We start from the raw sequence: 144,179 nt of genomic DNA, 5'->3' as shown, positions 1-144,179 counted from the left end.
TCAGCCTAGTGAACCTTCTCTGCACTCCCTCCAAGGCCAATATATCCTTTTGCAAATGCGGCGACCAAAACTGCACACAGTACTCCAGCTGCGGCCCCACCAGTGCCCTGTACAGTTGCAGCAAGACCTCCTACTTTTATATTCTATCCCCCTCGCTATCAGGGCCAACATTCCATTCGCCTTCTTGATCACCTGCTGCACCTGCAGACTGGGTTTTTGCGATTCATGCACAAGGACCCCCAGGTCCCTCTGCACCGTAGCATGCTGCAGCCTTTCGCCCTTTAAATAATATTCCTTCCTACTATTATTTCTACCAAAGTGGATAACCTCACATTTGCTAACAATAAACTTCATCTGCCAGGTCCTCGCCCACTCACTCAGCCTATCCAGATCTCTCTGCAGACTTTCTGTATGCTATAACACACAAGTTGCCTATTTTCAGAACGTTGCCCATATTTGCCCCTACCTCATATCTGTCACTGAAACGCTTGTGTGTGCCTTAGTCACGTCCAGACAATTATTGCAGTGACCTAGCTGATCTACCACCTTCTGTCTTCTGTAATTCACCTCATCAAAGCCTCTACTATCTGTATCCTCCTTGCACTGTTTCACTTTTCTATATCCATCTTACTGAGTTACACTATCATAGAAACTAGAAGCAGGAGCTGGCCATTCGACCCTTCAGACCTGCTCCACCATTCATTATGATCATGGCTGATCAACAAATGTAATATTCTGATCTCCCCTTCTCCCCATATCCCTTGATCCCTTTAGCCCGTAGAGCTATATCTAATTTCTTCTTGTAATCAATGTTTTGACCTTAATTATTTTCTGTAGTAGTGAATTCCACAGATTCATCACTCCCCGGGTAAAGAAATTTCTCCTCATCTCGGTTCTAAAAGGACTTATCTTCAAACTATGACCCCTCGTTTCTGACTCCCCCATCATCAGGGACATTATTTCTGAATCTGTCCTTCCCCAACCACCCAAAACATCTTCGAATTTAAAGAAAAACTTTGCATTTACATGAATTCCTGTCCTATTTTAGGATAAACACAGTAAGTAGTCTCACAACACCAGATTAAAGTCCAACACGTTTATTTGGTATCCCATCATTTATTGGGATCCAATCATTGTGTCATTTCTTTCTCTCTCGTGGTAACCTCGTACAGCTCTAGAAGCATAACCACCTCCTCTTCTCTGAATAGTCTTGGGCAAGAGTGGCACCATTCCCCAATGGCACCAAAAGAGAGAATCACTAGCTGCTGCTTTCAGTGGGAACACCACAAATGAACTGTCCTTTCCAAATTAAAAACACATGTAGAATTGAACTATATAATCTCCATTTTTGATAAATGTTATTTGGCAGTACATGTTGGTCATGGAAGATTCCAGATGATTCGAGGGCTCTGCATGACCTTGTTGCTCGGTTAGCTGGATGTGTACAAGGCCTTGGAAGAGGATCAAGCTGTCATTTTTTTTTCCCTGTTGATCCTGACCATATACACTACTGACTTTGCCCTCTTGTGTCCATCAGCAGCTGCCATGGCCTTAACTGCCTACCGTTCTCTAATTGTTCTCTGGCATTCTGTTTCCAAACCCTTTTCTTTTTGAGCCTCCTTAATACTCTCCACTTTAGGTCACGATTCTAAATATCTCTTTATTTCAGCTATCACTTTTTTGATTGTCCCTTTGTGAAACATTGTGTCATTCAATGGCTGTATCTCATTGTTTAACCTGCATGAAGTCCTTGACTGGAGGATGGCTAATGTGATTCCTCTTTACAAGAAGGTTGGTAGAAATGAACCAGGAAATTAAAGACCAGTGACTCTTATGTCAGTGGTAGGGAAACTATTGGAGAAAATTCTGAGGGAGGGAATTAACCTTCACTTGTAAAGACTTGGGTTAATTAGGGATAGTCAGCATGGCTTTGTCAGATGGAGGTCATGCCTAACAAACTCGATAGAATTTTTTGAAAATGTGACTGTGTGTGGATGAGGGAAGTGCAGTTTATGTAGTTCAAATGGATTTCAGCAAAACCTTTGACAAGGCCACACATGGGAGATTAATTGAGAAGGTTGAAGCACATGGAATTCGGGGGAACTTGATGAGATGAATGCAAGACTGGCTCAGCAATAGGAGTCATGATGTGGGTATGCTGGCGTTGGACTGGCGTAAACACAGTAAAAAGTCTGACAACACCAGGTTTTAGTCCAACCTATTTATTTGATAATAGACTCACAAGCTTTTGGGGTTAGCCCCTTCGTCAGGTGAATGGCCCTTCACCTGACGAAGGGGCTAACCCCGAAAGCTTGAGTCTATTATCAAATAAATAGGTTGGACTAAAACCTGGTGGTGTCAGACTTTTTACTGTGTTCAGCAATAGGACACAGTGGTAGTAGAAGATTGTTTTAGTGACTGGAGGCTGCTGTCCAATGGCATTTCACAAGTTCAGTGCTGGGTCTCATTGTTATAGACATAAATGCTATAGATTAAAACGTGGAGGGGAGGGATGGAAATCATAAGCAAGTTTGAGGATGACATCAAGATTGGTAGGGTGGTTGGTTGAGAAGTAGGTCACAGGAAGATATTGATGGGTTGATCAGATGGGTAGAGCAGTGACAGATGGTATTTAACCATGATAAGCGCATGGTGATTCACTATGGAAGAAGTAACAAGGCAAGGGAGTATTTAATGAATGGCAGGGCACTAGGAAGCTCAAAAGATCTTGAGGTACTTATTCACAGATCCCTGAAGGTAGCAGAGCAGGCTAGTTAAGGTATATGGGACATTTGCTTTTATCAGTCATGGCATAGAGTATAAGAGCAAGGAAGTAACATTGGAGTGAACGGAACATTGGTTAGGCCACAACTGCAGTACAGTGTACAGTTCTAGTCACCTCACTATAGGAAGGATGTGACTGCACTTGAAGGGGTGCAGAGGAGATTCACCAGGATGTTGCCTGGGACGGAGCTTTTGAGCTATAAGGAGAAACTAGATAGGCTTGGTTAGTTTTCTTTGGAGCAGGCTGAAGGTGAAGATTGAGGCATATAAGATTGTGGGATACAATAGAGCTATTTCCCTGGGGTGAGGGGTGAATCACAAAGGGGCATAGTTTTAGGATAAGGGGCGGGATATTCAGAGGAGGAAAAACTGAGTGGTGGGAATCTGGAATGCATTGTCTGGGAAGGTAGTGGCAGTAAGTAGTCTCTCAACACCAGGTTAAAGTCCAACAGGTTTGTTTGGTAACACGAGCTTTTAGACTGCTGCTCCTTCATCACTCACCTGATGAAGGAGCAACACTCCAAAAGCTCATGCTACCAAATAAACCTGTTGGACTTTAACCTGGTGTTGTGAGACAACTTACTCTGCCTACCCCAGTCTAACGCCGGTAACTCCACATCGTGGGAAGGTAGTGAAGGCTGGAAACCTTACAACCTTTCAAAAAAAAAATTTGGATAAGTACTTGAAACATTATAACATAGAAGAATATGGGACAGGTGCTGGAAAATGGGATTAGTGCAACTTTAGTGGTAATTGTTGTCAGTGCAGACTCAATGGGCCAAAGGGCCTTTTTCTGTGCTGTTTGATTCTTTGACTCTTGAGTGTTATGGTGCTGCATATGCATGGCTAGTTTTGTTAATCCAGTGTTACATCGCATCATATCTCCACACTTATTGAACTTAATCTCATGACTACAAGAGGGTGGTTATGGGTGTACTGAGTGAAGCAGACTTGATCTCCCGTATTTATCTTTGTCATGGATGCAAATAAATAATTTGCTGTCTGAGAAAATTTGCTTGTCTTGTGGGGGTTTGAACGTTGGAAATATTTTGAGCCTCAAAATAATCAAAGTCTCTTCTCAGTTTTCACCCTGGAAATTAATTTTCTGCTCCAGTGAAATTTATAACCAGCAAACTGGCCTTAGTCTGAAGGGAGTCTGAGTGGTGCCTGAAAATCCTGCAGGCACTTGCTAATACTGGGTTTGAATTACGTTTGCACAGTATAATTAGAGCTTTCTGTCTCTGTAAACATCTGAATGTTTTTTCAATGAGCTTTTAATGGAATAACTGACTGTGACTTGTATAAATTTCCAGGTGCAAATGATGTTGTCATCATAAATAGATTTAGAATGGAGACTGAGTACGTTGTGCACACAGCTGACTGAACTTGTATTGACTGCAGTATAGACTAAAATTCTGTTTCCAAAGGCACAAACCACTTTTTCTGCTTTCCCCTCATTTTTGACCCTCTCCTCTTCAATTTTGTTCCCTCTTCCCCTGGCAGTATTGGGTTCTTCACACTACTTTTGGAAGGCTATTCAACTGTAAAGTGACATCACTCTTGAGGCTATTCCTATCTCATCCAGTGCCATTTGAGCACACTTGCCATCTAGTTTCATGGATTAGTGGTTTGGAGCAAGTATGTCAGCTAACTTTTCCCTTGTCTAGACTTAGACCTGAAGGGTTGAATCTAGAATCGTTTAAGGCAATGTCACGACAGGTACATTTAGTCACTGACTCATCAGAAACTCTAAATCTGTGACAATTTGGTGAGAGGTGATGTTGATCTTGATTGTGAATTAGTAGTTTGTGAAGGATTATGGAGATTCTCAATGCCTTTACTAAGATTGTGCAGAGGAGAAGCAGGTAATAATTGTTTATAATGCTCCTGTGAAGCAATTTGCAAGGTTTCAATATGTAAAGGTTAAACACAATACAATCTGTGATCAAACTCATTCTCCAGTAAAACAGAAAAAAATGAAATACTCGGGCCTATGGAGAGAGAAATATAATTTTTTCAAATTTAAAGTTAGATATACAACAGCTTTCAAGCAAGTCCAGGGGCAGGGAAAGAGTGGAAGGGTAAATCTACGATAGAATGTACAGCAAAAATGGCCAAATGACAAAAGCATAATGATGCACAGCAAAGGAGGTGGTAATAGGACAAAATAAGAAACAAAAGATGGGTTGAAAGGAGGTGTACATGGGATACATCTCAAAAACAACTGGTATGAGAGATGGCATCTTCGCAAACAAAGAATGGAGCAATGTTGTCCCCTCTTTATTGGGGTGACCAATGAAGATTGGCTGACAACTTTGCTGAGCACCTCCATCTAGTCTGAGAGTGACTGAGCTTTAATTCACCAGCCAATTCTCATTCTCACCTCTTCATCTTCTACACTTTGAATATTTCCATGACGTTGAAGCTTTGGGATCTGACTGCGCTGATGGATATAGAATTTGACCATGTGATGTAAAACGTCATTATACCCTTGAAAATGAATAATCTGAGGAAGCCTCCTCTTCAAAAACTGATTTCCCTGTTTTTAGGTCATATGACCATAAAATATAGGATAAAAATAAAGCCATTCAGCCCATCAAGTCTGCTCCACTATTCAATCATGGCTGATATGATTCTCATCCCCATTTTCCTGCCTTCTTCTCGTAACCCTTGATCCCCTTATTGATCAACAACCTATCTATTCCTGCCTTAAAGACACTCAATGACCTGCCCTTCACAGCCCTCTGTGGAATGAGTTCGGCAGATTCACCACCCTCTGACTGAAGAAATTCCTCCTCATCTCAGTTTTAATGGAGCGTCCCTTTATTTTGAGGTTGTGCCCTCGAGTTTGAGTCTCTCCCACCATACTTTCCACATCTACTCTATCCAGGCCCCTCAGTATTCTGTAAATTTCAATTAGACCTCCTCATCCCTCTAAACTCCGAATATAGGCCTGGACTCATCAACCGCTCCTCATATGACAAACTCTTCATTTAGGTGTCCAGATCACCAGTGACCTGTGCTGGCCCGCCATGCCAACACTATAGTTAAGAAAGCCCACCAATGCCTCTACTTTCTCAGAAGACTAAGGAAATTTGGCATGTCAGGTACGACTCTCACCACCTTTTACAGATGTACCATAGAAAGCGTTCTTTCTGATTGTATCACAGCTTGGTATGGCTCGTCTTCTGCCAAGACTGCAAGATACTACAAAGGTCATGAATGAAGCCCAGTCCATAACACAAACAAGCCTCCCATCCATTGACTCTGTTTGTACTTGCTGCTGCTTCGGAAAAGCACCCTGGACATTTTCTCTTCCACCATTTTCCGTCCAGCAAAAGATGCTAAGTCTGAGGACATGTACCAACCAACTCAAGAACAGCTTCTTCCCTGCTGCCATCAGACTTTGGAATGGACCTACCTTGCGTTACGTTGATCTTTGTCTACACCAGAGCTATAATGTAACACTATATTTTGCACTTTCTCCTTTCCTTCTCTATGAACAGTATAGTGTACAAGAAACAATATTTTTCACTGTATACAAATACATGTGACAAGTCAAATCATTCCTGGGATTATTCTTGTGAACCTCCTCTGGACCGCCTCCAAGGCCAGCACATCCTTCCTTAGGTATGGGGCCCAAAACTGCTCACAATATTCCAGATGGGGTCTGACCAGAGACTTGTACTGTGTCCACAGTACATCCCTGCGTTTTTATTCTAGCCTTCTAGAAATGAACAATAATACTGAATTTGCCTTCCTGCCAACTCAACCTGCATGTTGACCTTGAGAGAGTCCTGAACCAGTGCTTCCAAGTCCCTTTGTGCTTCAGATTTCTGAAGCCTTTCCACATTTAGGAAATTGTCTACGCCTCTATTGTTCCTACCAAAGTGCATAACCTCACAGTTACCCACGTTGTATTGCATCTGCCGCCACTTTGCCCACTCTCCTAGCCTGTCCAAGTCATTCATAGAATAGAATCATAGAATCTGTAGTGCAGGAGGAGGCTGTTTGGCCCATCGAGCCTCACTGACAACAATCCCACCAAGATCCTTTCCCAGTAACCCCAGATATTTACTCTCCTAATCCCCCAGCACTAAGGGGCAATCTAGCATGACCAATCAACCTAATGTGCACATCTTTGGACTGCAGGAGAAAACCCACACAGACACTGGGAGAATGTGGAGTTTGCACAGAGATGGTCATCCGAAGCTGGAACTAAACCTGGTCCCTGGCACTGAGCTGCCAGTCCTAACCACTAATTCTGCAGCCTTCCCACTTCCTCAATACTACCTGTCCCCTTACATATCTTTGTATCATCCACAAATGTAGCAACCATGCCCTCAGTTCCATCTTCCAGATCATTAATGTAAACAGTGAAAAATTGTGTTCCCAACACTGACCCTGTGGAAAACCACTGGTTGCCATCCTGAAAAGGACCCTCTTAGCCCCACTCCGTCTTCTATGGTTACAGAGTAAATAATTGCAATGATAAGACACCAAATAATGAGAAACAGGGACAGTGGTGATTTGAAACCAGTTAATTTCTAAAGTAAGAAATGTTCAGAACTTGTCTGCACTCACTCCAACTAATTACTGAAAATTGGACTGTAGGGGATTTCTTTCACTTTTATTCTTTCTAAAAGTAAATATATGGTCTTTGAATTAGTGGTAGCACAAAATATTTTACTATTAGTATTTTAAACAACATATCTTACATGTTCTTTAATCCTGTACTTCAATAAACGTAATGGCCACAACTCTACTGTTTTTGGCTTTTCTGTAGTGCTCATCTGTGCTTCAATACAGCTCGATGTCTACAGTTTGTACTCAAGATTATAAAAGCAGTAATTACAAATTTACTTTGAATTACAAATCATGCAGCCCATTAAATTTGTAACTTGTGATGAGATGGTCAGGAGGTCATGGGCTCAAGGCCTACAGCAACACTTGAGCTCACAATCAAGACTGATACTTTATTGCAGTACTTGGAGTTGGCTGCACTATCAGCAGTACCATCTTTTCGGATGAGATGTTAAATGGACAGTCTATCTACTTGTAATAGATTTTGAGACTGTATTTGAAGGGGAACAAAGACATGCTTTCAGTGTCCAGGCTAATATAGTCTTCAGCCAACACCATCAAAGCAGATTAGCTGGCTGCTTGTCTTATTCACTGTTAGTGGAACTTAATTGTGCAAACGTCTGTGATATCAGTGGCTACAACTTCAAAACTAATTAATTTTGTCTGTGTGAAATGCTTTGGGATATTGTGCTGAGCGTAAGATACAAATATAAAAGCAAGATCCTTCAGTGATTTCAATTAACAAAAACTTGGCTAGTTGAGCTACAGATACATTCCAAAAGTTTTAAGGTTCCACCCTTTGATCCAAAGTTCAAGTTTATTTATTAGTCACAAGTAAGGCTTACAATAACACTGCAATGAAGTTACTGTGAAATTCCCATATTCACCACAATCCAGCACCTTTTCAGGTCAATGAACCTAACTAGCATGTCTTTCAGAATGTGGGAGGAAACTCCGCCTGGAGGAAACCCGTGCAGACATAAGGAGAACATGCAAACTCCACACAAATAGTGACCCAAGCTGGGAATCGAACCCAGGTCCCTGGCACTGTGAAGCAGCAGGATTAACCACTGTGCTACTGTGTCGCTCATTCGAACGTTTAAAAAGGAAGAGATCATTTGTTTAACTGTGGCGACTTATGGAGTTACAGGTTAACATTTCACTTTCAGGCAAAGCTTTATTATATTGTCCATCTAACTTTATCCAAATGATTGTTACATAGCTTGAAAAAATAACTCGACCTCTGGCTATTGAGAGATGAGTTTTTAATGTGCTATAATGGAAGTAGTCTTATCGACCAGCCTTCCTTCCAGTCAATCAGCTGTTAAAATGCAACTTGGCAGTGAGATAAATGGGATCGTTATTACATGTATTGCACAGCAAACAGTAGATTAAACTCCTAGCGTAACTGGCATTTAACACTAGATATAATTTAGTATTTTGAGCATTTGGAGCACTGTTTGGAAGACATGATGCAGTGATTTAGTCATTAACACTTCACCACAGGGACATCGATCTAAATCCAGCTCAAATGTTTCCTAGGTTTGGCAATGAGAACTGTAGGTGTAATTCATTTGGAAAGCCTCAAACAAATTTGTCATAGGCATGGACTTTATCACAATAAGAATAAGAGATTGATCATTTAGCATAGAGATGAGAATTTTCCTTGCTCAGTGGGTTGACGTTATTTGGCATTCCCTGGCTCAGAAAGCTGTGGATGTTCAATCACTGACTGTATTTGGGAATTACGGGATATAGGATGGTATGCAAAAGTGAGGTTGAATCAAGGGATATGAGGATGGTACACAAAGGTGAGATTGAGATAGAAGATTAGCTTTGATTGGATTGGATGCCACTGCAGGCTCAAAGGTCCAAAAGGCCTATCCCAGTTCTATTCCTTAACAATCATATCTTTCAAGACTGAATTTTTCTTTTAAAAATATGGAAGGATATTGCATTACTTGGGTGCTGACTTTGAGCTTTTTTTTAAAGAAAAGGTCATAGGTTCACTGTCATCTTCCAAGAAATCACTTGGCTTGTATGCCAGTTGAAGATCTATTTGTTTGTTTTTAACTTTAATCGATGGGCTGGGGGGGAGGTGGTGGTGTCTGAAGAAATGCAAAGGTTTCCTGGAAATCACATGATAGAGACAAAAAAAAACATCACTTTTGGATTTGTTGCTTTGGATGTCAGTCTTGTTGGGGAATAAACTGAGAAAGGAAGGTGACCCTAACTGCCTGGGTGTCTGTCTCTGCTTTGGCTGAAATTGGGTATAGCTATCAACCTGTACCCAGAGAATCTGTAACTTGTTGGCATTTGGACCTGCAAAGCTGAGACCAGAAGAATTTTTATTTATTCATTCGTGGGATGTGGGCGTGGCTGGTTGGCTCAGCATTTATTGCCGATCTCTAATTGCACTTCAACTTTCAAAGGGCAATTAAGAGTCAACCACATTGCTGTGGGTCTGGAGTCGCATGTTGGTCAGACCAGGACAACAGATTTTCTCCCTTTAAAGGACATTAGTCAGTGTTTTACAATCATTGTTAGATCTTTAATTCCAGATTTTTTATTGAATTCAAATTTCACCATTTGCTATGCTGGGATTCGAACCCTGGCCGACAGTATTATTCTGATTCTCTGGATTACTAGTCCAGTGACAATATCACAACAAAACCACTTCCCCTATGATTCAGCTATATAGTGTGTGTATACATACATTCAAGCATCCACTGGGACCAGCAGTCCATCTTTACGTGAGGGAACTTCAGACCAACAGTGTTGAGAGCCTGCAAACTTTATCCTTTATTTAGTAATGCCCATCTCTGAGAGAGGCTCTATTTGCCTATAAATGTGTCTGCATGTGTGTTGGGGTAGTTATTTAAGAGGAGATAGATGACGATATTTCCAGAGTACAATTGTGTTAACAAGTTCTTGCAATTTGCTAACATGTTTTTTAGAATAAATTGATAAGTTTGTTACTTATGGAAAGTAGCCTTGTTAAAAGTCTCTTGTATTCTGGTTGCCAGCAGTGAAGAAAAACAATTAGCTATTTTGGTGAGTAAGTTAAACTTTTAATGCTGTGGCCTGTGGAGTTGTGGGGCGAGATAATGAACACACTCCTCCCATCCCAGTCATGATGATAAAACTAAATTGGCAGCTTCACTCAGTAAGGGGTGGGTGGATAAATTTCTGGCCTGGAAAATGGGAAAATAACAGCCACACCAATGTTATCACAGGTTCTGGTTTGAGATTTAAGCTAGGGTACATCAATGAAAGTACAGGCAACTTCAGTTGGTGGATATAACAATAATATATCTAATTGGGGAGTGCTTGATATTAACGTTGGTGCAGAGAGTAGATTGCTTTACCTTGTTTAGCACAAAATATTGCATACACTTTAGCATGATGGCACTATGCTGTATAGTGTAACACTGTTATGATGGAGCAGCATAACAATCTTGGAGGCAATTTTGTTCTTAACCCAGAGATGCAATCTCTGATGCTAGCATAGCAATTACTAGTAATCATGCATGTTCCTTGAACCTTTTATGGTCCATGTTTGGAAAGCACAGGCATGTGGAATGCTCCTTTTTGTACTCAGTTTTCCTTGAACAATTCAATTTCCTCCATTCCTGATACTGACTCATGGTTCCATGCATTCCAGCTACCTTCTGCAGCCGTGACATTCATGTAGGAACCTAAATTATATGCAATCTGGATAGGGGGGGAATCACAACTACTTCCAGCCTCCCTTACAAAGCACACATTCTACAGTGGGTCACTAGACAAAAATTACAGCTGTAAACCCATGTTTTACCCACCTCTCTTTAGCCTTATAGATTGGAACTGGACTGTTGACCTAGTACTGTTGTATAATGGTCCATTTTAAATGTTTGCTTCAGTTTCATTTGAATTATGGGCAGAGGCTGAGAATTTTCCAAATTGCTGCTGACCTGTTCACTGCTTCTGGTACTTTCTGGTCTATTTAGGTTCTCCAAGTTGTTGTTTTCAGTCAATAACATGAAACCCAACGTTTCTATTCCAGGACACTGGCCTTGATTTGTGAAAATTGAAGGAAAATTGTCAGAGAATCCGCCAACAGTTTTCTGCTTTACTTGCTTTTGGCTTTTGTGAAAGAAGAAAAATCCTGGGAATGGGACACTTACAGATTGCAGGCAGCTTGGTGAAAGGAGCAAGGAATACAACCTGCTTTTTTTTTGAATTCTAAAACAATTTTGGCACAGGCTTCAACATAATATCGTTTCACAGAAGATTTAGGTTTCAAATATTTTGTTACAATAACTAAGTTTAAGCTATGATAATAAACCCAGCACCAGATCCTTAATTTAGATAGTTTGGTTCATCCTATTTAAAGTACATCTCCAGATTACAGGAGCGTTAATTCATTGTGCTATAAATTGCTTTTATGAAAATGACCTTTAAATAACTTGCAAGTCTGCTGCTGTTCTCGTGTGGTCTCCGTACCAACAGATTGAGGAGGATTGGGCAACTAACCAAGAGTAACCCATTATGGACTGTGAACTGTGTACCTTGAAACACCTAACATGTTTTGAGACTGGATTTCTGTGCATTTCCTTTTCATGACTGACTTCAAATAACCTCATAACCGACATCTGCTCAGGTGGGACATCAAAACTCCTCTCTGTAGGAAAACATAACTTGCATTTTTAGAATTTCTTTCATGCCTTCAGAATATTTCAAAGTACTTTGCAGCTCATGAAACACTTTAAGTGGTAGTCATTGTTGTAATATAATAGACAGCAGTCAGCTTGTGCATGCAAAGTTTCAGAAATAGCAGTGCAATAATAACTTAATGATGTGCTGTTAGGATGTCAGGAGAGGAATAAATGTTGGCCCCAGGACAGGAGTGCCATCAGTACTTCAATTTCCACTTGTGGACTCTATAAGTACGTTCTAAGAAGTTTTAATAATCACAAAATCTTAAACCCATTGCTGCTGCAAACCCCTTAAATCTCCCCTATCCACAAACCTCAGTGATCTGCCTAATTCTGGCCTCTTGTGCATCTCTGAATTTAATTGCTGCAGCATTGGGTGGCAATGCCTTCAGTTGTCTAGACCCTAAGCACTGCCTCTTTGGCATACTTCAGCTCTATTTGCCCTGGAACTGGCAAAAAACTTGAGCAATTGTTCTTTGAGCTTGGCTATTGTGACCGAGTCCAGTCTTTACTCTGTCATCAAAACCTCCTGATTCTCTCCCTTTTCAATGTCTTCAAATGTCCATTTTCTGTTTCAATATCAACACAACTCATTTCACTTCTCATCTTGCTTTTTTTTGGTTTATTGGATATAAAGGTGGAGGATATAATTTACAATAATGCACAGCACAAATTCAAAAATTACAGCAATGCTTTCTGACAAAAAGGACTACCTGCACCACTACTGGAAGCTTCTTTTTAGATACAGGAAAAGGGGGGGCAGGGATGTGTCGTTGGTGGTGCGGTTGTTATTTAAAAATCCAGTTACTAGGGCATTCAAATTAATAGTGCTGGAAAACACACAGTTTACTGTACATTGGAATCCTCCGGAACAACCAAATTAAGACTGAACATAGCAGTAAAGTAAAGCCAGATACAACTGATTTGCATGTGTTTGAGGAAATGTAAGGGCCCAGTGGGTAATATATTTTCTTCATTATGTCCTCCATATTGAAAATCTGTTGAAACACAAGTTTCAGGATCCTGCTTTCCAAAGATTCAGGTTGATGCTAGTCACAGCCTTCAAGTGCTCCTCCCTCCTTTCCTCTTCCCCACACTGCTGCACTTGCTTCTTCCCTCGCTCAGTCTCCAAAGAAAGATAGATGAGGCTAGGGCTCTAAGTTCTTTTGTGAAACTGCTTGAAGTTGCAATGAGATAAGTCATTAATGTCAGTGTCTTGAGTTCAAGAAAGCTAAAGGACTATCCATCAGTGTGGAAAGCAAATGGTATTCTAGAAATCAATAGTCTGAGTTGAATGAAATCCATTGAATAATGGTGGAGACTGAAGTGTCTTTTCCTTGAGAATTTTTTTTGCACGTAACGGATGTATTTGCTGATTATGTACATTTGTTGTTGCAGAAAATCTTTGTGATGATTTTAAGTCATCAATTGTCTCCTGCTTGAGAGCATCTTCAAGTTTCCCTTTAAATCTGACTGATGTACCCTTTGTGCTTCGCAAAATGTAATGATCTTGCATCCCCTATGGCTGTGACAAAGGTAAACCATCCTGCTTTGCCCTTCTTGACGTGTTTGAACCCTTTGACACAGTTGACCACACAATCCTTCTCCAGTACCCCTACGATGTCATCCTGGTGAGTGGAAATGCACTCCCTAAGAACCCACCTAGTTCCATTCTTATTTTGTCATAGCCAAGTTATCACTCTCAACAGCTCCTCTTTCATTCCTACACCATTGCCACCCTCATGTCCCCTGTCACTGGATCAATCCTTTGGTCCCCTCCTATTTCTCACCTATGTGCTGTCACTTGGTGTCATTATCCAAAAATCCAGCATTGTTTTACAGTTACCACCCAGCTCTCCCTCCCTGCCATCTCTCAGACTCTGCAACATTTCCTCTGATTGAATATTGGGAGGATTGCAGCCATTAGCTTCGATCCCTTCCACACACTTGGTTCTCAAATGACTGACTCTTACCTGTCTCCCTAGCAACTGTGTGAAGCTTAACTTGGCTGTTTGAAACCTTGGTGTAACTTTTGATGCTTAGCAGTCACACACCTATGCTATTGCTAAGCCTGTTGTATTCTTAACTTCGCCCACCACTGTTCCTGTCTCAGCACGTCTGCTGCTAAAGCCCTCATCGGTTATTTTAGAATCATAGAATCCCTTCAGTGCAGAAGGAGGCCATTCGGCCCATCAAGCCTCTACTGACAGCTATCCCACCCAGGCCCTATCCCCATAACCCCTTGTATTTACCCTGCTAATCCCCAGACACCAAGGGCAAGTTAGCATGGCCAATCCATCTAACCTACACATCTTTGGATTGTGGGATGAAACCGGAATATCTGGAGGAAATCCACACAGATGTGGGGAGAACATGCGTACTCCACAGTCACCTGAGGCAGCAGTTCTTGGTTAGCCTCCCACATTCTACCCTTCATAAACTTAAGGTCAGCCAAGATTCTGCTCATGTCCTTACTCACACTAGATTGTGTTGATTTGTCACCCCTGCACTCAGTTACCTATAATTATTCCCAGTAACTGACTCCTTGATTATAAAATCCTTGTTCTTGTTTTCAAATTCCTCCCTATCTTTGGTATTTCTTCTAGTCCTCACAACCCTCAGATATCTACTCTCATCTTGTTCTGGGCTTTTCTGCATCCTTAATTTTAATCATGCTACGATTGTGTAGCTGATTTTTCAGGTATCTGAACCCTAAACTTTTCAATTCTCTCTTTACCCCTTCTTGAATTGCATCTTAAAACCTACCTTGAACCGATTTTTTTGGCCATCAGACTGAGATTGTGATTTAGTGTCAGATTTTGCTTGCTTATACTCTGAAGTGTAGAAATAGTTAAGAGATAACAGAATGAAATGTACGGTATGAATACAAGATGTTATTGTCCATTAATTGTTCAGTTTGATTAGTATCTTGTAATATGGATTCCAATGGTTATGATGCCAAGTGAAGGATTTTTGTTCAGTTTGAATGTGTCTGACTGTAGTCTGGCTGATGTTTACCCCTTTTCCTACCTCCAAAGATGGTCAAAGGCAAATCATGATGGAACAGGTTAATGTAAATAGTGTTACCAAACTTGAGCATTAGCAAAGCTGTTCTTGTGGCCATTGCACCTCAGTCACAACTGGGACCTGATGCTGCTAAATTGTGGCCTCAAATGGCAAGTTAAAGTCTGAAAGCAATGACTGATCGTTCTTTATTTTGTACAATGTTGTTACAGCCAGTTTATCCTGTGCTGTCTTTTCTGAATTCCTTCCATCCTGGAGTCATACTGTTATTCACTAAAGGGTTAATCATATCCCTCGATTGGCTGAGTTTTTAAAAGGATAAATCTCTCCAAGCACCTGTTGATTTGTGAAAAATTGTTTTGGAGTATGTAGTGTAACTTTATTTTTGAATTACAACCTTACGTGCTTCCTCCCAGATTGTATAAAGCTTTTTCACTGCTCAAAGGTTGTCCTGAATTATGTGATTGATGCATTCTGTTTCATCTTTATTGACAGCCCAAATCACTTTGAACGTATGCACTCAGTTCTGCAAGTTTCCCAGATAAGCGCCTACCTTGTTTTGTGGAGGAATGTTAGTGTATCAATAGAAAGCTTGTAAGCTGAATCCCTTCCTGGAGCAGCTTACTATGAATAGTTTCTGTCACCATGACAAATTTGTTGCGTCAAATGCTCTGTTCAATACAATGATTTGGTCTAAGGTTTTACTCTTTGAAATCTATAAACAACACAAGCATAACTTGATTAATTTAACTGAATTATATCATTTATATCATCTGGTAAAAACAAATGTCTTTGGAGATCTTTTGCTTTGATATCTCAATGTCGTGAACTATACGAGTAGCTATTTTAAAGATCTTGTTAAACTGGTTTGTGTACATTTTACCTAACCATTCCTAATCTTGTAACTTGCACAGAGTGTCATCAAAATACATCATAATTAAAATGCTTTCAATACCGAATGTGTACTTAAAAGAGCTAGTGATGCCACTGAGCCACTATTCTAATCTGTGATTCTTGAGATTTGCTTTCTTCCCCAACCCCCCTCCACCTCCACCACCATGAAAGAGCTTGACTTTTCAATGAAGCATTTCAGATATTTTACTACAGAGAGGGGAATTTCTTGAGTAAGGAAGGTGTCTTGGGCCTACTCTTACTATGTACAATTGCAGAGCAACATTTGGGAAAGGCCCCAGCATTGATTCCTGTGACACTGCACTGGTTATGGTTCACCCACCTAAAAATGACCCATTTATTCCTACTCTCTGCTTCCTGCTACGCAATCAATCGTCTATCCAAAAACAAAATGACCTGTATAAATAACTTGAATGAAGGGACCAAATGTATGATCACTAAATTTGATAACACACTGATAGGTCAGTAAATTGTGAGGAGGTCATGGGCTTTAGATATATTAAGTGAGTGTGTAAAAAGGAGTATGATGTTGAAAAATGTGAGCTTGTCTACTTTGGCAAGAAGGACAGTAAAACAGCATGTTATTTAAATTGAGGGAGATTGCAAACTGAGTTAGAGGGATCTGGATGTCCTTGTACACTAATCACAAAAGATTAGTATGCAGATACAGCAAGGCAAATTGAATGTTGTTGGTTATTACAAAGGAATGGAATATGAACGTAGGGGTGTTTTGCTCCAGCTATTATAGAGTATTGGTGAGACCACATCTTGACTATTTTGATCTCATTTAAGAAAGGACACAAAAGCAAGAGAAAGTTCAGAGAAAATTCATTTGGCTGATTCTTGGAATGAAGGGGTAATCTTATGAGAAAAGGTTGGATAAATTGGGCTTGTTTCCTTTGGAGTTTAAAAGAATAAAAGGTAATCTTATTAAAACAGAGGATTCCGAGGGGACTCAACAGGGTGGATGCTGAGAAGATTTCCCTTATGGGATATTCTAGAACTAGGGAACACATTTTAAAAATAAGTCTCCCATTTAACATGGAAATGAGGAGTTTTTTTTGAGGATCATTGAGGAAGAGAATTCCACATAACAAAACAGTGATTGACTCCTTCAAACAAGAATCTTTCCAACTTTGCTTTAAAAATGTTCAAAGGGTATTGTGGGTAGACAGGAAAGTGGAGTTAAGGCCACAATCAGATCTTATCAAATAGTAGAGCAGGTTCAAGAGGTGGAATGACTTGGATCCTTGCTCCCAGTTTGCATGTTTATTTGTCAGTCAAAAGTGGTAGCTGCTTTTCCTTGCATGTACAGAGTTTGGCATCAAGTCCCAGGTTGTCATGTAGACTGGGATGGAAGATGAGCTAATCAATTTCGTTGTGGTTTTATTTAGGGTGGTTAGAGGCAGAAAGTGCAATATCTTGTCCCACGAGCACTATTTTTTGAGTCTGTAGCTGTTATCATTGGGCAACTCATTAATTTAACAAGTAGGATTCAAATGTCAGCGAGGTTAGAATGAAAAGATTGAGTAGAAGGGAAAATCATTTAAGCAGATAATGTAAATGGATTAAAGAGAAGGGGTTAAAGGCTATATGAGCAGGAGAAATGTCAGTGGGACTGAATTGTAGATAATTTCTGGGTTTGTTACGTAAGTTAATCTGGAAGAATTCTTCCCTTATTTATGCTCAGCTTTTCTGTCTCTGTTTCTCTATTCTAATAACCTATGTCCATACATAATGGTCAGTCACTAAACCACTTACTGCAGCATGTTGAAGGAAATACCTTACGCCAGTGTCAAAGGCCACTATTGCTATTGCATTTTCCCTCTGTTCCCTCTGTTCCCTCTGAATAGGTAGAGCGAAAGCCCTGGTCTATAGTTAATCTCTCAATTTATAAAGAGTGGGACATCTAGGGAACTGGTCGACACAAAATGTGAAGACCTCCAAACGTGTGGATTTTCAAGTCAATTGCCAATTTTAATGCAGTATGTGGCTTTTAAAAGTAAGTGGGATACAAAGGCTGCCTGTCCTCTGCACAGTACGAGGAGGAAGGTTAGCAAGTTTTTTTGAGTTTCTGTGAATTGCACTTGCCACCTATACAGTATCTCCATTGTATAAAACAAAAAGAACATTGTGTGTCAGATATCCGCCAGGTTCCTCTTCCCTATCCCTATCTTTGTGGATTTTAATCCTGATATTAATGTTATCAGTAAACACAATTTGCACAGTCATTGTCAGGGAGAGTAGTGAGGAAAAATAATGGTGTCCTCTAAGTACTTCACTGTATGACAGTGAAGTTTGTGGTCTGTTTTGAATTTGTTTTGTGGGAGGGGTAGCTTTTCCATCATGTTTCCAGTTCTGTACTTAAGTGCCTATTTTTTTGTGTTCCTGCCTCTCAATACCCATAAGTATTTTACTTTAACCAAGGGTAGCTGTATAATACTATTTTTCTGGTCTTTCTTCAATGTTGAAAAGATCTTTTGACATCAAGCAAAATCTGTTTCTTTTTTAAACCTCCCTCTTGTGTGGTGTATTTTCTAAACTTGAAAAAACACGATTCTGTCCACGCTCTCAGTAGGTAGGTAGACAAAATTTAATTTTACTTGGGGATAAACAAAATAATTAGTTATATCACCTAGCTGGAGTGAATAATAGACCTGTTGCAAGTATTCCTGGGAGATGTGAAAAGAAATACTCTTATTCTGCTTTTTATTGCGTGGGGACACACCAACGCACCTTGCAAACAATGCAGTGCAATCCATGTGTTTCCCAACTGGAAACCGTGGAAGAACAGGGATATCCACTGCCAGCTGAAGCCCAGGTCAGAGGCATATATAAGAAATCCAGTTACGACCTACAGAGATCTAGTGAAGATGCCAAACTACAGTCGTGGACCAAGCTGGAGTCCTAGGCTAGCCATGTAGACCTTCACCGGCTATTACAAGGTCTGCAAGGCATAACAGGTTACAAGATGAAGGCATGTAGAGTAGCTGGCTCCAACGCATCCCTCTATGCCTGTTTTGAGCAAGAAGTCAGTGAGAGCATGCCCGCCACCCCGGAAGACTTGGCCAAACCCGTATCCAAGATCACCATTGCCGGTGTCAAATCAGCCTTCTCGAAAGTCAACCCACAGAAAGCAACTGGCCCAGATAGGATACACACATGAGCTCTCGGACCCTGCACAAACCAGCTGGTGGGGATGTTTGCAGAAATCTTTAATCTCTTTCTACACCAATCTGAGGTCCCTGCCTGCTTGAAAAACATGACCACCAAAGAAAAGTCAGATACCAAGGAAAAGTCAGGCAATGTGCCTTAATGATTATCATCTGGTGGCTCCGGCATTATGAAGTGCTTCAAAAGGGGTAGTCGTGGCACAAATGAGTTCCTGCCTCCCAGGTTGCCTAGGTCTGCTCCAATTTGCTGATCACCACAACAAGTCCACAGCAGACACCATCTCCCTGGCCCTGCACTTAACCCTGGAACACCTAGATAACAAAGACACAATGTCAAACTCCTATTCATAGACTACAGCTCAGCCTTTAACAGCATTATTCCTATAAGGCTTATCCCCAAATGTTGTGGCCTGGGGTGCGGCTCCTCCCTCTGTAGTTGGATCCTAGACTACTTAATCCACAGACCACAGTCAGTAAGGATAGGTAACAATGTCCTCCACGATCATCCTCGACACTAGTGCTGCGCAAGGCTGTGCTCACTCCTTACACACCTCTGACTGTATAGCCAAATTCCCCTCCAACTCAATTTTCAAGTTTGCTGATGACACTACCGTTGTGGGTCAGATCTCAAATAATGATGAGACACAGCACAGGAGATAGAGAATATAGTGAACTGGTGCAACGACGATAATATATCCCTCAATATCAACAAAACGAAGAAGATAGTTATTGACTTTATGAAGCATAGTGGATGGCAAGCCCCTGTCTACATCAATGGGGATGAAGTAGAAATGATCGAAATCTTCAAGCTTTTAGGCGTCCAGGTCACCAATAACCTGTCCTGGTCCCTCCATGTGGACGCTATTGTTAAGAAAACCCACCAACGCCTCTATTTTCTCATACTGAGGAAACTTGGCACGACCGCTATAACTCTCACCAACTTTTACAGATGCATAATAGAAAACATTCTTTCTGGTTGTACCACAGCTTGGTGTGCCGCCTTTGGAAACTACAAAGGGTCATGAATGAAGCCGAGTCCACGACTCAAACCAGCCTCTTATTCATTGATTCTATCTATACGTCCCGCTGCCTCAGAAAAGCAGCAACACATTCTCTTCACCTTTTTTGTTGGGAAAATATACAAAAGTCTGAGATCATGTACCAACTAGATCAAAACGGCTTCCCTGCTGCCATCAGACTCTTGAATGGATCTACCATATTAAGTTGCTCTTTTCCTACACCCTAGCTATGACTCTCTCCCTTCGGCATGGTATTATTTCTGTATAGCGCGCAAGAAACAATACTTTTCACTGATACTAACTAATACATGTGATATTAATAAATCAAATCAAAGTCACTCACCATCCTGCTTTGGAAATGTATCACCGTTCCTTCACTGTCACCGGGTCACAATTCTGGAACAGCTTTGTAGCACTGCAGGTGTGCCTACACTACCTGGACAGCAGTGGTTCAAGAAGGCAACTCACCACCACCTTCTTAAGGGCCAATAAATGCATAGCTAGCGATGCCCTGATCCCAAGAAGGAATTTAAAAGTACAGCAAGCTTGCACAAACATTAAAATAATCATGACTAAACAATCTTTGTAGTTGATTTCTGGGATAAATATTGGCCAGGTCTTTGGAGATAATTCCCTGCTTGCCTTTGAAGCAGTACAATAGAAAATTTCACATTTACCAAGGGGAGAGATGGCACATCAATTTAAATGAAGTACCAGAAAGGCATTACCTTTGGTGCATTGTTCCCTCAGTAGTGAAAGGGTAAAGTCGCCATAGTCTCAATGATCTTTGGCTGCTTTCCACTTTAATGGGGAGAGCTGGCCGGTAGTAGTTTAATCCAAGGGCGGCCACATCTCAAGCAAAGGGCAAAGTCGAGAAGGTGGGCCTTCATGCGTAATCTCAGTTGGCACAGAAATTGAACCCACATTGTTGGCGTCACTCTGCATCCCAAATAGCTGATCGAAACTGACCCAGTAATACAATGGATCAACAGCATCGATTCCGACGTTCCTGAATACACAATTTTCTGACTCAAAAAGCAAGAATGTCAGCAGACATGCTCTGGCTGACTGACTTGGAATCTTCTGAATTTTATTTAGAAGATTGTGATGTTTGCTGAGGGCATCATCTTTCTTGGTTAGGGTGTATTTTCTCTCTTCCAATTCCTTGGCCGAATAGCCTGCTAACCTTTTCCAGTTCTGACGAGTTGAAGGGTACCAATAGCCTGCCTAATTATTCCCCAGCAAAGATCAGGGGCTATGGAAAAAGAAACTGAACAGAATGTATATTTCTACTCTCTGCCATTGTTTTGGAATTCTTAACTTGCTACTGGTGCTAGGAAAGACCTTTTCCCCTTCAGAAATGGATGGAATAATTGCTCAAAATAGGTGGAGGAATGTAGTGAGCAGCATGGTCCCTACTTAATTCAGTCAATGAAGTTTAATTGCAGAAAAATTGAATTAGTTTCCAAAATGGTTGGATTGCGTAGTTGATAGATGGAACCCTCAATTTAAATTGAATCTTCAATGGCTTAAATCAATGCAAAACCTGAAAGTACATTGTTTTCGTTCAGCGCAATCAAAGTAAAACATCTAGCCCTTTGTTTGCAAGTCATCTTTTCCTGAAATCTGATGTGTGCTTTTCCTGAAATACGATGGGCAGCATGGTGGCACAATGTTGCTTCACAGTGGAAGGTCATTCTCCCTGTGTCCGCATGGGTTTTCTCCAGGTTCTCTGGTTTCTTCCCACAATGTGGAGATGCTGCTGTTGGATTAGGGTAAACACAGTAAAAAGTCTCAACACCAGGTTAAAGTCCAACCAATTTATTTGATAGTAAACCCACAAGCTTTTAGGGGTTTGCCCCTTCGTCAGGTGAGTGGAGAGTTCAACTACTGGCAACTGTGTTCTTCCCACATGCCAAAGACGTGCAGGTTAGGTGGATTGGCCATCTTAAATTGCCTTCAAGGGTTCTTCTGTCACTATCGGTGTAGCACAGTGGCTAGCACTGCTTCCTCATAGCGCCAGCAACCTGGGTTTGATCCCTGGCTTGGGTCACTGTCTGTGCGGAGATTGCATGTTCTCCCCGTGTCTGAGAGTTTCCTCTGGTTGCTCCAGTTTCTTCCTACAGTCCGAAAGACTTGCAGGTTAGATGCATTGGCCATATTAAATTTTCCCTCAGTGTACCCGAGCAGGCCCAGAGTGTGACGACGAGGGGATTTTCACAGCAACTTTCTTTCAATGTTAATGTAAGCCTACTTGTGACACTAATAAATAAACTTTAGGGTAAATAGGTAATAAAATGGAAACTTTGGCATCGTGTGCCTATCTCTGAGCATAGAGTAGCAATCACAAGCTGAAACTGGGTTTGAAGGCTTTAATCTAAAGCTAATTTATAGAACAAGAGAGATGTTGCTGGAGTCAGTTCATGAGACAAGTTCTTAAATATTTATGACATTACTTCATTGAAGAACCAAGCTACAGATGCGTTGGTTGGAAATATTAGTTTGCAGATTTAATTTTCAGCTTCAGGAAGCCTTGAAGATGTGTGTGGATCCTGGCTATGCAGACCACACCTGTAACAAGCCTTCCTACATTTCCTGTTAAAAAATCTAAGTCCATATTTTTTATTCAACTCAATTATTGAATCCCCCTCACTCTTACAGATGTCATTACAGTACATTGGAATTATGGAATTGTGCTTGGATTTAATTTAGTTTTTCAATGGCTTTCCTCAACCCCAAACTGCTCTATTATTAATTGAGATTGGTGTATTCCCTATTTGTAAAGGCCATTGTTACATGCAGTAGTGCCAGGAACTTTTTGCATGTAAATTACGTTATGGAAATCCACCAAAGCTGAGCTAGGCTCTGTTCTCGTGGACATTTCCCACTGTTTGTTTAAATTTAGTTTGAATGACTTGCCACGAGATTTGCATTATTGCAAGATTTGTGACTGTTTCCAGTGTGATTAGGCTGAAGTCATTTTCGGTTTGCTGGTGTTATTAGTGTCATGTTTGGAGTGAAGATAAAGCTATACTTATTGGATTTTGTGGCTAAATCATTCAGTTGTCAGTGGTGTAGTGGTCTGCTTTGCCAACATGTTGGATCAGCTGAGCGACCTATGAGTTGGTGCCTCTGATTTTCTCTCAATCTTGCCCCACCAGAAAGGACCAACTTTTATAGATGCACCATAGAAAGCATGTTTTCCGGTTGTATCACAGCTTGTAATGACTCCTGCTCTGTCCAAGACCGCAAGGAATTACAGAAGATCGTGAATGTAGCCCAAGCCATCAGGTAAAACAGCCTCCCATCCGTTGACTCAGTCTACATTTCCTGCTGCCTCAGCAAAGCAGCCAGCATAATTAAGGACCCCCACACACCCCAGACATTCTCGCTTCCTCCTTTTTCTGTTGGGAAAAAAATACAAAAGTCTTGAGGTCATGTACCAACCGATGCAAGAACAGCTTCTGACTTTGAATGGACCTACCTCACGTTAACTTGATCTTTCCCTACACTCTAGCTGTGACTGTAACACTACATTCTGCACTTTCTCCTTTCTTTATGAATGGTATGCTTTGCATGCAAGAAAGAATAATAATTCAAATTGAAAGAATAAAATCTGGAAATTTTGGTTTTGCTGCTTTTGTAGCTTTAGGCAATTTGAGTCGCTGGTTGCAGCAGTACAAGTTGATTGTCTTTGGTGCAAAAGAAAGCTAGAATAAGCATAGTATGGATCAACAATGTTGAATTTGATGATCAGCCACGATCATAATGAATGGCAGAGTGGGCTCAAAGGGCCGAATGGCCTACTCCTGCTTCTTCTATGGGTTGAAAATGGAATGCAAGTAACATACTCAGCTGATTTGATTTAACGAGGTTTTCTTTTTGATTTATGGAGTTAGGTGAAGGTGCAAGGCACCACAAAGATAGGAAAGAGAAGTTTGGACAAATTGAATTGTGCTAACATACTGGCAAACTCTTTAAATACATACCATTGAGAGTTAAACAAGATTTGAGTTTCTGGTGCCAACATAGCCCAGTTAGTTGTTCGTGTTAAGGCATGTGTACATATACACCTGACCCTCCCAAGGTTTTATGTTTGCTGCCAGTATGTGTTGCATACCTAAGACATTTGTCATATCTTCCACATAAACGAACAATATAATGGCTATGTTTTGTATTTTTCTGTTTCTTATTTACAGATCAACAGTGAGTTTTAGTGAAAGTCAGTTTATTGCCACCAGTTTAATTTTAATTGGCAAACTTGCATCGTTTTCACACTTCATTCCCTACTTCTAATTTTCTCCCTCTTTGTCCCAGCAGTTCTCACGTATGCTTGGATATATTTCCACTGGGTACCAACAACCAAGTCAAGTGATAGCTCTCCTGGACTCCAGACAGTAGGTTTAGGCAAGGTTTTGATAGAGTTGATTAGCTTCGCTTTAGCCATGATGTTCCTCCAACATTACAGTTTTCTGTTCCAAGTCTTTGAATTGAAAGTCTGGAGCTCTGAGTTGCAATCTGAAGGTGCATTGTGTTTAAAATGGCAGCCAACAGCAAATGTACAGTTCAGCTGTACTTGTCTTGCTTTGTTCTCTCAAAAGCAGGGGACCCGGTTTTCTTTTTGAACAGCTCTCGTGTACTTCCTCGAGATTCACCATCCCTGCTCCTAGTTGCTCAGTGACCTTCAAACAGTTGAAGGAGGAAACTAAAATGTGACACTCTCACCAGTGTACTTGCACAGAACTATGGTGGCACGGTGGTTAGCACTTCTGCCTCTCAGCATTAAGGACCCGGGTTCATTTCTGGCCTTAGGTTTCTGTGTGGAGTTTGCACACTCCCTGTGTGCTGGGTTTGCTCTGAGTGCTTGGATTTCCTCCCATGATCCAAAGGTGTGCATGTTAGGTGCATTAGCCATGGTAAATGTGCAGGGTTATTGGGATAGTACTCTGAAGAAGAGTCATATGGGTGGGAAATATTAACTGTTCCCCTCTCCACAGGCGCTGCCAAATCTGCAGAGCTTTCCAGCATTTTCTATTATTTGAGATTACCAGCATCCACAGTATTTTGTTTTTAAGGATGTAAAACATTGGTTAGACTTCAAAAAGAAAACCAGGTCCTCTGCTTCTGTTAGAACAAAGCAAGGCCAGTGCAGCCGAACTGTACATTTGCAGTTGCACATTTCTGGTTTCCATGTTATAAAACAGTTATTACAAGCATAGGAGAAGTGGAGAAAAGATGTACAAGACTGAGCAGTTAAAACTATCAGGAAAGATCAAAGCAGTTGGGGCGCTTCTAGAAAAGAGAAGTCCGAGAGTTGAACAAATAGAAGTCTTTAAAATGAAGTAGCTGGAAAGGGTCGACTTGGAGAAAATGTTTCCACTTTTAGTGGTCCATAAGTAAATCAGTTATTAATGACATTTAGGATAAGTTGATTGTTGCACATGTGGAACGGACTACTACAGGGAGAGGCTGAGGTAAATAGAATTGATCAAAGTTGTCCAACCTTATCACACCATTGGCCACGTTTCAATTTTTTTCTCGCTCAAGGGGCTGATGACAACATTTTGGAAAGATGTAATGTTTGGCACAATGAGCACCATCCAGGACAAAGCAGCTCACTTGATTACTTATCCCTTCCATAAACATTCAATCCCTCCACTGCCACAAAACAATGGCAGCAGTGTGTACAATCCACAAGATGCACTGCAGAAACTTATCAAGGCTCCTTAGATAGCACCTTGCAAAGCCATGGCCACTATCTTAGAACCATAGAATCCCTACAGTGCAGAAAGTGGCCTTTTGGCCCATTTGAGTCTTCACCAATTCCTCTAAAATTCCTCTAAATTCCTCCCCTCCGCCCAATCCTTATAACCCTTGTGCATTTATCATGTCAATCCACCTAATGTAGGACGTTTTTGGACACTAAGGGGCAATTTAGAATGGCAAATCCACCTAACCTTCACATGTTTGGACCATCACAAAGGGTAAGAGCAGCAGATACACGGGAGCGCCATCACCTGGAGATTGCCCTCCAAGTCACTCACCATCCTAACTTGGAAATATGTAGCCATTCCTTCAATGTTGCTGGGTCAAAATCCTGGAATTCCCTCCCTAACAGCACTGTAGTATATCTACACCTTAGGGACTGCAGCAGTTCAAGAAGGCGACTCATCACAATCTTTTCAAGGACAACACGGGATGGACAATAAATGCTAGCGTAGCCAGTGACGCTCACATCCCGCAAGTGAATAAAAAGAACTCTAGCATCAGCTACTCTTGCATTACTGCAACATTGTCTGCCTTTGACCCTGCAAGCTTACCAAGAATCATGACATTGCCAAATGTACCGACTACCCTTCAGCCAACAGATATTGCAGACCAGCTTTTTTTTAAGGTTTCACAACCTGATTTCTCTCTCCCCTTGTCTAGTTAAGTCAAACTGTTTTGCAAATTAAAATTGCCCATGGGGCAGCACGACACAATGGCTAGCACTGCTGTCTGTCAACACCAGAGACCCGGGTTCGATTAGGTGATGTTTTTATATTGCAGCAATAAACCATATAATGCACAAACCTATCCTCCTGTTCGGTTGAAGTTGTTCTTTGCTTTGGCCTGTCTTTTTCAAGCTGTATGGTCTAACTGCTGTAAGTAAATGCAGATCAGTCTGAGTGTAACTTCTGCTGAGGAGGGGAGTTTGAAAATTGCCAAGTACTGATAACCAGAATAGCCCTGAGGGCGGCACAGTGGTTAGCACTGCTGCTTCACAGCGCCAGGGACCCGGGTTCAATTCCAGCCTTGGGTCACTGTGTGGAGTTTACACATTCTCCCCATGTCTGCGTGGGTTTCCTCCAGGTGTTGCGGTTTCCTCCCACGGTCAAGTTGGTTAGAGTGCATTGACCCGAACAGGCGTCGGAGTGTGGCGACTGGGGGAATTTCACAGTAACTTCATTGCAGTGTTAATATAAGTCTTACTTGTGACTAATAAATGAAAAAAACTTTACAAGTGGGAGGCCTTGTGGTATTATCACTGGACAATTAATTCAGAAAACTCGGCTAATGTCCTGGAGACCCGGGTTTAAATCCCACCACGTCAGGGAGTGGAATTTGAATTCATCAAAAGACATCTGGAATTAGAATTTACTGGTGACAATGAAACCATTGTCGGTTGTTGGAAAAACCCATTTGATTCACTAATGTCCTTTAGGGAATGAAATCTGCTGTCCTTACCAGGTCTGCTGTACATGTAACTCCAGAGCCACAGCAAAGTGGTTGACTCTCAACTGTTCTCGAGCACTAGGGATGGGCAATAAATGCTAGCCAGCCCATGTCCCATTAATGAATAAAAAGTGTGTCTGACACACTGGCTCAGTGATTTAGCAGCAGCTCCCAACTTGAACCAATGTTTTAAAATTGAAGGGTCTTTTTTAAATACAAGAATTATAGTTATGTATAATGTCTTATCTGCTGGTGTGCAATTAACTATTTCATAGAGTTTCCAAGAGACCTGCAGGAGTGGAGGTATTGGATAGTAAATCTGGGACAGCAAATTACACTGGTCAGTTTGTATTACTCCAGCCAAAAATCATGGCTAAACATTCAAGCTTCTAGTCGTTCAAAGTCATCACTCAGAGCTCACTGAATGATGAGAATACACATATTGAATCTGCTTTAAAGATTAGTGACTGTGAGAATGGCAAGCTACTTGTATTGCACTTGGTTGACAAAATTAATTGTAATGACCTGGTACTGTCCTCATTACAACGTCAGGAAAGTATTGTTTTTCTTATCCTTCAGTCTGTCCCAGTTTCTTTGCTGATTCAAGGCTTTTTTGATTTCAGGTCGAAATGAGCCTCTGAAGAAGGAGAGGCCAAAATGGAAAAGTGATTATCCCATGACAGACGGCCAACTGAGGAGTAAAAGAGATGAATTCTGGGATACAGCACCTGCTTTTGAAGGTCGCAAAGAAATCTGGGATGCCCTTAAGGCAGCTGCCTATGCTATTGAATGCAACGATCACGAACTGGCCCAAGCTATAGTAGATGGTGCCAGCATAACTTTACCACATGGTAAGCACAGCAGAGTTTGAAAATCTGCCTTGCAGCATGGTCTGGGATCCTGCAAAGCTTCAGTTGAAACCAACAAAATTGACAGGAAGTTTCCTAAGCTGTTACCAGCAATGCATACCCTGCTGGCTGTCCCCCTATCTTCCCCCTCATTTAAATGCTGGGGCTGTGAAACCTTACAGGTGTACTTATGACCTTTTATATAGAGCTTTCTTTTGCAAATCTTAGTATTGTCTAGAAATGATGCATCTCTTCCTCACCATTGAAGAAGTTCTCCACCTTAAGGGTTAGTCTTCAGTGTTCCTTTTGCTGAACCCACTCTTCATGGATAAAATTAGATAAACGAGGGAGAAAGAAATATAGGGTTATCCTGATACAGTTAGGCAAAGCAAGGTGGTTTGTGTGGTTTATAAACACCAGACCAAAACACTTGGAGCTAATGGCCTCTGTGTGCTGTACAATGTGTAATTAATCCAAAATTCAACAACTTGGTTCCCACCCCATGCAGAACTCTTCTTCATATGTGCTGTGGCTTTGGTCTAAAATAGCTAGCAATATGTATCTGTGTGCACACTCCAGTTTTGACTCTGGATGGATCATTTTTCCTCCTGTTCCATTAGATATGGAATGTTGACTCCCCTCTGGAATGTCACTCAAGGTCCCCTCCATCTTGAAAATAAAATACTTCTGATGCTAGAAAACTGAAATAAAACCAGAAAATGTTCGAAATACTCAATGTGGGCATCATCTGTGGAGACAGAAACATGTTTTGAGCTTGGTTGCTGTAGAGTAAAAGAGAGACAAGTTCTACTTCATAAATACCATTATTTCTTTGATCCAACTCCACCAACAATTAGTGCCATCTGTGCCCCTTTATATATCAATGACTTCTATTGAATAATTATCATCAAATTAGGACTTAATTGGAAGATCTCTTAACCCATTCATAACAAAACAGTTAATGTTTCAGGTCAATGTCCTTCCATCAGAACTAGGGAATGTTAAAAATATTACATGTTTTAAGCTTGTGAAGTGGGTGGGAAAAAGTAATATGTGAATGCACAAAGATAAAGATAAATAAGATTGGGGAGTTACAGGTTTGGATTGCCATGTGGAAATATGATGTGGTGGTAGTAACTTGTTCAAGGGAGGGCAGAACTGGGCGTTAAATATTCTTGGGTGCAAGGTGCTTAGGAAAGGAAGGAAAGGGGGAGCAGTGGTGGTATTGCTTAGGGAGAGCATTGCATGCTGAAGAAGGAGGATTTCCCAGAGGGCTCAAGGACAGAATCAATTTGGATAGAACGAAGGAACAAAAAGGGTGTACTTATTGCTTGGTGTAGTCTATAGACTGCCAACTAGTGAGAAGGATGGAGAGAAACAAATCTGTAGGGAAATTAGAGGGATGCAAAGATTATAGACTAGTTTTAATGAGGGACTTTAATTACCTGGATGCAGACTGGGACAGTGGTCGTGTAAAGGGCAGAGAGGGGCATAGGTTCCTCAGTGTGTTCTGGAGAATTTTCTACAGCAGTATGTCCAATCCGACAAGAAATTATGTGCTGTTGGACCTGGCTCCCTCCTCATTTCCAATTAAGTGTCTGTGGACCAACATTTAGGAGATGGTGATCATTGTATTGTAAGGTTTAGGATGATGATAGAAATGGAAAACAGGCAGAGTAAAAATAATTAACAGGTAGGGAGCCAACTTCAATGGGTTAAGAACAGAACTGAGCCGGTTAGACTGGAATGAAAGGTCAGTGAGAAAGTGCAGCTGAGCAATGGGCTACCTTCAAAACAAATGGTCTGGACATGGTCTGTGTATATTCTCTTAATAGAGCAAGATAGGACAAACCAATCCAGAGCTCCCTGGGTGAAAAAGCAGATAGAAATTAAGGTAAAGAAAACAATGTTCTTATGGGTGTATACAAACTGTATACAGGAGTGCAGAAGGTTCAGAGGGCAGGTGAAAAACACACTGGAGAAGCTCAGAGGGATTACGGGAAGAGACTGGCAGCCAACAAAAAGGGGAATCTCAGCTTTCTGCAGGCACATAAATTGTAAAAGGGTAATAATGGGAGGATTAGGGCTAATTAGGGACCTAAAAGGGAATTTACACATGGTGCCTGGGGGCATGGCTGAGATATTAAATGAATACTTTGCATCTATCTTTACCAAGGAGGCAGATGCTACCCAGGACATGGCGACAGGCAAGGAAACTTTGTCCCTAGAAGGGTTCAAAATTGATGAGGAACTGTTGAATACACCGTCAGTGCTGACATGTGTCAAGACAGTGCAACCAGATGAGATGCATATTGAAGGAAGTAAGAATGGAAACTGCAGGGTTGCTGTCTATTATCTTCCAGTCTTCTGTAGACTCGGGAGATGCCAGAGCATTGGAAAATTGCACATGTTACCCTTTTGTTCAAAATGTGTTGTAACGATAGCCCCAGCAATTATAGGCCAGTCAGTTTAACATCAGTGGTGGGCAAGCTTCTAGAAGCAGCTATCTGAGACAGAATTTGTAGTCACATGAATATGGGTTGACTGGGAAGAGTCAGTCTGTATTTCTAAACTGTAACTAACTTGCTGGAGTTTTTTGAGGAGTTGAAGTTGATTTATTAAACAGAAACTGGTCCTGCTTGCAAAAGGAACCGAGAATGAAAGGGCACAGTTCTAAAGTGATTTGCAAAAGAAGCAAATATAATGTGAAAAAAACTTTTCACACAGTGAGTGGTTTGGATCTGGCATGCATTGGATGTGTGGTGGAGGCAGGTTCATTGGAGGCATTGAGAGGGCAGCAGATGATTGCTTGAAGTAATGTATGAGGAACTGGGAAAAGGCAGGGGAATGGAACACAATCAGAATGCTTGTTTGGAGAGTTGGTGCAGACACTATAACAATCGTGATTGTTTGGCCAACCTTTTTTGCATGGGGGAGGGTCACGTTTTCATTTTTATCTCAGTCAAGGGGCCAATGAGCAGATTTCATTAAACCTCATGAATTTCACAGAAAAGTTGACTATAAAGAAAGGAAACAATTTGCTATCAAATATAAAGCAATAAATTGATCATTTTAAAAAGTAACTATTAAAAATGATCAGTCAAGTACAGGAGGGTGTGTCTGTGTGTCTGATTCATTGATCCTCACCACAGAACAAATAAGGCTTTCTAAGAATACTGAAACTGGGAGTGAGACAGACCCACTATCACTCATTCTCTTTATGTACCACACCCCCATACAGTCTGACCCTCTCCCACTCCCTGGTCTCTCAAACACACCCAGATCCCCTATCTGTCTTACACACAGACATGCACGCACACCCTCACACCCCGCCAGCGCCATTGTATCAGGTCTCTTTGTCCTTCCGAATCCACTGTTTTGGGTATCACCAGCCCTCTATCTCATTCAGGTAGCGCCCTTCATCTGTGAGCAGAAATTATCTGTTGCCAGGACACTTGGAGCGTAGCTTCTGACTAAAGTTTGAGCTGCTTTTAATATTATGTTGCAGCCAGCTGCTGATGCATGGCTCCTGCACAATTGATAGCAACACCAGAGAAATTTGCCAGATTGATTAAACCCAGTAACCGGGAAGACCCAATGAAAAAACACCTCAGGCAATCAATCATTACTGTTGTAAATTAGTGCCAAATACATGCTTTTATTTAAAACTGGTTATAATTATGCATTTCCAATCTTGGATGCTTTCTTGACTTAACAAATTCCTGACTCTTAGTGTACATTCCTGCTGAAGTAGCAGTATGCATATAGGCCGTAGCAAAAGCTGTGGTAAACTCATCTTTTTTTTGCCTCTTTGTCTTGCAAGTTTCATCAAGCAAGGAGAAATTGCTGAACAGATGCACATACCAATATAGTTGCTGTCATTTAACTATTTGTGTACCACAATAATAGAAGAATTCAGAATACCAGAAGTCTTAAAATAAAATTTTAAGATTTCTTTCCCTTGTTCCACTGTCCTTATCTCATGGGTGCATCAGGTGAATTACAGCCCAGGATTCTAACCCTCCAGGATGGTCCTGGAGTTACCAAGAGTTTAGAGTCAATCCCCAGGTTATTGCTGTAAGCAAACTGAATACTTTTGAGTACTTATGTTTGTAACAATATTGGAGATGGCGGGGGGGTGGGCAGTTGGAGCGGTGTGATGGTGGTGATGGAGGAGGACAGGGAGAAGAAGAGAAAGAGAGAGAAACTGCTTGACTGGATATGAGATCATTTAATGAAATCTCAAGGCAGAGATGCTTAGGTTAGTATTCATAACCCTAGCTGAGACAGGGATAATCATATTATTGTGCCAGGAAGTCTAAGGTCATTGCTACTATATTGTTCCATCAAAAGTTGTGCAAAAGCAACCTTTCAGTAATAACTCTCAAGCTTCTCATTCACTATTGTGATGGATTCTGATCTCTAATACCAAACTTTCCAACTAGGATTATTGGATAGTGATCAGGAACAGGCTAAATTTGGTTTTCTTTTTCCAAAGTTATCGAACATATTGACTGCTGTCCCAGCCGAGAACCAGGAATCAACCCTGATGACTTTCCTATTCTATATTACTCGTTCCACAGTGGGACAGTACCAACAAAGAAAGGTCTAACTATTTTTGCACTGGGTCAGGTTTATGCTTCTGAGCAAAAACTAGTTTCATGTTTTACATTTGACAACCATCCCTTGACATATCTTAGCCATACCTTCCATGTTTATTTTGGACCTTGAGCCAATTCACATTTATGATTTGCCTGTTTCAAAATGGCACCAGCAAGTCTGCAACCAAAAAGTGCAGTACTTGGGAGTCTTGTGCTTGCTGTTACTGGGTGGTTTAGTTTTGTGTTAACTACTGGCAGTTACTGTGAATGCCAGCTTCGTTGTCTTGCATTTTGAATTATCGAAACACTTTTTAAAGCACACTTGCTGATCGGCCATGGATTGGCTCATGGCAAAGTGTACGCTATTGCAAGCAGTGCTAGGGTGGGGAAGCTACACCTATCTTCACTGAGAATTCAGAAAGAAACTTGTGATGTACCTCAAGGCAATTAACTATGTCTTTTTGAATGGTACTCAAAGTAAATGAACCATTTATGTAGCTGGTGGCTACACAAATTTAGTTCTCTTCACTTGCCACATAAATACATACTGTAATGTAAATTGGGGAAGCAACTCTTATTTTCTAACTATTTAGCAGTTGAGTTATAGTGAAGGCCAAAAACCTTATAAATCTTTAAAGATCAAAATAATTTCCATTGTTCCTCCTTTAGCAAATATACATACTTATTGGAGTGACCAAGGCATTGCTGAAATGTTTAAATTTGGGTTTTAATCCAGAATCTCCCACTGATTTTGGGTGATGGTGTATTCCTTTCAGAATTTGCCACTGTTTTCCTATGTTTGTTGAGCTCTGGATGGAATGGAGCTGATCAAACCATGTATATTATTTTACAGAGCACGCAGACCATCTCTATCTCTGCTGTTCTCTGTTTAGCTGCATAATGATACTTGCTAACTGTTCATCTGGGAAATAAATTAGCACCGTGCAGCATCCTATTCCTTTTTGAAAATACTTCCAAGAAGGTTGGATACATGTTAGCATATTTTATACAAAACAGAAAAGTTCAGAGTTTTGAAAAAATACTTAATACTTTTTTTATTAATTCAACTACACTTTTGTTTTATTGATGGAATTTGCTGATTGCATGTACATTTTTTGTCCTCCTCTTTGGAAGGTTTTCAGTCTGTTTTCTTTCCACTGGATTTATGCTATTCCGCCCTCTTCATTGTGATTTGTTAATGTTTTGTTGGCATGAAATTTGAGCTACAAGAGGACTTGAGTTTGGTACAACACTTGCGGCTGATAAAACATATAATATTCTATATATTCACTGTCAACTTCTTCCATTATAAATTCCTTTGTCCATGTTTATAATGGTAAGATCTGTTTGTCTCCCAGTTCCATTTTCGGGAAGACTGAGAAACTCCTACAAACTATTTTCCAAGTTATTGTACTTTTACTCTAATTATATTAACAAGATCAAAATGTGCTTTTAAATAGGTTAAATTATGACTTGGAGACTGATTTATGTCTGAGCACCCTGTTTTAATTGACTGTAACCCTCTAACCCGCTAAGTCTTGTCTGCAATACTTACGGCAATTAGTTACTTACTTATTTCTTCTCTGCACTCTCTCTTGAATAAGTCTTGGTTGTTCTAACATGCTTGAAATCATAAGGTTTCATCCAGTGTTTTGCAATGCCACTTCTTCCTCTCCTTCTGCTCCACCATTATTGGAAGGACCTTTCTGAGTCATGTGCTGACAGGGTTTAGAGATGTTGGAATTATTAATTATACTTCATTTACGGTAGACATGACCACATGCAAAGGCAGGGCATGGTTTGAAGGACATGCTTCTTAAAAGTATGAAGGCTGGAATGCATTGTGAGGCTTGTGGTTTCCTGAGTAGTTGGGACTTTTTTGGAAATTACTTACTAAGTAAACATGTCAGGAAGACAATGGGAATGTAAATTGTCAGAGGGATCAAGTTAGTTTTGCCTTGGTTAAAGAAACAATTGAACAGAACAGGAGTTGCATTTTTAGGCTTTGGAACTGATTGGATCATGGTGGCATTTTCCAAATCATTTCTATGACAGTATGGTTCGAGAGATTGTGATGTTCGGGTGGGATGGGCAGGAAAAACCTGAACACACGACTATGCTCCACTGATCAACCAACTCCATATATTGAACCTGGGATTGTCTGTTCATTTACTCAACTCGTACACCACTTTGTGCACTTAGCTTCTACTGAGTAAATGAGATGTCCACAAGGTAAATAACCTCCCAGCTAGCTGCTAGGTTAACCTTTAGCAATGTACATATCCATGTCAACAATAATAAAGCTTACTCAACAAAATGTAATGATAAAAATGCAGTTATCACCAATGTCACTAAAACATTATGAATAATTAAGATTTTCTTATAATATGTCCACTTAGATTAGTAAAGCACGACCTGCTGTACCATTAGTTTGAGACCTTTTCCAAAGTTGTGCTGTATTTTAACACTTAAAGCTTTTGCATTGGAAGAAATCTAGAGTGATGCATCAGAAGTGCTGGACAGCATTTTAGTGATGCCAAACTAAGGGTTGTAAGGCCCCTGTGTCCTAGCAACCTGGTACTTATCAGCCAGTTAGCTCAATTGTTCCTATTTCTGTACCTTTTTAAGAATTGCCATGGGCTCGAAGGCTTGGATTGTTCCCAACTGGTTATCCCCAAGGTCCAAATATTAGGACTTATTGGTACCTTCAATTTGGTATGTGCATATTGATAGGAATTTTGAAAAGAAGATGGCACTACTCAAAAAAGGACTGAGTTTAATGAGACTAATATTCTTCAATCAGCAACACTAAACAAATTGTGATTAGTTAAATGGGTACAAATTGACCAAATTTCAAAAGTACTACCTTGGCCATGTGACAGCCTGAGATTGAGGAAGAGTTAATAAACTGTCTCTTCTAGACATGTCTAAAGCTATTGTCACAGCTGATGTACACTATCCTTTTCCCATGCCTCTTCACCAACAGTTAGGCGGGATTGCACTTATCTGGTTCTATTTATCCAATCATAGCTAAAGAATCACTTGCAATTGCTTCTCTTGACACTCCTGCATCTTTAGCTTCAGGATCGTAGAATAGTTACAGGACAGAAGGAGACCATTCACACTACCACACTAGTGCTGGCTCTCCGCAAGGCTATTTCCGTTAGTCCCACTTGCCCACCCCCCTGCATCTTTTTCTTTTCAGATTAATATAGAATCCCTACAATGCAGAAGGAGGCCGTTTGGCCCATCAAATCTGCACCGACTCGCCAGAGGAGTATCTTACACAGGCTCTATCCCTGTAACTCTACATATTTACCCCACTAATCTTCCTATACCCCTTGGAACACTGAGGAGCAATTTAGCATGGCCAGTACACCTAATCTGCACTTCTTTCGACTGTGGGGAAAAAGCTGGAGCACCCAGAGGAAACCCACACAGACACTGGGAGGTTGTGCAAACTCCACACAGTTAGCCTCTGGACCTGAACCTAGGTCCTTGGCGCTGTGAGGCAGCAGTGATAACTACTGTGCCACCTCAAATTAGATGCTGATCTAATACCATTTTGGAAGCAATGATTCTACTGCTGTCATTTGCTTTTGGTGGCACAGTAGTTAACATTGCTGCCTCTCAGCACCAGGGACCCAGGTTCAATTCTGGCTCTGGGTGACTGTCTGTGTGGAGTTTGCACATTCTTCCCATGGCTTTCCTCTGGGTGCCCCGGTTTCCTCCCACAGTCCAAAAATGTGCAGGTCAGGTTGATTGGCTGTACTAAATTCTCCTTTAGTGTCAGGGGGACTTGCAGGGTAAGTAAGTGGAGTTACATGGTTAGGGCCTGGTTGAGATTGTAATCGGTGCAGACTTGATGGGCTAAACAATCTCCTCCTGCGCTGTAGGGGTTCTATGATTAAATGTGCATCCGCCAAACTCTAAGGAAGCGCACCCTCCATAAACTTGCTCATCCAAAGTTCATTTGCCTGCATCCTAATTTATATTAAGTTCCATTCACCCACAATTTCCATGTGCGTTGACCCATATTGCTCCGGGGAGCAACATCTCAGTTTGGCAATTCTCATCTTGGTTTTCAAATCCCTCCATGGCCTCACCGCTGCCATCTCTCTATCCCTATAACCCCCCACTCTCCTCATCCCTGGTGAGACCTCTGTGTCCCTCAGATTCTGGGCCTCTTGTGAATCCCTTACTTTAATCGCTTTACATGACAGCTAATATGTGCAAGATCTCAAACAGCAAATGTGATTAATAATCATTTAATGCACAGTGATGTTGGTTGAAGGGCAAGCGATAGCCACAGAACCAGGGGAACTCTTCCGCTCCACTGAGTGGTGCTAATTGGATCTTTTACATTCAACCGAACAGCCACGTAGGGCCTTGGTTTAACTCGTCATCTAAGAAGATAGTACCTCAGACAGCTTAATGTTGCCAGTGCATTTCCAGCATGAAGTTTGAAGCCATAACCACCTAGTTCAAGCAGGTGTACTACCAAACCAGCCAAGCTGATCTTCTAATCTCCCATCTTAAATCTGCTCCTTTTCCTTCACCTTTCTTTCCCATGTGTTCGCTGCACTCTTTGCTTTGTGAAAAGTGTAATATAGCTTTCAGTGCCTTGCTGCATCAGGACCCTCGAGTTGGCTGCAAGTAAAATCTACCTGTGTGTAAGGTAGAATCTCAAATTCTGCCTTGCACACAGTTACATCAGCCTTTAACAATTTTCTCCGAGTTCTTCCTGTTCTGTTATTGCTCACCCCACACCACTAAGATCAATTTCTTTATGGTCAGTGACCCCGATGTCTGCATCACCATATACAATCTCGCTCTCTGACCAAGCAGCATTAGTAGTGTAGCTCGGGGATTTCTCATTCCCCGTTACAGGTTCTGTCTGCCTTGCTGGTAGGAGAGTTCTACAAAAGCAGATTGCTTGATGAATTGATCTGGCGTCTCAGTAGAGTGATGGCTTTCTACAAACAACTGACACTCAGCTGACTGAAACAATCAGTGACCAATTGTTTACGTACAGGACTAAAACAGCCTGTACTTTGAGCAATAAAATGTCAAGTTAAACCTCAGTCCATTAAAATAGAACCTGTCTCCTCTGTTAGCCCAGGAGGCAAGTGCATGATTCCAAGTCTGAAATTTAAATGTTCTTGTCAGATTGTGCAGTGCTAAAAATGGAGCTGTCTTGATTGCTGAGCCTTCCTTGTTGGATCATAAATCTAATCAGGACCAACATTTAATCTATCTTCAGTTTCTCAGGAAGAAAATTTGACCTTAAACAATACTCATAGGAAAAGGAGTCCAGCCAGCCTGTGGAGCTTGTTCCATCCTTCAGTTTAGCTAGCCAAAACAGTTTTTTGAGCAAGTGTTACATAAGAACATAAGAAATAGGAGCAGGAGTAGGCCAACTAGCCCTTCGAGCCTGCCCTGCCATTCAGTAAGATCATGGCTGATCTGTCGTGGCTCAGTTCCACATTCCCGCCCTCTCCCCATAACCCTTAATCCCCTCTCTTATCAAAAACCCATCAACCCGCGTCTTAAAAATATTTAGCGAGGTAGCCTCCACCACTTCAACGGGCAGAGAATTCCAGAGATTCACCACCCTTTGAGTGAAGAAGTTCCTCCTCAACTCCGTTCTAAACCGCCCCTCCTTTATCTTGAGGCTGTGCCCTCTAGTCCTACTATCCTTTCTGAGCGGGAAGAGTCTCTCCACCTCTATCCTATCCATCCCATTCATCATCTTATACGTCTCAATGAGATCTCCCCTCATTCTTCTAAACTCTAACGAGCACAAGCCTAGTTTATTCAGCCTCTCCTCATAGCTCAACCCCCTCAACTCCGGCATCAGCCTAGTAAACCTCCTCTGCACTCCCTCCAAGGCCAAAATATCCTTGCGTAAGTACGGCGCCCAAAACTGCACACAGTACTCCAGCTGCGGCCTCACTAATGCCCTATACAGCCGCAGCAAGACCTCCCTACTTTTATATTCAATACCCCTCGCGATGAAGGACAGCATCCCATTTGCCTTCCTGACCACCTGCTGCACCTGCAAGCTGGGTTTTTGCGACTCATGCACAAGGACCCCGAGGTCCCTCTGCACCGTCGCCTGCTGCAGTTTTTCGCCACGTAAGTAATAATCCTTCCTACCATTATTCCTACCAAAGTGGACCACCTCGCACTTGCCAACATTAAATTCCATTTGCCATTTCCTGGCCCATTCGCCCAGCCTATCTAGATCCTTCTGCAGACTCTCACCACCCTCTGCACAATTTGCCTTTCCACCAATCTTGGTGTCATCAGCAAATTTCAACACCCTACACTCGGTTCCCTCCTCCAGATCATCTATATAAATGGTAAATAGCTGAGGCCCCAGCACCAACCCCTGGGGCACTCCACTAGTCACCATCCGCCAATCCGAATAGCACCCATTGACCCCCACTCTCTGCCTCCTATTTGACAACCAGTCCTCTATCCACGCTAACACCCTACCCCCAACTCCATGCCCCCTGACCTTCTGCAATAACCTCTTGTGAGGTACCTTGTCAAACGCCTTCTGAAAATCAAGAAACACCACATCCACCGGCTCTCCTCTATCCACTGCCCTAGACACATCCTCATAGAACTCCAGTAAATTTGTCAGACACGACTTCCCTTTAACGAAACCGTGCTGCGTCTGCTCTATCAAGCAGTTCCCCTCAAAGTGCCTCGCTATTTCCTCCTTAATGACGGATTCTAACATTTTACCTACAACAGACGTTAAACTAACAGGCCTATAATTCCCCGCCTTTTGCCTGGCACCCTCCTTAAACAACGGCGTAACATTAGTCGTTTTCCAATCTTCCGGCGCTTCCCCGGAATCCAGCGACGTCTGGAAAATAACCACCAAGACATCCACTATCACCTCCGCCATTTCTTTCAGGACCCTCGGATGCATTCCATCCGGTCCTGGGGACTTGTCCACAATCAGCCCCTCCAGTCTGTCGAGCACCACCTCTCTAGTAACAGTAATGTCATCGAGACCCTCCAGTCCTACCACCTTTCCATCTCTAACATCCGGCAAATTATTCACGTCCTCCTCCGTGAAGACCAAAACAAAACAAACAAGTGTTCCAGATTTCCACTAAAGCAGCATGGTGGCACAGTGGTTAGCACTGCTGACTCACTGGCCCAGGGACCCAGGTTTGATTCCCAACTTGATTCACTGTCTCACTGTGCAGAGTCTGCATGTTCTCTCCATGTCTGGATGCTCTCGTTTCTTCCCACCCTCCAAAAGACATGTTGGTTAGTTGCATTGGTCATACTAAATTCTCCTTCAGTGTACCCAAACAGGCACCAGAGTGTGGCAACAAGGGGATTTTCACAGTAACTTCATTGCAGTGTTAATGTAAACCTACTTTGATAAATAAACTTAAATGGTCTTCTGTGAGGAAAAAGTTCTTCCTGATGTGCATCCACAGCTTGCATTTATATAGCACCTTTAAGATAGTAAAACATCCCAAAGTATTTCGTACGATCACTATCAAACAAAACTTCATTGTGAACCACATGAGATATGGGGAGAGAGTGCACCGAAAGAAAGGTTGGTTTCAAGGAACAAGTTAAAGGAGGCAGGTTTAGGGAGAGAATTTTAGTGCTTTAGGGCCCAGGCAGGCCACCAAAGGCGGGGGCGATTAAAATCAGGGATTCACGAGTCCAGTATTGGAGATATATAGGGTTGGTGAAGGTTAGAGAATGGGAGGGGCAAAGCCATGTGAGGCCCTTTAAAATAAGGATGAGAATGGGGGCTACTTCACTGTGAGTCACTATAGGTCAGTGACTCTCAGGACTTTTTGGGCATGAAGGATATGGGCAGCAGAGTTTTAGATGCAATCATTATTGAAGGTGCAAGATGGGTAACTAGCCAGAAGAGGTTTGAAATAATACATGTCTAGATGTGGTGAAAACATGAGTGAATGCTTCAGCAGCAGATAAGCAGAAGTAGTTAACAAATACTCAAAGGTGGAAAATTTTTAACCACGTGCAGTTTCCTTCAGGCTCAGGAGTCTGTGCCTGTGCTGGACACTGTCAGGCAAAGATAGAGAGAGGTTGGTGATCATGCTGATGGAAAAGATATAGTCCTTAATTTTAAGCTTATGTTCCCTTGTTCTGGTTGTCTCAAACCTTCAAAGTTAAGATGTGCAGATGCTGGCATTGGACTGGGGTAGGCACAGTAAGAAGTCTCAACACCAGGTTTATTTGGTAGCACGAGCTTTCGGAACACTGTTCCTTCATCAGGCCAGTCAGCTGTTGGACTTTTAACCTGGTGTTGTGAGCCTTCTTACTGTGTCTTCAAAGTTAAATGTGATTTAATTTAAATAGTTACCTATATCTTTGCGATCACTCTTGCGACATGTAAGTGAGCTATACACTGCAGGGGAACCATTTCAACTTCAGCAAAATTGGCTTATGGACCAGAAGCAAAACAGCTTTGGTTCCTGCAGATCAACATTGCAGAAGCCATTCTGCATGTGTGGACACAAGGTGGAGAGTACAGCAACAACTCACTTGCAGATGAATTCAGATGTTCCTTGTGGCTGAATAGCCAATCATAATCTCAACCAGTGTGCTGCAAAAAAAAAATTCAAAATGATTCAAAATTCATGTAATTAAACTAAAACTAACCTTCGTTTCCAGCTCTGTGGTTGGCATCTCCAAGACCGCCCAAACCTCAGGCCTCCCACGTATGCGCTGACTGTATTTATGCGTTAGTCAGGCCCAGGACCAGGAGCTGAAGACAAAGGCCGTGTGCGCCCACACAAAAAGCAAAAACACAAACAGGGCGCAAAAACCCTGGGAGAAGCGAGAGAGATGGAGGTTTAAAAAAAAGGCATATGCTGTTCTGAAAATCACAATATTGAAACCGTGCCAATAACTTGTATCTCGAGTTAGGTTCAGCTATTGCCTAGGTATGACATTAGCATTATGCTGAGACTTCAGCTTTCTCCTCTTTCTTGTTTAATGATGTTTCTGCTTTATTCTCAAACTTCATTTTTCTACCTGAGGTAATTGTGTTCAAATTATTAACACAAAAGCAAGATCTCGTAGGTGCTGGAAATGTGGCATAGGATGGTAATATGCTGGAAAACCTCAGATGATCAGGCAGCATCTGTGGTGAGAAACAGTCACCGTTCATATTGATGACCATTACAAACTATTAAATCTCATATGAACTGGATAAATTATTTGTGAGCTGCGTTTTTGTGTAAATTGAGGTTTCCTTTATATTGTTTACATTGACTTGAAAAATGTGAAAATATCAATGGTGCAGGTTTTGCAATAGCTCAAACTGAAGCTATTAGTGTTCAGCGTTATCATGGTAGCAATTAGATTTTTGTCACCCACACATGCACAGGAAAATGTGGAAATCCACATTTCCGGATTCTCTCCGGATTTTCCACTGGCATTGCCATTCTCTCTGAAAATTGTCCCGAGAAGATATTTTGCTGGTAGACAGTTCACGAGAAAATAAGAAATGTGGCTTGGAATTTTCTTACAGTACTGAGCCGTGATAGTATATTTTATAGTAGTGCCATGATATAAAGAGAGGAGATTTTATGTGTTAAGATGCACAGGCGAGGAATTGAAAATTGTTGCTGAAGTGGGGAGGAGACACCAATGATCTGAAGCTTTGCATTTTAAACACACTTATTCAAAGCCTGGAGCAAGCTGCAAAATATATCTGATTAACCATTATGTTCACTATTGACTATTAGAACCTGCTGCCTTTTAAATAGCTGATGACAGCAACACTAAAATTATAATTTATAATTACCTAATCAGTATACAGAGGGTAGTTAAAGATTAATTTGATGAGGAAAAGGAGGATAACTTGGTCTTGCATCAGGCCTGGTATGTACAAAGGAAGAACAGAACAAAATGGGGCAGCAAGGTGGCACAGTGGTTAGCACTGCTGCCTCACATTCGATTCCCAGCTCGGGTCACTGTCTGTGTGGAATTTGCACATTCTCTCCATGTCTGCGTGGGTTTCCTCCGGGTGCTCTGGTTTCCCCCCCACACTCCAAAGATGTGTGGGTTTGGTGGATTGGCCATGCTAAATTGCCCCTTGGTGTCAAAGGGGCTAGGTAGGATAAATGTATGGGGATAGGGCTTGGGTGGGATTGTGGTCAGTGCAGACTTGATGGGTCGAATGGCCTCCTGCACTGTAAGATTCTGTGATTTTAATGAGTGGGAACTGATTTTTCACTGACAGTATGTTTTTCCCTCCCTTTCCCATGCTCTGTTCAGGTTCGTTAACAGAATGTTACGATGAGCTTGGTAACCGATACCAGCTTCCTGTTTATTGTCTGGCACCGCCCCTGAACCTCATCACCGAGAAGTGCGATGAGGAATCAGCTGACATACCCGACCCTCCAGCAAATGCCAAAAGAGAGTTCCAGCTGAAGGTGCGCTTATCCACGGGGAAGGACGTCAAACTGAACGCCAGCATGGCAGACACAATCGGGCAGCTGAAGAGGCAGCTGCACGCAGAGGAGGGTATTGAACCCTCACGGCAGCGCTGGTTCTTCTCGGGGAGATTGCTCACTGACAAAATGCGACTGCAGGAAACTAAAATCCAGAAAGACTTTGTGGTACAGGTTATAGTCAATGAGATAGCTGCTATTTACTGAACCACCAGGCAAAAATATATAAATATGCAAGACAAATGACTATGTATCTTATATAAGAAAAACTGAAGGGCTCTGGAACATGGTCAGCATAAAGAGCAACTTGGAGTAGGAGTGCACTGGAATATGTACACTGGCCTACTTTGGCCATTGTCAGTTAGTCAGTCAAATTTAGTTTGAGGCCAAAAACAAGAATCATATTTAATTTACATCTGGCAGTCTTGATACTGCTTCCTTTGGCTAGCCGATGGATATTTTTGACTGTAAATGAAGGTGATTTCTGTTGCTCTCCTGTTTGTGTCTCTAGTCTCTCTGTGTCTGAGTGTGTGTCTGTCCCTCTCTCTCTCTTTGAGTGTGTCTCCCTCTCTCTCTCCCTCCCTCCCTATCTCTCTCTCTGTCTCTCTCTCTCTCTCTCTCTCCCTATCTGTCTGTCTGTCTGTCTCTCTCTCTCCCTCCCTATCTGTCTGTCCCTCTCTCTCTCTCCCTCCCTATCTGTCTGTCCCTCTCTCTCCCTCCCTATCTGTCTCGCTCTGTTTCTCTCTCCCTGTCTGTCTCTGGCTCTCGCTCGCTCTCCCTGTCTGTCTCTGGCTCTCGCTCGCTCTCCCTGTCTGTCTCTGGCTCTCGCTCGCTCTCCCTGTCTGTCTCTGGCTCTCGCTCGCTCTCCCTGTCTGTCTCTGGCTCTCGCTCGCTCTCCCTGTCTGTCTCTGGCTCTCGCTCGCTCTCCCTGTCTGTCTCTGGCTCTCGCTCGCTCTCCCTGTCTGTCTCTGGCTCTCGCTCGCTCTCCCTGTCTGTCTCTGGCTCTCGCTCTCTCTGTCTCTCTGTCTGGCTCTGGCTCGCTCTCTCTGTCTCTCTGTCTGGCTCTGGCTCGCTCGCTCTCTCTCTCTCTCTCTCTCTCTGTCTGGCTCTGGCTCGCGCTCTCTCTCTCTCTCTCTGTCTGGCTCGCTCTCTGTCTCTCTCTCTCCTGTCTCCCCCACATGTTTCCATTTTCCACTATCTCAAAAAAAATGATTTAATAGCCATCTCACTGTGGTCCTGTCAATCTGGGTACTTTGCAGTGAAGATCTTTTAAAGGTTGTTCTATAGTAGCAGTATTGAGGCTTTATATAGAAAGTGTACTGCAAATGTTTTACATTGGCTTTAATCGTGCAGTGGTTGATCACTTTTGTTTGCTGTAGGTCTGTAAGGGCCCAGCTAAGCACCAAAAATTTTGCTGTGTGTGTTTATGTATAATTACACCAATTGAAGTCTCAATGTAACTCTGTGCTTCCATTTTTTTAAAAGGCATAAGATTGGTATGATTAAAAAAAACTGATGCTGGAAATATGTAAGCAAACCACCTGTGCCTCTATACAGAGAAAAGACAGGTTAATATTTTGTGTTAGGCACCTTGTTGAAACTGAAGCTCTCAAAACCCTCCTGATAGGAACTTGAAACTAGGGAGCCTCATGACCAAATGACAATGTCCCATTTTAATTTGTTATACATGTTAAGACTGTAGATACCAACAGAGCTGTCACCTCACTGGGTAAATTTCAGAGCTTACAAGAATCCGATAACAGCACTTTCTAAACCTCTCTGCCATAAGGTTCTAATGGGGAAACCCAGCACATGATGAATAAAAGCACAAATGGAACATCAAGTTGCCCCTGCTGAATAGACAGATCTGCTACATGTCACCCTCAAGACTTCAGGTTGAATGTGCCTTGTGTGCCAGACCAAAAGAAATGGGAGAGAAAGAATGAGGAGTTGGAGGCAGAATTTTGTTATCCAAAAATGCCAGTCACGCTTTCACTTCTTGCCCTCAATCCCTAGTGCTTGTTTTCCAATTCCAGTGGACAGTCTAAAATGAGATCTATAAATCTGTATTTTTGCCCTTCTCATGCTGACTAACCTGCTATGTAGTTTCACTGTTTCCCAAGACCCCCTTCGATTTTGGCACAATGCTTTGGTCAGGTGTGTGTGATTTGACAAGAACAGGATTAATTCCTGGTGATCTTGTGAGCAAGAAAACTACATTGGGATTGAACTGTACAACCAAGGTTTTAAACACTGTCCATTTCTAGTCAACTGTTATCTGCTGACCTTGCAGCAGTAGTAAGGATTTCTGTGACTGGCCACAGCATTATTTCAGTCAGTCTGGGTTAGGGTTACTGAAAAGCTGCTGCTTGTGTAGGCATGAGATGAAGATAGAACCTGACTCAGTGAAGCTGAACTTTCACTCTCAGACTATTAATAGCTCCATTCCGGCGCTCTCAAAGATGGGCTTATTGGTTGAAATAACGAAAGATTGCTCCCCCTTTCCAGGAAAGAACTTGGAATTGAAGAAAATGTGAATTTTATTTGGAGAGGAATTATTGAACTATGATATGTTGAACACGGGCCTCATAATGGATGATTCGCGGTGCTGCATTTGTTTTTGCAATGCTGTTTTTGTAACACGAATTAATAAGTGCCAGCCTAAATTACGGGAAAGCAGGGTGTCCCTTTTAAAGATCTGAACAAGATTTAAGCAGCGCAGAGCAAAGAGATTGAATGGGGGTAGGAGTCTGCTTCACTTCTGTACTGACTGAGGATATCAACATCTGTTACTGGGAAAATGTTGGGAGCTATTATTAAAAATGTTAAGGCAGGGTGTTCAGAAAAATTCAAGGCAGTCAGGTGCAATCAACAAGATTTTGTGAAAGGGAAATCATGCTTAACTAATTTATTGGAGTTCTTTGACAGGATGATGTGCTGTGGATAAAGGGGACCCGGTGGATGTACTGTACTTAGATTTCCAGAAGGCATTTGATTAGATGTCACATCAAAGGTTATTGTTGAAAATAAAACTTCATGGTGTAGGCGTAACATATTGCATGAATGAAAAATTGGCCAGTTGACAGGATACAATAAAAGTAGCTATAAAAGGGTATTTTTCTATATGGCAGGATGTAACAAGTGGAGTACCGCTGGGATCAGTGCTGGGGCCTCAACTTTTTTACGATGTTTTTAAATGATTTGGATGAAGGGACCAAAAGTATGACAGATAAGTTTGCTGATGATACAAGATGGGTAGGAAAGTAAGTATGAAGAGGACATAAGGAGGCCAAAAGGTGTCATGGAGGGGGAAATGAATGGGCAAAGAGCTGGTAATGGAGCATAACATGAGCAAATATGGGAGTTTGCAGAAGGATCTGGGTGCCCTAGTGTATGAATTCAAAATGTAGGTCATTAGAATCTCGATCATGTTGGGGGGAGGGGGGTCAGAAACAGATTAAAATTGAGGGGTTGACAATTTAAGACTGAGGTGGGGAGAATTTATTTCTGAGCATAGTGTCTTTGGAATTCCTTTCCTCAAAAGGCGGTGGAAATAGTTTTTTTTTAAGGTAGAGGTGAAAGGTTATTAAGATAGGCAGGGGATTATCAGATCAGCTAAGATCATTTGAGTCTAAAACTAGAGGGCATAGGTTTAAGGTGAGAGGAGAGAGATACAAAAGGGACCAGAAGGGCAATTTTTTCACCCAGAGGATGGTGTCTGGAACAAGCTGCCAGAGATGATGATAGAGGCAGGTACAGTTTTGTCTTTTAAAAAGCATTTAAACAGTTACATGGGTACAATGGGTATAGAGGGATATGGCCCAAATGCAGGCAACTGGGATTAGATTAGGAGTTTTTAAAAAAGGGTGGTATGGACAAGTTGGGCAGAAGGACCTGTTTCCATGTTGTAAACCTCTGACTCTATGGCTTTGCAGGATCAAGGGACCTGGTAGCCAACTCCTCCTAACTCCTATTTGTATGACATCATGTATACTGACTGCCTCTCCTTAGTATATTTGTGTATCCCGTAAAGAAACTGCATTCTTCATACAGTTAAACTTTTTTAAAATAATGGGTTTAAGCCCAATCAAACAAGTTGGGGTTAGAGAGGAGAGGAAGACCCCAAAAACTTTCTGCTTCTAGAAACGCATTGATAATTCTGCAAGTACACAGCAGCTAGTTTGTGCTGCCAAAAAAAGGATCAAATGGCTCAGTGAAAAAAACAATGTCCCACTGATGCACAAAATTGCTTTGATGTTGGGATTAGGGTTCATTGTTGGGAGCTGTACCCCTCCCCTCTTATCTAACAGAGCAGGACAATTGTTTAATCCCAATGTGAAGCCTTTCTTTCTCTTATGATGGCCTCCCTTTTAAAAAGATACTGTTTTGAGCTGTTTGCTGGCAGGCACCTTAATGAGAGGGAACCATCGCCATCTATGTTTACATGGGTCCCAGTATAAGATGATAAAATGTAAATCCTTGTGACCAGATTGAAATGGTCTTGCCGGAGGCATTTAATTTATTGATTATTTGATTAGCTATTGCAAACAAACAAATCCTGCTCTTGTGTTATTCTTCCCTTTCAGAAAACATGAAATTCCTGGCAGACTTCCTCAGGCTATACAAAACTTACTGTAAATATTCAGCAGGTCTGGCAGTGTCCATGGAGAGGGAAGCTGACAAAGAAATGGGGTGATGACTCCTGTTACAGCTGAGTGTACACAGGTTTTGCAGTTTTAAAGGAAGGCAGGGGAAGGGATGAAACACAGTGGATCGGTAATAGGATGGAAAGCAAGATAAATTAAATGACGGAGATGGTGCAAAGCTAATAAGATGGCATAAGAAACTTTGAAGGAGGTGTTTTGCTTTAGAACTGTTACTTTTTTTAAAACTCCCAATTCTAATTAAAGCCCTTCATTCAGAATGTTTTCTTCCTCCATGGATGCTACCAGACCTCCTAAATATTCCCATTTGTTTCCCCCTCATATTTCCAGCATCTGCAAATACATTGTTCTTCCTCGGGGTGTATATGAGAGGTTTTATATTGACATTGGAAGTTAATTCAAACCCTAGCTTCTCCTCCACCTCTGCAATGCAGGACTCGGCCAGTAAAAGACAACTTGGTTCCTGGTCTTTGCTTGGTGAGGTGCAGGATTGTGAAAGAAGTGGGAAGGAGCACCGTTGTTGGGTTGGGGACTACAGCAATCAGTCCTGTCGTTCCTTTGACTCAGGAAAATCAATTGGGAGGGCTGGTATGTGTTGGGTACAGTGTATACCTCCAGAAATTGGCGCAGTGGTGGCTAATCAACTTAACCCGAAACATATCCACTTGAATAATGAATGGGGAAGCATTAGAACTAGATATAAATACCTTTGGGAGAAGGTGAGAAATATTATGTCTGGCATCTAATACTCAATGGATGTATATTGAGGGTTTGTGTCCAGTTTGTAGTCTTTAATACTGCAAAATGATGGACTGAGTGTGCTATGACTCTGCAGTTATTACCTGAAGCCCATTCTACTGAGAGCATCACCTCCTAGTGGTAGAAACTTGTAATTTCACTTGGTTCTCGTACTAGGTTTCCCAGTATCTGTGCAGCCGTCCCTAGAATGACACAGGCTGAAAACCGACTTTAAATATAATTTTTTTGTTGTTGAGCTACCCGGTCAACGTGACCTCTGATACCCGAGAAGGAAGCATTTCCTTTGCCCTGCCCTCCCTACTGTCCACCTGGTATCTCTGGAATAGGAGCTGGTGTGTCAAGGCTCTGAGGATCAGCAACCTCCCCCCCACCACCCCAAATGACTGCTTAGCTACTTGTTTTATTCCCTTGTTAAGGGTGATCAGTTTGGCTATATGTAAAATCATCAGCACATTGGCTACCAAATGATTGGGCCGGTGCTATTTATTTGTTTTTGCCCTGACCCCTCTGTTGTGGCATGAGATGACACTGGGAGCTTGCCTGTCAGATGTTAATGACTCTACACCTCTACATACCCCCAGCAACACACCCTGGAGAGGTCCAAGGCAGAGCCAGGGGTAAAAGTCAATAGCGCCCGTTTTCATCTTAAAAAAAAAAGTTAGCTCAAAAGTGGAACAAAGCATAAAAGGATTTTATCCGGAACTTAAATTCACACACTGCTGCTCAAATTCGCCTGGTAGATGGCGAGGGCTGGACGAGAGACCGGGGCAGACCGAAGATTCAGGTGGTGAATCCTGGAGCAGTGGAAGAAATTCCTTCCTCACTCCTCTTTTCCCCCAACCCATCCAAAATAAAAATAATGACAACCAAGTTTATTAAAATTGCATCTGGTTCTTTTCTCAGCTCTGCGTGCTGCCTTTTTTTTGGAAACTGGCACAATATCTCCCAGTGGCTGCCTTGTGCTGTTGTGCAATATAGACTCCTACATTAAGGTCTGTTGTCAGTCTGAGTGTGATGTGTGTAAATAGTAGATGACTTGTGTGTATATTTAGCGTCTCGGAACTGGACTGTTTTGCGAATATAAATTCTTTATTTCTTTTTTCCTGATGAAAGTAATTATAGATCTGTACAAGTTCTTTATAATGTATACATTTATAAAAATGGCTACAAGGGTTTTAATTTTGAAGTTTTAAATGCTTATACATGATGTAGCCCTGAGTAATACAGTAAGAGATCAGTTGAGTTTTAGAAGTTGTGTCTTGTATTTTTAAAGGAAGAAACATTTTGATATTTTGGTGGGGGGTGGGTATTGAGAGAAATATCTTAATCTTGTGCTGTACAGTGACTTCTGCTGGCCAGTGTGTGTAAGCCAGCTGACAGCATGACTGAGCCAGCATCTTCAGCCTGCATTACATGTCTGGCCCCAGTAAGTCATTTGAAGAAGGGTAAAGGGACCATTATCTACTGCAGAAAGAAATGCATGCACTTGCTAACAGTTAACATTAGTGACACCTTCAAGGGAATCACATCCTAGGGAGGAAAAAGTGAATCTAATACTGATTACAAAATAAATCAGGACTGTGCTACTGATCACAGGAGGAACTGGATGACATAACCCATAACTTTAAAGGCAGGCGAGGCAGTGACCTCACTTGTTTATATGCCCTGATGCTTATTGTTTAAAATGGAAACATTTGGAAGAAACCAAGAAAATTCTCATAACTTCAGGCCTCCTCTCAAACATAATGTTTGACAGCCGCATTGAAGTAGGTAATACAGGTGTGGCTGCTGGGACAGAGGCATGAGGGTGTGATCAATCAGCCTACTGTATTTCCCAGTGAGGGGAAATGTAGTTGACATTTATGATCCAGATTCAAATATGAAGGGGTCGGTGACAGAATTTTTTATTACAAATCTTCTGTTGTCAAAATGCTGCAAATGGCCCTCATGGGTAAATCTGCTGCTTTAGTGGTCTTAGTAGGAATGCTACAGGGATTCAGCATTCCTGCAGTGGACGTAAAATGGCAGTCACCACTTCATAGAAACCTCTACAGTGCAGAAGGAGGCCCCTTGGCCCAAGTCTGCACTGACGACAATTCCACCCCAGGTACCATCCCCATCCCCCACATTTATCCTCCTAATCCCTCTGACTTAGACATCCCAGGACATTATGTGCAATTAACATGGCCAGGCAATTTAACCTGCATATCTTTGGAGTGTCGGAGGAAACTCTGACAGACACGAGGAGAATGTGCAGACTCCATACAGACAGTGACCCAAGCCAGGAATTGAACCCAGGTCCCTGCTGCTGTGAGGCAGCAGTGCTAACCACTGTGCCACCCCTTCTTGAACAATTAGCTTGGTAGCAGTCCATGTCTTCACAGGTTTAATTTGGGACCTGTGCACATAATCTTGTCAACACTGAAGTTTCTTTCTTCAATGTTACACAAGTCATCTTTTTCCTATGATGTTAGCACAAGATCTCATCTGCCTGCTTGAATATGTGTAAAAGCTCCTGCTATTGTTGGAAGAGGGATTCCTTCCATCAGTTGTGTGCCCTAGGTAATGGATTATTGAGCGTTAACTTGCTGTTAGTCTAACACTACCATGTGTCACCTTGAGAGCTGATGTGATGTTGAAGAGATGCCATTTCATATAAAGAATGACATTACTTTGATATGCTGCCTCATTTACTCCTCCAGTGGTAAAGGCTAAATGTTCAGTTTACACTCATACAATCTCTACAATGTAGGAGGAGGCCATTCAACCCTTTGAGTCTGCACCCAATGCTCTAATGCTGCATTTTACCTATTTCCGTTGTCCCACATACTTACCCAAACAATTCCTCTACCTACACATCTTGGGACACTAAGGGGCAATTTAGCATAGCCAATCCACCTGACCTACACACCTTTGGACTGTGGGAGGAAACTGGAGCACCCCAGGGGAAATGCACACAGACACTGGGAGAACATGCAAACTACACATAGATGGTCACCCAAGGCTGGAATCAAAATTAAGTCCCTGGTGCTGTGAGACAGCTGTGCTACCTGAGGGTTCAGCATACAATGCAAGCTTGCAGTACTCAAATGCAATACTGTCTGAGGTGCTGTCTTTTTGCTAAGACAGCAGATCCAGTAGATACCTTGGTATCATTTCAGAGAGGAGCAGGGGAGTTCACCCCTCTGTTCTAGCCATTATTTATCCCACAATCACCACCTTCTGGTCATTTATAAAAATGTCTGGAACACCTCAGCAGGTCTGGTAACTTCTACAGTGAGAGCTTCCAAAGAAGAGTCGTATTGGATTCAAAACATCTCATTTCTTCACAATGGATTATTGAGTTTTTTTTCCAGCCTTTTGGATCTGCATAAGCCACAATATGTTACTTTTATTATCTCCTCATTGTCTAATTCCTGTTTGTGAGAGTTTACTGGGTCCGTAACAACAGCAAACACGTGAAATCGATTGTGAAGGGACGCCCTGAGGTCACACTGCAAGTTTTTTAAATAAATATGTCCGGGGGGGGGGGGGGGGGGGGGGGCGGCGGGGGGAGGGCAGGAAAAGACTGAATTAGTTCAGAAAACCTCTTGTCTATTAACCTGTAAAAGAGCGATCTGACCAGACGAGCTAATTCAAAGTGAGGGTAATAGAATCAAAGTTTAAATCTAAAGTAAATGTCAGGAAGAGCTCCATGACAGAAGTTGCGTTGGTTAGATGTAGTTGAATCTTCCAAAGAAGCAATGCAGGCACCTCTTTCACGCCTCATGGCAGAGTTACTGTACTGATTTCAGGCTTCACTTTGCTTTGCTTTGTCACATCCTTTGCAGTGGCTGCAGGCTTGAACATCAAATTATTTTTGGATTGATGTTGAAAGACGTTTTGTGATGTTTGCTCATGAGTGCAAAGCAGACACACTGTATGGCACCAAAATTGGCCAATTACACGATGTCCAGCTGGATGGTCATTTCACTGCTGAATAATTCACTTCACTCCCTCTGCTTTGGGGGTATGCTCCTTCCTCGGTGGTTCCTGAGAGTTCCATGTCGATCAGCACAAAACTGGGCACTGTCCCACTGCAGCCAAGGAAAGTCCGACTTTGTTCCTTTGTGCTCTCTGTGACTGTGGCTTCCAGGAGCTGCCCTGGGAGGGAAGGATGTGTCTCAGTACCACACTCGATGGCGGTTACTTCTGCCAATGCAATTTCTTCACTCCTTTCTGCCTCAACTGGTAATGCTGTGGACAAGAGGTGTTAAACAGCATTAGATGTTACAACAGCTTGTACAACCATCGAACTCTCGAACTGAAGATAAGCTGATTTCTCTCTCCAGTGGTCTGCTGCCAATCTACACCATTACTATCACTTTGGAGCAACTTCAAGTGAGCAAGTCTAAAACTGAGAATTCTGTGGTAACTCCCCTCCTGACTCCTGTAAGTCTGTCCACCAAGAACAGATGTGGGTATGCCGGCGTTGGACTGGTGTAAACACAGTAAAAAGTCTGACAACACCAGGTTTTAGTCCAACCTATTTATTTGATAATATACTATGGACTAAAACCTGGTGTTGTCAGACTTTTCACCAAGAACAGGTCAGGAATGTGATGGAATACTTACACTGATGAATGAAGCTCTAACACACCTTCTGACTGAAGGATTCAATTGCTTGGTCACAATCCTGGAACTCCCTCCATTAACCTGTTGGACTTTAGTGTTGTGAGACTTCTTACTTGCCCACCCCACCCTAACAGCATTGAGTGTACCTACACCACATGGACCTCAGCAGTGACTCACTATCACCTTCTCAACAGCAACAAATGCCCATCGCCTGTGAACAACTTAAAACATTTCCTTTGGCTGTAAAAAACTTTGAGACATTCTAGGGTGGCACAGTGGTGAGCACTGCTGCCTCAGCGTGCCAGGGACCCAGGTTTGATTCCTGGCTTGGGTCACTGTGTGGGGTCAACACATTCTCCCTGTGTCTGCATGGGTTTCCTCCCACTGTCCAAAAGATGTGCAGTTTAGGTGCATTAGCTGTGCTAAATTCTCCCTCAGTGTACCCGAACAGGTGCCAGAGTGTGGTGACTAGGGGATTTTCACAATAACTTCACTGCAGTGTTAATATACGCTGACTTTTCTTATGACTTGTGACGCTAATAAATAAACTTTAAAAACTTTTATTCCATCCAAAGTGGGAAGGGGCACAGAGCTTAATTCTTTGAGCTGAGCCAGGAATTGGCAGCACTGTAATTGCGCTGAACAAACTATACAAGCACTCAGCAACCTGGCTGGCCGCTTGATCAAGGATCAGAAGCTACAGTACATTAAGACTTAGCAATGCAAACTGGGACAGTCTTTTGGACTCCTCTGGGTCAAAGGAGTGGAAAATACGTCAGCATTCTTACAGCAATTCGGCATATTCAGAAGCAGGGAGGGAAAAGAAAGTGATTGATTGGTAACAGCTTTATTGCATAGAATGCAATAATTCACAGAAAGAATCATAGAACCCGACAGTGCAGAAAGGGGCCATTTGGCCCATCGAGTCTGCACCATCACAATCCCACCCAGGCCCTACCCTCATATCCCTACATATTTACCCGTTAATCCCTCTAACCTATACATCTCAGAACGCTAAGGGGGCAATTTTAGCATAGCCGATCAACCTAACCTGCACATGTTTGGACTGTGGGAGGAAACCCATGCAGACACGAGGGGAACGTGCAAACGCCAGACTGTGACCCAAGCCGGGAATCAAACCCAGGTCCCTGGAGCTGTAAAGCAGCGATGCTAACAACTGCTACTGTGCTGCCCAAGGTTGAACCCTGTCAGGTTATGTTTAGCACCTCTATCTGAGATTATGCAACCTGCACCCCATTCATCCACCCAGCCAGGTCAGCAACACCCCATAATCATTTTCTGTACCTGAACTTAGAGCCCCTGCCTCCATGTCCTCTGACCCATAAGTGTGTAGGGAGCTTCCAACCTCACTGCGGAGAAAGAAAAAGACACACAAATCATATCAGTTGGAAACTCTTCACACATGGTTAACATAAACATTGGTCCAAATAAAAACAACTTTTCCCTTTTCTACTTCACAGAATGTGAGTCCTGGTTCAGTGGGTGGTAGTTTTAGATTCAGAAGGTCATAGGTTCAAATCCCATTCCAGAGACTTGAACACAAAATCCAAGCTGAAGCTCCGAATGCAGTATCGCGGGAGTGCTGCACTGGAGGTGCCACCTTTCGGCTGGGATGGTAAAATAAGGCCTTGCATGGCCATAAAATATCCCACGGCATAATTTTGAGGAACGGCTATGTTATTCCCTCAACATCTCTGAACACAGGTTATCTGATCATTATCACAGGTTTAGTTTATAGGAGCTTGCTGTATGTAAATTAGTTGCACCAATAGATGTCCATGAAAAATAATGTGCAGCAAATGCCCAGGGGCCAGACCTAGACCTAGTTTGTGTCTGGGAGCTGAGTTTAAACCCCAGGCCAGTCGGACATGAATTTATTGCCCTGCTGGTTGTAAGGGTCCTGTGTGAAATGAATTTGCAGTTTCCTAGCAAGAGCGGGTCCTAGTCAGCACTACAATTAAACTAGAAAGTTTTTGAAGAGATTACGAGATAGCCAATGTGGGAAAATGCAGTGTCATTGCAACAGGGAGCAGCACTCTTGTGCTGATTTTGAGGCATATTGATGAGGCTGATGTAGAACGGGTTTTACGTCTTCCTGTTGCACCCACTGGCACAATATTTGATGCATTGTGTCAAAAAAGCATTCCATTCCTAATACATTAACACGCTGTAGATCGAATTCACTATTTTACATTTTGCAAAGTGATGATGGACTCAATCCTGAGTGAACTGGATATGAAGTAGACTGGAATGGAGGGGTTTCACTGTCGTTCTATGATATACCTGCTATGTTGCTCCTGTTCCTGCAGGGTCTGTAGCAGCACGTCCTGATGTACAGTCTGGATGTGATGCAGGAGTGTTGCCTCCTTGGTGTATTTCTTCCTGCAGTGACCACAGCTCAGCATCCGGGCATTGGTCATGTGGACATTTCTCACATGACGGCGCAGGTCCCCTGTAGAATATAACACAGCTTGGGAAAATCCTACACCTTCTGCTCATTTAACTTCCTGTCACTCTGTTTCCCCCCCACCCCCACCCCACATCCCAAACTGCAACCAATGGAGTGCTATCCTAGAAATATGGTGACTGCCTGATACACCTTACCCGAATGGCTGTTCTTCATGTGTGAGCCAGGTGGAACATGTTGCGGGGCTGTTTGGATGAGAATAGAATGGGCTTGCCTGATGTACTCACTGTCTCACAGATGCACACAAATACTCATGGTGTAACACAACTGTATGCACACACAACTGTACGTACGTAAATACACGCACGTGTCCCCACACACTTTCCTTCGATGGCCAGGAATTTGTAATGCAGAGATAGCATCATGATTGATTCAGATCCTTTTCCTTTACCCAAGGGAACTAATGCCAACCGTATAGCCCCGAGCCAACTCACCACAGCCAGAAGTGTTTCTGTACGCCAGGAAAGGCCAGCCAGTCCTCAGCCAAGTGAGCCCAGTAACCCTTCCACTGTACCCTATAATAGTATAATTAGTACCAGTGGCACTATCACAGCAGAATGCAGTTGGCACTATCCTGGCAATATGTGGTCACTGTTCTCTGCACAGTACCAATGCAGAGTGCATGGAAAAGACACTGCCTCTGAGAAGAGGAGGAAGTCAGAGGCAGAGAGGGAAGGAGGGCAAGGAAACAGGGATGTAAGCTCATGAGTGCAGCTGAAACATTGTTGATATTGCATGAAGATTTCACTGGATTCATAACCACTGTCAGATTAGCACATAGTCCAGGTGCACAGGAAAGAATGTGCAGAATGGTGAGGGGTCACTGCCAGTCTCTGAGATAGAGTATATCTCATAATGCAGATCCTTAACTTTCCAGCACTTGCCACACTGTTCACTTTCTAGCTGGCCCCTCAACCAGAATCACATATTCACCAGTCCCACAGGACACGGTCACATAAAACAGAAATTACCCGCACAAGGAGAATTGTAACCCTTAAGAGAAAAGTCTTTTGTTCCTCACAGATGGTTGTAAACAGCTGGAATGCAGTCTGAAAGGGTGGCAGAATCAGATTCCATCTGGACTTTCAGAAGACAATTGTACTTGTTTACAGGACTAATTTACAAGGTTATAGTGGACGAACAACCTGGTGAGTGAGACCAAAGTGGATATTCTTTCAAAGAGCTGGCCAAAGTATGATGGGCCAAAAGGTGGTAGGCTGTAAGATTCTAATTTTTCAGAGCCGTGCCTGCCAACCAGATGCACTGCCTTGGCAAAAGGACTGAGAAATCACAGGACATCGCTTCTCATTTTAGTTTTTCAATTCCTAGCCCTGTCTCAATAAAGATTGCAAAATCACCCCCTCTCCACCAACCACCATCATGAAGTTGACAATAAACCATCTTTATGAAAGAAAGAATGCACCAAACTTGAATTTATAAAGCATCTTATTGTGCCCTGGCTAGTGTTAATCCTCCAGCCAGTATCATTGAAATATATTACCTGATCATTATCACAGTGCTGTTTGTGGGAGCTTGCTGTGGGTAAATTAGCTGCCGTATTGCTCACAGGATGACAAGTACCTTATTGGCTGTGAAATATTTTGGGCTTCCTCTTTCCATGAAAAGTGCTAATAAAAATGAAAGCCCCATCTTGTGGAAAAGAAAGTGAAAATGGTTCATATTCACAGAATTATTTCAATATTTAGCTGTTGTCCTTGTGTAGCAACACTTTTTCTGCACAGCAAGTTGTCACACGTAGCCAGTGAGGTGAATAAACAAGGTAATCTTTATCAGTGGTGTGATGCTATTGACCAGGGTACTGGAAAGACTCCTTATTCCAAATCCCCGTCCTCCACCTTGCACTCTTCCATCCCCACACCCTGCATTCACCCACCCCCTGCACTCTCCCATCTCCACACCCCTTCCCCTTTAAAAGCCAGTTGCCAGCATGCAACATGAATCTCCTCACCAGTTTCTCATGCATAGAGACTCACCCTGGCCTTGCACCAGTTGAAGGAAATGTAGATCAGTCTTGTGGGTTTTTTTTTACTCATTTATGGAATGCAAGCATCACTGGCTAGGCCGGAGTTTATTACTCATCTCTAATTGTCCTTGAGAAAGTGGTGGTGAGCTTCATTCTTGAACAACTGCAGTCCGTGTGGTGTAGGTACATCTACAGTGCAGTTCAGGAGAGAGTTCCCAGATTTTGACCAACCAAAGGTGAAGGAACGGTGATATATTTCCACGTTAGTGTGGTGGCCAAGAGGGAAAGTTCCAGGCAGGAGTGATGCTTTCTTCTAGGTGGTAGCAGCCATGGGTCAGGAAGTTGCTGTCTAGGAAGCCTTAGTTCTTGCAGTGCATCTCGTAGATGGCACACATTGTTACCACTGTGCATCGGTGGTGGAGGGGGTATCACTGCTTTTACCTGGATGGTAACAAGCTTCTTCAGTGTTGGTGGAGCTGCACTCATTCAGTCAAATGGGGAGTATTCCATCACACTCCTGACTTGTGCCTTGTAGATGGTGGACAGGTTTTAGGGAATCAGGTGAGTTACTTGCCACAGGATTTTTAACCTCTGACCTGCTCTTGTAGCCATTGTAATTATGTAACTAGTCTAGTCCAGCTTCTGATCAATGGTAACCCCCAGGATGTTAAGAGTGGTAATGCCAGCGATGGTAATGCCATTGAATGTCAAGTGGTAATGGTTAGATTCTCTGTTGCTCGAGATGGTCACTGCCTGGCGCTTATGTGGCACAAATGTTGCCACTTGTCATCTCAAGCCTGGATATTGTCCAGGTCTTAGTACATTTGAACATGGACTGCTTCAGTACCTGAGGAGTCACGAATGGTGCTGAACTTTGTGTAATCATTAGCAAACATTCCCACTTCTGACCATTTGAAGGAAGGAAGGTCATTGATGCAGCAGCTGAAGATGGTTGAGCCTAGGACACTACCCTAAGGAGCTCCTGCAGTGATACCCTGAAACTGAGATATTGACCTCCAGCAAGCCCAACCATTTTCCTTTGTACTGGGTATGACTCCAACCATACTGATTCCTGGGATGGCGGGATTGAGGCACGAGGATAGATCAGTCAGTTAGGATTAAATTCACTGGAGTTCAGACGAATGACGGGGAGGTTCTCATAGAGATCTTTAAAATTTTAACAGGACTAGACAGGGTTATGCAGGAAGGATGTTCCTGACAACAGGGGAGCCCAGAACTAGGGTCATTGTCAAAGGATAAGAGATAAACCTTTAGGACTGAATGAAGAGAAATTTCTTCACCCAAAGGGTAGTAAGCCTATGGAATTTGTTACCACAGAAATCAGTTAAGGCCAAAACATTGTATGTTTTGAAGAAGGAGTTACTGGCGGAGGGGTGGGGTGGTGGGAGATCAGGCTATTGAGTTGGATGATCAGCTATAATCATCATGAATTGTGGAGCAGGTTCAAAGGGCTGAATGGCCTATTCCTGTTCCTATTTTATAGAAAACTAGCAGAGAGTTTTCCATCTGATTGGCTCCAGTTTTGCTCTGGCTCATACCTTGCCAAATGCTTTGAATATTTTGAAGGCAGAGGTAGTTAGATTCTTGGTAAGTAGCGGTGATAAGTTATCAGGGAACCAAATGGCCAACCCTGTTCCTTGTTTGAATGTTGCCTCTATGCAGTCTCTCTCACACCACCTCCGGAGTTTAGCTCTTTTCACAGAACCCTTACAATGCAGAAGGAGGCCATTCAGCCAATCAAGTCTGCACCGACTCTCTGACAGAGCATCTCACCCAAACCTTAGAGCCATAACGCCACATATTTACCCCACTAATGCACATCTTTGGACTGTGGGAGGAAATCAGAGTACCCAGAGAAAACGCACGCAGAACGTGCAAACTTGACACAGACAGTGACCTGAATCCGGGAATCAAACCTGATCCATGGCCCTGAGAGGCAGCAGTGCTAACTACTGTGTCACCATGCTGCCCCATCTATGTCTGAACAAAGGCTGTAAAGAGATCAAGAGCTAAGAGGCCCTGGCAGAACCCAAACTGAGAGTATTGCTGAGTAAGTGCTGCTTGACAGGGCTACAGTCCTTACTGCGGATGCTGGAATCTGAAACCAAAAGAGAAAACACTGGAAAATCTCAGCAGGTCTGGAAGCATTGACAAAGCTTTGACAAAGGGTCATGTGGACTCAAAACGTCAGCTCTTTTCTCTCCTTATAGAAGATGCCAGACTTGCTGAGATTTTCCAGCATTTTTTCTCTTGGTTTCTGCTCAGTGCTGTTGATGACCCCTTCCATCACTTTGCTGTTGATTGAGAGTAGACTAATGGGGCGGCATTTGGCCAGGTTAGCTCTGTCCTGTTTCTTGTGTACAGGACATACCTAGACAATGTTTCATGTTGCCGGAATAGGTGCCAGTGTTACAGCTGCATTGGAACATCTTGTTCCAATTGCTGTACTCCAGTGTCAGGATTTCAAAACCCTCACATGGTAGGTACTAAATGAACCATTCAGAGCCGCCAATCATTAATAGGCCATTCAAGCCTTGGGGGGTGGGGGGAGGGGAGGGTGAATCACAATCACACAGAATCCTGACTGACCCTCATGTAACCAATTCTCATGCCTGCAACTTCCAGTAAGGATCAGGAGCTCTGTTGGAACATTTTATTTAATGTCACGCTGATGTTTACAACACCCGCATGTGACACATTGTTTAAAGTCAAGGCTGAAGAAAGGCACATGGCTCTTTAAAATTACAGGCATTCTTTACACTTAAATAACTATATTCTGCTCTGGGCCACCCTAATATACCATCTGTATTGTGAGGGGACAGAGCAGCCTTTGTTGCTAAACCTCTAAGTCCTGAGCTCCTGTTATTTCCTTATCTTCATGCTCTGCCCATAGAGAACAGGGTGAGGTATTGAAGAATTCACATTCTGATAAACAGATGGACAGGCAGTGATGTGAACATACAAATTATACGAATGTGGCCCCTGGAGCCTGCAGTAAGATCATGACTGAACTGACAGTAACCTCAATTCTACATTTTCACCTACCCTTCATAACCTTTCATTGCCTTGATTAGCAAGAATCTGTTTACCACTGCCTTAAAAACATTCAAAGACTCTGCTTCCTCTGCCTCTCAAGGAAGAGAATTTAAAAGACTCACAACCTTCAGAGAAAAAAAAATCCCTCCCTCTCTGTCTAAAATGGACAACCCCTCATTTTTCAAAAACAACCCTCCAGTTCTACAGGAAATATCCTCTCTACATCCATCCTATCAAGTTCTCTCAGGTTCTTATGTGTTTCAATCAAATCACCTCTTACATAAGAACATAAGAAATAGGAGCAGGAGTAGGCCATCTAGCCCTTCGAGCCTGCCCCGCCATTCAATAAGATCATGGCTGATCTGTCGTGGCTCAGTTCCACTTTCCCGCCCTCTCCCCATAACCCTTAATCCCCTCTCTTATCAAGAACCCATCAACCCGCTTCTTAAAAATATTTAGCGAGGCAGCCTCCACCACTTCAACGGGCAGAGAATTCCAGAGATTCACCACCCTTTGAGTGAAGAAGTTCCTCCTCAACTCCGTTCTAAACCGCCTCCCCTTTATCTTGAGGCTGTGCCCCCTAGTCCTACTGTCTTTTTTGAGCGGGAAGAGTCTCTCCACCTCTATCCTATCCATCCCATTCATTATCTTATACGTCTCAATGAGATCTCCCCTCATTCTTCTAAACTCTAACGAGTACAAGCCTAGTTTATTCAGCCTCTCCTCATAGCTCAATCCCCTCAACTCCGGTATCAGCCTAGTAAACCTCCTCTGCACTCCCTCCAGGGCCAAAATATCCTTGCGCAGGTGCGGCGCCCAAAACTGCACACAGTACTCCAGCTGCGGCCTCACCAATGCCCTATACAGCTGCACTTCCAATAAAGAAATCAATACTGTACACAGTACTTCAGGTGTGATCTCACCAATACCCTGTATAACTGAAGCATAACCTCTCTACTTTTGTAATCAATTCCCCTTGCAATAAACAATAACATTCTATTAACTTTCCTAATTACTTGCTGCACGTGCATGCCAACCTTTTTGCGATTCATGCACTAAGACACCCAGATTCCTCTGCATCTCCACCATCCAGATACGTTTTCATATTCTTCCTGCCAAAATGGTCAATTTCACATTTTGCCACATTCTATTCCAAAAAGTTGATGTCCTATCACTGATCCCTGTGGTACACCACTCTTACCAAACAGAACGTGACCTATTTATGTCGACACTGCTTCCTGTTAGCTAGCCAATCTTTACCTTGAGCTTTAAATTTCTGCCTTTGATGTGACATCTTATCAAATGACTTCTGAAATCCAAGTACAGTACATCTACCAGCACATGTTACTACTTCAAAGAATTCTAATAATTTGGTTAAACATTATTTCCCTTTCATAAAATTAAGCTGACTCTGTCTGATTACCTTAAATTTTTTGAAGTGCATTGCCATAGCTGCCAACATTTTTCCATTGACAGAGGTTGGGCTAACTGACCTGTAGTTTCCAGCTTTCTGTCTCCCTCTCTTTATGAATAAAGGAGTTATATTTGCTATTTTCCCATCTAATGGAACTTTCCCCAAATCTAGGGAATTTTGGAAATTAAAACGAGCTCACTAACTGCTCACTTGGAAGATACCTTCTGTAGCTGTAACCCAACCATAATACAAGTGGACAGGGGGGTTTGAGAAAGGATTCATCTGATGCAGCAAGCAGAGGTTTACATGCTGCACCAACCTACACCACGAGGATGAAAACCACCCACACCCTTCAGATGAAAGAATCCCACTGGATGACACAGGGAAATCTGAGGTGGGACCATTGAAGCAGGACTCCAATTCTTCACCTTCTAAGTCAAGGGCTAGTAATGCTGGCTCTGACCCCAAGGTTCTGAATGCAAAGAGGTGGAGATCGATTAGGGAGTAGTGGTCAGAGATTCTGAAAACTCTGGATTGTTGCTGAATGAGTGGTTGATCTTAGTGAAACATGACTTGGACCAGGAAATGGTGTTTAGAAACAAAATGAGGATTAGAAAGAGGCTGAATTTCTCCCATGTAGAATAGCAGATACCCAGGAGTGAGTTACACACTGGAATCTACTTGACGAGTTGAGTGGTTTATATATCGAATAGCAGATACCCAGGAATGAGTTACAGACTGGAATCTAATCAAGGAGTTCGGGATGGTTTATATATCGAATAACAGATACCCGGGAGTGAGTTACAGACTGGAATCTAATCGAGGGGTTTGGGATGGTTTATATATCGAATTGCAGATACTCGGGAGTGAGTTACAGACTGGAATCTAATCAAGGGGTTCAGGATGGTTTATATATCGAATAGCAGATACCTGGGAGTGAGTTACAAACTGGAATCTAATCAAGGGGTTGGGGTGATTTACATATAGAGTAATTGATAGCTGGGAGAGAGTTACAGACTGGAATCTAATCGAGGGGTTCAGGATGGTTTATATATAGAATAACAGGTACCTGGGAGTGAGTTACAGACTGGAATCTAATCGAGGGGTTCAGGATGGTTTATATATAGAATAACAGGTACCTGGGAGTGAGTTATAGATTGGAATCTAAGGGAGGGTTTTGGGAGAACCATTATGATGCACTTACCAGACTGGAAGAAGGATTTCTGGCAGTGGTTGCATTGGAATGGACGATCTTTGGTATGAAATCTTTTGTGAACAACCAGATCACTGAAAGTACAGAATAACACATGAACCTCAAACCAGTGAATTGCCACAGATTTCAGGGAGAGACTCTCCCAGCTGAATAGTTTCTTCAAACTGTCTCCATACCTGGCTCTGAGGAAGCCCTTCCCACACACATCGCACTTGTGGGGCTGTGTGCCCGTGTGGATGTGAGCGTGTCTCCTTAGGTCACAGTGCTGGATGAACTGGCGGTCACAGTGTGGGCACTTGTACCTGGTATCTTCCTGCAATAGGAGAATGGAGAGAAAGGAGTAGGTTTAAGTTTATTCATTAGTCTCACAAGTAGGCTTACGTCAACACTGCAATGACATTTGTGTGAAAATTCCCATGTCGCCTGTTTGGGTCAATGCATCCAACCAACACGTCTTTCGGACTGTGGGAGGAAACCAGAGCACCCGGAGGAAACCCACGCAGACAGGGGGAGAACATGCAGACTCCGCACAGCCAGTGACCCAAGCCGGGAACTGAACCCGGGTCCCTGGCACTATGAGGCTGCAGCGTTAACCACTGTGTCACCATGCTGCCCATGGAGTATTAGCAATGGCTGCATCAGGGTATCTAACAGCCCACAAGCAGAGAAGCTTCAGTGACTCCTCTGTTGCCAGTGACCCAATGAAGTTTCCGAATAACTTCAATCCCTAGCACTAAGAAAACAAAGAAAAACACCAGCAGTATTTCCACAATTTCCAATCGTTGCCAGTGACCCATTAAAAACCATCAGAATATACTTAGCAATGCCAGAATTAAAGTGCTGCTTTCCCTGTTCAATTCCCAATGTTTGGATCACAATTGCTGAGTGCCCACTGGCAGCAGACCCACAAGGACCGAACCTCAGCAGCTGGTGAATATCCCTGCAGTCACTCCGTTAACTGACTGACTCACCCTTCCCAGGGTCTGCTGTGTCTGGGTTGGTGGCCACTCTCGCTCTCGAGTCATTCGGTCAAGCGATTAAGTCCCACTCCAGAGACTCGAACACAAAAATCCAGACTGATATTTCCAAGCAGTACTCAGGGGCTGCTGCACCGTCAGAAGCACTGTCTTTTGGAAGCTCCCTCTCAGTTGGAGTAAACGATTTCATGAACAATTTTCAAAAGAGTTTACCCCAGTGTCTTGGCCGATATTTAACCATGTTTTCAAACATTACAACAACGACCACACTTCACAACTACTTCCAGTCTTAGAGGTTTACAGCATGGAAACAGACTCTTTGGCCCAATGTCCATGCTGCCCTTTTTTTTAAACCCCTAAGCTAGTCCCAATTGCCCGCATTTGGCCTATATCCCTCTATGCCTATCTTACCCATGTAACTGTCTACATGCTTTTTAAAAGACAAAATTGTACCCACCTCTACTACTGCCTCTGGCAGCTTGTTCCAGACACTCACCATCCTCTGTGTGAAAAAATTGCCCTTCTGGACCCTTTTGTATCTCTCCCCTCTCACCTTAAACCTATGCCCTCTAGTTTTAGACTCCCCTACCTTTGGGAAAAGTTATTGACTATCTAACCGATCTATGCCCCTCATTATTTTATCAACCTCAATAAGATCATCCCTCAGCCTTCTATGCTGTAGAGAAAAAAGTCCCAGTCTATCCAGCCTCTCCTTATAACTCAAACCATCAAGTCCCAGTAGCATCCTAGTAAATCTCTTCTATGCTCTTTTTAGTTTAATAATATCCTTTCTATAACAGGGTGACCAGAACTGTACACAGTATTCCAAGTATATATTGATTGTAAAGCACTTTAGAACATCACGAGGTCATGAAAGTTGGGTTATAAATCTTACAATCCCAGACGGTGTTACGACTGGGCAAGTGGAACTGATAAATCCTAACTTTTATTTTTAGTTTGGGAATGTGGAGAGCAGCTCCTGAACAGAGTCAGAGTCTGCTGATAAACTTTTAACAAAATAATAAAACATTTATTAAACAAGGTGAACTATATTACACTTCACCCACAACTTTATCTTACAGATATATATACAGATTTGTAAGGATAACACAAGTTACAAGATCTACCTTATATACTCATGTTCACAGTGAGTGCACAGTCCAGTAAACAACTGGTGGCCTGTGATCAGACTCACCACACTGTAAAACCAAGTAACAGGTGCTACCCTAAACGGATGCTATGGATCTCTCACCAACACCCTCTGAAACATTTGTCACACTGTGAGCAAATGTTCTCACCGGAACTCTGTTTTCCTATCTCTACCCTTGAAGAAGTCAACAGGGAACGTACTCCCAGACTACCCCTTCACTTAGCCATCTTCAACAAGGTTCTGCCCCCAAGGTTTCAGTCTCTCCTTCTGATGTCCCTCTGCCCTGAATGGTCACATGCATTCAGGCTTCAATTTCCAAACACACTCAGATGTACCAACAGAATACTACTACTTTGCAAGCCCATAGTAAGGAGTTACAGCCCTTGACTGTCCATTTGGATCTCGCTTCTCATGGGCCATTTTGCTCTTAGGCCACTTCCTACAGCTGAAGGAGCCTTCTATTCCTCCTCACTCATAACTTCACTGAACAGCATCTGTTCCAGATTCCTGTTCCTGGACTTGCCTATCATCTTGGGACCTTCCTAATCCAATCCCTGGCTTTTGAAATGTTCTTCTTTAGTTTGGAATTTGTTATCTGTCCCTTTTCATGTCCTGTCTGTCGTGATACTTTCTTCAACTGAACTAAAACTACATCTCTGTTTTTCCCTGTCTTGGGGGGAGGGGTTTCCCCTCTCTGGACCTCTGTTGATGGGCAACAGCATCATTTTTTCTACCTTGTATTTGCTTCAACATCCCTTCAAGAGTTTAAAACTTCATTAAAAACACGGGTATACAAACAGCATCCAGGACAAAGCAGCCGCTTGACTGATACTCCAGCCCTCTTCACCTCCATTCCATCCATCACCAACACACAATGGAAGTTGTCTGTACCATCTACAAGAGTAAAAAGCCTGACAACACCAGGTTTTAGTCCAACCGACTAAAACCTGGTGTTGTCAGACTTTTTACTGTGTTTACCCCAGTCCAACGCCGGCACATCCACATCATCCATCTACAAGATGCACTGCAGCAACTCATCAAGGCACCTTTGACAGAATCTTCCAAATCCATGGCCACCATCACTTAGAAGGACAAGAACAGCAGATACCCGGGAACACCACCACCTGGAGGTTCCCCTTCGAGCCACCCACCTTGGATGGGTAGCTTGGAAATATATCGCCATTCCTTCATTGCTGCTGGGTCAAAAACCTGGAACTCCCTCCCTAACAGCACTGTGGGTGTACCTACACCACAGGGCCTGCAGTGGTTCAGGAAAGCAGCTCACCCACCACCTTCTCAAGGGAGGGGCAATAAATGCTGGTCTAGCCAATGATGCCCACGTGCTGTGAAAAAATAAATTAAAAGACTCAGCCAGTCAGATTCTCACCCCAGTACCAAGAAGAACTGCAGAATTTTCATCCTTCTTAAATTTTCTTTCATCACTGAAAGTGAAAGTTCTAATTAACCATTCTTTATCTCCCAAAATGAAAAAGATCTTACAATATCTTGGGACTCAGGACATAATGCAGCACTTCATACCCAAAGGTGTGTGGGTTAAGTTGATTGGCCATGCTGAATTGACCCTTAGTTTCAGGGGGATTAGCAGGACAAGTAAGTGGTGTTATGGGGATGGGGGTTGGGTGGGATTGTCAATGGGCCTGCGTGGCTTCTGTGATTCTCCTCTTCAAAATCCTGCCTTGGGAGCTTTTACAGAATCTTGGCAGATTGCTCCCCTGCTAATCCACTGAGACCAACTGTACACCTTCATCACTGTCCTTCCTGCAATCGGCAGCTTAACACAATCCAAGAGTATAAGTGGGACTTTGCAGGTCAGTGAGGCCCAGTTACCACTCTGTAGTTCACACACCAGCAGGGAGAGTTGCTGCCGAGGCCGAGTGTTCATTGCTCATAACGGCCTTTGAGGTGGTGGTGTTGAGCCACCATCTTGAATATAACTGAGTGGCTTGCTGGGCCATTGCAGAATGGGGGATAATGTTACTGGAATGTAGAATCCCTACAGAAGGAGGCCATTCAGCCCAGTCTGTACCGACCACAACCCACCCAGCCCTTATCCCTGTAACCCCACACATTTACCTGCTAATCCCCCCGATACTAGGGTCAATTTAGCATGGCCAATCCACCTAACCCGCACATCTTTGGACTGCGGGAGGAAACCGGAGCACCTGGAGGAAACCCACGCAGTCATGAAGAGAACGTGCAGACTTCGCACAGACAGTGACCCAAGGCCGGAATTGAACCTGGGTCCCTGGTGCGGTGAGGCAGCAGTGCTAACCACTGTGCCACCATGCCGTTATGGAGCAGGAGGTCTGAGTTTTGGGCGATGGTGGAGATGTACAGTAATTTTTCAAAAAGCCCAAACTACCAACCTCGGTGTTAACCATGTGGATCTTCTTATGTCGGACATAGTTGCCACGGCGATTAAACGTCAAACTGCAGAGGTAGCACTTGTATAATTTTCCATCTGTTTCCACATCTGGTGCTGTGCAAAGAAACAGATTTCAGAGCGATTAGTTCAGGAAGCTGTGCACTGAGTCAGCTAACATCTTGATGGTGGCTTGGGACACTTACCTTCTTGCTTTGCTGACAGCTCCTCTTGGCTTGTTTCCTGGGATACGGTGAAGACCAAAGACCCAGCTGAAATCACAGCATCAGCCGTAGCCAAGGTGAACCTCCGCGGACCCGTCTGGAGCAGCACCTGGAAGGTGAAAGGTCACATGCCCAATATAAATAAACGCATTTAATTGGAACTTGACATTTTTGTCACGCATTCAGGAAGATGATGGATGCTGATTTCAGAGTTTTGACCAGCATACCCCAATTGAAGCAGAGCACAGCTTAGAAACAAACAAAAATCTCCCTCTACACTGTCGCCATCAAACACTCCCAGGACAGGTACAGCACAGGGTTACATACAGAGTAAAGCTCCCTCTACACTGTCCTCATTAAACACTCCCAGGACAGATACAGCACAGGGTTAGATACAGAGTAAAGCTCCCTCTACACTGTCCCCATCAAACACTCCCAGGACAGGTACAGCACGGGGTTAGATACAGAGTAAAACTCCCTCTACACTGTCCCCATCAAACACTCCCAGGACAGGTACAGCACGGGGGTTAGATACAGAGTAAAGCTCCCTCTACACTGTCCCCATCAAACACTCCCAGGACAGGTACAGCTCAGGGTTAGATACAGAGTAAAGCTCCCTCTACACTGTCCCCATCAAACACTCCCAGGACAGGTACAGCTCGGGGTTAGATACAGAGTAAAGCTCCCTCTACACTGTCGCCATCAAACACTCCCAGGACAGGTACAGCACGGGGTTAGATACAGAGTAAAGCTCCCTCTACACTGTCCCCCATCAAACACTCCCAGGACAGATACAGCACGGGGTTAGATACAGAGTAAAGCTCCCTCTACACTGTCCCCCATCAAACACTCCCAGGACAGATACAGCACAGGGTTAGATACAGAGTAAAGCTCCCTCTACACTGTCCCCATTAAAGATTCCATTGATTTTTCTAATTCCATCTCATCCATTGGAATGTTTTTCAACATTCAAGGCACTGTATAAGAGCAAGTTGCTGTCCCAGTGCATTAACAGCAGAAAGGTCTTACTGAACTGGCAGCATTTTACCTTTAGACATCCCAATCCCGCCCCCCTCACGGTGTCCACGGTACCTGTGTTGGGTGTAGGAGTTCGGTGATGGCAGCGAGGTCCTTTCCATACATTTTGATGCCATTAGGTAGCTCCAGTATCACCTCCTGGGGCACCTGGAACTCCAGGCTCTCCTGGGGTACCGTTGACAGGACCAAGGCATGCCGCTCGCTCCTCTCAGTCAAGGGGTCGACCAGCTCCTCGCTTTCTACCTCCTGGCACTCTGTCAGGGGAGGCATCGCAATCTCACTCAGCACCTGTGCCGTTTCCAGGAGGTCGGCGTTCTCTGTGAGGAAGGAGTGGAAGGCCGTCCCCGTCAGTACATGTAGACAGTCCACCCAAGCGAAACCACAACCTCCAGGTCCAAATCCAAAACCACTTACTGGTGGTTTGCATGGCCACTGAGTGTTGCTGCCTCTCCCATTGTAGGCGGCACAGTGGTTAGCACTGCTACCTCACAGCTCCAGGGACCCAGGTTCAATTCCAGTTTGGGTCACTATCTGTGCGGAGTTTGCAAGTTCTCCCCGTGTCTGCGTGGGTTTCCTGCGGGTGTTCCGGATTCCTCCCACAGTCCGAAAGAAATGTTTAGGTGCAATGGCCATGCTAAATTCCCCCTCAGTGTCCCAAACAGGCGCCAGAGTGTGGCGACTAGGGGATTTTCACAGTAACTTCATTGCAGTGTTAATGTAAGCCAACTTGTGACAATAAATAAACTTTAAACATTATAATGGACCTCTTCAATCCCAGTGGCAGCTCAGCAGGACAGGGGAGAAGAAACTCAAAAAGTATCAAAAACCATGGGGAAGTCAATGATTTACCGTTCACTTACCCTTCCTGGAATACATTCCTTCAGGCTCACAGAGGGCCCATGGGACTTTTCACAACCTCCAGTCCTCTCAAAGCACTTTACACCAAATAAGTAGTTTTTGAAGTGGATATTGTTGCTATAATGAAGGAGACACAATCCATGTGCAGTAAGCTGCACAGAGAGCTCCCATAAACAGCAATCTGATCAAAGTTAAATCTCACGGGATCCAGGGTGAGGTATCTAAATGGATACAAAATTGACTTCTTCACAGAAGCCAGTGTGTGGTTGTAGAGAGTTGTCTTTCAAACTGAAGGCATGTGACTAGCAGTGTGCCTCAGGGCTCAGTGCTGGGTCCACTGTTATTTGTCATTTATATTAAAGATTTGCATGAGAATATAGGGGGCATGGTTAGTAAGTTTGCCAATGACACCAAGGTTGGTGGCATAGTGGATACTGAGGAAGGTTATCTCCAATTGCAATGGGATCTTGATCAATTGGGCCAGTGAGCTGACGAATGCCGGATGGAGTTTGATTTAGACAAATGTGAGGTAATGCACTTTGGTAGACTGAACCAGGACAGGACTTACTCAGTTAATGGTAGGGTGTTGGGGAGAGTTACAGAACAAAGAGATCTCGTGGTACATGTTTATAGCTCCTGAAAGTGGAGTCACAGGTGGACAGAGTGGTGACGAAGGCATTCGGCACGCTTGGTTTCATCAGTCAGAACACTGAATACGGGAGTTGGAACGTCTTGTTAAAGTTGTACAAGACATTGGTAAGGCCACACTTGGAATACTGTGTGCAATAGGGTCACCCTATTATAGAAAGAATATTATTAAACTAGAAAGAGTGCGTAGAAGGTTTACTAGGATGCTAGTAAACTTGATGGATTGAGTTATAAGGAGAGGCTGAATAGACTGGGACATTTTTCTTTGGAGCATATGAGGCTGAGTGGTGATCTTACGGAGATCTATAAAATAATGAGGGGCATAGACAAGGTAGATAGTCAATATCTTTTTCCAAAGGTAGGGGAGTCTAAAACTAGAGGGCATTGGTTTAAGGTGAGAGGGGAGTGATACAAGTGTCCAGAGGGGCAATTATTTCGCACAGAGGGTGGTGAATGTCTGGAACAAGCTGCCAGAGGTAGTAGTTGAGGCGGGTATAATTTTATCTTTTAAAAAGCATTTAGACAGTTACATGGGTACGATGGGTATAGAGGGATATGGGCCAAATGCAGGCAATTGGGATTAGTTTAAGGATTTTTAAAAAAAAGGGTGCATGGACAAGTTGGGCCGAAGGGCCTGTTTCCATGCACCTCTATGACCGGATCTTTGGTTTTGTCCGATGTTGGTTGTGGATTTAAATATTGTCCAGGACACTGGCAGATCTCGCACGCTCTTCCTCAAAATACTGCCATGGGATCTTTCACAATCACCCCAGAGGCAGAAGGGGGCCTCCTTTTCATCCAAGACAGGGCATCCCTGACAGTACAACACCCCCTCCCTGGCTGTCAGCCTGCATTTTGTGTTCACAGGTCTGGAGTGGGACTTGAACCCACAACCATGGGACTCAGGGATAACAGTTCTATCCAGTGGAGTTAGACCAGGGACTTCAGTTATGTGGGTGAATAGATAGGTTAGGACGGCTTGCCAAAAAACTCAGAGAGTTAGGGAGAGGTTTAATTGAGGTGCTCAAAATGAGGAGGGGATTTGATCGATGTGGAGAAACTATTTCCATTTGCAGGAGGGTCATGAATCAGAACCGACAATGTTTGAAACCTATTTCTCCACTCACCTGATGAAAGCTTGTGATTCCCAATAAACCTGTTGGATTTTAACCTGGTGTTGTGAGACTTCTTACTGTGCCCACCCCAATCCAACACTGGCATCTCCACATCAATGTTTGAGATAACTGGCAAAAATACCAAATCAGGGGAGACGAGGAGAATTTATATTTTTACACAGCGGGTTATGGGTTAGAAAGCACTGCTTGATAGGAAGATGGAGGCAGATAAAAATTTGTAAAGAGAAATTCACAGACCTGGGGGTAAAGAGCAAGGAAGTGGAGACGAACTCTTTCACAGAATTAGCACAGGTATGCTGGGCCTAATGGTCTCCTTCTCTGCTGTGAGTTTCTATGAGATAACAAAATAGGGAAAAATGCATTATATTCACATGATGGCCCCAAATTAAACAGGTGTAGCAGCACTGCCCAGAACCGGAATATCCTTCAAAGGATGGGGCAGCACAGTGGGTTAGCACTGCTGCCTCACAGCGCCAGGGATCCGGGTTCAATTCCCGGCGTAGATGACTGTGTGGAGTCTGCATGTTCTCCCCATGTCTGAGTGGGATTCCTCCGGGTGCTCCTGTTTCCTCCCACATTCCAAAGACGTGCTGGTTAGGTGGATTGGCTTTGCTAAATTGACCCTTGGTGTCAGGTGGAACAGCAGAGTAAATATGTGGGGTTATGGGAATAGGGTCTGGGTGGGATTGTGGTTGGTGCAAACTCAATGGGCTGAAGGGCCTCGTGAACTGTAGGGATTCTATTCTATGGGAGGAGGCCATTCAACCCATCATTGCCAGTGTTGGATCTTTGAAAAGGTCCCATTCATCTTGGGGTTCTGGACTGATCCTCTGATGCGCCTTTAATGTGCCTTTACCTTTTGGATGCTGTGGTCTTTGAGTGGTGACAGCAGTCCCATCAACCTGTTCACTTCCAGAAGCTGAGGCCTCATTCGGGACATCCGGCACAAGGAGGCAATCGCTGTGGGCACTCGCCAGTTCTGAGGCTAGGTTGCCCACAATCACCGGCCCATCCGCTGCAGCCTGGCTGTGCTGTGGCAGAGCCTGTGTCTCCGACTGTACATCCAACGAGGTGGCAACTCTGTGAACTTCCTCACCTTGTGTCGGGGCTGGTTCCAGAGTGAGGTTTTCAGCTTCGAGCTGTCTGTCACCTTCTGCCATCTCACTGGTGATGATCAGCTCGCCCGCCGGGCACTCTTCAACTTCCATCTGGCCAGCTGTGGGCAGCAATATTGATTCAATCAGGTGAGATATCAGATCTAAGAATCATAGAATTCCTACAGTGCAGAAGGAGGCCATTCGGCCCACTGAGTCTGCACCGACTACAATCTGACCAGGCCCAATCCCCATAATCCCATGCATTTATCTCTAGTTAGTTCCCCTGATACTAAGGGCAATTAAATATGGCCAATTAACCTAACCCGCTCATCTTTCAGACTGTAGGACGAAACCGGAGCACCCGGAGGAAACCCATGCAAACACTGGGAGAATGTGCAAACTCCGCACAGACAGTAACCCAAGCTGGGAATCGAACCCAGGTCTCTGGCGCTGAGAGGCAGCAGTGCTAACCACTGTGCTATCACACCGCCCCATTTTTTTTCTCTTTTTGAATCATAGAATCCTACAGTGCAGAAGGAGACCATTCGGCCCATCATCTACACTTTCTTAGAATTCACTGTCAGGAACTCAGGCCTAAGGAAAGGACTCTCTTCTCATCCATTTAATCTCCTCACACAGGTCACTTGGATTCTTCCCAAACAGACTCTCCCTTCCATTTAATTTTCTGAGGGAATGTTCTGTGCAAACACTGCCTGGTCCATAGTAAGAATATATATAGCTTCAGGATGTCAAATAAACATTCCTGGTTCTCTATTCAGAAACCCTTTCCTCTGCAGACAATATTCCTCTGCAATAGAAGCTTGATGGCTTGGTTGACTATCCCAGCCTAATCCCATCCCGGTAAATCTCCAGCTCCTTGCCAACAGGATATTTATCCAGTCCTGTATTGAAGTTATTGTATTGACTGACATACAAAGACTCTACTGCCTTGTTGTAAATGCTAATAAAACAACTTGCACTTAAAACAAAACACTGGAGCAGGACCAGACCACATGTATCCTTGAGATAAAGGAAAATTATTGCAGATGCTAGAATCTGAAACAGAAGTAGAAAATGCTGAAAAATCTCAGCAGGTCTGACAGCATTTTCATCAGAGAGTTGACAAAAGGTCAGCCAGACTCAAAACATTGGCTCTGTTTTCACAGATGCTATCAGACCTGCTGAGATTTTCCAGCATTTTTTTTGTCTCCTTGAGCTTGTTCAACCATTCGTTAAGATCACAACAGATCTTTGATCTCAACTCCACTTTCCCACTCTATCCCATATCTCTTGATTTCCTTTGAATCCAAGAATCAATCCATCTCAGTCTTTAATATCCTCAATAACTTTTTTAAAATTCTTTCATGGTGTCCCTGGTTAGACCCAGCATCTATTGCCCATCTCTAATTGCCCTTGTGAAGGTGGTAGTGAGCTGCCTTCTTGAACTGCTGCAGTTCATGTAGTGTAGGTTCACCCACAGTGCTGTTAGAGAGATAATTCCAGGAGATCCAGGTAACTTTGCAGTGGCTGTGGGTTTCTGCCTCCATCACCAAACCAGGCAGTGAATTCAAAACATCCAGCACCCTCTGTGTGAACAAGTTCTCCCTCCTGTTCCCTCTAATCCTTCTAGCAATCACCTTAAATCTGTGCCACCTGGGAATTAACCTCTCTATTAGGGGAAACAGGGCTGCTCTGTCTCCTCTGTCTAGGTCCCTCACCATCCAGTGCACCTCAGTCAGGTCATCTCTCGGCTTCCATTGAAGTAAACAGCCCCAGCGTCTCCAATCTCTCCTCATGGCTGCAATTTTCAACATTCTTTGAAATCACCTCTGCACTCTCTCCAGAGCAATTATGTCCTTCCTGTAATATGGGACCAGAACGGTACGCACAATTCCAGATGTGGCCTAGCCTGTTTTACCATTACTTTTGTACGCTATACCTCGTACCGTCAAGAAGACATTCCGTATGATTTTGTTACCACCTCATCTACCCGCCCTGACACCTTCTGGGACCTGTGGACATGCACTCCAAGGCCTCTCACATCCTCTATCCTTCTCAAATTCCCATTTATTAAGTAGTCCCTGGCTTTGTTTGCCTCCCCAAATGCATCACACTGAGGGGCAAATTAGCATGGCCAAACTATACTAACCTGCACATCTTTGGAATGTGGGAGGAAACTGGAGCACCCGGAGGAAACCCACACAGATACAGGGAGAATGTGCAAACTCTGCACAAAGTAACTCAAGCCAGGAATTGAACTCGGGTCCCTGGTGCTGTGAGACAGCAATGCTAACCACTGTGCCACCGTGCTGTCCCACACTGGATTGTCTGGATTGAATTCCATTGCCACTTCTCAGCCCACTCAACCAAACCATTGATATCATTCTTGAGTCAACAGCTGTCCTCTTCACTGCCAATGACCAAATTTTGTGTCACCTTCAAATTTCTCAATTATTGCCTCCCACATTTAAGTCTAAATCACGTACAAAGAACAACAAGGGCCCCAGTACTGAACCCTGTGGAATTCCACTGAAATCTGTTTTCCATTCACAAAAGCATCCATTGACCATTATCCTGTTTCCTGTCACTGAACCAATTTTGGATCCAACCTGGCACCTTCTCCTGCATCCCATGAGATCTCATTTCTCTGACCAGTCTGCCATGTGTGACCTTGTAGACAACATCCAATACACTATCCTCATCAATCCTCTTTGTTACTTCCTTAAAAAATTTTATTAACTTAGTGAGACATGATCTTTTTCGAACAAAGTCATACAGCTATCCTTGGTCAATCTGTACCCTTCTAAGTGACAGTTTATCCTGTTTCTCAGAATTGATTCTAATAGTTTGTCCACCACCAAAGTCAGATTGACCAGCCTATGGTTATTTGGTCTGCCCCTTGCACTCTTCTTAAATAATGGTACAATGTTTGCAGATCTCCAGTCCCCTGGGACCTCACTCATATCTATTTCCTCCCTGCCTTCAACAGCCTGAAAAACAATACATCTGGCCCTGGTGAATTGTACATGTTCAAGGCTGCCACTCCCTTAAGTTCATCTCTCATTATGCTTACTGTATTGAATATATCTCACTGCTCTAACTAGAATTTCTGCATCACCCTTCTCCTTAATGAAGACAAAGTCAAAGTATTAATTGAGAATCCTGCCCACATCTTATAAATCCACCCATAGTTACTGCTGACAACGCTGATAGGCCATGCCTTTCCTTAGTTATTCCCTTGCTTTTAATGCATTGATAAAACATCTTTGGGTTTTCTTTGCTTTTTCCTGTCAATATGTTTTCTTATCTTTTTGTTTTCCTAATTACCTTTATTTCATCCCTGTACTTTCTAACTCCTTTAGGCTGGGCAACAAATGCCAGCATTGCACATATCCCGTGGAAGAGTAAAATTATTACATAATACATGATCGGCGACACCGTGAGATTAGGATGACAAGCCATTCCAGATTTTCAATGTCTGTGCATGGGCTTCCCGACACATCATTTGTCCCACATTTTGCAGGGCAGTGACTGACGAAATTACTCCGTGTCTCATCTTGTACTGCCTGAGCGGGGGCGGGTGGGGGGAACAGAGATCTAGCAGCAAGGGAATGAGGATCTTGACCCTCAGTGGCAGCATTTGGGCGTGACTCCAAAGAGGATCCAGTCAGATCCAGCAGATCATCACTTTCAGGCCCAATGGAGAGGAGAGGATCCAAGCAAGTCCAAGAGTGAGAAGGATCCAGACAGCCCTATGGAGGATGAATGGAGGTGAATGGGGCCACTGAGTAAAGGGGAAGGGGCTTCTGACTTTGCCCATGCAAGGAGAGGAATTGGGTAGATGTGCGTATGATGGAGTGCAATGTGGAAAACTTAGGAGCGGAGTGTTTAAGGGTCCAGGATGCACAGTGTAATTTTAGGTTTTTAAGTGCGATATAATGTCATGGGCACAACCTTTAGTAACTAATTTGAGCTTCCTTGTCAATGCTGAGCACATTATTCCCCTGACATTCCCATCCCCGGGTCTCTAATCTCCCAGCACCATCATCCCACTCCCTCCCCCCCACCCTAATCTCCCACATTTCCCCCTTTCACATCTTGTTAATTCTTTCCCCCCAGTGCAGAAGATGGCCATATGGCTCATTGAGCCTGCACCAACAACAATCCCACCCAGGTCCCATCGTAGGTGTTGATGTGATCAGCGCAACTCGTGGGCCGAAGGGCCTGTTTGTGCTGTAGTGTTCTATGTCACAAGCCCACATATATTTAACCCTCCTATTCTCCCACACAGTAAGGGAGAATTTAGCATGGCCAATCTACCTAACCTGCACATCTTTTGGACTTTGGGAGGAAACCCACACAGCCACGGGGAGAACATGCAAATTCCACACAGACAGTGACCTGAGGCCAGGATTCGAACCCAGGACCCTGGCCCTGTGAGGCAGCAGTGCTAACCACTGTGTCGTCCTCTGCCTCAGAAGTTTCTCAAGTTGGGTATTTGGGGGGGTGGGGGCGATGATACACACTCCCTTTTCTGAAGTCCGTCACAAAAATGTCATCTTAAAAGCAGACCTAAAATGTCATTAGAAAGCAGCAACTTTAAAAAAGAAAAATAAGTAGTTCAAGATGTTGTATTATTGTCAATGCTCAAAAAGGTGGTCTGGGGAGAGGTACAGATAAACAAAACTAGAGAAGGCAGCAGCAGGGTTACAACAGAGCTAAAAAGTTGCAACCAATTTTGCAGGAACAGTTTGATGTGAAGTTAAATCATTGCAAAGGGATGAATGTTGCTGAAAATCCTCATGGCTCCCAGAGATAGGAAATAGTTAGTATTCTCTCTACAACACAGACTTTCTCCCTCCCTCTCCCAGTTATCGGTGTTTTGCTTTGCTCTGCTGTTGAAGATTCCCTCCCTGTAAAGTTTTGCCATTTGTAAAGTTTTTTTGGTCATTTTGCCCACCCTGGTCAAGGCGATTCCGCGAAGAGCAGCAGCAGCATCCGCGAAGCTCAGGGCGCCGCCATCATGAGCAACAAGGAGAACATGGAGACAGGAGCGGCGGCGGGCGGGCGCCGCCCACAGCGCCCCCAACCCGCCTGGAGGACCATACTGCAGCTTCTCCTGCTGGAGTATTATCATGGACATTTAACCCCTATACACTTACACTGAATTTACCTCACACAAACAGGCCACCCTACACAAGGTCCATACTCGTAATGATAAAAACAAAAGCAAAATTACTGCGGATGCTGGAATCTGAAACAAAAACAGAAAAATGCTGGAAAGTCTCAGCAGATCTGACAGCATCTGTGGAGAGTGAATAGAGCCAACATTTAGAGTCAGGATGATTTTGATACCATCTCAGACATAGGGTCAGCCAGACTCAAAACGCGAGCTCCACTCTCTCCACAGATGCTGTCATTAAGTCATTGAGCAATACAGCATGGAAACAGGCCCTTCGGCCCAACCAGTCCGTGCTGACCATGGTGCCCTCACAATAGCCCGAGTTTGGCCCACATCCCTCCAATCCTTTCCCATCCATGTACTTATCCAAACGCTTTTTAAATGCTGCTATTGAACCTGCTTCAACCACTTTCTCTGGCAGCTCGTTCCAGAGACACATCACCATCTGTGTGAAGTAATTACCCTTCAGGTCCCTTTTAAATAAGAACATAAGAACATAAGAAATAGGAGCAGGAGTAGGCCATCTAGCCCTTCGAGCCTGCCCCGCCATTCAATAAGATCATGGCTGATCTGTCGTGGCTCAGTTCCACTTTCCCGCCCTCTCCCCATAACCCTTAATCCCTTCTCTTATCAAAAACCCATCAACCCGCTTCTTAAAAATATTTAGCGAGGCAGCCTCCACCACTTCAACGGGCAGAGAATTCCAGAGATTCACCACCCTTTGAGTGAAGAAGTTCCTCCTCAACTCCGTTCTAAACCGCCTCCCCTTTATCTTGAGGCTGTGCCCCCTAGTCCTACTGTCTTTTTTGAGCGGGAAGAGTCTCTCCACCTCTATCCTATCCATCCCATTCATCATCTTATACGTCTCAATGAGATCTCCCCTCATTCTTCTAAACTCTAACGAGTACAAGCCTAGTTTATTCAGCCTCTCCTCATAGCTCAATCCCCTCAACTCCGGTATCAGCCTAGTAAACCTCCTCTGCACTCCCTCCAGGGCCAAAATATCCTTGCGCAGGTGCGGCGCCCAAAACTGCACACAGTACTCCAGCTGCGGCCTCACCAATGCCCTATACAGCTGCAGCAAGACCTCCCTACTTTTATATTCAATCCCCCTCGCTATGAAGGCCAGCATCCCATTCGCCTTCCTGACCACCTGCTGCACCTGCAAGCTGGGTTTTTGCGATTCATGCACAAGGACCCCGAGGTCCCTCTGCACCGTCGCCTGCTGCAGTTTTTCGCCACGTAAGTAATAGTCCTTCCTACCATTCTTCCTACCAAAGTGGACCACCTCACACTTGCCAACATTAAATTCCATTTGCCATTTCCTGGCCCATTCGCCCAGCCTATCTAGATCCTTCTGCAGACTCTCCACACCCTCCGCACAATTTGCCGTTCCCCCAATCTTGGTGTCATCAGCAAATTTCGACACCCTGCACTCGGTTCCCTCCTCCAGATCATCTATATAAATGGTAAATAGCTGAGGCCCCAGCACCGACCCCTGGGGCACCCCACTAGTCACCATCCGCCAATCCGAATAGCACCCATTGACCCCCACTCTCTGCCTCCTATTTGACAACCAATCCTCTATCCACTCTAACACCCTACCCCCAACTCCATGTCCCCTGACCTTCTGCAATAACCTCTTGTGAGGTACCTTGTCAAACGCCTTCTGAAAATCCAGAAAGACCACATCCACCGGCTCTCCTCTATCCACTGCCCTAGACACATCCTCATAGAACTCCAGTAAATTTGTCAGACACGACTTCCCTTTAATGAAACCGTGTTGCGTCCGCCCTATCAAGCAATTCCCTTCAAGATGCCTCGCAATTTCCTGCTTAATGATGGATTCTAACATTTTACCTACCACAGACGTTAAACTAACCGGCCTATAATTCCCCGCCTTTTGCCTGGCACCCTTCTTAAACAACGGCGTAACATTAGCCGTTTTCCAATCTTCCGGCACTTCCCCGGAATCCAGCGACGTCTGGAAAATAACCACCAAGGCATCCACTATCACCTCCGCCATTTCTTTCAGAACCCTCGGATGCATTCCATCCGGTCCTGGGGACTTGTCCACAATCAGCCCCTCCAGTCTGTCGAGCACTACCTCTCTAGTAACAGTAATGTCATTAAGACCCTCCATTCCTACCACCTTTCCATCGCTAACACCCGGCAAATTATTCACGTCCTCCTCCGTGAAGACAGAAACAAAAAAGTTATTCAAGACCTTCGCCATATCCCCATCCCCTACCACTAGCTCCCCTTTCTCATCCTCTAAAGGACCAACGTTCACCCTAGCCAGCCTCTTCCTTTTTATATATTTATAAAAACTCTTGCTATCCTTTTTTATATTAAGTGCTAGCCCAGCCTCATAGCTTCTCCTACCCTCCTTTATCAACTTCTTTGTCAATCTTTGTTGACATTTAAACCTTTCCCAATCCTCTTCTCGCCCACTGCTCTTAGCTACTCTAAATTCCTCCGCTTTTAATTTAACACTTTCCTTCACCTCCTTCGTTATCCACGGCTTATTACCTCTCTTCCTACTGTCCTTTTTAACCATCGGAATAAATTTCTGCTGAGCACCAAGAAAGATCTCCTTAAAGATCCTCCACTGCTCCTCAGCAGACCTACCTTCCAACACATTCCCCCAGTCCACATTCGCCAATTCTTCTCTCATCCTACCATACTCCCCTCTATTCAAACAAAGGACGCGTGTCCGGGAACCCACTTTCTCCTCCTCCATCTGCACCAGAAACTCCACCATACAATGATCACTCTCTCCAAGAGGATCCTTCACCGCAAGGTCCCTAATTCTACCCGCCTCATTACATAGCACCAGATCCAAGATAGCTTGCTCCCTCGTCGGCTCCAACACACACTGTTCAAGGAAATTATCCCGGCAGCATTCCAAGAACTCCTCCTCGAGCCCACCTCGTCCAACATGGGTCGACCAATCAATATGCAGATTGAAATCTCCCATAACTACTGCCGTCCCATTCCTGCACGCCGCACTTATTTGCGTGTTAACAGCCCGCCCCACCTCCAGATCATTATTCGGGGGCCTATAGACGACACCCACCAGCGTCTTCCTCCCTTTGCTGTTCCTAATCTCCACCCACAACGATTCCACGTTCTGCTCTTTGGCTCCGATATCATCCTTTGCTACCACCTTGATACTATCCTTAATCAGCAGAGCTACGCCACCCCCTCTTTCCTCCTGCCTATCCTTCCTAAACACTTGATAGCCCTGTACATTCATCTCCCAGTCCCTGTCACCTTGCAGCCACGTCTCTGTAATGGCCACCAGATCGTATCCATTTGTGTCGATCTGCGCCACCAGCTCATCCACTTTATTCCGAATGCTTCGTGCATTCAGATAAAGCGCTTTCATCCCAGCCTTCACCTGGACCCTATTTGCCGTAACGCCACCAATTGGGACATCCTCGGCCTCTTCCCTTACCTGTACCCTATCCTTAACTTTAGACCTCGTAGCGTCACCTACCCTCGCACCCTCCCCCCCCCTAATTAGTTTAAAGCCCTGTCTACAGTCCTCTTTACTCGATTCGCCAACACTCTGGTCCCAGCACGATTCAGACCAACCCCATCCCGCCCGAACAAGTCCCACCTACCCCAATACTGGTGCCAATGCCCCATAAATTCGAACCCATTCCTCCCACACCAATCCCTGAGCCACCCATTCACTTCCTTTATCCTGTCAACCCTACGCCCGTCTGCACTCAGTTCAGGCAGTAGCCCAGAGACGACCACCTTGTCGGTTCTACTTTTTAATTCCATTCCCAGCTTCTCATACTCCCTCCGCAGATCCTCAGTCCGCACTTTGCCTACGTCGCCGGCACCCACATGTACTACAACGACCGGGTTCTCACCCTCCCACTCCAGGTTCCTCTGCAGCCCAGCTGTGACATCCTGTACCCGAGCACCAGGCAGACAACACACCCTTCTGTGCACTTTGTCATTGTGACAAAGGACAGTGTCAATACTCTTCACCCCACTATCTCCAATCACTACTACGTTCCTTTTCCCCTTCTCTTTGCCTATGTCCTGCTGCATCACTGTACCGTGTGCAGTTTGCTCACCAACCTCACCTGCCTCGTCCTCTTCCAGACTGGAAGCAAGAACCTCAAACCTGTTATGCAGATTAAGAGGCTGAGGCCTCCGCTCCTCACCCCCCTTCCTCCTCCTCCCAGCAGCCCCCTTTTGTCCCTGACCCTTAGATTTAGCCAGTCTAGGGGCACCCTCTCTCCCCCTGATGAGCCTCAGTGTCTGTAGCTCAGAGGCCAGCTCATCCACCTTGAGCTGGAGCTCCTCCAGCAACCTGCACTTACTGCAGACATGGTCACTGGGAAGGACCCTGGGGTCTGCCAGTTCCCACATCATACACAAACCACACATCACATGCCCCTCCATTATTCACTGTAATTTTTATGGGAAAAAATTTTTTTTCCTTGTTTTTTTTCAAACAAACTCACCTGGCCTTTTTTCCTTCCAGCCCTTTTTGATATTAAGCCCTATTAACTCACTCTGCTTCCCCCTCACTCCGCTGCCCGCTCAGACGCTGCCCGCTGTCTACACCAGGCCTCCTTTTAAACCTGGCGCTGATTTAAAGCAGGCTGGTCCACAAATGCCTTTTCACCACACCCTCAGAATTCTTAAAGCAGTAAATACAATAAATAAATGCTTTAAACAGTTCTACAAAGAGTAAAGTGCTTTAAACTTATTTTAAACAGGTTTTTAACAGGTAAAATCTTAGCTCTGTCTCTCTCTCTCTCTCAGCTCCAGCAAACACGACAATGAAGTTACTGTGAAATTCCCCTAGACGCCACAGTCCGCCGCCTGTTCGGGTCAATGCACCTAACCAGCATGTCTTTCAGACTGTGGGAGGAAACCCGCACAGACATGGGGAGAATCTGCAAACTCCACACAAACAGTGACTCAAGCTGGGAATCGAACCCGGGTCTCTGATGCTGTGAAGCAGCAGTGATAACCACTTTGTCACCGTGCTGCCCACTGGTCACTGGTAGTTGAAACGTTCCCACTACGTGACCATCGTCAGAGGTGGGACTCTTACCTGAAAACTCTAGTTCACAATTCCCTTACTCTAGGAAAACTTGCTGAGGTTTTCCAGCATTTTCTGGTGTTGTTTTTAAAGTTTATTTGTAGATGTCACAAGTAGGCTTACATTAACACTGCGATGAAGTTACTGCAAAAATTCCCTTGTCATCACACTCCGGCACCTGTTTGGGATAGCTGAGGGAGAATTTAGCATGGCCAATGCACCTAGCCAGCACGTCATTTGGACTGTGAGAGGAAACTGGAGCACCCAGAGGAAACCCATGCAGACACAGGGAGAACGTGCAGACTCCGCACAGACAATGACCGAAGCCAAGAATCAAGCCTGGGTCCCTGGCACTGAGGCAACTAATGACTGTGCTATCATTGTGCCCATATTATCCTAACTGATGCAAACTCTTTCATATGTCAGCCCCACCAACCTAGCGATCAGTCTGGTAAATCTTCTCTGTACTCCCTCCAGACCAAGTATATCCTTCCTCAGATCAGGAAGTTTTAAAAACAGATGGCACTGTTAGAATCTGTGAGGACTTCAAGCTCACCATCAACTCAGTTGTGTGTGGACCAATACCCAATTCCCCTCAATGAGGCAGAAGGGAAGAAATTTTCAAAGACCGACCTGTCACAGGCCTATCTACAAATGGGTGCCACAGAAGAGTCCCACCTCTGACGATGGTCACGTAGTGGGAACGTTTCAACTACCAGTGACCAGTGGGCAGCACGGTGACAAAGTGGTTATCACTGCTGCTTCACAGCATCAGAGACCCGGGTTCGATTCCCAGCTTGAGTCACTGTTTGTGTGGAGTTTGCAGATTCTCCCCATGTCTGTGCGGGTTTCCTCCCACAGTCTGAAAGACATGCTGGTTAGGTGCATTGACCCGAACAGGCGGCGGACTGTGGCGTCTAGGGGAATTTCACAGTAACTTCATTGTCGTGTTAATGTAAGCCTTGTGACTAATAAATAAACTTTATCTTCACTTTGGCATCATGCCAGTGCCAGCCATTTTCCAGAAGACAAGTAATCAAAATCTAAGTGGGTTATCGGGGGTCCAGCGCTACCTGAACTATGTTTTGGTGATGGGCTCCACAGAGGAAGAGCATTCAAAGAGTCTAGGAGAGACCTTCAGAGGTTTGCAGGAGCTAGGGGAATGTGAATTCTTTGGAGATTCGATCAAATACTGGGCCACGTCAGTGATAGTGAGGGACTACACAAGGCATCCAAAAAAATGGATGCCATTATCAAGGCACCTAGACCAGAGAATGTATCGTACTTGCAGGTGGAAGAATTTCCAGAAGGAAGAGACTGTTGGCCAGGATTCTCCCAGTGGGCTGCGCTGCTCCAGCTGATCTCAAGTCTCCCAAGCACTCTTTTTTTAGCACATTCAGCTCTGCATTGGAAATTAGCTCGGAGGTGATTATCTTATGGAAATTACAATTTCCATACCATCAGCAGGTATTCTCCAGCCCCGCTTGCATCTCCCTTCCCTGCCGAGAGTGGTTCTCTCTGCGGGGTTTCCAGCTGCTAACTGGAGACAGGTGTACTCACCCCACTGGTGGGGACAGAGGCCATTGAGGTCTCCCCAGGAGGTCAGAGGCAAGAGGGGGTGTGCCCCTTGCCAGTGCCAGCCTGGCACCCTGGCACTGCCCAGGACAACCTGCAACTGCCCACTGGGCAGTCAGCAGTACCAAGGAGGCAGGGCCAGAGGGACATGGCATACGAGGGGTGGGGCCTACTGAGGGCGGTGGGTGGAGGCCGGTGATCCCGCTGCCACTGTGCAAGTGGGAATGGTGGGAGAGAGTGGGAGGAGGCAATAGAGGCAAGCCATGTGGGGGTTCAGGCAGGCTGGGGGCTTGGGGAGGAGGGGGGAAGATCTGGGCTGGCCTGAAGGGGTCTGGCAAGCCAGTGATCAGGTGATGGGGGGTCTGGAAGGCCAGTGATCAGCAGGGTTGTTGGGCAGGCCAGCAATTGGTGGTGTCGATGAGCAGAGAGATCTTGGTGTACATGTGCATAGATCCCTGAAAGTTGGCACCCAAGTTGATAAGGTTGTTAAGAAGGCATACGGTGTATTAGCTTTTATTGGTAGAGGGATTGAATTTTGGAGCCGTGAGGTCATGTTGCAACTGTACAAAACTCTGGTGCGGCCGCATTTGGAGTATTGTGTACAGTTCTGGTCACTGCATTAGAAGAAGGATGTGGAAGCATTGGAAAGGGTGCAGAGGAGGTTTACCAGAATGTTTCTGGTATGGTGGGAAGGTCTTATGAGGAAAGGCTGAGGGACTTAAGATTGTTTTCGTTAGAGAGGAGAATGATCATCTTGTATGCCTCAATTAGGTCATCTCTTAACCGAGGATTAGATAGGGTGAACAGTGAGAGCCTTTTTCCTCGGATAGTGATGGCTAAATCGAGGGGACAGAGCTTTAAATTGAGGGGTGGTAATTATAGGACGGATGTCAGAGGTTCATTTTCCTTCTTTATCTATATGGACTAGTCTCCCATGTGACCTAGTCAAAGGCCTTGCTGAAATCCATATAAACTACACCAACAGCACTGCTCTCATCTACACACCTGGTTACCTCCTCAAAAAAATTCAATGGTGGGAGAAGATTTGGTAAGCATAGATTGGGTGATCGTGGTCCCTGGAAAATACTGGCCGGTTTAAGGGAAATGGTGGGTGGGATGGTGGGGGAGGGAAGATTTTCCTGAAATTTCTGCAGATGGAAATAGAATTGGAGCTGGAGTAGAAGAGGGATTTACTGGAGGAGGAAGAAGAAGTGGTGAGGATGGATGGATCTCCACTGGAGTTCTCTCATTTCACCCTTTCTCCTGTTGGATCAGGTGTAGTGACCCTCAGGTTAAATCACCACCAGTCGCCTCTCCCTCTGAAAGGGCAGAACAGCCTATGTTCCTCTGGGACTATGGTGACTTGACCTTTTCACTTTATTACAATCCACCATTTTAAGCAAACTCTTTCTTCTCTTGCCTCAGGTCCCATTTCCTGTAAATTTTTGGGAAAGCAGAATGTACCATCTACAAGATGAACTGCAGCAACTCATCAATACTCCTTCAGTCGCATGTTTCGGAGCCACAGTCCATACTTTCTAGAGAGACAAGGGCAGCAGGTACCTGGGAGCACCACTACCTGGAGGGTCCCCTCACCATCCTGGTGAATCACTCACCATCCTGACTTGGAAATCTATCGCCGTTCCTTCACTGTCACTGGATCAAAGTCCTGGAACTCCTCCCTAACAGCACTGTGAGTGTGCCTACGTCACATGGACTGCAGCTGTTCAGAAAGGCGACACACCATCACCTTCTCAAGGGTAGTTAGGAATGGGCAATAAATGCGGGGCCCAGCCAGCAACACCCACATCCCGTGAAATAATAAAAAAATGACGGATGGAATTTTACCGGCACACTCGCCTGAGGCCCGAACAATCCCGCGCGAGGCCAATGGAAAATGGCGTTCTCTGAGCCGCCCCTGGAATTGGGGCAAGCATGCCAGTAAAATTCCAGCCAATATGTATTCCTCTGTTTTGACCCTACAGCCGTGAAGATGAGGTTTGTTTTGGTTCCTTTACAGAACATGAGCTGCACAAATTAGTGGATAATCTCCACATTGTTCCTCCTGTACAGATTACCAAATACCAATCATGTGCATTTCACATAACTCTGCCTTGGTGTCATCTTCCTCTCTTGAGTTCAAATCCCCTCCTTGATTTACAAGCCCTCGTTGTGTGTGTCATTTTATTACATAATTGTGCTACCTCGCTATGGCAATGAGCTTGCTCAATGACCTCAAAGTCATTGCATTCCCTGCATGTCAGAGCTGGTTTCCAAAGTTGTGCCCAGACAACTGCAATCCACCCCCCTCCCCCCCACCTCACCTCCCCCACCCCCCCCCCACCAAATCAACATGACCAACCCAACCAGCCATGCCAGAGCTGGTTTGGGTGCATATATATTCTCAGGGGCCACCTGTCGATCAGCGTGACAGAGAGGCAAGACCCCACCTCCCACCCACTCCCCTCCCTGCCCACACGCTGCCCAGCCAGCCAGCAGTTATAAACCTCTCGGGAGGCACTCTGAGTCCTTGTAGCACAGGAGCCCCCTCTCCTGCGCCGATCACAAGAAAGTGCCAACTTTCTCTCTCTCTTTTGTGCCATGCAGGACGCACCAGGCATGAACGTGGATGCGGAAGTCAGCTCAGTGATCGACAAGGTGGAACTAAAGGAGAGGTTGGAGAGAACGGAGCAGGAGGTATTTATTATGGAATGCAAATAAACAATGGAAACTTCAGGGATTTGGATAATTACTGGGAGTGGAAAGGATTTAAATGGGAAAGTAAAGGGCAGAGTGATAGGAATGGGTTAACAGACCTTCCAACTAAGTCCTAATTTATCAATTATTCAACAGAAATACTGATATGTAAAGGGGCTACAAGTGGCACTGTTTGTTGGAGCAGAATTGTGTGTGGATCACGGAAATCAAAGTAATTTATCATAGAACACCTGTGGTGCATCAAGTCTGCACTGACCACATCCCGCCCAGGCCCTATTCCCGTAACCCCACTTATTTATCCTGCTAATCCCCTGACAGTGGGGGCAATTTAGCACGGCCAATCCACTTAACCCGCATATCTTTGGACTGTGGGAGGAAACCGGAGCACTTGGAGGAAACCCATGCAGGCATGGGGAGAATGTGCAAACTCCACACTGATAGTGACCCGAGGCCAGAATTGAACTCGGGTCCCTGGCGCTGTGAGGCAGCAGTGCTAACCACTGCAGTACCGTACTGTCTATAAAGAAGCAGAACTCGTGACTCCTTTATAGCAACCAAGATGCTCAAACACAGAGAAGTGGGATTTGTTGGATAACTCTTTCAAAGGGCCAGTATTGACATGATGCGTTGAATTGTTTCCTTTTGTACCTTAAGACTCAGCAGTATGTCTCAAATGATGAATCCATCAATGGAAGATGTGAATCTTTGATAATTAGTAGCATCTTCAGGGCTTGGAATTCTAGTTGGTGGCCTTAAGGTAAGCCGATGGGTTGGAGATACTCTGGGAAAAGATTATTTACTCTCTTCCCTCCCCCCACCCCCGTTTGAATTATCCTGCCTAGGATATCGCAGGAGTGAACCAGATAAACCAACACTCCCCTCCCCACTCCCTCCTCTCCATCCCATTGTCCTGAATCAAAGTGCAGATAACATCCACTGGGGTTTAAAAGAGAAGACTTGAAGGACAGGGATATTAGCCAATCACTAAAAGTCCTTAAAGGAGTCAAAGACGTGAATCCCAAATTACATCTTGAGCTCAGCAGCAACTCCAGAAGTAGGCTTAGTCAGAGACTGAGAGCCCAGAAGGTTCCAGATCTCACAGCATTGCTCGGAGAGTGGGCCGGAACAAATGCAGAAAATGCTGGAAAATCTCAGCAGGTCTGATTTTATCTGTGGAGAGAGAATAGAGCCATTTTTTCAAGTCAGGATGCTGTCAGACCTGCTGAGATTTTCCAGCATTTTCTGTTTCAGGTTCAGATTCCAGCATCTGCAGTATTTTACTTTTATCTTTGATGATTTAGGGAGATGGATAGTGAGAGAGCATTTGGAAAGAGATTTTGATAGGGTGGGAGATTGAGAGGTGCTGGTCTCACGGGTTAGTCAGATCCACTGCAGAGTGTTTTAATGATCCTAGATGTTTGTAGAATTAGGATGATTACACACTTTGTGATAGCATGAGTTTATTTGCACGTGTAGTTCCACTCCATAATTGATAAGCTTGGAAATTGCTGTGTTTGTAGATCTCTCACCTTCCACTGGTAACTATTTTGATGTCAGCTGTGACTCTGTGGGGAGCACTGATAGCAGCTAGATTCTTTCTTCTCTCTTTTGACCAGCGCAGATATGATGGGCTGAATGGCCACTTTCTGCACTGTAACCTTTCGATGGTTCACTCTCACCTCTGAGTCAGAAGACTGTGGATTCAAGTCTCACTCCAGAGACTTTGGTCACATAATCCCAGGCTGACCATCCCAGTGCAGTCACTGTTGTGATATCAGCAAACATTGCAGTCAAATTGTGCACAGCAAGATCCCACGAGTGGTAACATGATAATTGACTGGCTCATCTGTTATATTTGCTGGTTGACACAGAAAAGCATCTCTGCTGAAAGAGGAGCAATTGCTGAATTTAAAAACTCCATAATGGAAAGATTGCTGTGTCCCAATAAAATGCAAAAACTAAAACGCTTTTATCTGCCCCTACTTTTCTAGAAACCCCAATGTGCCAAGCTGGCAATCAGAGACATGGACAAAGCGGGTTTGGAAAAAGAGAAATACAGGGAGCTGAAAAACAGCAGCAGATTTCAGGCAGTAAAGGTAATTATCGCTCAGTCCCACCACTGAGACACATGAAACCTTCTCTGAAATGTGACTGTCATTGAACAAAGTCAACAAATTGGATTATGTGATAGAGTATCACTGCAGTGTGAGTCATATGAGACAGTATTGTAACAGTATGTCATTTCATACAGTATCACAACAGTATGTCAGATGATTTAAAATAGCATTACACTGAGTCATGTGATAAATTATTGCTGCAGTGAATCACATGACCCAGTCACTGCAGTGAATCACATGACCCAGTGTCGCTGCAGTGAGTCACGTGACCCAGTGTTGTTGCAGTGAGTCACTTAACCCAGTGTCGCTGCAGTGAGTCACGTGACAGTGTCACTGCCATGAGTCACATGACCCAGTGTTGCTGCAGTGAGTCACGTGACCCAGTAGCTGCAGTGAGTCACGTGACCCAGTAGCTGCAGTGAGTCACGTGACCCAGTCGCTGCGGTGAGTCACGTGACCCAGTCGCTGCAGTGAGTCACAAGGGGTCACAGGCTCAAGGTGAGAGGGGCGAGGTATAACTCAGATGTCAGAGGGACATTTTGCATTGCCAAGTAGGGTGGTGGAGGCGGACACGCGAGGGTTGTTTAAGACTTACGTGGATAGTCACATGAGCAGACTGGAGATGGAGGGATACAAAAGAATGTTGTAGTTGAAGATCAAAAACCTCAGGACAATTCCTGGGAATTAACAGATTCCTATCAGTTGTCCAGCAAAGTTTAAGGCTCACCTTGTCACTTACGTTGGAGTTATTGGGGATCTTCCAACACTGTCTGTATAGCCTGTTGTATGTCTATTTATGTTTATTGATGTCTCCTTTTACATCCATAGGCGATTCGGTCTATCTTGTAGGCCAACAAGGGGCATACACACGGTGGGTCGTGCAAGGGCTGCTCTTGGATGTTGCTTCGACAGTTGCCTAGTGCTTCACGTCTGTTAGTGTATGCTTAATCTGGACCGATTGATGGGCAACACGTCAGCTCAGTGACTATCACTGTCTTTTGTACAGTTACAGGGGCCTGGCTCGGATCTCCGGCTTGGATCAATGTCTGTGGGAGTTTTCACGTTCTCCCCGTGCTTGAGTGGGTTTTCTCCGGGTCCTCCGGTTTCCTCCCACATCCCAAAAACGTGCTTTTTAGGCTGATTGGTGTCAATAAATTGTCCCTGAATTGGATCTCGCTTAATCTGGCGCACATATAATTCCCTAAATTTGCACCTCCTTTATTGTGGAGTTCCACTAGAGGTAGACAAAAACATCGACGATCGATGAAAGACTTGAATAAAGCACTCACTGAGTGTTAAAATGGGCAGCGCAGGCTTGTAGGGCTAAAGGGCCTGTTTCCTGTGCTGTGCTGTTCTTTGTTTGTGACCCAGTGTTGCTGCAGTGAGTCACATGACCCAGTGTCGCTGCAGTGAGTCACATGACCCAGTGTTGCTGCAGTGAGTCACATGACCCAGTGTCGCTGCAGTGAGTCACGTGACCCAATGTCACTGCAGTGAGTCACGTGACCCAGTGTCGGTCGCGTGACCCAGTGTCGCTGCAGTGCGTCACGTGACCCAGTGTCGCTGCAGTGAGTCACGTGACCCAGTGTCGCTGCAGTGAGCCACGTGACCCAGTGTCGCTGCAGTGAGTCACGTGACCCAGTGTCACTGCAGTGAGCCACGTGACCCAGTGTCGCTGCAGTGAGTCACGTGACCCAGTGTTGCTGCAATGAGTCACGTGACCCAATGTCACTGCAGTGAGTCACGTGACCCAGTGTCGGTCGCGTGACCCAGTGTCGCTGCAGTGAGTCGCGTGACCCAGTGTCGCTGCAGTGAGTCACGTGACCCAGTGTCGCTGCAGTGAGCCACGTGACCCAGTGTCGCTGCAGTGAGCCACGTGACGCAGTGTCGCTGCAGTGAGTCACGTGACCCAGTGTCGCTGCAGTGAGTCACGTGACCCAGTGTCGCTGCAGTGAGCCACGTGACCCAGTGTCGCTGCAGTGAGCCACGTGACCCAGTGTCGCTGCAGTGAGCCACGTGACCCAGTGTCGCTGCAGTGAGCCACGTGACCCAGTGTCGCTGCAGTGAGTCACGTGACCCAGTGTCGCTGCAGTGAGTCACGTGACCTGGTGTCGCTGCAGTGAGTCACGTGACCTGGTGTCGCTGCAGTGAGTCACATGACCCAGTCACTGCAGTGAGTCATGGGTATCCTCACAGTTTGGGACTGTCGCAAGCGAGCAATGAATGACCCGATACAGTGGGTGTCGACACGATAGGGAAACACCTCCCACACACAATGCTCTGTATCACTAATGGAGACCAACCAGTAACCATGGAAACAGTAGTCAGGTCACAATGAAATTTCTTCCCCACAATCAGTCGGAATGTAGTCTGAAATATGTGGCAGCTTTATTCAGCAGCTGTTTTACTGATTCACTTACTGACCTTTGGGTTTATTTCAATACCAGTAAAACTTGCACCTGCTGTGTCCAACTCTAGATCCCCAACCAGTGGTGGAAAGCACCGAGTGCTGCGGGGTTTTACACACCAGGACCTGCCCCCCACAGCATATCCCCCCTCCCCCCGGCCCACTGAACTGAAGACACAAAACTCTGCTAAACCTATTGAGGTGGACTCACTGTTCCTTGCTCCAAGTCACTGTGAAGATGGCCTCCTCTGTGCTAAACAATGTGATGTAATCACTCTGAGAGTGAGTGGTGTGGAAAATGGAAAACTGATGCCCTCCTGAGATTGGGATCAACCAGTCTGAGCAGAGCAGAGAGGATTCATCCTTCACCTCACCTTGATGGGACGGTGGAAGGTGGCTGATTGGGGTATTGGGGAGAGGCCAGAGTGGGAAAGAGGTCCAGCAGCTGCCAAACCTTAAAGAGGGGAGGAGGGCCTCTGATGGAGGCACCTCTCTCCCTCCCCACACATCCCAAACCCATTCATTTGAGAGCTTCCCTCCGCCCAAGAAACCCTCCTGAAATTCAAGGCCTGCAACTGGCCACTCAAGAGCCTCAATTAGGGCAAGAGTGAATGTCCCGTCCAAGGCCTTGCCCGCCCCAACATACAACACAATGCAGAGGGAATCCCGTTCTCGCAATTTCCCACCCCCCTCCCCCATGCAACTAAAAAGCTTGCTAGCAGGGGAACAGGAAATTCAGGCCCTGGGCTTTAAATAGGAATATAAAAGTAAGAGTTACAGTGTGCAGTATGGGTGGTCTTCTACTTTTTCACTCTGTCTCATAATTCCCTGAGTGCCCAATATTCTTTCAATCTTTGTCCTGAGTATACTCAATGACCGAACATCCACCAGCAGAGGAAATTCCAAAGATTCACAACCCTCTGAGTAAAGGAATCTCTCCTCACCTCAGTTCAAAATGGCTGACTCCTAATCCTGAGGTGGCTCTGTCTTCCTCAAGGGAATAAAATGAAGAGAGTGAAACCTTCTCACTTTGGTGAACGGAATGAAACTAGGCAGGTACTAGGATGAGACGGCAAGTTCCTCAGAGATTTGCATTTTGTCATGTATGACAAATCACCCCGTGTGGCCTGTCAAAAACAGGTATTATATAAGTTCATTGTGAGGGCAGTGGAGGTTGACAGTGATGGATTGGTGCTTGAAATCTCAGCTGTCACCACAGCCTCGCAGTGAATTATTTGTCCAAAGTGAAGTTTACGAGGCTGCACTGTTTTGAACATCCCCCGGGAGCAGGGCTGACTAATCCTCGCTTCTATCACTATTTTTTTCTATCGTGGAGGTCAGAGCAGGAGATTGGGGTTATAATAACTCCAGGAGCAGGATTTTACAGCCTCACTTGGGCGAGAATGGAAATTCCTGCCAGAGATCAATGGAGATTTCGTTGGTGGACCCTTCCCTGCGCCGGTTCCGTGGCGGACGAGGCGGTAGAGTTCCAGCCCAGAAATCACTTAGAAGGAAAAGTCCTTTCATTGCACAAAATGAAAATAAACAATAACCAGGAGACTGTGGTGAACACAACAGGTCCCAATTGGGACACAGGGGTTAATGGACCCTCTCAGAGTCTTGCTTTATACAGGGTTCGCTATACCAGCTCCACCTGATTTGCTAATTACCAAACCCCAGGGAGCTCGTATTCAATAAGCCCAACTGGGAGGTCAATTAGTTATCCCCCATGCAGATCACTGGGGTTATCACAAAGGTATATTTTGTTTCTTGGCTGTGGTGTTAGATCTGAATGCATTTTTAAAATACATTTATGGGATGTGGGTGTTGCTGGCTAGGCCAGCATTCATTGTCCATCCCTAATTGCTCTTGAGAAGATAGTGGGTGAGCTGCCTTCTTGAACCGTTACAGTCCCTGAGGTGTAGGTACACCCATAGTGCTGTTAGGGAGGGAATTCTAGGATTTTGACTCAGTGACAGTGAAAGAACAGCGATATATTTCCAAGTAAGGATGGTGAGTGACTTGGAAGGAAACCTCCAGAGGGCGGTGTTTCCAGGTATCTGCTGCCCTTGTCATTTTAGATGGAAATGGTCATGGGTTTGGAAGGTGCTACCTAAGGAACCTTGGTGAGATCCTGCAGTGCATCTTGTAGATGGTGCACACAGCTGCTGCTGTTCATCTGTGGTGGAGGGAGTGGATGTTTGTGGAAGGGATGGTAATCAAGCCAGCTGATTTGTCCTGAATGGTGTTGAGCTTCTTGAGTGTTGTTGGAGCTGCACCCATCCAGGCGAATGCTAATATTCCATCACACTCCCGACTTGTGCCTTATGGCACAAGCTTTGGCGAATCAGGAGTGAGTTACTTACAGCAGGATTCCTAGCCTCTGATTTGTTCTTGTAGGCACAGTATTTACATGGCAAGTCCAGCTCAGTTTCTGCTCAATGAGAACCCCCAGAATGTTGATAGCGGGGATTCAGTGATGATAATGCCACTGAATGTCAAGGGGCAATCATTAGATTCCCTCTTATTGGAGATGGTCGTTGCCTGGCACATGAGTAGCACAAGTGTTACTTGTCACTTGTCAGCACAAGCCTGGATATTGTCCAGGTCTTGCTGCATTTGGACATGGACTGCTTCAGTATCTGGGTTAATGTGAATGGTGCTGAACATTGCGCAATCGTCAGTGAACATCCCCACTTCTGACCTGATGATGAAAGGAAGGTTATTGACGAAGCAACTGAAGATGGTTGGATCTCAGACACTATCCTGAGGAACTCCTGCAGAGATGTTTGTAATTTTTATTAATGATCTGGATGAGGGTATAGTTGGGTGGATCAGTAAATTTGCTGATGACACCAAAGTCGGAGGTGTGGTAGATTGTGAGGAAGGGTGTCGTAGTTTGCAAGGTGACTTAGACAGGTTGCAGAGCTGGGCCGAGAGGTGGCGGATGGAGTTTAATGCGGAGAAGTGTGAGGTAATTCACTTTGGTAGGAATAACAGATGTGTCGAGTATAGGGCTAACGGGAGGACTCTGAATAGTGTGGATGAACAGAGGGATCTAGGTGTATGTGTACATAGATCCCTGAAAGTAGGGAATCAAGTAGATAAGGTTGTTAAGAAGGCATACAGTGTCTTGGCGTTTATTGGTAGGGGGATTGAAGTTAGGAGTCGCAGCGTCATGTTGCAACTGTACACAACTCTGGTGCGGCCGCACTTGGAGTATTGTGTGCAGTTCTGGTCCCCACATTATAGGAAGGATGTGGAGGCTTTGAAGAGGGTGCAGAGGAGGTTTACCAGGATGTTGCCTGGTATGGAGGGGAGGTCCTATGAGGAGAGACTGAGGGATTTGGGGTTGTTTTCGCTAGAAAGAAGGCGGCTAAGAGGGGATCTTATTGAAACATATAAGATGATTAGAGGTTTAGATAGGGTGGACAGTGATAGCCTTTTTCCTCAGATGGAGAAAGCTAGCACGAGGGGGCATGGCTTTAAATTAAGGGGGGGTAGTTATAGGACGGATGTCAGGGGTAGGTTCTTTACCCAGAGGGTGGTGAGGGATTGGAATGCCCTGCCTGCTGCAGTTGTAAATGCGCCTAGTTTGGGGGCATTTAAGAGATCCGTGGATAGGTTTATGGATGAAAAGGGATTGGTTTAGGTTAGAGGGTCATTGTTTTTTAACTGGTCGGCGCAACATCGTGGGCCGAAGGGCCTGTTCTGCGCTGTAATGTTCGATGTTCTATGTCCTGCAGCTGAGATGATTGACCTCCAACCACCATAACCATCTTCCTTTGCACCAGGTATGATTCCAACCAGAGGAGAGTTTTTCCCCTGATTCCCATTGATCCCACTTCTTGATGCCACACTCGGTCAAATGCTGCTTTGATTGAAAGGCTGTTACTCTCATCTCACCCCTGGAGTTCAACACTTTTTCCATGTTTGAACCATGAGATCAGGAGCTGAGTGACAGAACCCAAACTGGGTGTCACTGAGCAGGTTATTGCTGCGTAATTGAACTTGATAACGTTGTTAATGAGCACTTCCATCAGTTTACTGATGATCGAGATTAGACTGATTGGGTGGTAATTGGTCAGATTGGATTTGTCCTGCTTTTTGTGAACAAGTCATACCTGGGCAATTTTCCATATTGCCAGATAGATGTCAGTGTTGTAACTGTACTGGAACAGCTAGGGTAGGGGGCCTGGCAAGCTCTGGAGCACAAGTCTTCAGTACTATTGCTGGAATATTGTCAGGGCCTTTGCAGTATCCAGTGCCTTCAGCCATTTTTTGATACCACAAGGAGGAGTTAATCGAATTGGCTAAAGTCTGGCATCTGTGATTCTGGGCACCTTCGGAAGAAGCCCAGAGATGGATCATTCACTTGGCACTTCTGGTTGAAGATTGTTGCAAATATTTCAGCCTTATATTTTGTACAGATGTGCTGGGCTCCTCCATCATTGAGGATGGAGATATTTGTGGAGCCTCCTCCCCCAGTGGGTTGTTTAATTGTCCACCACCATTCACGACTGGATGCCACAGGACTGCAGAGCTTAGACCTGATACGTTGGTTGTAGGATTGCTTAGCTCTGTTTATTACTTATTGCTTATGCTATTTGGCATGTAAGTAGCTCTGTGTTGCAGCTTCACCAGGTTGACACCTCATTTTTAGGTATGCCTGGTGCTGCTATTGGCATGGCCTCCTGCTCTCTCCATTGAACCAGGGTTGATTCCCTGGCTTGATGGTATTGGTTGAGTAGGGGATTATGGGGTTAAATAGTGTAAAGCGAGCTTTACACTGTCCCCATCAAACACTCCCAGGATAGGTGCAGCACGGGGTTAGATACAGAACAAAGCTCCCTCTACACTGTCCCTCATCAAACACTCCCAGGACAGGTACAGCACAGGGTTAGATACAGGGTAAAGCTCCCTCTACACTATCCCCATCAAACACTCCCAGGACAGGTACAGCACAGGGTTACATACAGAGTAAAGCTCCCTCTACACTGTCTCCATCAAACACTCCCAGGACAGGTACTGCATGGGGTTAGATACAGAGTAAAGCTCCCTCTGCACTGTCCCCATCAAACACTCCCAGGACAGGTACAGCACGGAGTTAGATACAGAGTAAAGCTCCCTCTACACTGTCCCCATCAAACATTCCCAGGACAGGTACTGCACGGGGTTAGATACAGAGTAAAGCTCCCTCTACACTGTCCCCATCAAACACTCCCAGGACAGGTACAGCACGGAGTTAGATACAGAGTAAAGCTCCCTCTACACTGTCCCCCCATCAAACGCTCCCAGGACAGGTACTGCACGGGGTTAGATACAGAGTAAAGCTCCCTCTACACTGTCCCCCCATCAAACACTCCCAGGACAGGTACAGCACGGGGTTAGATACAGAGTAAAGCTCCCTCTACACTGTCCCCCCATCAAACACTCCCAGGACAGGTACAGCACGGAGTTAGATACAGAGTAAAGCTTCCTCTACACTGTCCCCATCAAACACTCCCAGGACAGGTACAGCACGGAGTTAGATACAGAGTAAAGCTCCCTCTACACTGTCCCCATCAAACATTGTCGAAATTCTTTCTCCTTTTGTTCATTCTCATTTCCCTTTCTTGTAATCTCTCTCTCTCTCTCTCAGTCCTCTCTGCCACTCTCCTTCTGATATACAGTTCACATCCCAGCTTCCTTATTTTCCCAACCAGTGGGAAAGTTTATTCCCCTGTCAAAATGGGCAGCCGGAAAGACTGGCTGAGGCAGAGTGACCTTTCTTCTGCTGTTCTTGTTGTAGAGTGAAGAACGAGTGAGGAAGACTTCGCGGGATCTGCGTCAAGAAATAATCGATATGGGAGGCATTGAGAATTTAATTCAACTCCGAAAGAAAAGGAGGAACAGGAAAAAGGTTCCACCTCCTGAACCAGAGAAGGAACCAGAGGAAGTAGTAAGTGTATTGTTTAAAAAATAGATACAAGGCCAGATATACGCGTTGTGACATCAGTGAGTGAACAATTCACACTTTTCCTCGACATTCTCTCAATTTATTCACACAAGGTGAATTACTGCTCACAGTGGGGTAGGGTTAGGGTGATAGATAACCTTTTCACCCCCTTGTTCGTCATGAATCTATCTCGCTCTGCCTTAAATGTATTCAACGACACTACTTCCACTGCCTTTTCATAGAATGATAGAATCCCTACAACACAGAAAGAGGCCCATCGAGTCTGTACTGACAACAATCCCACCCAGGTCCTATCCGCGCAACCCCACATATTTACCCCGCTAATCCCTCTAACCTATGCATCTCAGGATATTAAGGTGCAATTTAGCATGGCCAATGCAGCTAACCTGTACATCTTTGGAGACTCTTTTGAGTTCCAGAGACTCAAAGCCTGCTGAGAGAAAAGATTTCTCATCTCGGTCCTAAAAGGACAACACCTCCTTTTAAACAGTGACTCTAGATTCTCTCAAAAGGAAACATCCCCTCCACATCCACCCTGTCACTAACCCTTAGGACTTCCTTACGTGCTTCAGTCAAGTCGCCTCTTACTCTTCCAAACATGACTGGTTACAATCTAACTCCTCCTCATAAGACAACTCACCTGTTCCAGGTATTAGTCCAATAAATCTTCTCTGAATTTGTCCAATGCATTTACCTCTTTTCCCAAAGGAAGTGATCAATATTGCATACATCTTGGTTCTATCAACATGTTGAGTGCTGAGAATCCCAGTGGTGTGGCTGCTTTTTGGAGGAAAGAGTTTTGTCCGAGAGATTCTGATGCTGAGAGTCTGATTGTGAGATTCTATCTGAGAGACTCTGATGGTGAGATTCTGACTGAGAGGATTTTTAATGGTGAGATTCTCCCTGGGAGAGATTCTGATGGTGAGATTCGATCTGAGAGAGATTCTGATGATAAGATTCTGTCTGAGAGATTTTGATGGTGAGATTCTGACTGAGAGAGATTCCAGTGGTGAGATTCTGTCTGAGAGAAATTCTGATGGTGAGATTCTGTCTGAGAGAAAATTTGATGGTCAGAGAATGATTATCTTTTCCAGACTGGTCCTGTTGAAGTTCCGATGTTTCTAAGTGCTGCAGTGCAAGGAAAAATGAAAATTATCGAGAAGTACCTGGCAGACGGAGGCTCCCCTGATGCCTGCGATGAGGTCAGTGCAGGATTTTAGCTTGTTTTCCTGTGATTATCATGTCCTGTATTTGTTTTAATCCCGTTTTCCCACCAGTGTAGCTCCATCTATTCCTGGCCACCACTCAGTATCAATCTGACATAGTTTTGGTGTATCTGTGCAATACTTCTGCTTACCATTGCCAGCTGGTCAAAAACAACAACATTCATATAGCACCTTCAACGCAGTGAAACATCTCAAGGCACTTCACAGCATCCTTAAAAGACTAAATATGATTGGCCAAGATTAGGAGATATTAGAACAAAGGAGCAAAAACTTGGTCAAAGAGGGAGGTTTAAAGAAGGACCTTAAAGGTTGAGGGTGAAGGGTGGGGTTGGGGGTGGAAGTGCAGGGTGGGGGATTGGAGTGGTGGGGAGGAAGGGGATGGCTAGGTGTAGAGGCTGAGAGTCTTACGAAGCAAATTCTAAAAATTTAAAATCCTAAGCAGTGGAAGTGATGGCCGTCAGTTGTGGAGCAATGAGAATTGGTTAATGTGTCATAGGCTGGAATTGGAGGAGCACAGAGATCTCAGAAGTTTGTAGGGTTGGAGGAGATTACAGGGATAGGGAGATTTGAGACTTTGTATAGCGTAGAGGTGTTGAGTAGCAGCAGAGTCATTCAGGTGGGGATGCACCTTCGGCACAACAACATACTGCATTTGTGTAGCATCTAATAACTGAACAAACCATCCTAAGAAGGAACATATGCCAAGATTTTCCACCCACACCACACCCCGTGGCGGGTTTTCCCACAATGTATGTGATGGTGCGTTGGTCATTGGTGGGATCCTCTGGTCTCATCAAAGTCCAGAGGCTTTTGCATGGCTTGACTCCCCCATCGCTGTGGATCCCACCAGTGGAGGGGAGGGGATGGGGGCGATTTTGGCAGACCAGAAGATTCTTCTGGTAACAAAAAAAGATGGAGTTCAGGACATCTTAAAATGCTTCACAACCAAAGAAATACCTTTTGAAGTGTAGTCACTGTTGTGATGCAGGAAACACAGCAACCACAGGGCAGCACGGTGGCACAGTGGTTAGCACTGCTGCCTCACAGCGCCAGGAACCTGGTTCGATTCCCGGCTTGGGTGACTGTCTGTGTGGAGTTTGCACATTCTCCCTGTGTCTGCGTGGGTTTCCTCCGGGTGCTCCGGTTTCCACCCACACAGTGAAAAGATGTGTAGGTTAGGCGGATTGGCCGTTCTAAATTGCCCCTTAGTGTTCCCAGATGTGTAGGTTAGAGGGATTAGCCTTGGTGAGTGTTTGAGGTTATGAGGATAGGGACGGGGAGAGGACCTGGGTAAGATAAGCTGTCAGAGAGTTGGTGCAGACTTGAAAGGTCAAATGTCCTCCTTCTGCACTGTAGGGATTCTATGATGCTATAGTTTACGCACAGCAAGATCCCACAAAAACCTGTTATTTTAGTGCTGCTAGTTGAGGAATAATTGACCAGAATATCGGGGAAAACACCCCTGCTTTACTTCAAAATGGTGTCACTGGGGGGATTGGGTAGACCGTGCTGAGGGCAGGATGGGGTGTATGGTGGAGTGCGCACTGTGTGAGTGGGTTCAGTGAGGGAGGCACAGCTAATGCAGGTTAACACCAGAAAAGAGTTGAACTGAAAAGCTGATTCTATTGTCATCAAAACCGAACTGCCCCACGAATAACCCTCAATAAAGTGAACTTGTTGATCATATTTACCCCATGGCAACGTGTGATTGCAATCCCTCACTATATGATCAACCTATAGTGTCTCTGAATGGGCCATACACTCCACTTCATCATAACATCAATCTCTACACCAGGGACAATGAGAAATGGTTAGAAATGCATCCAGGTTCCTGTTAATCACACCCTGAGATCTAATCATAAAATGGACAGGAACAATTTGCTTTGAAATTGGTTATATTCTGGTGTGCTTTGGATCTCTACAACAGGAGAGCTAATTGGACTGAATGTTTTGTCTCAGTGTTCTGGCCTGACTGTTTCTCTTTCATGTCTTTTGCTCCATAGTTTAAGCGGACAGCTTTACACAGAGCCTCTCTAGAAGGTCACGCTGACATTGTGAACAAACTCCTGGAAGGAGGAGCAAATGTTGACTTCAGGGACAGGGTGAGTGTTCCATTCCTCAACTTTGCTTCTGTCCCACCTGGAAAGAGGGATCTGCATTTAGAACAAAGAACGTCCAAAATCCTCTTACACCCAGTGAAGTAATTTTATGGGGTGCAGTCACTGTTGTAATGCAGGGAAATGGGGCAGCCAATCTGTGCACAGCAAGATCCCAAAATCAGCAATGTGGTAAAACCATAAGTCATAGGAGCAGAATTAGGCCATTCAGCCCATCAAATCTACTCCGTCATTCAATCATGGCTGATATGATTCTCATCTCCATTCTCCTGCCTTCTCTCCTTGATCCCCTTATTAATAAAGGACCTATCTATCCCTGTCTTAAAGACACTCAATGACCCGGCCTCCACAGCCTTCTGTGATAATGAGTTTCACAGATTCACCACTCTCTGGCTAAAGAAATTTCTCTTCATCTTAGTTTTAAAGGAGCATCCCTTCACTCTGAGGTTGTGCCCTCGAGTTCTAGTCTCTCCCCCAGTGGAAACATTTTTTGCAATGTCCACTCTATCCAGGCCTCTCAGTATTCTGTAAGCTTCAATCATATCCCCCCTCATTCTTGTAAACTCCACTGAGTATAGAACTAGACTGTGACTGTCTCTGTGGAGTCTGCACATTCTCCCTGTGTCTGTGTGGGTTTCCTCCAGGTGCTCCAGATTCCTCCCACACTCCAAAGATGTGCAGGTTAGGTGGATTGGCCATTCTAAATTGCCCCTTAGTTTCAGGGGAATTAGTAGGGTAAATATATGGGGTTACGGGGATTGGGCCAGGGTGGGATTGTGGTTGGTATGGTCTCGATGGGCTGAATTGTCTCTTTCTGCACTGTTGGGATTCTATGAGTTGATTCTATTCAACGAGATAAACATTGGTCAAGACACCAGGGAGCTCTCCCCGCTCACCTTCAAAATAGTGTCGTTGAAATCTTTTACGTCCACTTGAGAGGATACACAAGTGGCAGCATTTTCCCCACGGATGTGTGGAGGCGATGGCTTGCCTTTGGCCACTGTTTAATATTTTATCTGAAACAAGTACCTCTGACAGTGCAGCTCTCCCTCAACACTGCTCTGGGAATGTCAGCCTGGATTATGTGCTCAGGTCTCTGGGTTTGGACCAGGGAGGGTGTAACTCATGCTACTGATCGTAGAATCTCTATAGAATCTCTACAGTGCAGAAGCAGGCCATTTGGCCCATCAGATCTGCACCAATTCTCCGACAAAACACATAACCAAGATTCACTTCTCCCCCATCCCTGGAACTCCACTCATTTACTCCTCTAATCCCTTTAACCTAGGAGACTAAGGGGCAACCTAGCACAGCCAATCCATCTAACCTGCACATCTTTGGACTGTGGCAGGAAACCAGAGCACCCGGAGGAAACCCACGCAAACATGGGGGAGAATGTGCAAACTCCTCATAGACAGTCACCCAAGGCTGGAATTGATACCAGGTCCCTGGTGTTGTGAGGCAGCACTGCTAACAACTGTGCCACCATGCTGCCGCAACAAGACTTTATCAAGGATCTTCAAGAACTTGCAATCAATGGCTATAAAGTTAGTCATTGACTACAGGCACATTGTGTATGTGTCTGTCAGACCTGAGTGAGGGACAGTGGTTAGCACCACTCCTGAGTTAGGTCTTGTATTCACTCAATATTAACAAATGCACATCCTCTTTCCAGGAGAGATACCCTGCAGAGCACCAGTCACACTTTTATCCAGTTCTGTAATTATCTATTAACAGCTCAGCAAAATTAGGGTGCCTTGCTAAATCACGTTTTTCATCTGGGTTGGTAATATTAGCTTAGACTTAGTTATCCTTCAATCAGAGAAGATTAAGGGAAGATCTAATGGCAGGTGTTCAAAATCATGAAGGCTGATTCCAGGGATGGTGGGACTGATGTATGAGAAGAGATTGACTAGGTTAGGATTGTTTTCACTGGAGTTCCAGTGAATGAGGGGGGATCTCATACAAACTTATAAAATTCTAACAGGTCGAGACAGGGTAGATGCAAGGAGGATGTTCCCGATGGTGGGGGAGTCCAGAACCAGGGGTCACAGTCTGAGGATTCAGGGTAGACCATTTAGGACGGAGATGAGGAGACATTTCTTCACCCAAAGAGTGGTGAGCCTGTGGAATTCATTACCACAGGAAGTAGCTGATGCCAAAACATCGAATGTATCCAAAAGGCAGCTGGATATAGCACTCGGGCGAACGGGACCGAAGGTTATGGGGAGAAAGCAGGATTAGGCTATTCAGTTGGATGATCCGCCATGATCATGATGAATGGTGGAGCAGGCACTAAGGGCCGAATGGCCTCCTCCTGCTCCTATCTTCTATGTTTAAAAAAAAACTGATGAATGAATAAGAGCCAGGGATTCCGGTACAGTTTTAACACACTAAAGCTAACTTTTCAAACCTAAGTTCATTGTAAACATGTGGGATTACAGGGATAGGACAGGGATTGGGCCTGGGTAAGATGTCCTGTCGGAGAGTCGGTGCGCACACAATGGGCTGAATGGCCTCTTTCTGTACTGTAGGGATTGTATGATTCTGTGTCTGAGCTGTGATTTGAGTTACTGAAGAGTTAGCCAGGGTAAGTTGGCCTTTCGGTATCTGGTTAACCTGAAGCCTTGATGTGGAGATCCCGGCGTTAGACTGAGGTAAACACAGTAAGAAATCACACAACACCAGGTTAAAGTCCAACAGGTTTATTTGGTAGTACAAGCCACTAGCTTATGGCACGCTGCCCCTTCATTAGGTCTTACCTGATGAGGGGGCAGCACTTCGAAAGCTAGTGGCTTGTGCTACCAAATAAACCTGTTGGATGTTAACCTGGTGTTGTGAAACTTCTTACCTGAAGCCTTTCAGCCATGGATTAATCCTCTTCCTCATCCTGTCCTTTCAGCTTGATTGTGCAGCTATCCATTGGGCCTGTCGAGGAGGGAGGCTGGAGGTGCTCAAGATCTTGCAGAAGAAAGGAGCTACTGTGAATGTCAAGGACAAGGTGAGGGATAGGCCCCAGGCTGATTACAATGACAGGTGGGCGTACACATGGCCTGAAAGGTCAAAGGGCAGGGCTGAGTTCACCTGTGTCAACAAGGTTGTGTCACAGCTGGCTCAGCACCCTCAGTAAGGAGCTAGCAAGGAGAAGGAGGGAGTCCTGCCCCTGACTATTCCCCAGTGGCCTGTGCTGGAAGGTTTATACAAATGGGTAGACAAGGTTCTGAACCCCCTCAGTATTACCCAGCCAGGGTCTCTAGGAACTAAAGGTTAATCTCTCAGGGAAAGCAAAAAGCAGCAGATCTGGCAGCATCTATGCAGAGGGAAACAGAGTTATTGCGCAGGATTTTCCACACAACCTACTGCGGTGGAGATGGCCTGCCATTGGCAGTGGTGGGATCTTCTGGTCTCAATGCTATCGATGGAATTTCTCATGTAATGCTAGGAAGCCCACGGCAGGGATGCATCATCGGCGGGACCTCCTGCCAACATGAATGGTGGAAAATTCTGGCCAAATTTTCAAGTCCAGTATGATTCTTCAGAACTGTTCCACAGACTTACCAAGCCACAACCTGCCTCAGCTCTGAAGAGGAGTCTGTTTCACTCTGCATAGATGCAGCCAGACCTGATGAGTTTTTCCAACATGCTTTTTTTTATTTCAGATCTCTGGCAATCTGCAGCATTTTGCTTTTATAGTGCATTTACATAGCGACTTTCACAACCACCTTCGAGTTATAGAGTCATAGAAGTTTACAGTATGAAACATGCCCTTCATCTCAACTTGTCCATGCCGTCCTTTTTTTTAATCACATTAGGAGACATTTCTTCTCCTAAAGAGTGATAAGCCTGTGGAATTCATTACCACAGGAAGTAGTTGATGTCAAAACATTGAATGTATTTTGCCATTGTCTCAGCAAAGCAGCCAGCATAATTAAGGACCCCACGCACCACAGACATTCCCTCTTCCACCTTCTTCCATCGGGAAAGAGATAACAAAGTCAGAGGTCACGTACCAACCGACTCAAGAACAGCTTCTTCCCTGCTGCTGTCAGACTTTTGAATAGATTTACCTTGCATTAAGTTGAACTTTCTCTTCGCCCTAGCTATGACTGTAATATTCTGCACTCTTTCCTTTCCTTCTCTATGTACGGTATGCTTTGTCTGTATAGCGCGCAAGAAACAATACTTTTCACTGTATACTAATACGTATGACAATAATAAATCAAATCAAAATCAAAGCATTCAAGAGGCAGCTGAATATAGCACTTGGGGCGAATGGGATCAGAGGTTATGGGGAGAAAGCAGGGTGAGACTATTGTGTTGGATGATCAGTCATGATTGTGATGAATGGTGAAGGAGGCTCGAAAGGCCAAATGGCCTCTTCCTGCTCCTATCTTCTGTGTTTCTAAGCACTGTTTAATGGTGATAGGAATGGGGGAAGATGTTGGGAGAATATTCCAATCAGCTAATATTCAGGTTGCTGTGTGGTTATTTGCTCTCCCTTCGATTGCAGCTGCTGAGTACACCTTTACATGTCGCGACCAGGACTGGACATGCGGAATGTGTAGAGCACCTTTTCGCTTGTGGCATTGATATCAACGCCAAGGACAGGGTAAGGTTTATTTTTGATGAAACAGATCTCGCAGCTGCATAATCAACTCTCAGGTCTCTGATAATAATCCTTCTCTGATGCAGTCCTGCTCAGAGCCTAGGCTCATGTCTAATGCAGCTCCTCCTCATCAATCCTAACACCCAAGGCTTGCCCCTGAAGAGCTTACTGCTCCTATTGTATCTCAGGTAGAATATAATATTATTCCTTGACAACGTTAGGGATTTGGGTTCGATTCCTGGTTTGGGTCTTTGTCTGTGTGGAGTCTGCATGTTCTCCCTGTGTCTGTGTGGGTTTCCTCTGGGTGCTCCGGTTTCCTCCCACAGTCTAAAGATGTGCGGGTTAGGTGCATTAGCCATGCTAAATTAGTGTCCCGGGATGTGTGGGTTAGAGGGATTAGCAGGATAAATGTGTGGGATTGTGGGGATAGGGCCTGGGGTGGCAGATTCGATGGGCCAAACAGCCTCCTTCTGCACTGTTGGGATTCTATGAAAAAAATAATGAACTTAAGCACCCCCTGGTCAGGTAAGGAAGGATTATCCAAAGATTCCGCTTCTAATCAGTGTCAAATTCATGTATTCCCATTGAAACTGTGCTGCTTCCAGTCCCATTGGCCATTTTGAGACTCAAATAAAATAAAAGGAGGGAATCCTGGGAATCCAGAGCAGTTTCACTGGTGTCTGGAAAGAGGAAACACAGATTCCTGTTTCCACTGAGGCCCAACATTGGAACTGGAAATCAGAAAATGTGCTCCCTCCCTACAGGACAGAACAAAACACAGATAGAAATACAGGTAAAAACCAAGAATCCAGTCTTCAAGAAAATTCCATGGAATGTACAGCAGAGAAACACGGCCACCTGGGCAATGTCAGTGCTTAAACAAAGAACAAAGAACAACAAAGCACGGGAAACAGGCCCTTCGGCCCAACAAGCCCGTGCCACCATTTTAACAATGTGCTTTTCCTCCTCCACCGTTGACCCATGTCTATGCCTATGGCACCCACATTGGAAACCAGCAATAACCTGCTCACTGATGCTCAGTTTGGATTCTGTCACAGTCACTCAGCTCCTGACCTCATTACAGCCTTGGTTACAAACAGGGACAAAAGAGCTGACCTCCAGAGATGAGGTGAGGGTGACTTCTCTTGACATCAAGGCAGCATTTGATTGAGTGTGGCATCAAGAAGCCCTAGCGAAACTGGATTTCAATGGGAATGAGGAGGAAATCTCTCCGCTGGTTGGAGTTATGCCTGGCACAAAGGAAGATGGTTGTGGTGTTGGAGGCCAATCCTCTCAATTCCAGGACAACACTGCAGGAGTCCCTCAAAGTTGTGTCTCAGGCCTAACCACCTTCAGCTGCTTCATCAATGACCTTCCCTCCAACATAAGATCAGAAATGGGGTTGTTTGCTGATGATTTCACAATGTTCAGCACTATCTGCGACTCCTCAGCTACTAAAGCAGTCCATGAGCATATGCAGCAAGACCCGGAAAACATTGAGGCTTGGTTGAGTGGCAAGTAACATTCATTCCACACAAGTGCCGAGCGAATGATCTATCTCAGCCTCAGCAAGACGTCTCCAGTAACACAAATGCTAGTCTTCAGCCAATTCAGTTCACTCTGTGTGAAATCCCAAAAGCCTGTCCACTATCTACAAGACACAAGTCAGGGGTGTGATGGAATATGGCAGCAACTCAGCAAGGCTCCTTTGAAACACCTTCTAAGACCCAAAACTATACCATCTAGCAGAATTAGAGCACAGATACCTGCGAACACTTTAAAGTTCTTCTAAGTTACTCACCATCCCGATTTGGAAATATATTGCTATTCCTTCACTGCCACTGGGTCAAAATCCTGGGTTTCCCTCCCTGATAGCATTACAGGTATACCAGCGATTCAAGAAAGCAGCTCACCACCACCTTCTCAAGGGCAATTAGGGATGGTCAATAAACGCTGGTTAGAAGGTGATGCCCACATCCCTTGAAAGGATACAAAAAAGAACCTCCTCCTACTCTGATTGTCTCCACCAGACCTCAGATTCCTGTGTTGCCTTTTCCCTCTCCTGAAATACTCTCTACTTCAATCACCCCACGCCACAGTGAATTCCAAACCCTGGGCTTACTTGATGTAAGTGTTATTCAATATGAAGTTGGAAAGTAGCTGGATAACAGTCAGGCAAATCAATGGTGTTAGACGAAAAGGGAATTAAAAGGTGGAAGAAACGGGTTGGGAAATAAGGTGGGGTGAGATAAGGAAGTTCAAAGCGTTGCAAAGCAGAGACTCATTGCCTTTTTCTCTTTGTTCTGCAGGAAGGAGATACAGCATTGCATGATGCTGTCCGACTAAACCGATACAAGATAACAAAGCTGCTTATTTTACAAGGAGCTAATTTGAGAGCCAAAAATATGGTAAGTATTCCCCATGGGATCTTTCCTGTTGAGAAGATTCCAGGTCTGAAGTCATCGTGTAGGGGATTACCATGAGTTGGGAGGGAACGAATGAAAATGAAGAAGGAGTGGTAGCTAACACTGAGCTTAGAGTTAATGGATTCTATGGTATAGAATCATAGAATCCCTACAGTGGAGAAGGAGGCCATTTGACCCATTGAGTCTGCACTGACCACAATGCCAACCAGGCCCTATTCCCATAACCCCACACATTTACCCTGCTAATTGCCCTGACACTAAGGTCAATTTAGCATGGCCAATCAACCTAATCCGCACATCTTTGGCATGTGGGAGGAAACCGGAGCACCCAGAGGAAACCCATGCAGACACGGGGAGAATGTGCAAATGCAACACAGACAGTGACCTGAGGCTAAAACTGAACCCAGTTCCTGGTGCTGTGAGGCAGCAGTGCTAACCATTGTGATAATGGGGAAGAGATCAGGATGACTGCACTCAGAGCCTGAATGAGTGAGTTAAAAATGATGCAATGTGTCTTTCTCTCATGGAGATTGTTGGGAGCAGTATTATCTGGTACCTGACCATCCACTGATGGTACATCCTTAAGCCCACCCCAAATTGCAGGGTAATTAAAATCAAAAGTGGCATGGTGACACAGTGGTTAGCACTGCTGCTTCACGACACCAGGGACGGCTCGAAGGGCTAGATGGCCTACTCCTGCTCCTATTTCTTATGTTCTTATGACCCGGGTTTGATTCCCAGCTTGGTCACTGCCTGTGCAGAGTCTGCATGTTCGCCCCGTGTCTGCGTAGGTTTCCTCCTGATGCTCTGGTTTCTTCCCATTGTCCAGGTCAGTTGGATTGGCTGTGCTAAATTGTCCCTTAGTGTCCCAAGATGTGCAGGTTAGATAGATTAGTCATGGCGAAGTGTGTGGGGTTATGGGAATAGGGCAGGAGAGAGGGCCAGGATAAGATGCTCTGTCAAAGTGGGTGTAGACTTGATGGGCCAAACCGCCTCTTCTGCACTGTGGGGATTCCGATTCTGATTTTATTCTATGATTCTATGAAAGTAAGGAAGAGCTATAGTCTTATTGGGTTATTAAGGACCCATTTGATTGTCACCCAATTTACCACCATAAACATTCACTCCCTCCACCACTGACTCACAGTGGTGAATGTGTACCATCTACAAGAAGCATTGCAGCAACTCACCAAGGCTCCTCTGACAGCATCTTCCAGACAGTTGACCTCCACCATCTATGAGGGCAAGGGTAGCAGACGCATGGGAATTCCTGACTTGGAAATATATTGCCATTCCTTCATTGTCGCTGGGTTTAAAGCCTGGAACTCCCTCCCCAACAGCACCTGCACAACAAGGGCAGCATTGGTTCAAGAAGGTGGTTCATTCATGGGTAATTAAGGGTAAGTAGAATACCCAAAACCAGTGCATCGGCAGCAATACGCGTATCCCAAGAAAGATTTTAAAAATGACCGCACCCTGACTTCTCCCAATGTTTGGGCTCACCACATCAATGAGATGGAACCGGTGTGATCTCATATCGAACTGTCATTCTTACATTTTCTGGTAATGTTTAATGGATTAAGCCGCTGGTTCATAAAACTCACTAGGGCACATCTTCCTAGAGATCAGAGTGTGAAAGCTTGAAGGTCACTCTGTACAAATTGGCTGCCATGTTTGCCTGAGTAAAATCAGTGGCTACACCTTGAGTTTCCTTTCCACTTTAGCAGGGGAAGACTCCAATTGATCTGGTACAGCAGTGGCAACTGGATACCAAAGACGCACTTGTCCAAGCAAAATAGCTGCTAAGTATAGCACGCGAAAGCAAGATAAACCTTCCGGAAGACTGGAAATATCTCTGGAACCAACAATTGAGCCATCAATTGGGTCATGTTTTGTCTTCTGTTGTCATTAATGGCCACAGGATACCACACCGCAAGCAGTTTAGTCAGTCAAAAGCCAAGTTGACCTGACATTTAGTCACCGTTGACTGATGTTGGGTGTTTTGGAAAGGGGTTGGGGTGGAGAATTAAGAGTAGACTCATAAAGCAAAACGAGTTTATCATAATTCGTGCCTTTCAGAATAACAGAACAATATTATACACCTGTGACAGACATGTGATTTGAACATCGCAAACATATGATGCTGTCTATGATGTGATGAGTAGAAGTCAGGGATTCATGAGAAGTTACTTCACCTGGATAAGATATTGTGGTTTAGAGGGTTAAATTATGAAGACACTTTGCATAACCCTGGCTTGTATTCCCTTGAGATTCGAAGTTTTAGTTATAATCTAATCGAAGTGCCGCAAATAATTTGCTAGAGTAGATGCGGAAGAAACAACTTCTTCTGGTTGTGGATCTAATCTTCACATTTAGAGATAGGTGTGTAGGGGTGAAATTAGGAAGCATTTTTTTGCACAATGGGTAGAGTGAAATCAGGAACGCACTGTGGGTGCTACAGGCCGATTGAAATTTTCTGGCCTATGTTTGATGGAAGAACAGAAAATGCTGGAAAAACCCAGCAGGTCTGGCAACATCTGTAGGGAGAGAGAAATAGTGTTGATATTTAGAGTCCCTTTGACTCTTCATCATAGAAAACATAGAATCTAGAAGTAGGTTTAGGCCATTTGCCCTACACACCTAATAAGAACATAAGAAGTAGGAGCAGGGGTAGGCCATCTAGCCCTTCGAGCCTGCCCCGCCATTCAATAAGATCATGGCTGATCTGAATTGGCTCAGTTCCACTTTCCCACTTTCTCCCCATATACCCTTAATTCCCTTGCCCATATTTAGCGAGGTAGCCTCCACCACATCAACAGGCAGAGAATTCCAGAGATTCACCACCCTTTGAGTGAAGAAGTTCTTCCTCAACTCCGTTCTAAACTGTCCCCCCCCTTATCTTGAGGCTGTGCCCTCTAGTCCTACTGTCCTTTCTGAGCGGGAAGAATCTCTCCACGTCTACCCTATCCATCCCCTTCATTATCTTATACGTCTCTATAAGATCCCCCCTCATCCTTCTAAACTCCAACGAGTACAGACCCAGTCTATTTAGTCTCTCTTCAGCTGCTCCACCATTCATTATTATCATGGCAGATCATCCAACTCAATAGTTTGTTCCCACCTCCTTTGATCCTTTTAACCCCTAATGCCTCACCAAGGGCCTGTATAACTGCAGCAAGATAAGCCTGCTCCTGTACTCGCATTCTTTCGCTATAAAGGACAACATGTCATTTGCCTTGTTCACGGCCTGCTGCACCTGCATGCTTACCTTCATCAACTGCTGTACGAGGACATCCAGGTCTCGTTGCACATTCCCCTCTCTCAATCTATAGCAGATAATAATCTGCCTTTGTGTTTTTGCTACCAAAACCTCAAATTTATCCACATTATACTGCATCTGCCATGTACTTGCCCACTCACTCAGCCTGTCAAAATCACACTGAAGCATTCTCCTCACAGCTCACCTTCCCAAGCAGATTAATGTCACCTTCACATTTGGAGATATTACATTTAATTCCTACATCTAAATCATTAATATATATTGTGAATAAGTGGGGATCCCAGCACCAATCCTTACAATACCCCACTAATCATTGCTTGCCATTTGGAAAAAGACTCATTTTTTCGTACTCGATGTTTCCTGTCTGCTAACCAATTTTCTATCCAGCTCAATACACAACCTCCAATCCCATGCACTTTAATTTTACATGCTAATTCCTTATGTAGGACTTTGTCAAAAGCCTTCTGAAAGTCCACAAAAACCACATCCACTGGCTTCCCCATCATCAAGTTTACCAGTTACATCCTCGAGAATTTCAGTAGATTTGTCATGTATGTTTTCCCTTTGGCAAATCCACGCTGCCTCTGTCCGATTCTACCATTGTTTTCCAAATACTCTGCTATAACATCACTGATAATGGACTCTAACATTTTTCCCACTACCGACATCAGGCTGACTGGTATATAGTTCCCTGTTTACTCTCTACCTCCCTTTTTAATTAGTTGGGTAACATTGACTACCCTCCAATCTGTAGGAACTTTTCCAGAGTCTATAGAATCTTCGAAGATGACTACCAATGCATCCATTCTTTCTCAGGCCAATTCCTTAAGTTCTCTGGGATGTATATTGTAAGGCTCTGGGGATTTATTGGCCTTCAATCCCACCAATTTCTCCAACTATTTCTTTACTAATATTGATTTCTGCCCTCTCACTAACCCTGTGTTCCCAACACTTCAGTTACATTATTTATTTGTGTCCTCCTTTGTGAAGACAGAACCAAAGTAAGTATTTAGTTGGTCAGCCATTTCTTTGTTCCCCTATAACATCTCCTGGAAGAGCTCTGATGAAGGGTCAAACAGACTCGAAATGTTAATTCTGTTCTCTCTCCCTACAAAGGCTCAGCAAGAAATCTCACAACACCAGGTTAAAGTTCAACAGGTTTATCCGGTAGCATGAGTTTTTAGAACACTGTCCCTTCATCAGGTGAGTGCAGGACTGGATTCACAAACATAGACACAGACTCAATTCACAAGATAATGGTTGGAATGCAAGTCTATATGCCCTGTTTGTGAACCCAATCCTCCACTCACCTGATGAAGGGGCAGTGCCATGAAAGTTCGTGCTATCAAATAACCTGTTGGAATTTAACCTGGTGTTGTAAGACTTCTTACTATGCCTACCCCAGTCCAATGCCAGCATCTCCACATCACCTACACAGGCTGTCAGACCTGCTGAGTTTTTCCAACATTCTCTGTTCTTGTTTTGGATTTTAGCATCCGCAGTAATTTGCTTATTTCTGGGTTTGATGGAGTTTTGTTGAGTAAGGTAACCAAGTAATATAGAAGCTACATCGGTAAATAGAGCTGAGATGCAGATCAGGCAAGATCGAAATGAATGGCAGAACAGGATTGAGAGGCTGAATGGCCTTCTCCTGTTATTGTATCTCTGTGAGAATTAAGTTGATTGTATTTCAATATTTTCAATGTTTGTATTTGTAAAATGTGTCCACTTAAGTAAATATGTGTTGTTTTCTGCATTAAAGATATATTTTATGTGGTCATTTTTTTCCACACTAACTTCAGGACTGAACACTGTGGATTTATTGAAGAGAAATATATGGATAGCAGCACATTTAGTTTTATTTATTATTGTCATATTAACACTACAATGAAGTTACTGTGATAATCCCCTATTTATTAGTGTCATATTAACACTACAATGAAGTTACTGTGATAATCCCTGAGTTGCCACACCCCGGCGCCTGTTTGGGTACACTGAGGGAGAATTTAGCATCTAACCATCATGTCTTTCGGACTATGGGAGGAAACTGGAGCACTTAAAGGAAACCTATGCAGACACGGGGAGAATGTGTAGACTTTGCACAGACAGTGACCCAAACCGGAATGGAACCTGGGTCCCTGGCGCTGTGAAGCCACTGTGCCGCCTCTGAATGTGTAGAAACGCATTGAATGAGAAATAGCCATTAGGCCCATCAAACTCATTTCTTTCCCACAATGGGTAGTGACGTAGATTACTGTAGACTCTACTAATTACTCTCCTGGGGAAGTTTTATATAAATATCTTGCAGATTCCTGAAGATAATCAAAAAAATCTGAAGAATAATTATTCATCCTAACATCGCAAAAGGACATCTCTCCTCTTCCCTGTCCCAGACAAGCTGGTGTTGCAAACCCTCCAGATTTGCCCTGGAATCTTCAGGGATTGGCAGTTCATCTCCACATAGAACACGAGGATGATTGACATTGTTGGAGAAAAATCAGAGTGGCCATTAAAGAAATCCTTTGCTTGCATTTTCTTTGAATAAATTGATTTAAGATGGGAGAAAGAAAGTTGTTTGATTAACTTCTCATTGGTCATCCAATTGGATAACGAAGCGCCTATTTGCTTTCTAATTGGCTGTGAGAAGGCAGTGGAACTACAGGGTGGACGATTGTTGGGAATGTGGGGCAGGGCACTTTGATGTGGGAAGTCACAAGATGGAAGCTTCTGGAATACATCCAAAGAGATCAGGCAGCCCTATCATCAACACAGGACCCACCAAGTCTTGAGAATTGTTTAAGAACATCTCATTGTAATGTGGCATTCCTCAAGCAATGAATCATAGAGCACAGAAGGAGGCCACTTGGGCATCAAAGATAGTTCTTTGAAAGACCTATTAAAGTAAGTCCCACTCCCTTTGCACTCCCCACAGCCCTCCATTGTCTTGTTCCAAATGGAGGCAATGATATTTTCTACGAGACCAGTAATCCGAAGAGTCAGGGTAATGGTCTGGGGAGTCAGGTTCGAATCCCGACACAGCAAATGGCGAAATTTGAATTCAACAAAAATCTGGAATTAATAATCTACTGATGATCATGAAACCATTGTCGATTGTCGGAAAAGCCTATCAGGTTCAGTAATGTCCTTTAGGAAGGAAAACTGCCGACCGTACCACATCTGGCCTACGTGTGACTCCAGAGCCACATCAATGTGGCTAACTCTTAAATGCCCCTCTGAAATAGCCAGGCAAGTACTCAAGGGCAATGAGGAATGGGCAATAAACACTGAACTTAATTTTCAGTGGTACCCACATCCTGTGAAAGAATAAAACAAAGATGGGAAGGTGGTCTTAGTTATGGTATGGATGTGTGGTTGAAATATGTGGCTCACCAGAGTGGCACAATAGCACAGTGGTAGGCATTGCTGCCTCAAAGCACCAGGACCCCGAGTCCAATTCTGGCCTTCGGTGGCTGTGTATGTGGAGTTTGCACATTCTTCCTGTGTCTGCATGGGTTTCCTCTGGGTGTTCCAGTTTCCTCCCACAAAGATATGCAGGTTAGGTGGGTTGGCCATACTAAACTGATCCCAAGACGTGTAGGTTAGAGAGATTTTTAAAAACTTTTTTGATTTGATTTATTATTGTCACATGTATTAACATATAGTGAAAAGTATTGTTTCTTGCGCCCTATACAGACAAAACGTACCATTCATAGAGAAGGGGAGAGTGCAAAATGTAGTGTTACAGTCATAGCTAGGGTGCAGAGAAAGATTAATTTAATGCAAGTTCATTCAAAAGTCTGACAGCAGCAGGGAAGAAGCTGTTCTTCAGTTGGTTGGTACGTAACCGCAGACTTTTGTATCTTTTTCCTGATGGAAGAAAGAATATCCGAGATGCGTGGGGTCCTTAATTATGTTGGCTGCTTGATTAGCTATGGTAAATGCATGGTGTTATGGGCTGGGAGAAGGCGTGGGTCAGATGCTGTCCAAGAGTTGGTGCAAACTCGATGGGCCGAATGGACTAGATGCAGGGAGAGGGATGGAGCAGGTGGCTAGGAAGTGGAGTTTGTGGCTCTGTCAGGGGTTGCAAAGAAGGACTGAGGTGAGGGTCTGTGGTTAGGGGGTTGTTGGAGTTAAGGGTTAGTTAGGGATTAGTATCAGGGATTAGAACAGGGCTGGTAGCAATGACAAGAAACCCTTTTCTGATAACAAGTTACTAGACGCGATCTTCCTGCTGCAGACAGCAATAATAAACCCGCACAGCCGTAATAAAGCACGGATAGCCTGTATTCATAGACTCGGCTCATACATGGTTAGTTGTGAATTAAAGCTTTCTGGAAATAGATTGAATGGATCGGCGCTCCACCCGCGGGACAGCAGCCAGCCTTCCAGCTCCAGCCAAACTTCCCCCCAAACTTTAACAAAACTTTAAAAAAAAACTTTCCCCGCTGGGGAAAATCATTTCTGTCGCCTCTCTAAAATAACAAGAATTCGCACACAAAAAAAGTTGGTTAGTGGGCGTGGTTATTAAAAGGACTAAGGGTTCCGGGTCAGTACTAAATTCTGCTGAGACTGAGAGTTCGGAGAGAGGTTTTACTCCTGCTTGGGGAAATGTTTTTAGGCAGAGTTTTAAGCTGGCAAGGTTTGGGGTGGAGGGCGTTCGGGAGGGGGTTCAAACAGGGCCGGTGCATGAGCTCTGGGAGCAGGCTGGATCTGAGGGGTATTTACCCTCCTATCATTACCCCCTTCAATCAGAAGGGTCAGGTGGACTATCAGCAACTGGAGAGTAACGTTCAAGAATTGAGCAAGATTCCTTTCAGAGGTAATGTGTGTATGTGAGAATTTACACTAAAAAAAAGCAATTTAATGAGGGGCGCTGAGTGGGAGCTTCATTGGTGGGTACCACTTTCAGCTGATGAGGGTGTGTTTGGACTCATTTTCCTCTATGATGCCCATAGCCTAACTTGCGTCAAGTTCCATTCACCTGCTGTGCTCACCAACCTCATTTGGTTTCCAATTGGTCAATGCCTCAAATTTAAAATGGTCATCCTTCATCGCCCTATCTCTCTAACTTCCTATGATCCATCGAGATCCCTGCTCTCCTCCAATCCTGGCCTCTTGTCCGTCCATTGACTTTCTTCATTCCATCATTGGCAGCCAATCCTTCAGCTGTCTGGGCCCTAAACTCTACAATTCCCTCTCTGAAGCCCTCTCTCTAGCTCCAAGATGATTCGTAAAGCTTACCTTTGACCAAGGTTTAGGTCACCTGCCCTAATATCTCTGACTTTGGCTTGGCTTCTTATCTAATGGCACAGTGGTTAGTACTGCTGCCTTTCAGCACCAGGGACCCGGGTTTGATTCCGCCTTGGATTGGTGTGGAGTTTGCATGTTCTCCCCATGTCTGCATGGGTGACCCTCACCCCTGTCCCTCTCTGCAACCTCAGACAGAACCACAAATTCCACTCCCTAGCCACCTTCAGGTGCTCCAGTTTCTTCCCATTATTCAAAGATGAATACGTTAAGTTTTTTGGGCATGCCAACTTGTCCCTTAGTGTGCCAAGATGTGTAGCTTAGGTGAATTGGCCATGGTAAATATGCATGGCCTAGGTAAGATGCTCTTCTGGAGAGTTGGTGCAAAAATCTGAATGGCCTCCTTCTGCACTGTAGGGATTCTATGGACATTCTTTAAGTGTCTTGGGATGTTTTGCCACATTAATGGTGCCATATAAATGCAATTAGTTGCTGTATTCAAACTGCTGTTTCCTCCAGCTAACTATTCTATTCCATTTCTCTTCCTGCACTAATGGTGCACTAAGCCAGATTTTCATCTGTTTCTGTGGCTAGTAATTCCTGGAACAGGTTGCTAATTTGTCACTGCAGCTAAACTATGGTAAAGACCAAAGCCATCGTCGTCTATCCCCAACGTCTGTTCCCTCAGCACTGGTTTCATCGCCTGCCCATGGCCACTGTCTCGGGATGAACTGGAATGTTCTCTACCTCAGTGTACTCACCAACCCTGACCCTAGCTTTCAACTGCAAATCCTCTCCATCATAGGGACTATTTCTACCTCTGTAATGTTGCCTGTCTCCTTCCCTGCCTCCACTCATCTATTGTTGAAATCCTCATCCGTGCCATTGTTACACCTTCAACAATTCCAGTGGTTTCTCACCTGCTCTTACCCTCCGCCACCTGTAATTCACCCAGAACTCTACTGCCTGAATCCTGTCCCAGTCATTCATCACCTGGTGTCCACACTGACTCCTTCTCTCTCAGTATCCCTCATTAAACAATCCCAACCTTCTGTTTAAATCTCAATATGTCTTTTTTCCCTGTTTAGCTCAGCTTATTAAACTGTTCTTTAATGTCCATCATCTGACAATGGATGTTAAAAATCTTCAGTCACAATTTCTAAAGCAGAAAATTCTTAGATTAATCATAGAATCCCTATGATGCAGAAGGAGGCCATTTGGCCTATCAACTCTGCACTGACTCTGATAGAGCATCTTACCTGGACCCACGCAACCCCAGCCCTATCCCCTAACCTTTCACATTTATCCTGTTATTCCTCTAACCTTCAAACACTAAGGGGGAATTTTCATGTGTCGCTGTGGGAATTGAAATAGGCAGGCGCCGGACCGCGTAAAGGTCTGTTGACCATTGGTGGGATTTTCCGGTTTTGGGGTGAGCGCATCCAGAAAATCCCACCCTAGGGGGCAATTTAGCATGGCCAATCCAGTTCGCCTAACCTGCACATCCTTGGAGTGTGGGAGGAAACCAGAGCACCCAGAGGAAACCCACACAAACATATTACAGTCTGTGGGATCTTGCTGTGTACAAAGCAGCTGCCACGCATCCTACATTACAACATTGACTGAAATTGAAAAGTACTCCACTGGCTGTAAAGCTCTTTGGGATGTCCTGTACTTATGAAAGGTGCTATGTAAATGCAAAAGTCTTTTGTGGCATAGTGGCACAGAGATTAGCACTGCTGCCTCACAGCACCAGGAACCTGGGTTCAATTCCCAGCTTGGGTCACTGTCTGTGTGGAGTTTGCACATTCTCCCCATGTTTGTGTAGATTTCCTCCAGGTGCACCGCTTTCCTCCCCACAGTCCAAAGATGTGCAGGGTACGTGGATTGGCCATGCTAAATTAACCCGAGTATCGGGGATTAGCAGGATAAATATGAGGGGTTACGGGAATAGGGCCTGGGTGGGATTGTAGTTGATGCAGGTTTGATGGGCCGAATGGCCTCCTTCTGCACTGTAGGAATTTTATGGATTTTGTGATTATGTCGGCCTACGTATCCCATGCAGCTGGAGGTCAGGGGTCAGCATGTGTCCCATGTAGCTGAGGGTCGGAGTAACTATTTTGCGATCCTGATTTGGAATACGCCTCACTGGCCCAAGGACAATAAAAGTACCTCAGACTGGAGTCAGGTAAGTCGAGGCAGACTGGGGTGCAAACCTGCGAATATTATGTACAGCTCAACTCCATTCCCTAGACAGTTCACTGACCCACCAGCCACATCTGTACCTCTTTGTGCATTTTATCAGTGGACCAGTAACTATTGCTGACTACAGGTCACTGGTTTTGCAGCTTTAGGTTCTATTCTTGTTTTCTACATGAATGTTTACACACAAGATCCTTGGACATTGAACCTGGTGAATTTTCCATCCGGACTGCACTCTTTGCCCACTTGTTTATTTTAATCTGTCACTAAATTCTCCAAGTTCCATCATCAAAGGCCCATTCATTGTAGAACATTGGCGAATCATTGTATTTTTCCCCCCACCTTTGGCCACACTCGTGAAACATAGAAACAAAGAAAATGGGTGCAGGAGCAGGTCATTCAGCTTTTCGAGCCTGAGCCACCATTTAATATGATCATGGCTGTTCATGCACTTTCAGTATCCCACTCTCAGTTTCTCTCCGTACCCTTTGATCCCTTTAGCTATAAGGGCAACGTCCAGCTCCCTTTTGAACATTTCTAACAAACTGGCCCCAACAGCTTTCTGTGGTAGAAAATTCCACTGGTTCACAACTCTCTAAATGGCTTACCCCTTATTCTTAGTCTATGATCCCTGGTTTTGGATGACCCCCTAGTTCTGGACCTCCCTAACACTGGGAAAATTCTTATATAAAAGCAAATTACTGTGGATACTGGAATCTGAAGTCAAAAGAGAAAATGCTGGAAAATCTCAATGGGTCTGGCAGCATCTATAAGGAGAATAAAGAGCTGACATTTTAAGTCCAAATGACCCTTTGTCAAAGGAATATTCTTCTTGCATCTAGCCTGTCCAGTCCCATCAGGTTTTTATATGATTCTATGAGATTCCCCTCTCATTCTTCTAAATTCCAGTAAGTACTAGCCCAGTTGATCCAGTCTCTCTTCATATGTCAGTCCTGCCATCCGGGAATCAGTCTGATGAACCTTTGCTGGACTCCCTCAATAGCAAGAATGTCCTTCCTCAGATTAGGAGACCAATACTCAAGGTGTGGCCTCACCTAAGCCCTCTATAACTGCAGCAAAACATCATCTTTACTCTATACACTGAATATATACAGTTCAAGTATCAGCCAAGATGGAATTTCAAATTCTCGTCTTTGTCTAGATCCCGCCAGTACCCTGGTCATTAGAGTCAGATAGTGCAGCAAAGGCTGTTCTGTCCATCGAGTCTGCAATAACTACCACTAAAATTGCGCTAATTCCTTTTCCAGCACTTTAAAGGCTGTGAGGTTCCTGGTTCCCACTACTCCCAGACAGTACATTCCAGATTCCCATCACCCTCTGAGTGAATTTCATTTCTCAAATCCCCTCTGAATCTCTTGCCCCTTACTTTAAAACTATGCCCCCTCGTGATTGACCCCTCAACCAAGGGAAACAGCTGCTCCCTACTCACTCTGCCCAGACTCCTCATAATCTTAAACACCTCAACCATGTCCTCCTTCAGCCTTCGCTGCTCTAGAAAAAACAATCCAAGCCTATCTAGTTTCTTCTTATAGCTCAAATGCTCTATCCCAGGCAACATCCTGGTGAACCCTCTCTGCACCCGGTCTAGTGCAATCACTTCCTTCCTATATAGTACTCTTAGTAATTTGCTGCAGCCCTCCTACCCTCTGAGATCACTTTCTCCTCTAATTCTGGCCTCTTGTCGCTCCCTGGTTTTTATTGCTCCACCACTGGTGGCCGTGCCTTCAGCTGCCTGGGCTCCGCATTTTGGATTTCCCTCCCTAAAACTCTCCACCTTCTCTCCTTCTTTGAGAAGCTGTTTAAAATCTATCTTTTTGATCAAGCCCTTGATCACCTGTTGTATGGTCTCTTTATGCGGTTCATTGTCAAGGTTTCATTTAAGAATGCTTTGGGACTTGCTCCCAGCAGGGTGGCACAGTGGTTAGCACTGCTACCTCACAGCGCCAGGGACCCCGGTTCGATTCCCGGCTTGGGTCACCGTGTGCGGAGTTTGCACGTTCTTGCCGTGTCTCTGTGGGTTTCCTCCCACAGTCTAAAAGATGTGCAAGTTAGGTGGATTGGCCATGCTAAATTGCCCCTTAGTGACAAGGGATTAGCATGTTAAATACATGGGATTATGGGGATAGGGCCTGGGTGGCATTGTGGTCAGTGCATTGATGGGTCAAATGGCTTCCTTCTGCACTGTAGGGATTCTATGACATTTTATTAAACTGTAGAAATCGTGCTTCAAAGCTGAGATCTTTCAGTTTCCTCCAATTCTGGCCTCTTGCCCTTCACATCTCTGTGTTACTTCAAATCACACACACACCGATTGGTGGGCAGTCTGCCCATCACCCCCATTCTTTAGTTTCCCGATCCTGACAGCTATATGCTAGAAAGTAAAGTAAAATTTATTTATTAGTCACAAGTAGGCTTACATTAACACTGCAATGAAGTTACTGTGAAAATTCCCTAGTCGCCACACCTAGTCGTTCGGGTCAATGCACCTAACCAGCCCGTCTTTCAGAATGTGGGAGTAAACCGGAGCACCTGGAGGAAACCCACGCAGACACGGGGAGAATGTGCAGACTCCACACAGACAGTAACCCAAGTGACACCAGCTTGGTGGGTTGGATCTCTCTCTCCTTTAATGTCAACAAAATGAAGGAGATTGTCATCGACTTCAGGAAGTGTAAAGGCGAACGTATGCTTGTCTACGTCAATGGGGACAAAGTAGAAAGGATCGAGAGCTTCAAGTTTTTAGGTGTCCAGATCACCAACAACCTGTCCCGGTCCCCCCCATGCCAACGCTATAGTTAAGAAAGCTCACCGTCTCTACTTACTCAGAATACTAAGGAAATTTGGCATGTCAGCTACAACTCTCGCCAACTTTTACAGATGCACCATAGAAAGCATTCTTTCTGGTTGTATCACAGCTTAATATGGCTCCTGCTCTACTCAAGACCGCAAGGAACTATAAAAGGTCGTGAATGTAGCCCAATCCATCATGCAAATCAGCCTCCCATCCATTGACTCTGTCTACACTTCCCGCTGCCTTGGCAAAGCAGCCAGCATAATTAAGGATCCCACGCATCCCAGACATTCTCTCTTCCACCTTCTTCTGTCGGGAGAAAGATACAAAAGTCTGGGGTAACATACCAACAGATTTGAGAATAGCTTCTTCTCTGCTGCCATTAGACTTTTTTGAATGGACTTACCTTGCATTAAGTTGATCTTTCTCCCCATCCTAGCTATGACTGTAGCACTGTAACAGTACATTCTGCACCATATGGCTCCTTGAATGTGCTCTGCCATTCATTAATACCATGGCTAGACTTCAATCTCAACTCTATTTTTCTGCTCACTCACATATCCACCGGATTCTCATATTGCTATGGGCTTTGACAATATTCCACCAATAGTACTGAAGACTTGTGCTCCAGAACTTGCTGCGTCCGTAGCCAAACTGTTCCTGTACAGCTACAACACTGGCATCTACCTGGCAATGTAGATATGTCCTGTACACAAAAAACAGGTCAATTACTGCCCAATCATCAATAAAGTGATGGAGGCAGTGGTCAAGAGTGCTATCAAGTGACACTTGCTCAGCAATAACCTACTCACTGATGCCCAGATTGGGTTATGCCAAGGCCACTAAACTCCTGACCGCATTATGGGCCTTAGACAGAGATGAATTTCAGAGGTGAGCCTGAGAGGGATTGCACTTGACATCAAATCAGCATTTTACCGAATGTGGCATCAGGGAATCTGCAAGATGAAAGTAATTGGAGGAAACTCTCCACTGGTTGGAGTCAGAAGAAGCTGGTTGTGGTTGTTGTAAACCAATCATTTCATTCCCAAGACATCTCTGCAGGAGTCCCTCAGGGTAATGTCCTCGGCTCAACCATTTTCAGCTGCTGCATCAATGACCTTTCCTCCATCTTGATGTCATCTTAATCTTTCTCCCCACAGCCTATGGTCATCTGAAACTATGGTGACTTTACCCTTATCCCTTTGCAGACTCTTCCTATCCTCCTCACAGCTCACTTTCCCAGTTGTCTTCATATCATCAGCAAACTTTTCTTTTCATTCATTCATTCATGGAACATTACGTCGCTGGCTGGCCAGCATTTATTGTCCAACCCTAGTTGCCTGAGGGCAGTTGAGTGTCAACCACATTGCTGTGGACCTGGAGTCATGTGTAGGTCAGACCAGGTAAGGACGGCAGATTTCCTTCCCTAAAGGGCATTAGTGAACCAGAAGGGCTTTTCTGACAATCGACTCAGAAACATTACACTAAGTCTCTTCATCTAAATCATTATTGTAAACAGCTAAGGTCCCAGCATTGAGCTACAACTCGCCAAAACCAAGAAGATCTTTTATTTTTATTGCCTGTGCTTTTCACCCAGTTAACCAAATCCGTGCTAATTACCTCCAATCTGTGGACCCATTTTTTTGTGTGCGACAACTTTTCAAATGCCTTTTGAAAACGCAAACGTACTCCATCCACTGCTTCACCGTTGTCTATACTGTCCATTACATCTTCCAAAATATTCTACTGAAGGGGTGCTGCACTAATGGGAGTGCTCATCCTTTGGTTGAGATGTTAAACCGAGGCCTTGGCTGCCCTCTCATGGCAGCAGAGAGCAAGAGAGTTCACTGGTTTGGGCTGATATTCAGCCCTCAACTAACATCGCCAGAACAGGTCATTGCTGCTTGTGGGATCTTGCTGTGTGCAAATCGGCTTCCGTGTTTCCTATAACACTGCCTACACTTAAAATAAAAATAGATAATTTGGCTGTAAGGCGGTTGGGGATATTCTGAGGGAGAAATGGGCACCATATAAATGTCAGATCTTTCTGTTTGCAGGACTGGTCGTTCAGGGCTCCAACGGAGAGTTTGTCTTCCTGACCAGTGAGGAGCGCATTGAAGTTGTTCGCAGAGTGAAGCAGGTGTTACCTGCGGAGAAGCTACTGATAGCTGGATCTGGCTGTGAATGTAAGTGAAGACTGTGAATGTTCTGAGACAAAAACAAAAGTAGAATGCTGCAGAGGCGAGGGAAAAGTCCAGAATGGGACTCTTCACCTCAACCATAAGGGCTTTGGCCTATTTGTGGATGCAGGTTTCACTGGTGATGAGGGTTGGGTAGATGCAGAGGTGGGGGACGTGATGATGGCTAGAAGAACCAGTCCAGGTGACCCAGTGGAACAAGCTCTTCAAGTACTAGTGCACTGAGGAACTGGGCCAGTGGAATTTGGAGTAACACTCAGTCCCGCTGTGCTGTTGGATTAGGCACACGGGCCTAGTCACTTTTTTTTATCTTTAACCATCCTATGATTTTCCAGCAAATAAATAAATGACAGCCTCAGTTATGGGTCAGTGAGCATGCCCACATTGCTGTGGTCACTGTGAGTGATCCCGTTGCCATGGTTACTGTGAACAGGCTATAAGCAGCAATTTTGTTTTATTTCCCAACAGCCACAGCGGCCACTATTGCAATGACGCACGATATGGCAGAAGCAGGCGCGGCCGCAGTGATGGTCATCACTCCGTGTTACTATCGAGGCAGAATGAACAGTGCTGCCTTCATACAGCACTACACACAGGTAGCCGTGGGGCGCACACCTGGTAATGGCAATATGATGGTCTTGCTCAGTTCATTTATGACTTTTTTGGTGCCTCTTCTTGCACTTACTCTCATTTTTCCTTCCTTGCCCCATTGAAAACTGTTGGAAGGAACAGCCATAGCTGGTCGCCCTTTATAATTTGACAGATTTACATAGAAACATAAAAACTAGGAGCAGGAGTAGGCCATCTGACTCCTGCCCTGTTATTCAGTAAGATCATGGCTGATCTTTTTGTGGACTCGACTCCACTTACCCGCTCGCTCACCCTTGATTCCTTTAAAATTGGGGGAGGCAAAAATTTATCTATCCTTGCCTTAAAAACATTCCATGAGGTAGCCTCAACTGTTTCACCGGGCAGGGAATTCCAGAGATTCACAACCCTTTGTGTGAAGAAAACTTCTCCTCAACTCAGTCCTAAATCTGCTCCCCCTTATTTTGAGGCCATGCCCCCTAGTTCCTGTTTCACCTGTCAGTGGAGACAACTTCCCTGCTTCTATCTTATCTATTCCCTTCATCATCTTGCATGTTTCTATAAGATCTCCCCTCATTCTTCTGAATTCCAATGAGTATAGCCCCAGTCTACTCAGTCTCTCCTCAGAAGCCAACCCTCTCAACTCCGGAATCAACCTAGTGAATCTCCTCTGCACCCCCTCCAGTGCCAGTACGTCCTTTCTCAAATAAGGAGACCAAAACTGTACGCAGTACTCCAGCTGTGGCCTCACCGGCACTGTATACTCTGTAACATTGTGTCTGTGTCCTTTCACCCAGCCCAGTCTCTCCTCCCCTCTGTCTCACTCACTCTCGCACTGTTACATTTATGTTTGCTCCGTCTCTTTACTGTGATTGTTTTATTCTTTATGAATCAAGACTTTTTTAGTTATCTAAGTGCGACATCTATAAGGTAGATGGTCAACATCTTTTCCCAAAGGTAGGGGAGTCTAAAACTGGAGAGCATAGGGTTAAGCTGAGAGGGGAGAGATACAGAAGTGCCCAGAGGGGCATTTTCTTCACTCGGAGGTTGGTGAGTGTCTGGAACAAGTTGCTAGATGTAGTAATAGAGGCGGGTAAAAATTTGTCTTTTAAAAAGCATTCAAATAGTTACAAGGGTACGATGGGTACAGAGAGATATGGACCAAATGCAGGCAATTGGGACTAGCTTAGTGGTAAAAACTGGGTGGCATGGACAAGATGGGCCAAAGGACCTGTTTCCATGCTGTAAGCCTCGATGACTCAATCACTATAATTGCATCAGAAAATTTAATATCAAAACCAAATTGAAGCTTGATGGCTTTTGCTGATTAGAGAGAGTTCAATTTCTTTTTAATTCATCCGAAGGACATGGGAGTCGCTGGCTGGCCAGCATTTATTGCTCATCCCTAGTTGCCCTTGTTCAGAGGACAGTTCAGACTCGAACACATTGCTGTGGCTCTGGATTCACATGTAGTCATGATGTGGAGATGCCAGCATTGGACTGGGGTAAATGCAGTAAGAAGTCTGACAACACCAGATTGGACTTCAACCTGGTTTTGTCAGACTTCTTACTGTGTCACATGTAGGCCAGACCAGATAAAGAAGGCAGATTTCCTTCCCTAAAGAACATTAGTGAACCAGATGGGGTTTTCCAACAATCAACAATAGTTTCATGGTCATCGGTAGATTCTTAATTCTAGATTTTTTTAAATTGAATTCTAATTCCACCATCTGCCGTGGCAGGATTTGAACTTGGATCCCCAGAATATAGCTGAGTTTCTGGGCTAATAAACTGGCAATAATACCACTAGGCCGTTGCCTCCCCCAATTCAACAACAGAGTCCAAAAAACAAGCATTGAACTGTCAGTTAATAATAAAAACTTGCATCCCTATAGCAACTTTCATGACCATAGCAAGTCCCTGAGTAAAGACAATTAAGTGCTTTTAGAATTGTAATCAGTGTTTATAATGTAGGAAACACAGCAGCTAATTTATGCACAGCAAGATTCCACCAACATCATTGTGATAATGACCATTTCATTCGTCTCCTATGGGTTTGAGGGATAAATGCTGGACAGGCTAGGCTTGTATCTGTTGGAGTTTGGAAGACATGATGTGGAAATGCCAGCGTTGGACTGGCGTAAACACAGTAAAAAGTCTGACAACACCAGGTTTTAGTCCAACCAATTTATTTGATAATACTCACAAGCTTTCGAGGGGACTGCCTCTTCGTCAGGTGAATGGAGAGTTCTGGCCTCAGACAGAGCATATAAAGCACAGACAGTTTAGAGATTACTGATTAAAATGATTAAAAGGATTCGCATTTTAATCAGTAATCTCTAAACTGTCTGTGCTTTATATGCTCTGTCTGAGGCCAGAACTCTCCATTCACCTGACGAAGAGGCAGTCCCCTCGAAAGCTTGTGAGTATTATCAAATAAATCGGTTGGACTAAAACCTGGTGTTGTCAGACTTTTTACGGAGTTTGGAAGAGCCAGAGGCAACTTGATTGAAACGTATAAATCTCGAGGGGTACTGACAGGGTGGATGTGGAGAGGATGTTTCCACTTGTGGGAGAATTTAGAACTAAGAGGCCAGTGTTTAAAAATATAGGATCACCCATTTAAAACTGAGATGAGGTGACATCTTTTCACTGAAGATCATGAATCTTTGGAGCTCACTTCCTGAAAAGAAGGTGGAATTGGGAGTTGGCTTTAGGGCTGAATAGCCTATTCTTGTCATATATTGTATCGTTTATATCATATATATAAACTGGTCAGAAAACCATAAACAAGTTACAACACAGAAGGAGGCCATTCAGCCAATCTTGTCCTTGCCAGCCCGAGCACACCCAGATGCTCTTTCTAATGCCATCTTCCTGCACCTAGGTCATAGCCCTGTGGCTTGCAGCATGGTGGCACAGTGGTTAGCACTGCTGCCTCACAATGCTAGGGGCCTGGATTTGATTCCTGGCTTGGGTCACTGTCTATGCAGTTTGCATGTTCTCCCCATGTCTCCATGGGTTTCCTCCAGCTGCTCCGATTTCCTCCCACAGTCCAAAAGACATGCTGGTTAGGTGTATTGGACTTGCTAAATTCTCCCGCAATGTGTCCAAACAGGCGCCAGAGTGTGGCAACTAGGGGATTTTCACAATAACTTCATTGCAGTGTAAATGTAAGCCTATTTGTGACACTAATAAATAAGTTTTAAACTTAAGGTGCAGGTCCAGGTACTTTTAAAAGAATTTAGGGTCTCTGCCTCCATCACTAACTTGGACAGTGAATTCCAGACATCCATCACCCTCTGCGTAGAAAAGTTCTTCCTCATGTCCTCTCTACGCCATCTTGAATCTATGCCCCTGGTTCTAGAATTCTCTATCAAGGGAAACAATTTTATCCTGTCCACTTTATCTCTTCCCCTCATCATTTGGTTCATCTCTATCAAGACACCCCTCAGCCTTCTTTGTTCCAAGGAAAATAACCCCAACCCCTCCTCATTGCTCAATGTTCTGGCAACTTTCTTGTAAACAAAGGATAACTCCCACGATCGTTTTAAAATGATGGTATCGAATCTGTTAAGAGAAGGTGGACAGTGCCTCCGACAGCGTAGCACTCCCTCCGTACCAATTTTCGTGTTCATGTTCTGGACAAGCCAACCTTCTGATTTTGAGGTGAGAATGCTACCAGCTGAACCATGGGTGATGTGCAGGAGGCAAAAGAGTTTTGTACAAAAATAATTGCCACACTGTAACATTGCATGATTTCAGCATATTGCTGAATATAGGAATGAGTGAGCAGTAATGTGGTGAGGTTTAGCCTCACGAGCGGGGGACCTTTTAACCAGTTACTCTTTATTTAAAATGCAGGTAGCTGATGCCTCATCTGTTCCCGTTGTGCTGTACAGTGTCCCGGGGAACACTGCATTGGAGCTACCGTTAGATGCCATCCTCACCCTTTCTCAACATCCTAATATTGTTGGGCTGAAGGACAGTGGCAACGATGTAAGTGGTCATCATCATTTTTGCATCCTCCCTTGGGAAATGCAGGAAAAGGGGGACATTCAGCCCCCACTGAGCTTGTCCCATCATTCACCTTGATCATGGCCGATCAGCATCTTAATTCCGTGACTAGGGCAGCACGGTGGCACAGTGGTTAGCACTGCTGCGTCATAGTGCCAGGGACCCGGGTTCCCACCGTGTTCTCACCGTGTCTGCGTGAGTTTCCTCCGGGTTTTCAGGTTTCCTCCTGCAGTCCAAAGATGTGCAGGTTAGGTTGATTGGCCACGCTAAGTTGACCCTAGTGTTCGGGGATTGGCAGGGTAAGTATATGGGGTGACAGAAATAGGGCCTGGGTGGGATTATGATTGATGTAGACTTGATGGACTGAATGGCCTCCTTCTGCATTGTAGGGATTCTATGAATTCACCAAAGCCTTAAAGTCCTTGCTCAACAACAATCCAGCCATCTCAGCCTCTAACATTTCAATTGATCTCCCTGGAACCCCATTCTCCCTTTGGAGGAGAGGGTTCCTGGTTTCCTCTCCCCTTTTTGTAAAGATGTGCTTCCAGACATCACCCCTGAACTCTGATTTTAAGGTTGCACCATACTGTGGGCACTGGAGAGCCTCTTGTTGCTGTGAGATGGCACTGGGGTCAGTGACCAGCAAGGGGGAGGTATCAGAACAGATCTTGGTCCCGATCTTGCAGCAGGAGTTAGTAGTTGATGACTAGGACAGGAGTGCTTCTGCCATTATGTTTCATCCCTCTTCTCGCCCAGACACCGCTCTGTTGCTTCAGAACAGCTAAATCACAACATAAGAAGCAAGCAAAAATTGGAATCTTGATGATGTGTATCAAAGCACTTTTTAAAATTCTTTCATGGGACGTGGGCATCGCTGGCTGGCCAGCACTTATTACCCATCCCTAGTTGCCCTTGAAGGTGGTAGTGAGCTGCCTTCTTGATTCGCTGCAGTCCATGTGCTGTGGGTTGACCCACAATGCTGTTAGGGAGCGAATTCTAGCATTTTGACCCAGCAACTGTGAAGGAACGGCGAAATATTTCCAACTCAGGATGGTGAGTGGCTTGGAGGGGAACTTGCAGGTGGTGGTGTTCCCATTTATCTGCTGCCCTTGTCCTTCTAGATGGAAGTGGTTTTGGGTTTGGAAGGTGCTGTCTAAGGATCTTTGGTGAATTGCTGCAGTGCATCTTGTAGTTAGTACACAGTGCTGCTACTGAGCGTCGGTGGTGGAGGGATTGAATGTTTGTAGATGTGGTGCCAATCAAGCACGTTGCTTTGTCCTGGATGGCAGAAGGTACTTAAGAGTCAACCACATTGCGATGGATCTGGAGTCACATGTAGGCCAGACCAGGTAAGGACAGCAGATTTCCTTCCCTAAAGGACATTAGTGAACCAGATGGCTTTTATAACAATGGTTTCATGGTCATTCGTAGATTTTAATTCCTGATTTATACTGAATTAAAATTTCACCATCTACCATGGTGGGATTCAAGCCCGGGTCCCTAGAACGTTACCCTGGCTCTCTGGATTACTAATTCAGTGACTCCAGTCATTATTGATTCTGTTGAATGTGAATGTCTTTGGCAAAGCCAGCATTTGTTGCCCATTCTTGATTGCCCTTGAACTGAATGGTTTGCTCAGCCATTTCAGAGTCAACTACATATAGGCCCGACGGGGAAGGATTTCCATCCCTGAAGGATATTAATAACCAGATGGGTTTTTACAACAAGCGATGGTAGATTTCATTGCTGCTGTTCCTGGGATAGCTTTGAATTATAGATTTTTAAAAATTACTAATTGAATTTAAATTCCACCATTTGCCGTAACTGTGCGTTGGCAGTGGATAGTCTTTAAAGAACTATTATATATCATACAGCACTTATACATTCCCTCAGAGCACAAAAACCCAAAACAGCCAGTCAACCACAGCCAACAAAGGTAGTTAAAATTGTATAAGATTAAAAGAAAAATTGCCAGAAACCTGATGATTGAGTTATTTGGAATGCAGCAAAGGAAGAAACTGACAAAGGGAGAACAGAATGTGAATGCAATTTAGCAAATAACAAAAAAGTGCACTGTAAAAGTTTCTACAGATATGTAAACAAGAAGTGTTTGACCAACAAATGCGGGGCCATCATAGGCAGAATCAGGATAATTCATAATGGGGAATAGAGAAATGGCAGAGGAGCTAAATGATTACTTTGTGACTGTTTTCACTAAGGAAGATTTAGGATATCTCCCAGATGTGGCGATCCAAGGGACTGGGGAGAATGCGGGAGCTGAAAGAAACTAGTACAAAAAAGTCGTATTTGAGAAATTAATGGGACTGAAAGTTGTTAAATCACTGGGACGTGATACTGTACATCCCAGGTTGTTGAAGAAGGTTTCTATAGAAGCTGCATTGGTAATCATCTTCCAAAATTCTATAGATTCAGGAATGGCTCCTGAAGATCGGAAGATGGCAAATGGCACCCCACTGTTTAAGAAGGGAAGGAGAGATAAAACAGGGACCTTCAGACCTGTCAGATGTCCATCAACAGTAGGAAAAATGCTAGAAGCTATTATACAGCATGTGATAAGTGGACACTTGGGCAAAAATAATCTGATTGGACATAGTGTGGACTTAAGAATGGAAAATTACTTTGTTGAACTTGTTGGAGTTTTTTGTAAGATGTTAGGAAGAAAATGAAAAAGGAGAGTTGATGGGCATAGTGTACTTGGATTTTTAGAAGGCTTTTGATAAACTTCCCCACAGGAAGTTGATCAGCGAAATAGAAACTGTGAGATAGAAGCAACATTGTGTCATGGATTGAGGATTAGCTAACAGGCAGAATATAGGAATAAATGGGTAATTCTCGCGTTGGCAGGCTGTGGCTAGTAGGATACCACAAGCATCAGTATTTGGGCCTGGCTATAAATAATATGATGTGGAGATGCTGGCGTTGGACTGGGGTAAAACACAAAGAAATCCCACAACACCAGTTTAAAGTCCAAACAGGTTTATTTGTAGCAAACGCCGCAAGCTTTCGGGACAGCCTGTCCCTTCGTCAGATGGCTGGGAGTTCTGGAACTCAGGACAGGCTGTCCTGAAAGCTTGCGGCGTTTGCTACAAATAAACCTATTTGGACTTTAAACTGGTGTTGTGGGATTTCTTTGAGTTATAAATGTCAATGATTTGCATGTGGGGTCCAAATGTAATATTTCCAAGTTTACAGATGATACAAAGCTAGGCAGGAAAGTATGCTGAGGAAGATATAAATCTATTAGAGGAGAATTTGGACGAATTTAATGAGTGACAAGAACATGGGAGATAGAAAAATGTGAGGTAATCCAATTTGGTGGTGCACGGGTGTGCAGAGTGTTTCCTAAATAGTAAGAAATTAGTGAGTGTAGATGGACAAAGTGAGTTGAGTGTCCTTGTCCATAAGTTACTGAAGGGTAGCATGCAGATTCAACAAGCTATTAGGAAGGCTACTGGAAAGTTAGCCTTTATCACAAGAGAATTTGAGTACAAGAGGAGCGAGTGAGACTTTGTTTCAGTTGTATAGCAGCTGGTCACCTTCCCTCAACATTTATTACCCATCTCTGATGGCATTTAAGTCACATGTAGGCCAGAGCAGGTAAGGATATTAGTGAACCAGATCAGATTTTAATGATAATTGACAATGGTTTCATTGGACTTTTAATTCCAGATTTTTTTTAAATTGAATTCAAATTTCACAATCTGCTGTGGTGGGATTCGAACCCAGTTCCCCAGAGCTTTACCCTGGGTCTCTGAATTGCTAGTGCAGTGAGAATCCCACTATTCCACTGCCTCCCCTAGGGGCTGTCTAATGGAGAAAGATAGGGCAAACTGGCCGGAAACTTGTCAACTTTCAATCCCATTGATTTCTCCAATGCAACCTTCTTACTTATATACTAATTTCCTTCAGCTCCTCATTCTCCTGCATCCCTTGGATCCCTACGTCTGGGAGATTTGCTGTATCTTAGTGAGTATTCTCTAGAGTTCTGAAGAATAAGAAGTGATCTCATTGAAACCTACACAATATTTAAAGGAATGGATAGGGTAGATGCAACTAAGATGTTTCCCTTGGTTGGGGAATCTAGAACCAGGGGCACAATTTCAAGATAAGGAGGACATCTCACTTAGGACCAAGATGGGGGGGGAAATTTCTTTACGCAGGGGGTTGTGAATCTTCGGAATTCTCTACCCCACAGGGCTGTGGAAGTTCAGTCATTGTGTATGTTTAGAGCAGAGATTGATATTTCCGATTAACAATGTAACGTTTAAAAGTTTATTTATTATTGTCACAAGTAGACTTGCACTACTTGTGACAACTGTGAAAATCCCCTAGCCGCCACACGCTGGCACTTGTTCAGGTACACTGAGGGAGAATTTAGCATGGCCAATGCACCTAACCATGTCTTTTGGACTGTGGGAGGAAACCCATGCAGACACGAGCAGAACGTGCAAACTCTGCACAGACAGGGACCCACGCCGGTCCCTGGAGCTGTGAGGCAGCAGTGCGAATCACTGTGCTGCCATGCCATCCCACTATACCCACCATGGGAATAGTGGGTATATAAGACATTGATGGGTCTGATCAGCCATGATTGTATTGAAAGGTTGAGCAGGTTCGATGGGCTGAATGGCCTCCTCTTGTTCCTAGGAGGAGTTAATCATACTTTTTGTATTCTGTTCCCCAGAGTGGGGCTTCATTCCAAAACTTCCTGAATCACAGCTGATTACACGCGCTGTTTAAATCCTTGAGACCTTCAAGCTGTACCCCACAGCCTTTCCTGCAGGTGGCAGTTTTAGACTATCCCGTTCTGAATGAAGATGACTGGAGTAATTCCCCCAACCAATCAGTCCAGGAAACCAAACCACTGGAACTGGCTGGGATTGATTTTACCTACAGACTTTGATCTAAATAACTATTCTCCACTAACTGTATTTTGTTGGAAAAATAATCCTGCTTTTATTGGGAGATATTTACCCAGAAACTCAAGACAAAGTTCTGGGGACCCGGGTTCGAATCCCGTCATGGCAGATGGTGGAACTTAAATTCACCAAAAAATATCTGGAATTAAGAATCTACTGATGATCATGAAACCATTGTCGATTGTCGGAAAAACCCATCTGGTTCACCAGTGTCCTTTAGGGAAGGAAATCTGCCATCCTTATCTGGTCTGGCCTACATGTGACTCCAGAGCCACAGCAATGTGGTTGACTCTCAACTGCCCTCGGGCAACTAGAGATGGGTAATAAATGCTGGCCAGCCAGCAATGCCCATGTCCCACAAATGAATAAAAAGAAATGTTGCTGTAGTTTCTGTTTATGATTCTGTTTGCTGTAGTTTGGTTGTAAGGATTCCTGGCACAGTGGTTAGCACTGCTGCCTCCCAGTGCTAGGGATCCAGGTTCAAGTTTGGCCTCAGGTTACTGTCTGTGTAGAGTTTGCACATTCTCCCCGTGTCTGCGTGGGTTTCCTCCGGATGCTCCAGTTTCCCCCTCAGTCCGAAAGATATGCTGTAAGTGGACTGACCATGAAAAGTTTTCCCCTTAGTGTCCAAAGATATGTAGGTTAGGGGGATTGGGAAGGCCTGGGGAAGTTCCTCTGTTGGAAAGTTGGTGCAGACTCGATGGGCTGAATGGCCTGCTTCTGCACTTGTAGGGATTCCATGATTTAACAGACTTGGTATGCTGTGAGTCCTGTTGTAAAACCGGCCTTACCGCTAACTCATTGACTAACTGGCAATAGACACTGTTTTCTGATTCTGTTCACCTTCCTCAGGTTACAAGAATTGCACTGATCATTCACAAAACCAGGAACCAGGATTTCCAAGTGTTGGCTGGATCAGCAGGGTACCTCCTTGCTGCTTATTCAGTAGGTAAGGGGGCAATCCAATGTGTGTGAAAGGGAACTGGAGATGTGCTGGTTAACACAGGTATCACAGCAGCACAAAACAGGGCTATTTGGCCATGGTCCTGTGCTGGGTCTTTGAAAGAGCTATTGGATCCGTCCTTGTGTTTTCTGACTGATCCTGTGGAAATGGGAAAGCTCTGCAGGTCTGAGAAGGGCACAGAAAGAAATCTCACAACACCAGGTTAAAGTCCAACAGGTTTATTGGCAGCACGAGCTTTCAGAGCACTGCCCCTTTATCAGGTGATGCAGATTTTTTCACAAACAGGGAATGTATAGACACAAACTCAATTACAAGATAATGGTTGGAATGCAAATCTTAACAGGTGCAGACAATGTGAGTGGAGAGAGGGTTAAGCACAGGTTAAAGACATGTGAATTGTCTCCAGCCAGGACAGTTAGTGAAATTTTGCAAACCCAGGCAAGTCTTGGGAGTACAGATAGTGCGACATGAACCCAAGATCCTGGTTGAGGCCGTCCTCATGTGCGGAACTTGGCTATCAGTCTCTGCTCAGCGACTCTGCCTTGTGTGTCGTGGAGGCACTCACGTTGTCTGCACCTGTAAAGACTCGCATTCATCCATTATCTTGTTTATGTCTGTATGTGCCCTGTTTGTGAAACAGATCCTGCACTCGCCCGATGAAGGTGCAGCGCTGCAAAAACTCGTGCCACCAAATAAACCTGTTGGACTTTAACCTGGTGTTGTGAGACTACTTACTGTGTCTACCCCAGTCCAACACCGGCATCTCCACATCATGGTCTGAGGGGCCTGAGAAGTTACTGTCCCTCTCACCACATCACCCCACGCCCCCCACACACCCATCACACCCCCACCAGACCCTCCGTATAGACTGAACACGAGGGAGTAAGGGTACAGTGAAACGGGATTGAATTTCCTTTTGATAGTTTGGATTAACTGGTCTGCGCTGGGCTTATCCTTCGCTGCCTGTCATGGAGTGGGGAGCAGTGGGTTCCAGGGACAGTGTCAGGTGGAGAGTTTGCCTGGGACGATACGTCTGTCACACTGGCTGATTGCTGAGATATCAGATTAGCTTTATCCTGGAGTAGTTCTTCCTTAACATGACCGGATGAACGAATAAGGAGTTCAACAACGTGATTTAAATTGGAGGTCAGAGATTGAGCCATAGAGGGCAGGAGCAGCACAATGGGAGAAGTGCAAAGAGGCTTCAAATGAAGGGAAGGTTGTCCCAGAGTGAGACAGAGATAGAATGGTTCTTTATTCCTATCACACCGGTCAATTCCAGAATATTCTATGAGACTTTGAATTCCAGATGACAGTCTTACCAGTTAGCCATGGGAAATGCGTGAGGTTGTAGGGATAGACTGTTGGAGAGTTGGTGCAGACTCGATGGGCCGAATGGCTTCTTCTGCACTGTAGAGATTCTATGAATGTTGGCCGAGGGATAAATATTAGTCTGAACACTAGAGGGAAGCCCCGGCTTTCTCTTTTGGAATAGTGTGTAGATATGTTGCACCCAGCTGAGAGGCAGGAGGAGGTTGGTGTGATATCTCATTCAAAAGACAAGACAGTACTTACATGAGAGGTATCAGTGTGGATTGTGATCAGAAATCTCTGCAGTGGGATGTGACCTTTCAGACTAAAGAACTAGCATGCTAGCCACAGATGATTTGATTTTTGATTTGATTTATAATTGTCACATGTATTAGCATACAGTGAAAAGTATTGTTTCTTGCACCAAAGCATACCATACATAGAGAAGGAAATGAGAGAGTGCAGGATGTAGTGTTACAGTCATAGCTGGGGTGTAGGAAAAGATCAACATAATATAAGTCCATTCAAAAGTCTGACAGCAGCAGGGAAGAAACTGTTCTTTAGTTGGTTGGTACATGACCTCAGACTTTTGTATCTTTTTCCTGACGGAAGAAGGTGGAAGCCTGGTGTGTGTGGGGTTCTTAATTATGCTGGCTGCTTTGCCGAGGCAGCGGGAAGTGTAGACAGTCAATGGATGGGAGGCTGGTTTGTGTGATGGATTGGGCTACATTCACGACCTTTTGTAGTTCCTTACAGTCTTGGGCAGAACAAGAGCCATACCAAGCTGTGATACAACCAGAAAGAATACTTTCTATGTTGCATCTGTAAAAGTTGGTGGGTGTCGTAGCTTACATGCCAAATTTCCTTAGTCTGCTGAGATGTGGGATTGTGAAAGTTGCTGCATAATTGTGAATTTGTCCTTTCCTTACGAGATTGATTTTGGTGTCTGTGATGTTTAAGGTGCTGTGGGTGGCGTGTGTGCCCTGGCCAATGTGCTCGGACAGCCTTTGTGCAACCTGGAAAAGCTCTGTGCCGGAGGGCAATGGGAGGAAGCTCGTGAACTCCAGTACAGGCTGATTGAACCCAACACTGCAGTAAGTATTGCTTTGACTTGCTCTTGTACATTTTTAAATGGCCAGATCTCCATTGTTGGGTGGAGACCTGATATTGGGATCATTTCCACGTGACGTGTGAGATGGACAACTGCAGTTCCCCCCCACTTTAGTCTGTCGCTGGAAGACTACCTCAGTAAGTGTGTCTAAGAGCATCGTGAAAATTCTAGTTGGTGTGGCTAAGGCTCCTTACTTGGCTACACTCCAGCAAGTAGACCTTGTGCCTCTGACTCAGTCTCTTTGCAAACGGCCCAGAGGTGGGAAGATGTTAGCAATCTCCCTTCTGCCTGCCCAGCTGTGCTGTAATTTTCTTTGTTCTTTTACGGTAGTGACTTTTAAGGGACATCTTGACAAAAACATAAATAGGATGGGAATAGAGGGATATGGTCCCCAGAATGATAAGGGGTTTTAGTTCAGTCGGTCAGCATGGGCAGTGCAGGCTTACAGGCTGAAGGGCCTGTTCCTGTGCTGTAATTTTCTTTGTTCTTACCTCTGCTCGTGCTCCCCTCATGCACTTTCGAAAACCCTGCTCTCTGTGGCTCAGAACCAGCACTCAGCTATGGCTCAGCGCCAGTTCTCTGTTCTGAGTCAGAAGGTAGATGGTTCAAGACCCACTGTAGGACTCGATCAAAAGATCTAAGTTGAGACTTCCAGTGTGGTACATAGGGAGTGCTGCACTGACAGAGGAAGGAAATGATATTTCTGGCATTGCACTATTTGAAGAATGTGTGTTCTGGCCAACATTTATCCCTCAACTGACAATAATAAAACAAATGCTGTTTGTGGGATCTTGACCTGATCAACTTAACTGCTGCATTTCCGACATTATAACCAATGATGATACTTCAAAAGTACTTTATCGGCTGTAAAGAGTAGCTTGGATATTTTGTTTTATTCGTTCACGTGGGCTTCCCTGACTCGATTGGTATACGTTGCCCATTCAGTCATAGTAGCTGTGCAGTGGCCCCACTGGGGGGGGAGGAAGTCAGAGCTTGGTATTCTGCATCTAAGCTCCTGACCCATCCATTACCTCTTCACTACCTGAAAGTCTCAAGTCAGGATTGTGTTAGAATACTCCCCACTTGCCACGATGGGTGTGGCTTTAGCAATGTTTCAGAAGTTCAGCATCATTCAGGGAAATGCAGTTTGCTTTATTGGTACCCCCTTAAAACATTCAGACCCTCCACCACCAATGCACAGCAACAGCAGAATGTTTCATCTACAAGATGCACTGCATGCAGTGACTCACCAAAGATCCTTTGACAGCATCTTCCAAATCCACAATTTCTACCACCTAGAAGCACAAGTGTGCCTGCAAGTTCCCTTCCAAGCCCCACACCATCCCGATTTGAAACCAGAATTGGTGGTTTTTTAAATCATTGTTGGGTCAAAACCTTGGAACTCCGTCTCTAACAGCATTGTGGGTGTACCTACACCACAGGTTCAAGAACACATCTCACCACCTTCTCAGGAGCAATTAGTGGTGTGCCTTACCATATACTGAGGATGACTCTGATGTATTAAAAATGATCTATGTGGTTTTGTTTACATGTTCTTGTTGAGCTCCCATTCAGACATAACAGAGGTAATGTTATTTCCTGCAGGTTACACAAAAATTTGGTATTGCAGCCCTCAAGGAGGCAATGGGATGGTTTGGATATTACGGGGGACTTTGCCGTGCTCCCTTGTTGCCATTGACTGAGGCAGAGAGAAAAGACTTGCGGAACAACTTTGCGTCCAATGGCTGGATCTGACCTGGTTTACAGCAAGTGCCACACGCCCTATGCTTTGGAAGGAGTCACATTTCAAATTCACATGAAGTTGAGTGCTGTTACTAATTCCTTAATCAAGTGCATGTCATCTTCCCTCACCTCTGCCCTCAACTTCGCAGCATCAAACGAGGCCATTTGGCCCATTTGCTCTGTGCAGATGGTTTACGCTCTACATAAACATCCTCCCATATTCTACTTCCTCTCATCCTATCCACATCTCCTTCTATTATTTTCTCCTTCATGTACTTCCTAGCTTCCCCTTAGACACTCTAATGCTCTTCATCTCAACTCCAGTGTGGTCGTGAGTTCCACATTCCCACCATGCTTTGAGTAAATAAGTTGCTTATTGCGAGTCAAGGGGAAACATCTTCTCTGGGCAGGATTTTAGTCTCACTTGTCCTGAAACTGAAAAATCCTGCCCGAAGTCAACAGACCTTTCCATGTTCCACCCCTTGCCTGCTCCAATTTCCATAATGCGTGGTAAAATTCCGGCCTCAAATCCCTTTGATTATTAAAGACTTTTTTTTAAAAAGTCATCCCCTTGGCCTCCTATTCTAGTCCCCACTGAGTAAAACCTCTCAGTTCTAGCATCATTCTTGTAAATCTATTTTGCACTTTCTCCTACCTTCAAATCCAATGTGTAATATGACGACCAGATTCAGACTTGGTGCTCTAAGTGTGGACTAACCAGGGTATTTTAAAATTTCATGCAACGTCCCTGCTTTTCTGTTTTTGTTTTTGGATGGCACAGTGGTTAGCACTGCTGCCTCACAGCGCCAGGGACCCAGGTTCAATCCTGGCCTTGGGTCACTGTCTGTGTGGAGTTTGCACATTCTCCCGTGTCTGTGTGGGTTTCCTCTGGGTGCTCCAGTTTCCTCCCACAGTCCAAAGATGTACAGATTAGGTTGATTGGCTATGCTAAATTGACTCTAGTGTCAGGGGGATTAGCAGGGTAAATATCTGGGGTTACAGGAATAAGGCCTGGGTGGGATTATGTTTGGTGCAGACACGATGGGCCAAATGACCACCTCCTGTAACGCAGGGATCCTATGAAATGGGGCAATACACTCACCACATGCTGTACAGCACAGCATGATCCCATTTGTGGTCCCACACTTGGAAAATTCCCAATCACACGCTGTCAGGGCATCTCAGCGATAGCTGACTTCTCTCCATTTAACACCCCAGTACCACCTTTCAGAAACAAACTCCAAGATCCCAGAAAAGGCAAAGAAAGTGAAATGGCACGCCTGGAGTTTTGCAGCCAACTCAGAAAGGAGCCATTCAGTCCTTTTACACTGTGCCACAATGCACTCTGTGATTACCCTACCCTTTCTCCCAATTACCCTTTTAAATATTCAAACCATTTTTTTTCTGCTTCAAAGCATTTTTCAGTGTATCAATCTATGACCTATCAACCCATCACAAAATAAACTCTGCTAATCTCTCCCTCCATTCAGAAAATTTTGTCATTCAGTTACTAACTCTTCAAAGCGTAACAGTTTTTCCTGATTTTAAAACTGAATTGTAATGGTACAGGAGGCCATTTGTTCCATCATGTTTGCACCAGCTCACTATGACTGAGTACCATTCTCCTGCCTTTTCCCTGTAACCCTGCCTCTATTTTTGTGCAAATAATCATCCAATGCCCTCTTGAAAGCTGTAACTGAACTTGCCTCCTTGCACATCCCAGACCCCAAACAACTCGTGATTGAAGTCCAGTCCATCACTCAAACCAGCCTCCCATCCATTCACTCTGTCAACATTTCCTCAGGAAAATAGCCAATGTGACTGGGGACCCCATGTACCACGGACATACTCCCTTCTACCACCTTCTGTTGGGAAAAAGATACAAAAGTCTGAGATCGTATGACAACCAACTTAACAACTTCTTCCCTATTGCCATTAGGCTTTTGGACTTACCTTGCGTTAAGTTGATCTTTCTCTACACCCTAGTTATGACTGTAACACTACATTCTCCTTTCTTCTTTATGAACAGTATACTGTTGTCTTTATAATGTGAAAGAATCAATACTGTTTACTAATACATGTGACAGTAATAAATCAAATCAAACTGTGTAAAGAAGTTTTTTCTTGCATCACATTTGCTTCTTTTGCAAATCACTTTAAATCTGTGCCCTCATTCTCAATCTTTTTATGAGTGGGAACAGTTTGTCCCTATCTACTCTGTCCAGCCCCATCATGATTTTGAACCCCTCTATCAAATCACCTCTTAGCCGCCTTCTCTCCAAGGAGAAAAGTCTTAACCTCTCCAATTTATCTTCACAGCTGAAGTTTTCACCTCTTGGAATCATTTTTGTCAACCTCTTCTGGAGTCTCTCTGGTGCGTTCACATCCATCCTATAAAGTGGTGCCCAGAACTGTACACAGTATTCCACCTGAAGTCTACATAAGAACATAAGAAATAGGAGCAGGAGTAGGCTATCTAGCCCTTCGAGCCTGCCCCGCCATTCAATAAGATCATGGCTGATCTGTCGTGGCTCAGTTCCACATTCCCGCCCTCTCCCCTTAACCCTTAATCCCCTCTCTTATCAAAAACCCATCAACCTGCGTCTTAAAAATATTTAGCGAGGTAGCCTCCACCACTTCAACGGGCAGAGAATTCCAGAGATTCACCACCCTTTGAGTGAAGAAGTTCCTCCTCAACTCCGTTCTAAACCACCCCCCCTTTATCTTGAGGCTGTGCCCCCTAGTCCTACTATCCTTTCTGAGCAGGAAGAGTCTTTCCACCTCTATCCTATCCATCCCATTCATCATCTTATACGTCTCAATGAGATCTCCCCTCATTCTTCTAAACTCTAACGAGTACAAGCCTAGTTTATTCAGCCTCTCCTCATAGCTCAACCTCCTCAACTCCGGTATCAGCTTAGTAAACCTCCTCTGCACTCCCTCCAAGGCCAAAATATCCTTGCGTAAGTACGGCGCCCAAAACTGCACACAGTACTCCAGCTGCGGCCTCACCAATGCCCTATACAGCCGCAGCAAGACCTCCCTACTTTTATATTCAATCCCCCTCGCTATGAAGGCCAGCATCCCATTCGCCTTCCTGACCACCTGCTGCACCTGCAAGCTGGGTTTTTGTGACTCATGCACAAGGTCCCTTTGCACCGTCGCCTGCTGCAGTTTTTCGCCACGTAAATAATAATCCTTCCTACCAAAGTGGACCACCTCACACTTGCCAACGTTAAATTCCATTTGCCATTTCCTGGCCCATTCGCCCAGCCTATCTAGATCCTTCTGTAGACTCTCCACACCCTCCGCACAATTTGCCTTTCCACCAATCTTGGTGTCATCAGCAAATTTCGACACCCTACACTCAGTTCCCTCCTCCAGATCATCTTTATAAATGGTAAATAGCTGAGGCCTCAGCACCGACCCCTGGGGCACTCCACTAGTCACCATCCGCCAATCTGAATAGCACCCATTGACCCCCCCACTCTCTGCCTCCTATTTGACAACCAATCCTCTATCCATGCTAACACCCTACCCCCAACTCCATGTCCCCTGACCTTCTGCAATAACCTCTTGAGGTACCTTGTCAAACGCCTTCTGAAAATCAAGACAGACCACATCCACCGGCTCTCCTCTATCCACCGCCCTAGACACATCCTCATAGAACTCCAGTAAATTTGTCAGACACGACTTCCCTTTAACGAAACCGTGCTGCGTCTGCTCTATCAAGCAATTCCTCTCAAGATGCCTCGCTATTTCCTCCTTGATGACGGATTCTAACATTTTACCTACAACAGACGTTAAACTAACTGGCCTATAATTCCCTGCCTTTTGCCTGGCACCCTTCTTAAACAACATTAGCCGCTTTCCAATCTTCCGGCACTTCCCCGGAATCCAGCGACGTCTGGAAAATAACCACCAAGGCATCCACTATCACCTCCGCCATTTCTTTCAGAACCCTTGGATGCATTAACTAGTGTCTTACAAAGAGTTGCAAACGTAGCCAGTCCAGTCCATCAGGCAAACCAGCCTTCCATCTATTGGCTCCATCTGCACTTCCCGCTGCTTCAGAAAAGCAGCCAGTATAATACAGTAAATGGCAGAACACTTAAGGGTATTGATAGGCAGAGGGATCTGGGTGTACAGGTACACAGGTCACTGAAAGTGGCAATGCAGGTGGAGAAGGTAGTCAAGAAGGCATACGGCATTGAGTTTAAAAATTGGCTGGTCATGTTGCAGCTTTATAGAACCTTAGTTAGGCTGCACTTGAAATATAGTGTTTGATCCTGGTCGCCACACTACCAGAAAGACATGGAGGCTTTGGAGAGGGTACAGAAAAGATTTGCGAGATGTTGTCTGGTATGGAGGGGGAAGAGGTTGGAGAAACTTGGTTTGTTCTCACTGCAGCAACAGAGGTTGAGGGGTGACCTGATAGAAGTCTACAAGATTGAGGGGCAGATTACAGAGTAGATAGTCAGAAGCTTTTTCCCAGGGCTGAAGAGTCAATTACTAGAGGGCACAGGTTTAAGGTGTGAGGGCAAGATTTAAAGGAGTTTTTTTTTTACACAGAGGGTGGTGGGTGCCTGGAACTCACTGCCAGAGGTGGTAGTGGAAGCAGATACGATAGTGAGTTTTAAGGAGCATCTGGACAAATTCTTGAATAAGATGGGAATAAAAGAATAAGGGTAGGTGGTTTTAAGTTCATTCGGGCAGCACGATCAGTGCAGGCTTGGAGGGCCGAAAGGCCTGTGCCTGTGCTGTAATTTTTTTGTTCTTTTATAAACAAAGACCCCACACACCCCGGATTCAGCATTTTCTGAACTAAAACCCAGTAGGAAAAGCAAAACTTGAAAGGAAGTGAATTATTTTTTTCCTCAGAATTATCTCCGGTCTTCTGTGCTCTCGTGAATGTTCTCCCGTTAACAGGACGTGCTCCATTCTTCATAATTCAAAAATTGATCAGAGTGCCATTCATGATAACTCTGATCCAATGATGTGCTACAGCACAGAAATAGGTCTGCAGCTCAGAACTGGTTGAGTTTACACTTGTCTTAGGCAGGGAGGCAGAGTTATGGTGACACTTTTGGAGCATATTCCACAACAATAACTGAAGATTTTCCATGGCAGGGTCTTCGAACATTTGTCTAACATTGCGAAAGTGAATTGTGGCAGATTTCAGTTAGTGCTGAGGCACGTGTCCCTGAACATGACTGCATCGTTAATAGGTTTTGTTTTATTGTTGCTGAGTTTAGTATTTGTCCTGCTTTTCCTCTGAAGCATGTATAGGTTTGAGAGTGCAGCATGTAACAGATATCCGAGA

General features: G+C 44.4%; 4 protein-coding genes across 4 annotated transcripts in view; 3 read left to right on the top strand and 1 right to left on the bottom strand.

Moving 5' to 3' along the window:
• The window catches only part of ubtd1b (ubiquitin domain containing 1b), a 93,662-nt gene extending 49,272 nt beyond the window's left edge, over positions 1 to 44,390 (top strand). Inside the window, exons 2-3 of the mRNA XM_080205942.1 lie at positions 28,032 to 28,259; positions 43,154 to 44,390. Of these exons, the coding sequence (XP_080062068.1) occupies positions 28,032 to 28,259; positions 43,154 to 43,536 (611 nt within the window). The 3' untranslated portion in view covers positions 43,537 to 44,390. The remainder of the gene's footprint in view (positions 1 to 28,031; positions 28,260 to 43,153) is intronic.
• Positions 44,391 to 52,377: 7,987 nt separating this feature from the next.
• On the bottom strand, positions 52,378 to 78,071 carry LOC145354511 (uncharacterized). Its single transcript, XM_080205941.1, has 10 exons — positions 77,994 to 78,071; positions 72,793 to 73,152; positions 69,349 to 69,611; positions 68,239 to 68,365; positions 68,037 to 68,149; positions 63,699 to 63,835; positions 63,514 to 63,596; positions 55,671 to 55,839; positions 54,672 to 54,736; positions 52,378 to 52,988 (listed from the first exon to the last, which is right to left on the bottom strand). Exons 2-10 carry the CDS (start codon positions 73,142 to 73,144, stop codon positions 52,717 to 52,719), a joined length of 1,581 nt encoding a protein of 526 aa, XP_080062067.1. The 5' UTR covers positions 73,145 to 73,152; positions 77,994 to 78,071; the 3' UTR covers positions 52,378 to 52,716.
• A 9,334-nt stretch (positions 78,072 to 87,405) lies between these two features.
• ankrd2 (ankyrin repeat domain 2 (stretch responsive muscle)) lies at positions 87,406 to 111,102 on the top strand. The gene is made up of 9 exons (XM_080205328.1): positions 87,406 to 87,564; positions 89,577 to 89,681; positions 97,901 to 98,050; positions 99,163 to 99,270; positions 101,298 to 101,396; positions 104,314 to 104,412; positions 105,922 to 106,020; positions 108,327 to 108,425; positions 110,168 to 111,102. Exons 1-9 carry the CDS (start codon positions 87,469 to 87,471, stop codon positions 110,240 to 110,242), a joined length of 930 nt encoding a protein of 309 aa, XP_080061454.1. The 5' UTR covers positions 87,406 to 87,468; the 3' UTR covers positions 110,243 to 111,102.
• A 5,164-nt stretch (positions 111,103 to 116,266) lies between these two features.
• hoga1 (4-hydroxy-2-oxoglutarate aldolase 1) lies at positions 116,267 to 140,337 on the top strand. Its single transcript, XM_080205940.1, has 7 exons — positions 116,267 to 116,542; positions 124,042 to 124,170; positions 124,651 to 124,778; positions 128,635 to 128,769; positions 134,580 to 134,676; positions 136,963 to 137,096; positions 138,719 to 140,337. Exons 1-7 carry the CDS (start codon positions 116,332 to 116,334, stop codon positions 138,866 to 138,868), a joined length of 984 nt encoding a protein of 327 aa, XP_080062066.1. The 5' UTR covers positions 116,267 to 116,331; the 3' UTR covers positions 138,869 to 140,337.
• Positions 140,338 to 144,179: the final 3,842 nt, after the last annotated feature.

Source organism: Carcharhinus amblyrhynchos, chromosome 17, assembly GCF_965287045.1.
Source record: "Carcharhinus amblyrhynchos chromosome 17, sCarAmb.v2.hapA, whole genome shotgun sequence".
Classification (NCBI taxonomy): Eukaryota; Metazoa; Chordata; class Chondrichthyes; order Carcharhiniformes; family Carcharhinidae; genus Carcharhinus; species Carcharhinus amblyrhynchos.
Note: the sequence above shows the minus strand (reverse complement) of the source record. Positions and strands in the feature narration are given on the sequence as shown.

What these genes read in the sequence shown, in the direction of transcription:
- ankrd2 (XM_080205328.1), top strand. Translation starts at nt 87,469, where the DNA reads ATGCAGGACGCACCAGGCATGAACGTGGATGCGGAAGTCAGCTCAGTG. An exon ending in GCAGATTTCAGGCAGTAAAG is followed by an intron (nt 89,682 to 97,900) that starts GTAATTATCGCT and finishes TTCTTGTTGTAG; the next exon opens with AGTGAAGAACGAGTGAGGAA. An exon ending in CTGTGAATGTCAAGGACAAG is followed by an intron (nt 104,413 to 105,921) that starts GTGAGGGATAGG and finishes CTTCGATTGCAG; the next exon opens with CTGCTGAGTACACCTTTACA.
- hoga1 (XM_080205940.1), top strand. Translation starts at nt 116,332, where the DNA reads ATGTTTTTAGGCAGAGTTTTAAGCTGGCAAGGTTTGGGGTGGAGGGCG. An exon ending in GAGCAAGATTCCTTTCAGAG is followed by an intron (nt 116,543 to 124,041) that starts GTAATGTGTGTA and finishes TTCTGTTTGCAG; the next exon opens with GACTGGTCGTTCAGGGCTCC. An exon ending in TGATTGAACCCAACACTGCA is followed by an intron (nt 137,097 to 138,718) that starts GTAAGTATTGCT and finishes TATTTCCTGCAG; the next exon opens with GTTACACAAAAATTTGGTAT.
- LOC145354511 (XM_080205941.1), bottom strand. Translation starts at nt 73,144, where the DNA reads ATGGAAGTTGAAGAGTGCCCGGCGGGCGAGCTGATCATCACCAGTGAG. An exon ending in GAAATCCTTCTTCCAGTCTG is followed by an intron (nt 55,840 to 63,513) that starts GTAAGTGCATCA and finishes TATATTCTACAG; the next exon opens with GGGACCTGCGCCGTCATGTG. An exon ending in GGCAGGGGCTCTAAGTTCAG is followed by an intron (nt 52,989 to 54,671) that starts GTACAGAAAATG and finishes TCTTGTCCACAG; the next exon opens with CATTACCAGTTGAGGCAGAA.